The 144,179-nt window shown below is 41.4% G+C and overlaps 5 protein-coding genes and 2 pseudogenes across 7 annotated transcripts; 3 read left to right on the forward strand and 4 right to left on the reverse strand.

The window, feature by feature from the left end:
• Positions 1-20,447: 20,447 nt before the first annotated feature.
• On the forward strand, positions 20,448-22,845 carry LOC135555222 (myosin-13). The gene is given in 8 exon segments (XM_064987547.1): positions 20,448-20,655; positions 20,786-20,919; positions 21,016-21,172; positions 21,256-21,283; positions 21,385-21,493; positions 22,228-22,320; positions 22,412-22,475; positions 22,829-22,845. Coding segments are annotated over 8 exon segments (810 nt in total).
• A 38-nt stretch (positions 22,846-22,883) lies between these two features.
• On the reverse strand, positions 22,884-25,337 carry LOC135555223 (myosin-6-like; annotated as a pseudogene).
• An 8,670-nt stretch (positions 25,338-34,007) lies between these two features.
• Positions 34,008-43,599, reverse strand: LOC135555225 (myosin-6-like; annotated as a pseudogene).
• Positions 43,600-46,208: 2,609 nt separating this feature from the next.
• Positions 46,209-48,946, reverse strand: LOC135555380 (protein SCO1 homolog, mitochondrial-like). Its single transcript, XM_064987752.1, has 7 exons — positions 48,579-48,946; positions 48,315-48,434; positions 48,063-48,153; positions 47,686-47,883; positions 47,399-47,491; positions 47,175-47,290; positions 46,209-47,051 (listed from the first exon to the last, which is right to left on the reverse strand). Exons 1-7 carry the CDS (start codon positions 48,738-48,740, stop codon positions 46,917-46,919), a joined length of 915 nt encoding a protein of 304 aa, XP_064843824.1. The 5' UTR covers positions 48,741-48,946; the 3' UTR covers positions 46,209-46,916.
• Positions 48,947-49,308: 362 nt separating this feature from the next.
• On the reverse strand, positions 49,309-50,972 carry LOC135554949 (transmembrane protein 220-like). The gene is made up of 6 exons (XM_064987334.1): positions 50,769-50,972; positions 50,535-50,564; positions 50,357-50,417; positions 50,027-50,150; positions 49,876-49,935; positions 49,309-49,760 (listed from the first exon to the last, which is right to left on the reverse strand). The coding sequence occupies exons 1-6, from the start codon at positions 50,877-50,879 to the stop codon at positions 49,631-49,633; spliced, it is 516 nt and encodes a 171-aa protein (XP_064843406.1). The 5' UTR covers positions 50,880-50,972; the 3' UTR covers positions 49,309-49,630.
• Positions 50,973-51,559: 587 nt separating this feature from the next.
• LOC135555381 (dual specificity mitogen-activated protein kinase kinase 4-like) lies at positions 51,560-70,573 on the forward strand. Of its 3 annotated transcripts, XM_064987753.1 has the most exons (13): positions 51,560-51,929; positions 52,870-52,905; positions 54,402-54,434; positions 56,354-56,456; positions 58,229-58,400; positions 58,780-58,899; positions 59,053-59,172; positions 59,279-59,330; positions 59,502-59,629; positions 68,990-69,067; positions 69,211-69,359; positions 69,675-69,720; positions 69,897-70,573. In XM_064987753.1, the coding sequence occupies exons 1-13, from the start codon at positions 51,785-51,787 to the stop codon at positions 70,008-70,010; spliced, it is 1,296 nt and encodes a 431-aa protein (XP_064843825.1). In that variant the 5' UTR covers positions 51,560-51,784; the 3' UTR covers positions 70,011-70,573. The 3 variants fall into 3 exon arrangements, with proteins under 3 accessions (XP_064843825.1, XP_064843826.1, XP_064843827.1); XM_064987754.1 differs by lacking the exon at positions 54,402-54,434; XM_064987755.1 differs by lacking the exons at positions 52,870-52,905; positions 54,402-54,434.
• Positions 70,574-73,709: 3,136 nt separating this feature from the next.
• On the forward strand, positions 73,710-82,073 carry LOC135555383 (zinc phosphodiesterase ELAC protein 2-like). The gene is made up of 23 exons (XM_064987756.1): positions 73,710-74,217; positions 74,341-74,391; positions 74,477-74,547; positions 75,532-75,596; positions 75,696-75,822; positions 75,994-76,140; positions 76,673-76,728; positions 76,809-76,867; positions 76,954-77,026; positions 77,142-77,254; positions 77,377-77,475; positions 77,606-77,744; positions 77,879-77,964; positions 78,194-78,315; positions 78,575-78,671; positions 78,794-78,932; positions 79,028-79,066; positions 79,176-79,285; positions 79,391-79,490; positions 79,615-79,735; positions 80,388-80,466; positions 81,073-81,217; positions 81,551-82,073. The coding sequence occupies exons 1-23, from the start codon at positions 73,874-73,876 to the stop codon at positions 81,794-81,796; spliced, it is 2,628 nt and encodes an 875-aa protein (XP_064843828.1). The 5' UTR covers positions 73,710-73,873; the 3' UTR covers positions 81,797-82,073.
• The last annotated feature ends 62,106 nt before the right edge of the window (positions 82,074-144,179 follow it).

Below are 144,179 nucleotides of genomic sequence, written 5' to 3' on the forward strand. Positions count from 1 at the left end.
TGGTACAGGATGTCTGATAATAGTGTGTGGTTACAGGATGTCTGATAATAGTGTGTGGGTACAGGATGTCTGATAATAGTGTGTGGGTACAGGATGTCTGATAATAGTGTGTGGGTACAGGATGTCTGATAATAGTGTGTGGGTACAGGATGTCTGATAATAGTGTGTGGGTACAGGATGTCTGATAATAGTGTGTGGGTACAGGATGTCTGATAATAGTGTGTGGGTACAGGATGTCTGATAATAGTGTGTGGGTACAGGATGTCTGATAATAGTGTGTGGGTACAGGATGTCTGATAATAGTGTGTGGGTACAGGATGTCTGATAATAGTGTGATAATAGGTGGGTACAGGATGTCTGATAATAGTGAGGATGTCTGATAATAGTGTGTGGGTACAGGATGTCTGATAATAGTGTGTGGGTACAGGATGTCTGATAATAGTGTGTGGGTACAGGATGTCTGATAATAGTGTGTGGGTACAGGATGTCTGATAATAGTGTGTGGGTACAGGATGTCTGATAATAGTGTGTGGGTACAGGATGTCTGATAATAGTGTGTGGGTATGTCTGATAATAGTGTGTGGGTACAGGATGTCTGATAATAGTGTGTGGGTACAGGATGTCTGATAATAGTGTGTGGGTAGAGGATGTCTGATAATAGTGTGTGGGTACAGGATGTCTGATAATAGTGTGTGGGTACAGGATGTCTGATAATAGTGTGTGGGTACAGGATGTCTGATAATAGTGTGTGGGTACAGGATGTCTGATAATAGTGTGTGGGTACAGGATGTCTGATAATAGTGTGTGGGTACAGGATGTCTGATAATAGTGTGTGGGTACAGGATGTCTGATAATAGTGTGTGGGTACAGGATGTCTGATAATAGTGTGTGGGTACAGGATGTCTGATAATAGTGTGTGGGTACAGGATGTCTGATAATAGTGTGTGGGTACAGGATGTCTGATAATAGTGTGTGGGTACAGGATGTCTGATAATAGTGTGTGGGTACAGGATGTCTGATAATAGTGTGTGGGTACAGGATGTCTGATAATAGTGTGTGGGTACAGGATGTCTGATAATAGTGTGTGGGTACAGGATGTCTGATAATAGTGTGTGGGTACAGGATGTCTGATAATAGTGTGTGGGTACAGGATGTCTGATAATAGTGTGTGGGTACAGGATGTCTGATAATAGTGTGTGGGTACAGGATGTCTGATAATAGTGTGTGGGTACAGGATGTCTGATAATAGTGTGTGGGTACAGGATGTCTGATAATAGTGTGTGGGTACAGGATGTCTGATAATAGTGTGTGGGTACAGGATGTCTGATAATAGTGTGTGGGTACAGGATGTCTGATAATAGTGTGTGGGTACAGGATGTCTGATAATAGTGTGGGTGTTTGGCAGGTGTGTTTGTGGAGGTGTGTTTGTGGAGGGCTGATACATCTTTGGATGTTTTTCAGGGGTGGGGGTCCAGAGGGTGGATGAGCGGAAGAATTGATGTACACACGTGTGAGTGCATCGTATGTGCGTGCGGAGGGAGCCAAAGGGTGTGTGTGTGTTTACCCACGAGTGCGTGGTGGTGTTATCTGTGTGAGCAGGGCTGCAGCCACACTTATCCTCTCTTTCTCGCTCTCTTTATCTCCCTCTCTCGTTCGACTCTCTCTCTCTCGTTCTACTCTCTCTCTCTCTCTTTCTACTATCTTCCTCTCTCTCTAATGATGGCGTTCCACTAGAGGCTGCAGCATGTTTGCAGCGAAAAGCAGAGCTGCTCCTGTCCGTACACGTGATCGCCCCAAGGACACCACCCTACTGTGCCCTTCTCTCCACCCCTGCTTATTACAACACCCCCTGCAGTGGCCATCACAACAACACAGTCAGCTGTAGTAACCCAGTGAAAGCCTCATGCTTCGCATCGACGCACTCTCACCTTCCTCCTCCGAAACATGGCGCCGCTGACCAGCACCTACCAATGTGTCCGGGCTGCTCGGAGTGCGGCAATCCAGCCAGCGGACTTTCCCAGAAGCCCAAGACGTCCAGTTCTCCCAGTTTGAGCTATAAAGATTCTCTTGCTGGTGTCCTTACAAAAGCTGACAACAAACCCTGCGGCGTGGTCCAAATCTCAGCTGCCCATATGGCCCAGATCTGTCCATGTATTCTCCCGTTAGCTGATGACGGGGTACTCACTAACGCTGAGTAATTAGTCACGTGGGTTGGCGTGTAACACTTCTTGGCCCAGGTTCATAGCTGCTCAAAGCAGGACTGGGGAGGAACATAGAGGACCATTTTTGTCCTGAAGAATGTTTGATGTGTGCGATGGATTTCAAGCATACCATATCAAGAATAAACAGTGAATTATTGCATTATTGCATAGTAAAAATGTTCATTAGTTTGCCTGCAACATGTCATAGGTGTTACAGGAACCATTATTGAGTTTGAGCTGCTTAATATTGATGTGAAATCAATATCAGACAACTATTTCACTCCGATCAATACGTTGAGCTGATTGCAATGTTCCAACAGTAATAGACTTAACGGGTTGGACAAAATATAGGTTTATCAGGTGAAGTCCCTTTTAAAAAGGGTATTGCAGACTGCAGTGCTGAGTTGAAAGTCTCACCTGTTTGTCCATAGTGGTTCTCCGTAGGGGCACGCCAGGAGGGTCCGTGGGATGCATAGCACTTCCTGTGGTGTAACGTGTTCCATTGACTACAGGGGGAAAGATCAGAAATGTCATTGAGATGATTGACAGATGAAACCCGCTCATTACTGAATCAGTTCAGAACGATAAACAGATGGGGGAACATACAACTCCTTCATGTGAAGGACTGGGTATCAATCCGTTATAGTGAAAAGGTCAGGTTGTGCTTATGTCGTCAAGTGACATCTTAATGCTATGGAGTCATTTGCATCCTAACAGTAGGGAATAATACATCCCCATCCATCATCCAGACAGGAAACAGTTTGCACTCCCTTATATCCCTCCATTGTCCCAGCTCCAGTCCATCTCACTGGGCTACGGCTCAGTACACAGCATATCTCATAGGTGTTCTCATCTTCTTCTCCCTCTGGCCCATAACATAACAATGGCCTTAAAATAATGCAAACGGCCGAAAAGGAGATGATCCTGTGTGTCTGTGTGTGTGTGTGTGTGTGTGTGTGTGTGTGTGTGTGTGTGTGTGTGTGTGTGTGTGTGTGTGTGTGTGTGTGTGTGTGTGTGTGTGTGTGTGTGTGTGTGTGTGTGTGTGTGTGTGTGTGTGTGTGTGTGTGTGTGTGTGTGTGTGTGTGTGTGTCACAGCCCTGCATATGTCTATGGTAATGTCCCTACTCACATCCTACAGGGTTCTAACGGTTCCTCATCAGCCGTGATTCATGGCCTGTCGCTGCATATCAAGGAAGCCCATCTCAAAATGAGCTAGAGTATTATTACAATTGAAGTCGGAAGTTTACATACTCCTTAGCCAAATACATTTAAACTCAGTTTTTCACAATTCCTGACATTTAATCCTAGTAAAAATTCCATGTCTTAGGTCAGTTAGGATCACCACTTTTTTCAAGAATGTGAAATGTCAGAATAATAGTAGAGAGAATTATTTATTTATGCTTTTATTCACATTCCCAGTGGGTCAGAAGTTTACATACACTCAATTAGTATTTGGTAGCATTGCCTTTAAATTGTTTAACTTGGGTCAAACGTTTCAGGTAGCCTTCCACATAAGTTGAGTGAATTTTGGCCCATTCCTCCTGACAGAGCTGGTGTAACGGAGTCAGGTTTGTAGGCATCCTTGCTCGCACACGCTTTTTCAGTTCTGCCCATACATTTTCTATGGGATTGAGGTCAGGGCTTTGTGATGGCCACTAAAATGCCTTGACTTTGTTGTCTTGTTTTATTTCATCAGACCAGAGGACATTTCTCCAAAATGTACAATCTTTGTCCCCATGTGCAGTCGCAAATCGTAGTCTGGCTTTTTTTTGTCGGTTTTGGAGCAGTGGCTTCTTCCATGTTGAGCGGCCTTTCAGGTTATGTCGATATAGGACTCGATTTCCTGTGGATATAGATACTTTTGTACCTGTTTCCTCCAGCATCTTCACAAGGTCCTTTGCTGTTGTTCTGGGATTGATTTGCACTTTTTGCACTAAAGTACGGTCATCTCTAGGAGACAAAATGCATCTCCTTCCTGAGCGGTATGACGGCTGCATGGTCCCATGGTGTTTATACTTGCGTACTATTGTTTGTACAGATGAACGGGGTCTACAATTTTTTTCTGAGGTCTTGGCTGATTTCTTTTGATTTTCCCATGATGTCAAGCAAAGAGGCACTGAGTTTGAAGGTAGGCCTTGAAATACATCCACAGGTACACCTCCAATTGACTCAATTGATGTCAATTAGCCTATCAGAAGTTTCTAAAGCCATGACATCATTTTCTGGAATTATCCAAGCTGTTTGAAGGCACAGTCAACTTAGTGTATATAAACTTCTGACCTATTGGAATTGTGGTGCAGTGAATTATAAGTGAAATAACCTGTCTGTAAACAATTGTTGGAAAAATTACTTGTGTCATGCACAAAGTAGATGTCCTAACCGACTTGCCAAAACTATAGTTTGTTAACAAGAAATTTGTGGAGTGGTTGAAAAATTAGTTTTAATGACTCCAACCTAAGTGTATGTAAACTTCTGACTTCAACTGTATATCAGCAAGACCCCTGAAGGAAGCTGAGCACCACAGCCATGTAAAGACACGGCATAATGACCCCTAAGGGAAGCTGAGCACCACAGCCAAGTAAAGACACGTCATAATGACCCCTGAGGGAAGCTGAGCACCACAGCCATGTAAAGACATAACATAATGACCCCTAAGGGAAGCTGAGCACCACAGCCATGTAAAGACATGACATAATGACCCCTGAAGGAAGCTGAGCACCACAGCCATGTAAAGACACGGCATAATGACCCCTAAGGGAAGCTGAGCACCACAGCCAAGTAAAGACACGACATAAGGACCCCTGAGGGAAGCTGAGCACCACAGCCATGTAAAGACATAACATAATGACCCCTAAGGGAAGCTGAGCACCACAGCCATGTAAAGACACGGCATAATGACCCCTAAGGGAAGCTGAGCACCACAGCCATGTAAAGACACGACATAATGACCCCTGAGGAAAGCTGAGCACCACAGCCATGTAAAGACACGTCATAATGACCCCTGAGGGAAGCTGAGCACCACAGCCATGTAAAGCCATAACATAATGACCCCTAAGGGAAGCTGAGCACCACAGCCATGTAAAGACAATGACGTAAAAACATAATGACCCCACAGCCATGAGGGAAGACTGAGCACCACAGCCATGTAAAGACATAACATAATGACCCCTAAGGGAAGCTGAGCACCACAGCCATGTAAAGACACAACATAATGACCCCTGAGCATAATGACCCCTAAGGGAAGCTGAGCACCACAGCCATGTAAAGACATAACATAATGACCCCTAAGGGAAGCTGAGCACCACAGCCATGTAAAGACATAACATAATGACCCCTAAGGGAAGCTGAGCACCACAGCCATGTAAAGACACGGCATAATGACCCCTAAGGGAAGCTGAGCACCACAGCCATATAAAGACACAACATAATGACCCCTAAGGGAAGCTGAGCACCACAGCCATGTAAAGACACGACATAATGACCCAGCTCTACCTCACACATAATGGAGCAGAGACCAGGTGAATATGGATCAGACGGAGATACTCTGTTAGAGAGACATATACAGAAATATATATCAAGGGATCAAGCTATTTTACGAGGTCTCAGAACAACAGTGTGCTAAAATGGAATGGTATGAAGTCTCACTAGGTATCTGCGGTATCATCAACAGAATGCTCTGCCACAGATAGGGAGCCCATGGCGGTGCCGTCATACTTATTCCAGACCCATGGCTGACTCCATGAATGCTTTGCATTATCCAAGCAGACTGAGTTATGGACTCAGATACAGGCAGTGTAATCTGAGCCCACTTCCTGTTCAACACTACTTCACCCTCTCTAACCTTACCCCCAATCTGCCCAATCCCTAACTTCCTGGGGCTCGTCTCCAGTGCCGGGCCGGGGCATCCGGAGCCCAGGGAGGATCCGGGCTGGACTAGCCAGGCAGAGAGATCCCTCAACCTGCGCTCCGTTACTGCCCGCGCCCCTTCTGGGAGGATTAGCCTTGTCTGGTCTGACAAATCCCTACAGCTGGCTGTTCTCTCCCTGGTTGTTCTCCCAGTGTGTGGAGAGAACATGCCAGCAGTGGAATACCATCTACTGGCCTGGGATGGTGTTCCTCAGACATACAGTGATGAGAGGCAGAACCTGAAATGCCCCTAAATAAGCCAACAAGTGTTCCAGCTAGCTAGGTCAAGTTAGATTGCTAAGGCTTCAGTTGTACAGCTACTACACAGCGAAGAAGAGGAATTGCTATATTGATGCAAGCAACACTTTTGACATTTAACTCAATAGATATGGTAAATTTAATTCAGAAGAGGCTTGATGTTACCTTCTGGAAAGGAGTTTCTTTGTGCCGGTGGTCTCACTGGGGTTCCATAAGTAGCAGAGGGCCGTTCCCATGTTGTTTCTGGAAGGACACATAAATGGTTAAAGCCAAATGAGGATTAAGGCACAATGGACACACAGTTCCACAGTTTCCCTGAATGCTGAATGAAACTCTAAAGAACACAGGTGGAGAGCACAACCATTCAGAAATGTTCAGAAAGTATTGTAGAGGACATGGTCACAGGACTATAGCGGGCTACTATAGTGTTCTGATAATCAGTGTTCTCGTTCAGTTGAACAGAGAAACAAGACGAGAATACTTGAAATGAAAAGTATTGAAATGAATGATTCACTTGCAGAAAAACTATTGAGATTCTTGACATTCTCTGAGAATGTTCCCGGGGCATCAAAGAAACATCTTTTCTGTTAGTGGAGCAAGAAGTCCTTTGTTATCTGGACAGTGTTAGAGAGGCTTTCTGACTTTCAATCAGGCAGAGACACTGAAAAACAATGATCTGATAACGTGCTCTTGAGTAATAAAAGTGTTAGATTTGCTTGAAAATACAACTGAGTGCCCTTTAAAAATAGCATCTCGAATCAGTGTAATTCAAAAACACATTCTAATCATTATGCAGTTGAATTAAAGTCCATGATAGAATTCAGAATAATAATGAGTGTTACAGCATGTGGTTTTATAAAATAGCCCCTGGGTCTTTATCTCTACTACAGTGTGTGGTGTGCCAAGGTGCAGTGTTCTGCCAGAGTGTTGGAGCTGCCGTGGGTGAAGCCTGGCTTTGTCCTGTGGGAAACAGTCTTTTTCTCTGGCTCCTATCCCATTGAGGGACACACACGCACACGCACACGCACACACACACACACACACACACACACACACACACACACACACACACACACACACACACACACACACACACACACACACACACACACACAGAGAGAGAGAGAGAGACACACACACAGCTCTGTCTGTGTAGTGCAGAATCATACCACCAAATGAAAAGGGTCCGATAAGCATCTGTATAAAAGGTTGGCTGCCTTTTAGCCCTGGTATTAAACAAGCAGGTATTTCTTCTGTCTAGTAATCAGGGGTTGTTTAAATGTCATTACACAGGACGGCTTTGTGGAACACATGGGTTGAGCTGCTGAGGTTCCTGCAGCAGTGGCTGCCATCACCACACATTTGGGCTAATCAGATGAAAGTGGATGAGATGTTAAGCCCTCCTTCAGATGAATGCGCTGGAGAGATGTTGATGATGGGGAAGGGTAATGAGCTCTCTGAGACGGCAGCATTTCACAGCAGAATTGGAAACTATGGTTACCAAACAAAACACTGACAAATGGAACTGAGGGTTTCTGATTTAAAAAGATGTGAACCAACACACTGGAGAAGGCTGTTAAGGCAAACATCTGTGAACGCTAACCTGACGCAGTAAAGAAAATGAATTGAGCTTTATGCGTGTGGGAGCATCACACTGTTTTTGCTCGTGAAAGGATGAAATATGTATTGGTTCCAACATAATCAGCAGGTTATATAGTTACAGTAATAATGCAGATATATACATAGTCAGAGAGGTATTGTAGAAATCTATGGTGCTGGCAGAAGGTGAATCACAGCCAATAGGAGTGGAGGATCTGCCAGATTTCTTCCACCCTCCTCATAATATTGATCCTCCTCTCACATGAGTGAGCATGTCAGTAGGGTTGTGGTGGAGCTGTGTGCCTGGCTTACCTTTGCTGCCGGTGTTGACGTAGTACCTGCATCCCTCAGGTGACTTGTAACATCTCCAGCCTTGGGGAAGAGGGACACTCTTACTCTCATCCCCCGGTGCAGGGCTGGTGCCCGCTGGCTTCTGTCACAAACATACCACTCGTTTCACTACCAGATAATTCATATAAGCTGGGACTGTTTCCCAGTCTTGCTCATATAAATGGTGAGTACAAATATTAACTATTCATTGAGAAATGTTGATTTTGTTCTGTTTTTTTTTGTTACTGTAATGGATTTGTGCACTTGATTAATATACATAATAGTCCATACTACGTATCTGCATATCAAGGAGGGGTTGCATCAGCCTCTAATGTTCCCAATTAGCAGTGTCTGCTCATTTCTACCCAGTTACAGTACAACTACTCCCACATTTCTAAAGCAGGCTGATCACAGGCGCAGACACAGCTGTGTAGGAAAGATCTGTTTTAATTAGGAACAATGTCATAATTAATATAATGATTCATTCAGGAAATATTGAACTGTGGCAAGGAATGGGAAAGCTTGTTTGATTGTAGGAAGGGTGTTCTTTTCTTGGAACCCTTCATGTGGTTATTGGTAAACTGAGAAGACCCCACTGCTGAAAGAGACCAAAGAAAGCCCCATTGCACTCTGCAAACCCCCACCTAAACAAGCCCAATGGAACAAAATTAGAGCTCTTTGACAACACAGATCTGCCTTATGTTTATCGATGAGCAAAGGAAGCAAACAAAGAAAAGAACACCCTACCTACAATTAAACATGGGCAGGTTTGAAAATACTGTGGATTTGCTTAGCTGCCTCTGGTACTGGGGGCCTTGAACATGTGCAAGACATCATGAAATCAGCAGATTATCAAGGTGTTCTGGAGTGCAATGTTCAACCCAGTGTCCTAAAACTGTGTCTCTTTCAGTGGTGTAAAGTACTTAAGTAAAAATATTTTAAAGTACTATTTAAGTCGTTTACTTTACTTTACTATTTATATTTTTGACAACTTTTACTTCACTACATTCCTAAAGAAAATGATGTACTTTATACTCCATACATTTTCTCTGACAAAGTACTCATTACATTTTGAATGCTGAGCAGGGCAGAAATCGGTCCAATTCACACACTTATCAAGAGAACATCCCTGGTCATCTCTACTGCCTCTGATCTGGCGACTCAGTAAACACAAATACTTTGTTTGTAAAGGATGTCTGAGTGTTGAAGTGTGACCCTTGCTATCCGTAAAAAAAAAACAAGAAAATTGTGTCGTATGGTTTGTTTAATATAAGGAGTTTTAAATTTTCATAGTTTTACTTTTGATACTTAAGTATATTTAAGTATATTTAAAACCAAATACTTTTAGACTTTTACTCCTGCAGTGGCCAGCAATGAGTCCAGATCTGAATCCCATCATAAACCTATGGTGAGATCAGAAAACAGCAGTTGGTGAAAGGCATCACTCAAACATTGAAAAATTGGAGCAGTTTGCAGCTGAAGAAGTGTTTTTTCCAGTCATGTTCACCAAAGGCTGTTTAACCAAGTACTAGCTTCTGGGTGCCATTTATTTTGGCCATGCCATTTGTTGAAATTTTCTTAAATAACATTGTAAACTTAAGTTTCCCCCCCAAAAAATGGTTCTGCAATGTTGACAATCCAATAAAAAAAATGGTTCCATTTGAACTTATTTCAGAAGTTCAAGGGTTCCAATATATTTGTCCACCACTGCACATGTTCCCTTGAAATCAAACCAAATCAAAGTTTATTTGTCACGTGCACCGAATACAACAGGTGTAGACCTTACAGTGAAATGCTTACTTACAGGCTCTAAACAATAGTGCAAAAAGGGTGTTAGGTGAACAATAGGTAAGTAAAGAAATAAAACAACAGTAAAAAGACAGGCTATGTACAGTAGCGAGGCTATAAAAGTAGCGAGGCTACATACACAAATGTTAGTCAGGCTGATTGAGGTACTATGTACATGTAGATATGGTGAAAGTGACTATGCATATATGATGAACAGAGAGTAGCACTAGCGTAAAATAAGGGTTGGCGGGTGGTTTGGTGGCGTGTGGCGAGACACAATGTAGATAGCCCAGTTAGCCAATGTGCGGGAGCACTGGATGGTCGGCCCAATTGAGGTAGTACACAATGCAAATAGTCCGGGTAGCCATTTGATTACCTGTTCAGGCGTCTTATGGCTTGGGGGTAAAAAATGTTGAGAAGCCTTTTTGTCCTAGACTTGGCACTCCGGTACCACTTGCCATGCGGTAGTAGAGAGAACAGTCTATGACTGGGGTGGCTGGGATCTTTGACAATTTTTAGGGCCGTCCTCTGACACCACGTGGTGGAGAGGTCCTGGATGGCAGGCAGCTTAGCCCCAATGATGTACTGGGCCATACGCATTACCCTCTGTAGTGCCTTGTGGTCAGAGACCGAGCAGTTGCCGTACCAGGCAGTGATGCAGCCAGTCAGGATGTTCTCGATGTTGCAGCTCTAGAACCTTTTGAGGATCTCAGGACCCATGCCAGAAAAAAAATAGTTTCCTGAGGAGGAATAGGCTTTGTCGTGCCCTCTTCACGACTGTCTTGGTGTGTTTGGACCATTCTAGTTTGTTGTTGATGTGGACACTGAGGAACTTGAAGCTCTCAACCTGCTCCACTACAGCCCCGTCGATGAGAATGGGGCCGTGCTCGGTTCTCCTTTTCCTGTAGTCCACAATCATCTCCTTAGTCTTGGCTATATTGAGGGATAGGTTGTTATTCCGGCACCACATGGCCAGGTGTCTGACCTCCTCCCTATAGGCTGTCTCGCCATTGTCTGTGATCAGGCCTACCACTGTTGTGGCATCTGCAAACTTAATGATGGTGTTGGAGTTGTGCCTGGCCATGCAGTCGTGGGTGAACAGGGAGTACAGGAGGGGACTGAGCACGCACCCCTGTGGAGCTCCAGTGTTGAAGATCAGCATGGCAGATGTGTTGCTACCTACCCTCACCACCTGGGGGTGGCCCGTCAGGAAGTCCAGGATCCAGTTGCAGAGGGAGGTGTTTAGTCCCAGGTTCCTTAGCTTAGTGATGAGCTTTGCTGTAGTCAATGAATTCTCACATAAGCAAACAACATCCGTTGCGATGTGCTGTTATTATTTAGAAGCTATTCTTTTCGGCTCACAGTGCTTTCTTCAGGGCTTTCACAGTGCCTTCCCTTGGTTGGAGGGTGTTATTCACAATGATCCACAATCTGGATAAATAACAATAGCAGCTTCTTGGACCTTATCAGCAGTTCCCAGAAGGCTCATACACACCCATAAAGCTCCTGGTCACATTGTGACTGCAGAATTTACTGCAGTGTACTTTATAAGGCAAAAGTCCTCTTTAATCTACAGGGATGGCCTGACCGACAGTTCATTGTCATTAGCAACAGTGTGTTGCCCAGTCAAAGCTGTCTGCTGTATCTGACAGAGGGCGTGCTGAACTCTGCCTGTACCACTTCTAACATGGTGACTGGCTGCTAGTCACGACCCTACCCCAGATCCACTCCGGAGTGTGGGGACAGAGGGGGAGGAGAGGGGGAAAGGGAGGAGAGGAGGGAAGGATATTAATGGAATGATAAAGCAGAGAGATCCTGCTGATATCTACACTCTTTTGATGTACAAGATAAAAGGGATTCCTTTCTGTCTCTCTTTCTGATATAAAGCACTGGGCGTGCAGTGAGCAGTTTGCAGTGAGTACAATACAAAGCACCTCGTCTTCATTGACGAGCCATGCTGTGCTGCAGGAAACTGTCCTCAGTCATTTATCATGATATCATAAAATGCATTATCCTTCCTCAAGCTCCCAATAAGGACATACTGTATGTGATTACACTATGTCAGACAAATCATGAACATACTGTATCACCAAGGAGCACAATGTCCATTAGCTTAACATAAATCAGACTTTATACAAGTATAATGGCCACTACTAACCCTGACCTAATGCATCTTCGGCAGCATACCATCCTCTGAACCATGGAATAGCAGTGAACTGGTACTTTTTGCCGGAGACATGAATCGTTAACTAATTAATCCTCCCAGAGAAATGTAAATGACAGATTCTTATCTTGAGTTTTGTATCATATGTGATTTATCCCACTTCCCTGAGCTGTAGCGATTTCACATGTCCCCTGGCAAAAAACGGTTGAATAAAGCGGAACGGCGTCCAAGCTTTCAAAGAATTTAAAAGGACAAAATCCTCTGGATATCTCCTGCCAAATCCCACAATCCTCTGGGGTGGTGCTCCCACTGCAACCCCTGGGAGGAGGCTCTTTATAGAGTATACTCCCCTCCAGTATCCTCAGTTCCCATTGAATACCAACAAAGCAACAGGACAGGCCTTCTCCCACCACTACAGAGGAGAGTCTGGGCTCTTGCTGTTAGCATGCCCTTCTGTGGCTTCATTGGTATGACTGGGAATGAATGAGAGCATTAACCCCACTTTGTGCTACCTGCAATAGGGGGATTATTATAGTGCAGCACCTGGAGCTGGTTAGAGACAGGGGTACTAAAGGAAGAGCCTGGCCTAGTGTTAAATCCTCACCGCTGACTGATTTTCTCTACACTCGGCTCTGCATGTCAATGTATCTCTCTGCCTATTGTATCCATCCTACTTAGGGCCTATCTCTCTCACTCAGTGGTGTGGCCCAGTGGGCAAAGCCCTTTCACTGTCACTCCAGGAAGTCTTGGTGGTGCACCGAGTGCCCTGTAACAGTTTTAAACTTCAAATTGCTTTCAACAGCAAATTACCATTCGCTAAGCTCCGCCCCAGAATTTTTAGCAACCAATCGCAGTGCGACAACTGTCAAGTCCGACACATAGGACAAGCTCACCTTCCAATTGCATGAAAGCCAGTGAGGGCTATGGCAAAAACTGAGTTATTAAAAAAAATGAAATAGCTTAATAATTGAGCAGTTCAAAGGGAGTATTGTGATTCCTGAAGTGCAGAGTCTCTTGATGGAGTATTTTTCAAATCTGAAATTATACTTTTGTTACATTGTATAACTTGTTTAAAAAAATGTATGTTAGCTAGCTAAGTTAGCAATGTTATGAACACAACTCTCATCTGCTGTCGAGATCAGGATACGATTTATGAGCACTAGTTAGCTCCAGAAGTGGTTATAGCTTTGACTGCATGCTGAGTGAATTCAGCACCATTCAGTGGTTAGCTACACTACAAACATTACCAGGTTCCCTTGAAGCAATTGTAATGACAGTCCACCACAACATAACCAAGAGTTAGTAAGGCGTAGTCTGTGTTTAACCCACTGAGGTAGGGTTTAATTTCATTATATATTTTAAACAGTTTGAGATCATTTTGAGAGGATTTCGCCAGTGGTTGAATGGGGAATTGGGCTTCTCGGGCAAATGTTGTCCAAGGTTGCAACAGTAACCAAAGGGGGCAGGGCTTAGCGAAAGGTCATTGGGAAATGTTCCAGAGAACGAGTGGGAGGAATAGATGAAATCCCACTGCAAATGTTATACTTGTGCTAGTGTGGCCGATGTGAAATGGCTAGCTAGTTAGCGGTGGTGCACGCTAATAGTGTTTCAGTCGGAGACGTCACTCGCTCTGAGACCTAGAAGTAGTTGATCCCCATGCTCTGCAAGGGCCGTGGCTTTTGTGGCGCGATAGGTAACGATGCTTCAAGGGTGGCTGTTGTTGATGTGTGCAGAGGGTCCCTGGTTCAAGGCGAGGAGAGGGACGGAAGCTATGCTGTTACACTAGCTTTGAGTCATCAGTCAATCGAGTTGATTGTCATTGTATGGCCCTTTGTTTAGAATGTCTACATACTGAGGTGATTTCAAAAACACTGCATCTGCATTGATTCAACCTGCTACCTCAGGCTCTGCTATGCACATAATATCTTCCATTCTGTCCAATCAAATCAATTCAAATGAAGGCACTGTGGTGCTTGATGTCAGTCAACCACATTTGTGTACATGTTAAATAATATATTGCAACAAAATGTTGCATTCAAGTTCAGTAAGGTAAGTGACTCTTAATCTGAAACACTCATAAAACAGTAGACTAAAAGTAATATGTTTTTACATGATTTTCTCTGTGGCTCCAGGGCATGTACAGTACTAACTGTACTGTAAATTGCAGTAATTATGAGAAAAGTCTTGTAAAACAACATACCGTAACTCCACACATGATAATGATAAAAAGGGGCGAACATGGACAGATCAGTGTGCCTTGTTTCTTACACAGGCTAATGAATGTGACAATAAACAATCCAGACTTCATTTAACAGGTTGTTTTTTTCTTTCAAAGGAAACAGAGCCTTCCTGAAGACACAGAAGAATAGGAAATTTGACTGAGCTAGGAGAGCAGGGTGGCTGAGGGACAGAGGGACATTTAAAACCAACAGTGAAGATCAAAGTGTTTTGGCAGCACCCCCCACACACATTGTGCTGCAGAAGAAGCGGGATATGAGAGCTATATCTGGACAGAGACAGACAGATGATGTCAAAGCAGAATAAAAATCCACCAAACTCAAAAGGATGAGAAATAAAATACAACTACATCCGACACAAAGGCTTGAACAGAGCCAATGAATCTCCTGTACCCATTCTGTCTGACTACCACAATTGTTCCACTGAAGCAACAATGTTCCATTGAAGAAACTCATAAATATGTCAAGAAATGTAACACCGCACATAAAGTACTGGCAAAATGTCATTGATAACAGAGACTGATAATAATAGCATTAAAAGCAAAGCCTTACCATGTTGGGCTAAGACTACGTCGTAAGGAAGCAAACAGCCAAATGAGAGAAGTGTCCGTTAACTAGTCACAATGAACATTGAGTGGGACAAGGTTCTTTTAGAACCAGGAGGAGGAAACATTTGTCACACATATGGGTTCTCATTACTGGACAGAGTGACATGGCACCCAGGGTCAAAGCTAAGACATGGAAGGAATGGACAGACACTAAACATCTTTCTACTCCGCCTCTTTTCTTTATTTACAAGATGAAGAATAAAACGGTCCAGGAAGAACCATCTTGTGGTATGAGACGTTTTCTATGAGTCTTTGTTAGCAGATGTAAGGGTCTGGAAGCCCGTTCCCAGATGCAGCCAGGCCCCTGCTCCATGGCAGGCCACACAATGGCCAACACTGTGAGACAGAGCTGTGAGGCACTCGCAGGCAACAAGGCCCGTTTGTGTGGGTCCGTCCCTCCATTTCTTATAAATCAAATTGACCCTGTGTGAAGTGTGTTCGAGCTGCCACACTCCCCTCTGATACTGACTGATTGTGACTGACTATCTCTAACATGGCATGCAGCCGGCCAGGCCACATCATCTGGCAGCTGGCTAGACAGAGATCTAAATGAAAAAGCGATAAGAACCAGAGAAGACAGCAGACACATTTTTAATCTTTAGAAACCCAACTTTCAAGCGGAGTCGTCCTGTTCAACATCAAGTTCGTTTACAGCCAGGATGTCTGACATGTCCTTAAGAGCTCATCAAGGCCATGGGGGACTATTTGTGTGGAATATGTTTATAAGGCCTATTTATTTTGTCCTTCTCACAATCACTCAGCTAAATGCAAATCAGAACAAAGGCTTACATTACCTATAAGACACAGAACTCATACTCAGCATTAAGTTCTCAAAGCCTGTTACAGTAGTATATCTGGTACGCAATGTGCACTATAGGGACGGCTTCATGACGAGTTTATTGAGATGTTGATGATTGACAACACATGATAATGTCTGAAACGAACACGGTGTCCTCTTGCGTTTTGAATATGAGTTAGAAGAACACATAAGCTCACACTAAACGTTCCATAAATGAGGACACAGTGTTTCTTGTTGACTGAACTTGATGATAAGTAGCAAAGCACCGTTTATTAGCTCCAGAGCATACTGGAGCATCATTGACCGACTTCAATGGAGGGTGTCATGTTATCAAACAATCTTCACTGAAGGAGCAGCAAGAATTCAATGTTGGTTCTCTCGTCTGTTATGAGGGGTATAAAACACAAACATGCGCCTACAGCAGCTGTGGAGTATCTGTATCTGATCAGTTAATGAGTGGATCAGACTGATCAGTTAATGGAGTTCATGAGTTGATCAGACTGATCAGTTAATGGAGTTAATGAGTGGATCAGACTGATCAGTTAATGGAGTTAATGAGTTGATCAGACTGATCAGTTAATGGAGTTAATGAGTGGATCAGACTGATCAGTTAATGGAGTTAATGAGTTGATCAGACTGATCAGTTAATGGAGTTAATGAGTTGATCAGACTGATCAGTTAATGGAGTTAATGAGTGGATCAGACTGATCAGTTAATGGAGTTAATGAGTGGATCAGACTGATCAGTTAAATGGAGTTAATGAGTGGATCAGACTGATCAGTTAATGGAGTTAATGAGTGGATCAGACTGATCAGTTAATGGAGTTAATGAGTGGATCAGACTGATCAGTTAATGGAGTTAATGAGTGGATCAGACTGATCAGTTAATGGAGTTAATGAGTGGATCAGACTGATCAGTTAATGGAGTTAATGAGTGGATCAGACTGATCAGTTAATGGAGTTAATGAGTGGATCAGACTGATCAGTTAATGGAGTTAATGAGTGATCAGATCAGTTACTGATCAGTTAATGAGTTGGAGACTTCATGAGTTGATCAGTTAATGGATCAGACTGATCAGTTAATGGAGTTAATGAGTTGACTGATCAGTTAATGATAATGAGTCAGTTAATGGAGTTAATGAGTGGATCAGACTGATCAGTTAATGGAGTTAATGAGTGGATCAGACTGATCAGTTAATGGAGTTAATGAGTTGATCAGATAATGAGTGGATCAGACTGATCAGTTAATGGAGTTAATGAGTGGATCAGACTGATCAGAATGGAGTTAATGAGTGGATCAGACTGATCAGTTAATGGAGTTAATGAGTGGATCAGACTGATCAGTTAATGGAGTTAATGAGTTGATCAGACTGATCAGTTAATGGAGTTAATGAGTGGATCAGACTGATCAGTTAATGGAGTTAATGAGTTGATCAGACTGATCAGTTAATGAGTTCATGAGTTGATCAGACTGATCAGTTAATGGAGTTCATGAGTTGATCAGACTGATCAGTTAATGAGTTCATGAGTTGATCAGACTGATCAGTTAATGGAGTTAATGAGTTGATCAGCCTGCAGAGCATATTAGTCCCTTTTCAGATGGCTCAACTTTCAAATACACTTCATATACTGTACCTTTGATTACTATTGTAAAGTGTACTGTATATACATATAGGTACATCACGTGTGTGTGTGTGTGTGTGTGTGTGTGTGTGTGTGTGTGTGTGTGTGTGTGTGTGTGTGTGTGTGTGTGTGTGTGTGTGTGTGTGTGTGTGTGTGTGCGTGCGTGTGTGCGTGTGTGCGTGTGTGCATGCATTTGCGTGCGGAGGAGGCCTTCTCGTCAGGCAGGCCCTATTACTGTACATTTTGAAATGAAAGACGACAGGTTTGAAAGGCTTGCTTATTGTCATCGACATCTTGTACTAGAAAAGCTTTCCACACCAGAATGTGATTGATGTAGCTACGCTAAGCTCAGTAAGTAAGCACCCTCTTGTGGAAGATAACGGAGAAACCAGCAGTGTGATGCTTTCACTCACACAGAATGAAAAGGAACAGCCTTTAGAAGATTTGATTTGACCATTTAAAATCCATAAAATGTTACACCAAGCAACAGATACATAAATAAACACAGTATCTGACATCTCAGTAGATGATCTGTAATTCTTCAAATTGAATTATGTTTGTCACCCCAAAGCACAATATTCAGTGTCCAACAACTCGTTCTCAGTTTAGGTATGTATTCATTCATTTGTTATCTCATACATTCATTGTGTAAGGACACCTTGTGTGTGGATATTAAGTGCAAAGCCCTTGCAGACTAGGCTATCCTGCTGTCCATGACACATCAAATGTTCAATCAAAGTGAAATACAAATCCTGCTTCATTCATTTCTAGTTGGCATACACTTGGATGTCACCATGTGAGTACACTGTCCTATCGCTCACCTTGCTGTGACATTGCACTCTACAGTCACATGGTATAATAACGTTCTGATGAAGCCTTGTCTTAAAGGGATACTTTGGGACTTCCCCAGAGTGAGATGAACTTGTGGATACCATAATGTCTCTGAGTTTGAATGAGTTGATATATACCCAAAATGCGCAAATGCCAACTAATTTTTTAAATTCATAAAGACTTTTTTATTTTATTTTACAGGCAAGTCAGAGAACAAATTCTTTTTTTCAGACAGTTAAGAATGACAGATCCTTGTTCATGCTAGTCCAGTTGCCACCCCAAACCTAGACTTTAGGTATTAGTAAACAGATCAAATTGATGGCGGTATTCAATAACTAGGTCCCTCACGTTTTTTTCAGTTGTTAGAGGATGTGCGATTGACTATCCTAACCAAGGATAAAGCATTGGTAATCACAACACTGTCGTGTGGAATCTGTAGAATTGCATGCACTGTTGACAAGCCTTAGACAATACATAGATCATTGATTTTTTCTCCGTCAAAAAAGTGACCAGGTTTTCTGGCGATTTTGACCACGGAACTCGTTCTGTTATAGTCACAGACACCATTGAACCAAAAACTTCAGAGTGCTTTCTATGCACACATACTAATCATGTGCATATACTATATTCCTGGCATGAGTAGCAGGACGTTGAAATGTTGCATTTTTAACAGAATGTTGAAAAAGTAGCAGGTTAAAGGGATACTTTGGGACTTCCCCAGAGTGAGATGAACTGTATCTCTGCGTGCAGTTTGAATGAAGTTGCTAACAAGCGCAAATGGATGTTAATGACTATGAATATCTGCTAGCATGCTAGTAGATACCCATAGACTTCCAGTCAGTGGCGGCAGGTAGCCTAGTGGTTAGAGCTTTGGGCCAGTAACGGAAAGGTTGCTGGATCAAATCCCTGCGCTGACAAGGTAAAAATCTGTTGTTCTCCCCCTGAGCAAGGCAGTTTACCCACTGTTCCCCAGGTGCCGTGGATGCTGATTATGGCATCCACAAATTCATTTGACTCTGGGGAAGTAGATAAAAGGCCAAAATGAACAATGAACAAAATGTCACATGAAAATGATTAACTTGACTTCTTTGTGAATATTATGGTCAGTAGAGTGGACATATAAGTTATGCCGGTTAATTCTGCCATTCTGATGAACAGGAGAAGAACAGGAGAAGAACAGGGTTCATACTGTAACTGCTGTTTGGACTGTGGCCATGTACTTATTGTTAAAACAGCTGTATCCAAGTCTGGGGCTTTGTACTCCAGTATTTCCATCCCAATTAGCCTGAATTATCATTTAAAAAGAAGGGAAACAATCCTCTTCAAATCATCTTGAACGTGTCTGAGTAATCATGTTACTTTTCTACAATCACTGAAATAGCAACCGCACTAAGACAGTCATTAAACAAGCTGCTGGTTATCAGATGTCTCTGTTATATCACATTCCCCGGGGTAGAGGGAAAAGGGACAAATCTATTAGCCCATAATTTATATAGTTTGCTCATACTGTAACTATGGTACGTAAAGTTGTCTTTGGCCAATGTTATGTCTGATATGGAATATTTAGTCGAGTACCCCTACTTTATTTTAAATGTAGCCGAGTCTATGGAATTGGATCTTGATTAATACAACAACCTGGATGAATGAATAGTGAGTGTGTCCAAAGTGCCTACTAAGCACAACTCATATTTATAGCTTTGGGGTCATTTTCAAATGCTCTTCTCAACAACAGCAGATGAATGCTTTGGCAGATATTACTGGTGCAAATTCTCACCAATGACAATGGCCCAGTATACAAGAGGCTTCTGCAGCAGGCTATGCTCACCCCCTAGCATCAGCAACAAGGTAAGTCTCCCCCTGCTTGACAAGAATAGCTGAATTCTTATAACTTCATGAATTCTTATAACTTCCATGTTATGTGGTTGCATTCTCAGACAGGCTTCTGGACCGTTCAAGTGCACAGCTTTTTTGGTGTCAAGGGATTGCAGTAAGCTGCAAGAAGTAGGTAGATAGATTGACAAATGCCAATTTAATCTTTGACTTTCAAGGAAGAAAAAGCCTGAGGTTAAATGTGTTATGTTATACTGTATTCTTACAGGCCAAAATGAGCTGGGATTGAGAAATGTCCATCTTCGGGCCTGCTTCCCAGTACCTGAGGAAGTCAGGGAAGGAGAGGATTGAGGCTCAGTCTACGCCCTTTGACACCAATACAGCCTGTTCCGTCAGTGATGACAAAGAGCTCTATGTAAAGGGGCTCGTCTAGAACAAAGACGGCGACTAAGTCACCGTCCAGACCCTGGATGACAGAGTAGGTCCAAGGTGGAACCAATGTTGTAGTGGCAACATGGGCTCATTTCCATTCAATGTGCCAGATTGGAGGCTTGCCTTCAGCAGCTTTCAGAACCCTGCTGTATTTTGTTTCTATTTTCCAGACTGTAACAGTCAAGGAGGACCAAGTCTTTCCAATGAACCCTCCCAAGTTCGATAAAATGGAGGACATGGTTATGATGACCCACCTCAATGAGCCCTCTGTGCTGTATAACCTCAAAGAGCGTTATGCAGCATGGATGATCTATGCAGGTCTTTTACACTGATACACATTTTTTTTAAATTGATAATCTCATTGTTAAATGTATCCAACAAGGGCATATATGTTTCTTTTGTATTGATAGACCTACTCTGGGCTGTTCTGTGTGACTGTGAACCCCTATAAGTGGCTCCCGGTCTGTAACCCAGAGGTGGTGAGCACCTACAGAGGGAAGAAGAGGATGGAGGTTCCACCTCCTATTTTCGCCCTCTCTGATAATGCCTATCAGCTCATGCTAACAGGTATGTCACCCACTGCTACAAATGTCTTTTCATTATATATTGTGATTTTGAACATCCAACTTATTGTGCTTATTTTTCTTTAGATCGGGAACATCAGTCTATCCTAATCACATGAGCATCATGTGTTTTTCTTTTTTTAATTGATGCAGATATAGTAGTTGCCAGTTAAGTATATTCTAATTACACAATAATCAGATATTTTTCTTCAACAGTGGAGAATCCAGTGTAGGCAAGACTGTAAACACCAAATGTGTCATCCAGTACTTTGAGACAATCGCAGTGTCTGCGGACCAGAAAAAAGAACCAGTCAGCAAGATGAAGGTAAGTTTATACCTTTTGTAGTGCAGTGGCTTTGACCGGGGCTGTACAGAAATGGGCTTTGACCGGGGCTGTACAGTAATGGGCTTTGACTGGTGTTTTCCAGGAAAGGGCTTTGACCGGGGCTGTACAGGAATGGGCTTTGACCGGGGCTGTACAGAAATGGGCTTTGACCGGGGCTGTACAGAAATGGGCTTTGACCGGTGCTGTACAGGAAAGGGCTTTGACCGGGGCTGTACAGGAATGGGCTTTGACCGGGGCTGTACAGAAATGGGCTTTGACCGGTGCTGTACAGGAAAGGGCTTTGACCGGGGCTGTACAGAAATGGGCTTTGACCGGTGCTGTACAGGAAAGGGCTTTGACCGGGGCTGTACAGAAATGGGCTTTGACCGGTGCTGTACAGAAATGGGCTTTGACCGGTTGCTGTACAGAAATGGACTTTAACTGGTGCTGTACAGAAATGGACTTTAACTGGTGCTGTACAGAAATGGACTTTAACTGGTGCTGTACAGGAATGGACTTTAACTGGTGCTGTACAGAAATGGACTTTAACTGGTGCTGTACAGAAATGGACTTTAACTGGTGCTGTACAGAAATGGACTTTAACTGGTGCTGTACAGAAATGGACTTTAACTGGTGCTGTACAGAAATGGACTTTAACTGGTGCTGTACAGGAAAGGGCTTTGACAGGTTCTGTACAGGAATGGATGTCAGATACATTTCCTTTCTTGTGGCAGGGAACCCTGGAGGATCAAATCATCCAGGCTAACCCTCTGCTGGAGGCTTTTGGGAATGCCAAGACGGTGAGGAATGACAACTCCTCTCGCTTTGTGAGTGAAGCCAGAATTCAACAGAATTGTTTTTTACGCAGAAGCGTAGCAATAAGAGCTGAACAACATTTTTTTTTCTTTTCTCAAAAAGGGAAAATTCATTAGAATACACTTTGGTACAACAGGTAAACTGGCCTCGGCAGATATTGAAGTGTGTAAGTACAACATTTGTTTTGTTGATAAAATGCATTTTCAGACTTCCTTTTTGGAACGATGCTCCATTCTTAACTTCCCTCCTTTCAGTGTGGGAAGTTAAGAACGGAGCATCGTTCCAAACAGGTTCCGCTCTGTTCAGTGTAAGGTGTTGATCAATGTGCAGTGCTGTATAGACAAAATAATGACTTAAATGTAAATGTATAAGGTATAATTCTCTCCCCACATGAGCTATTGTGTGTGTATATAGTCTATATACCTACACTTCCTGATAAATTTGTATGTTACATATTTTCAGGAGAACCTTGGCAAACTCATGACAAACTTGAGAACAATCCATCTTCACTTTGTGCAGTGTTTGATTCCAAATGAGACCAAAATACCAGGTACTCAGGATAATCTGCTCAATATCAACTCCACTGAACCACATGGTCATCCACCAGCTGCGCTGCAATGGTGTTGGAGGGTATCAGAATCTGCAGGAGGGGATTCCCAAGCAGAATCGTTTATGGGGACTTCAAGCAGAGGTAAATTGGGGGACACATGTTAATGAAACGGAGTTAAGAATGTGCCTTAAGCTCACTCCACAGCTGGCTTGAAATGTCGCCGATGGAGCTATTCAATTTCTATCTTTTGTATAGCTCAAATGGTTGGTAAGTTGTCAAGGAGGGACGGCTGTGTGTTTGTGAGCAGAGGATCACTGGTTCAAGCTCGGTATAGGGACAGTGAGGAAGCTAAACTGTTAGAAGCACTTGGAGGTCGGTTTCATTAGGAACTACTTGGTATATGGTTTCTAGTGTATTCAGTACTATGTTTCAGGTACAGGATCCTGAATGCCAGTGCTATCCCAGGGGGACAGTTCATGGACAACAAGAAGGCTGCGGAGAAACTGCTAGGCTCCATTGATGTAGGGTGGCAGGGTAGCCTAGTGGTTAGAGCGTTGGACTAGTAACCGAAATGAGACCTTCCTTCTCCATTGTCTGATTTAAATTCCCCTACAAGATAAAATTAGAATACGTGTTAAGGTAGTTTTTGTTTGTTTCTCCTCCACATATAAAAAGGAAGGATGATTAAAATAACCATTCTCAGGTTGGAGACGGGCCTTTTGATTACTGATGTCATTGAGATGACGTACATTCTCCTGTCTTGGTCTTTAACTCGATTAGCTGACCCTCGAGAGGCACATTTTTTTCAAGGTTAATCTGTATTGTAGCAATATTGAGATTTTGTCAAATTAACCATGAAAGCATCGGTGACAATTTGATGCTATTTGTACATTTTATGATACCTTGGATTTGGCCACAGCTTCCATGTTGCTGACCAAGTCATCTATTTCCATCTTGTAATCACTCATCTCCAGTTTCTGCTTAACTCTCTGAGGTTGTCAATTTGTTCTGCCATACTGTCTGCTTCTTCCGAAGAGCGAAAGCGATGGACTCGTAATGCCAGGTGGACTCCTCCAGGTCTCGACGCAGCTTCCGAAACTCAGCCTCACACTTCTTGTTCCTCTCAATTTGAGAAGCAGTGGCTCCACCAGCCTCTTCAAGCCTCTCACTGATCTCAAGTTCCCTGGAGAGATCAGACCTCTGCTTCTCTATCTTGACACAAGCAGAGCGCTCAGACTCAATTTCTTATTCGAGTTCCTCAATACAAGCCTTGAGAGAATACCATTTTAAACCAAAGACGTTTGAGCAAATAATTTGAAAGATATTTAATGTTTTACTATATTACATTGTGTTCCTTAATCTTCTTTCGAAGCTGGGAGCTCGGTGTTAGTTCATCCTCAATTTTGCTTTGCAGCTGGGCTGTTTCAAGTCTTTCCTACAAAGGGGAAATATATTGAGTATATTTGACCACAACAGAGGAGATCTTGCTTATTACTTCAGCAGTTTCTGATTTGACTTAAGTTTTTCATCTGACTGCTGCTTTTCATTCTCCAGATCCATTATGGCTTCATGTGTCAGTTTCCCATCACACTCCAGCTTTCTCTTGGCTCTCTCAAGGTCTGCGAATCGTCTTCTCTTGCTCCAGAGAACCCTCAAGCTAAGGTATGAAAACAAGTAGCGATAGAATTAAGTTAAATCATTACAATGCAAACCTTTTTTTCTACGGATAAGGTGTTACTCACAACATCCACTTTTTGTTCAAGCATAGCTTTTGCTTTTGTCAGAGTGTTGACTGTCCTCCTCTGCCTGGAGATCAAGGGTCTGCTGATGTGCCTCTTGGAGGCCTTCTCCTTGGTCAACTTGGAATGTCTCTCATCCTGACCAGATATCTCCTCTGACTTTGTAAAATACCTGCAAAGAGGAAGATGGATACTGCAATTTCATATAAAAATGCAAACCTTGTTTTCAGTGGCATGCTTCTCCTTCTCCACTTTGGCCAAGGTGTGCTCTAAGTTATCAATATCTTTCTTCCGCTCAGAGCACTCATCCTCCAGCTTCCTCTTATTGGCAGTCAGCTCAGAATTGATTTTGTTTTCATCATCCAGTCTCTCGGTCAACGCTTCAGTTTGGCTTCAAGCTGTATTTGGCTTTTAATGAAAGCGTCACATCTCACATCTCTCTCGGAATCCTAGGAAAACCGATTGTCTTTCTAATGGAACACTTCTTAAACACTACACTACACCCGATATGTTTAAAAGCAATGATAGTTCATGTTGACAATTCTTATAGCACTTACAGATTGAACTTGTGACATGAGGGTTTGTTTCTCCACGAACAGAGAAACATCTTTTCCTTCAGTTCCTTTCTCTTGGCCTTTGCCAGGTCTACCTTACATGTGATGAAGTCCTCCATCTTCTCCACCTCCTTTTCTCTATCTGCACTCTTCAGAAGGGGCTTGATCTTGAAGTACAGCTTCATCCATGGCCAGTGTTTCTTGTTCACGAATAAGCAGTGGTTGTATTGCAGAATGAACACACAATCTCTGAAAAAGAGGTAATTGAAATGCCATATTATTGATCAGTTCTAATGTTCTAAGCATGTACTTTCTTTTAAAGATAAGGATACAAATATTTCAACTGATGGGTTGTCTTACTTCTTTATAGCCAGCTGAGAATTCTTTTCTCATGAGGTACCCACGGCACAGTGCTTGAGTGCCTGTCACCAGAGGCCACTTTTTCATCTCACAACTCCTCCTCTTCTCAGCAGACCGGCTTTAAATAAGACCTGCAATAACATGGCTTACTGAGACACAGATGCTGTTGATAAACTGTATGTGTATATACAGTGCACTCTGTAAGTATTGAGACAGTGACACTTTTCTTAGAAGTGTTTAGAAACATATATTTACAGTAAAAGTGACGGCAAAATTACATTATACATTATTTACTACAGTGCCTTGCGAAAGTATTTGGCCCCCTTGAACTTTGCGACCTTTTGCCACATTTCAGGCTTCAAACATAAAGATATAAAACTGTATTTTTTTGTGAAGAATCAACAACAAGTGGGACACAATCATGAAGTGGAACGACATTTATTGAATATTTCAAACTTTTTTAACAAATCAAAAACTGAAAAATTGGGCGTGCAAAATTATTCAGCCCCTTTACTTTCAGTGCAGCAAACTCTCTCCAGAAGTTCAGTGAGGATCTCTGAATGATCCAATGTTGACCTAAATGACTAATGATGATAAATACAATCCACCTGTGTGTAATCAAGTCTCCGTATAAATGCACCTGCACTGTGATAGTCTCAGAGGTCCGTTAAAAGCGCAGAGAGCATCATGAAGAACAAGGAACACACCAGGCAGGTCCTATATACTGTTGTGAAGAAGTTTAAAGCCGGATTTGGATACAAAAAGATTTCCCAAGCTTTAAACATCCCAAGGAGCACTGTGCAAGCGATAATATTGAAATGGAAGGAGTATCAGACCACTGCAAATCTACCAAGACCTGGCCGTCCCTCTAAACTTTCAGCTCATACAAGGAGAAGACTGATCAGAGATGCAGCAAAGAGGCCAATGATCACTCTGGATGAACTGCAGAGATCTACAGCTGAGGTGGGAGACTCTGTCCATAGGACAACAATCAGTCGTATATTGCACAAATCTGGCCTTTATGGAAGAGTGGCAAGAAGAAAGCCATTTCTTAAAGATATCCATAAAAAGTGTTGTTTAAAGTTTGCCACAAGCCACCTGGGAGACACACCAAACATGTGGAAGAAGGTCCTCTGGTCAGATGAAACCAAAATTGAACTTTTTGGCAACAATGCAAAACGTTATGTTTGGCATAAAAGCAACACAGCGCATCACCCTGAACACACCATACCCACTGTCAAACATGATGGTGGCAGCATCATGGTTTGGGCCTGCTTTTCTTCAGCAGGGACAGGGAAGATGGTTAAAATTGGTGGGAAGATGGATGGAGCCAAATACAGGACCATTCTGGAAGAAAACCTGATGGAGTCTGCAAAAGACCTGAGACTGGGACGGAGATTTGTCTTCCAACAAGACAATGATCCAAAACATAAAGCAAAATCTACAATGGAATGGTTCAAAAATAAACATATCCAGGTGTTAGAATGGCCAAGTCAAAGTCCAGACCTGAATCCAATCGAGAATCTGTGGAAAGAACTGAAAACTGCTGTTCACAAATGCTCTCCATCCAACCTCACTGAGCTCGAGCTGTTTTGCAAGGAGGAATGGGAAAAAATGTCAGTCTCTCGATGTGCAAAACTGATAGAGACATAGCCCAAGTGACTTACAGCTGTAATCGCAGCAAAAGGTGGCGCTACAAAGTATTAACTTAAGGGGCCTGAATAATTTTGCACGCCCAATTTTTCAGTTTTTGATTTGTTAAAAAAGTTTGAAATATCCAATAAATGTCGTTCCACTTCATTATGATTGTGTCCCACTTGTTGTTGATTCTTCACAAAAAAATACAGTTTTATATCTTTGTGTTTGAAGCCTGAAATGTGGCAAAAGGTCGCAAAGTTCAAGGGGGCCGAATACTTTCACAAGGCACTGTATGTATTTCTATTGGGCACAAAACAATATGAAACACAACCAAAACAAACAGCAAATGCATCCAACACATTGTGGAGTCACAAGCTTGATGTAGTCATTGCATGCTAGAAATATGGGACCAAAGACAACACTTTTGACTACTTTAATACACATATGAGTGAATTTGTCCCAATACTACTGGTCCCCTAACATGGAGGAGATTGTACAAAAAGTGCTGTAATTTCAAAATGATTTCAAATCGAGAGTTTTGGAGCATAGAGCCAAAATAAGAAAATGCTTGACTGTCCCAATAATTATGGAGGGCACTGTATAAACACCATGTGAAAATCAGCAGAGAATAACTGCTATGTGGTTTTGCTGACAAGAGCATGTTTATAAAGTAATTGGATCATCACCTTGGTATGTCCAAATTTATATGGTGTGTGTGTGATCAACATCAATTGATCCATCGATGAACTGTCCTTCTGGGATAGCACTGGCATTCCATATTCTGTATCTGTCAGATGACAGAAGACACAATGGCAGACATAAGAGATTACTAAACTACCAAATGAATGTTGTGGTAGTTAAATTATGAGAATAAAGGTTTACCCCTACTTGAAGTCAGCATATATAATCCTGCTTGGGAACCCCTTCCTGCAGATCCTGATACCCTCCAGCACACCGTTAGAGCGCAGCTGATGAATAACCAGATGATTATCCACTATACCTGTATTCAATACAAATGAATGAAAAACATCACACACATGACAATAGAGCCATATTTATGTCATGTATAGCAGCTTCCCCAATGTCAAAAATCAAATATTTTCAGTGTTTTCCTCTTTAAAGTCCTGTGGTAAGATCTCTTTGTTGGACTTCTAACAAGAATAGTTATCTGTCAGCAGAGCAGTACCTGGTGTCTTTAGTTCATTAGGAATCAGACAACAACGTGAGGGTGATTGCTCCTCAAGGTGGTCTTTAACTTGCCAAGATTTTCCTGTGGAGAAGAGTATTGTCGTTAGAATTACACATCTCCTTAGATATTAGTTGATATAAATGTCACACGAGTTAAATATACTGATTAGGTATTAATGTACCCTGAAAACAGCAGAGACCGTCTGGAAAGAGCCACCTTTCTGCTTCTTCCCTCCTTTCTATTTCTCACCACCACAAGAATCTTCATAAAGAAGAGAAATTTACTGTACCAACAAATGACAATCAATGTAGAATTCACTCATTACCATCCCACTGGGCACACACTGATTGTAATCAATGTTATTTCTATGTCATTTCAATGAAATTGCGTTGAACCGACTAGCTGTTGAATTGACATCTGTGCCCAGTGGGATATGACGTGCGTACTACCTGCATCACCAGCGGCAAAGGAGGCATAGAGCAAAGCCAGCAGTTTGACTACTTCTGGTACAGCTGCACAACAGATTCATTCAAAGGGTCCTTGTTCTTGTCCAGCCAGCCAGTGAAACTGTAGTCCACAGTACCAGCATAGTGCACCAGGGTGAAGTGGGCCTCAGGTTTGGAAGGCTTGGTTCTTTCCAAGATGCTGGTGGTACAGTTTGTTCTTGAAAGAAGGGTCTGAAGACTTGGGGAACATCCTCTTCAAGGATGGAGGAGATGCCCAATGGCTGTTGATGAAATCATTCTTACTTGAAGTATAGGTATTGATAAAAAAAAAATTACATTTTCAAATGACTGAAAGTGGGTTTTTAACATTTTATTATACCTTCTCAATAAGCTCAATGCAGGCAGCCAAGTCCATACCAAAGTCAATCAGCTCCCATTCTATACCCTCTTTCTTGTATTCCTCTTGTTCTAGCACAAACATGGTGTGGTTAAAAAACTGTTGCAGTTTCTCATTAGTGAAGTTAATGCAGAACTGCTCCAAGCTGTTGTACTGAGTAAAAAAAAAAATCTAACCATTTATATGGTTGGTCACCACTGAAGATGGCAGTCTTGACATAGCTGCATTTAAGGTTGCTTAATGATGTTTTAAATACATTTTAGAAAGATAAGTATAAAGAAATTAACTTACATCAAAGATTTCAAACCCAGTGATGACCAACACTCCTATATATAGAATTGTCTTGCCTGCTTCGTATCGAGCATCTCGTTTATTCTGATGACCATCCATAAGAACATCTTCTCATAGATGGACTTTGTAAGATTTCCCTTCACTTGAAGGGCCTATCCTGAACCATGAAAAACAGCCCTAGACCATTATTCCTCCTACACCAAACTTTACAGTTGACACTATGCATTGGGGCAGGTAGCCTACCTCTGGCATCCACCAAACCCAGGTTAGTCCATCGGACTGCCAGATGGTGAAGCGTAATTCATCACTCCAGAGAACACGCTTCCACTGCTCCAGAGTCCAATGGCGGTGAGCTTTACACTATTCCAGCCGATGCTTGGCATTGCGCATGGTGATCTTAGGCTTGTCTATGGCTACTCGGGCCTGGAAACCCATTTCATGAAGCTCCTGACAAACCGTTATTGTGCTGTAATTACTTGCAGAGGCAGTTTGGAACTCGGTAGTGAGTGTTGCAATTGAGGACATACAATGTTTACTTGCTTCAGCACTTGGCGGTCCCTTTTTTTGTGGCGTACCACTTTACGGTAGTTGCTCTTAGACTTTTCCACTTCACAATAACAGCACTTACAGGTAACCAGGGCAGCTCTAACAGCACTTACAGTTAACCAGGGCAGCTCTAGCAGGGCAGACATTTTACAAACTGACTTGTTAGAAAGGTGGCGTCCTATGACGGTGCCAGGTTGAAAGTCACTGAGCTCTTCAGTAAGGCCGATCTACTGCCAATGCAGTCTATGGAGATTGCATGGCTGTGTGCTTGAATTTTTATACACCTGTTAGCAACGGGTGTGGCTGAGATAGACGAATCCGCTCATTTAAAGGGGTCCACATACTTTTGTATGTTTAGTGTAATTCACATTTCAAACAAACTCAAATTAACATCCTACATCCATAGTCAAACAATTGCTTAAGCTATGACATAAGCTTTCATATTTAGTGGATGTACCTCATAAATTGCAAGGTTACCAGTTTTGAAATCAAAGGGCCTGTAATGGTTGTCTAGCTGGTTTTCAGATGAACACATTATTGTATCAAGCTTCTAGATGTCCATATTCAAGGTTGCTGAGATACATTAACGAACATTTAGAATACGCATGAGGAGTCTCACGGTGCTAAGTAAGGAGTACGAAGGGCGGACTGATGAGTGACCATTTGAAAACACATAACAGAATTTTATTTTATTTTAAGATGGTTGAATGATTACACACTCACAGTAGCTCCTTTGGCGTCAATGATAAAGAGCCAGACCCATTACATGATGAGTTTGACCTTAGGTCCTTGTGGAGAAATATGACCATGCTTATGTCTCGGGGGTGCTCCTGCTAACTAGTTCACAGCATTCTGCTAAGGCCAGAGGGCAGGGATGCACAACTCCAGTCACAGAGGACTGTAGTGTGTGATGGTTTTCGTCTTCGTCTTTTGATCATAGACTATTTTATATCTGGGCGGAGAGAGAATTGTTCATCCCTTCCATAGACGTTCTATTAAATCAAGCCGTCTTAGGCCTAAAATGTGAACACTGATTTAAGAAAGGATACACATTTTTATATTTAACCTTTATTTAACTAGGCCAGTCAGTTAAAAACAAATTTGTATTTACAATGACAGCCTACCGAGGAATAGTGGGTTAACTGCCTTGTTCAAGGGGCAGAGCAACAGATTTTTACCTTGTCCACTTGGGGATTTGATCCAGCAACCTTTGGCCCACACTCTAACCACGAGGCAAATTGATGTCAATGATTTTTATGGAGCATATCATTTTCTAATATAAAATAAAATGAACAGAAACCTTGAGTGCATTGTGTTATGTCCTGTATTAAGACCCTGCAGCTGTCATTTAGTTCTGCTAAACACCTGTCTGAACTGAGTGTCCAGGTCCTCAAATACAGAGCATCCCCATTATGTCCCCCCCATTGCCTTTCAGTGTTTATCATCACACTTGCTTCCTCAGCCTGTGTCAATGTGGCCCAGAGTGAAAGTCGCACAGCAGTAATTAACTAACCCATCCTCAACAGGGTCAGGGACAGCCACAAATGTCATATGACAGCTGCTGCCAATTAGTGGAACAGAATGTGATGAGGGCTGTTCAAAACCAAGCTTTCAATAATCCACGCGGTACCTTGTACCTACAATGCTCACAAAATGTTGCGGCATCATCATCTGTGCTTTAGTGAGGTACTTCAGAGAGTTTCCTCTTGCTCATTCCTTATTGGTGCACTGTGCAGCCGTTTCCTTCTCATTTCCATTTCTCTGTGTTTAAAAAAAAGCATACGGCTAAGAATGGCATATTTTATGCTATAACACAATATAGGATCCTTATTCAAACGTAATTATAGGATGTCTATGGTTATTACCTTATCATAGTCCAACAAAAGCCATTTGTTGCAGGGATGTGAAGTAGTGTTGTATTGTTTGTGTTCAACTGCAGAGAAGGAGGAGCATCCGTGTAACAGGAAGATACTGTGTGTGTACACTGAAGTGGCCAGTTGACCAACCACCAGTAAATAGGGCACAAAACTATATTTGTATTCCTCCACTGCTACATATCATATACATTATAACCTATCTGCAGGTGTTACTGTTGCATTAACTTCCAAGAAGATGCGTGTGCAGCAATAGGTTACATAGCAATGAGTAATACGTTGGTGTGATTACAATAAGCATGATTGCTTCTTGCCTGCCACATTAAAGTATAGCTTGATTATTGAAACTTGATGTCCCTTTATCACATGTTCACTCTTTCTCCGTCTCCCACTGTGTGGGGATGTGTGTTGGATGGGCGTGTTGAAGACACAGGAAGTGTCTCCATCTATTGGTCGTTGAACAATACTACAACAATGGAGCCAATGCCTGCAGTTAGATATTCATGTGACTGCAAGAAGTTACTTGTCACGAGTTCCATCCTTAAGGATCTCATATTAACAGCATGCCTGTCAAATTAACCAGACAGTGTTCCTTGATCTCTATGCTTCACACAATGTTTTTTTCTTCCATTAGTAAGCTCTGAGTTTGGATGCTTTTATGAGATGATTTAAAAAAAATGCATTTTATGATTAGAGTGAGCTGGGGGAGAGGTTCAGGAATTCACACAGTGATTTTGGTATGTACAGTATCTATACATGGAGAATAAGTGGACAATGTGTTTGCATTCTCAACTTGTCCAAATATCTTTTCATCTTCGAAAGTCATTGTGTATTCATGATCGTTACTGATGAAAGCAGTGGATGATTTTGATGTACTGTAGCTCCTGACAGATGACTCTTTGATAAATGAGAGATGAGTGGACACCTCTGACATAACCCTGTACGAGGGGAAGCTAATCTCCTGGAGTATGAATGTTTCTCCCATAATGCCTGGCTTTTTCATCAAATGTTTTGGATTTTATTTTTCTGCACTCCGCCTAGAATCAAGCTGTATGTCTCCTCAAGTCTAGGTCAGTGAGGCCAAACTGTTGTCAGACAGCTATCCCTGGAATCTGTCTGTATTCACTCAAAGTTGGATTCAGAGCTGTCTCTAACATACACTGAAGAATGGATATGTGTCACGGACGTCATCGTGGTGGTGCAGCGTGCATTTTATTTTATTTATGTAAATGTCGCCAACAAAACAAGAAACAAAGAAACGACCGTGAAGCTTACTAAGGCAAAAGTGCCACTAACAAAGATAACTACCCACAAAATACAAAGGAAAAAAGGCTGCCTAAGTATGATTCCCAATCAGAGACAACGATAGACAGGTGTCCCTGATTGAGAACCATACCCGGCCAAAACTTAGACACAGAAAACATAGAAATAAAGAAACTAGAATGCCCACCCTAGTCACACCCTGGCCTACCCAAAATAGAGAATAAAAGCCTCTCTATGGCCAGGACGTGACACTATGAGACGTTATTTATGGGTACATACTGTGATGGGTTTTCTAGTTTTTCACAACAACCATTCCGCCCAAAAATATTACAGCTCAGGTATTAAATGGTATTGTTTTTCTTGGAAGTAGGTTGTTTGTTTAATGTTGCTTTTAAACTATTAAACTATGATTAAACTATGATGCCTTAACATGCCCATATATATGCAATTGGTCACAAGACATATACTGTATTCTATTCTACTGTATTTTAGTCAATGCCACTTCGACGTTGCTCAATCTAATATTTATATATTTCTTAATTCTATTCTTTTACTTTTAGCTTTGTGTGTATTGTTGTGTACTGTTAGATACTACTGCACTGTTGGAGATGGCGAAATGCTTGTGTTCCTACACCTGCAATAACATCCGCTAAATATGTGTATGTGACCAATAACATTTGATTTGAAGAGCCCATAATCAAATCTACATTCAGTTAAATGACTTGACTTTTTATTCATCAATTCCTAATTATTCTTTGGTCTGTGTATGTCTTTTTCATCGCTCAACCTTTATGGTGGCTTGCAACTCAAGACACTTCAATTGGTGGTTCACAAAGCAAAATGTTTGGGAACCCTTGGTCTATGCCAGAAGTGTTACCTCAAATCTATGACACAAAGACAATAGACCAGTATGATACTGCTTTGTAGTATTTAATTATAGTTTTATAAGTTACATGAATTTGTACTGTATTTCATTGTCATTTTCTGCTTTTAAGTAGAACATCTGAGCATGGCAGTGAAACTATAGCACCGAGGAATGCTAACATACAGGTGTATGTACAACGGTGTAAGCATTCATGTATCTTTGCAACAATAATGATTGTATACTGGATCTACATTCTGTGTCTGAGTTATTGCAATTCTAAACATGAATTACAGCACTATCAGCAGAAGATGCCCATATCTCTATTCTTCTCCCTTGACGCCAACATCAAGACTCTTAGCTCAAAATTTGTTCACTTGGCATTCTGCTATGTCTGCTTCATCAAGCTCATGTTGCACCTTCCTGAATTTAGCCAAATTGATACTGGTCTGCTCCTCCTGTGGTTCACAGAAAATAGATAGATATGAATAAGTTAGAAGTGGTGAACTGTTGTCCTATTTATCTAATAATACTATGCACCGTTGTTGCCAATAATATATTGTACTCACCGCCTCCTCACTCTGCCTTTTGTAAGCTTTCACCCTCATCTGCAGCTTGTCGACCAACTCCTGCAGTCTGCCTACATTCTTCTTATCTTCCTCACCCTACAAACCCAGTGTTATTAATTACTCACATATTTTATCATGATTCTGTAAAAGTCAGGAATAAGCAACCTAACATATTTTACCTGATATGTGAACTCCTTGACTTTTCTCTCATATTTTCGCACACCCTTCATGGCTTCCGCACCACGTTTCTGCTCTGCCTCCTGTTCATTCTCCAGCTCTCTAACCTTGAGTGTAAATAATGTATTACAAAAGAATCACAAACTAAGAGAGTGTGAACTGGAAATAAAACTTTATTCTTACTCTGGTCTCTAGTTTCTGGAGCTCTTTTTTCCCACCTTTCAGGGCTAACTGCTCAGCCTCATCCAGATGTTGCAGCAAGTCTGTAACAGAGACCTCCAGGTTCTTCTTCATCCTCTCCATGTGAGCACTGGTGTCCTACTCCTTCTTCAGCTCCTCAGCCATCATGGCAGCCTATCGATACAGAATTTGTAATCGATCAAGACATTGTTTAAGCAGACTTAATTTGGGCTGAGATTTACACTGAGTTCGGACTTACATCTATAATAGCCCTTTTAGCTTTCTCATCTGCATTTCTTGCTTCTTGGACTGCATCTTCCACCTCTGATTGCAGCTGAGTTATGTCAGACTCCATCTTCTTTTTTGTGCTGATGAGACCAATGTTCTGTTAAATGTGTAAAGAGATAAGGTAACACAATAAGTTAAATTGATACATTTCACTAAAGGCCAAAGTTCTGAATTGTTTATGGGGCCTCACCTGAGAGTGCAACAGGTGCATCCTCTCGCTCACGTCGACCAGCTCCTGCTCGGCCAGTTTACGGCACCTCTCTGACTGCTCTAGTGTTGCCCTCATCTCCTCAATCTCTGCCATTATCAATGTATTGCGGCGTTCTACAATGGCCAGCTGCTCCTTCAAGTCCTCCTGCCCATGGAGGGCATTATCCAAATGGACCTGAGTGTCCTGAAACAGAAAGGTCGGGAATAAGTCCAATACCCACTGACTAGAACTTTGATAGAGATGGTGAGTGTTATGGTTGAAAGAAAATGGGTTTCTGCAATCAAACACTAACTTTGAGCTGGCCCTGGATGTTTTTGAGCTGCATGGTGGTTGGCACGGCCCAGCTGAATCTCCATCTCATTTAGGTCCCCTTCCATCTTCTTCTTGACTCGGACGGCATCGTTTCTGCTGTGGGTCTCAGAATCTAGAGCACTCTGCAGGGTGTCCACGGTCCTCTGATGGTTCCTCTTCAGCAGGTCTATTTCCTCATCTTTCTCTGCCACCTTTCTGTCAACCTCTGACTTGATCTGGTTCAACTCCAGTTGAAGGTGGAGCATCTTGGCCTCTTCATGTTCAAGGGAGGACTAGAAGAAGACAAGTGCACAGAACAGAAACATTTGCGGTCATATTCAAATAATACATGCAGGGGAATGCACAGTATGTGTGAGAAAATGGCGAACCTCAGCTTCTTCAAGAGTTGTTTGGGTGTCCATCTTGTCCTGTTCAGCTTGTTTCACTGCCTTTTCCAGTTCATGGAAGGTCTTTGAGACTGTCCCACTTGCTCAGTGATATCTGTTATTTCCTCTGACAATTGACAAGGCAATATGTTTGTTACATGCATATAAGTTTCTGTACAGCACTTTGAGATATCAGCTGATGTACGAAGGGCTATATAAATAAATTTGATTTGATTTGCGGAGAGCAGCAGTGATTGACACATTCTGCAGGGTTCGAGATCACGATGCAGCCTCTGAAACTCACTTTCGCACTTCTTGTTTGCATCAATTTGGGAAGCAGTGGCTCCACCAGCTTCTTCCAGTCTCTGACTGATCTCCTCACGTTCCCTGGAAAGATCAGACCTCTGCTTCTCTATCTTGACCCGAGCAGAGAGCTCAGCTTCGATTTCCTCGTCGAGTTCCTCAATGCGAGCCTGCGGTAAAGAAAATGATTCCTTCAAAATTTTGGCAAAAGTTACAATGTATGCATTTAATTTATTTTCACAAACTACATACCTGAAACTCCTTTATTTTCTTCTGAAGTAGAGAGCTCAATATTTGTTCATCCTCAATTTTACCTTGCAGGTAACTGAACTCTAAATCCTTCCTGAAAACATTTGAGAATTCATTGAATGGAAACTAGTTGATGCTGCTTTTTGTGTGCTGCTTCTATCACTTTCAACTGTTGCTCTATCAAAATGTGAATCAAGAGTTTTTAATCTCCATAAACTCAATGATAATTTCTAACTTACTTTTTAAATCTTTCATCCATTTGTTGTCTTTCATTCTCCAGGTCCATAACATTTTCCTGGGACAGCGTGAGATCTCCCTCAAGTTTTCTTTTGGCTCTTTCCAAATCCGCATGCACCTTCTTCTCCTGCTCTAGAGATCCCTCAAGCTGGAAGGAGACCATAGTCCAGAACAATCGAAATCTTGAAAGAATACGTCACTTGATGCTTACATTATCAACCTGTTGCTCCAGCTTGACCTTTGTCTTAGGTCAGAGTGTTGACTGTGTCCTCATCTGCCTGGAGATCATCCAGGGTCTGCTGGTGCACCTCTTGCAATGCCTTGATCTCCTTTGAAGACTTCAGAACATGTTCTTCTGGTCAACTCTTCTGTCAAATGTTTCACCTGTGTTAAAAAAAATGCACACAGTTACCCTGCATTCACTGTGGTTATGAGATTTAAAGTCATGGGCTGATGTGCTTATCAGATGCCCTGACCGTATTTTCTGTGGCATATTTCTCCTTCTCAACCTCGGCAATAGTGAGCTCCAGGTCGTCTATATCCCTTTTGAGCTCGTAGCACTCATCCTCCAGTTTCCTCTTCCTGGCAGTGACCTCTGCATTGATCTCCTCCTCTTACTCAATTATTTCAGAGACCTCCTTGGTTTTTGCCTCTAGATGGATCTTGCTCTTGATCAACCCCTCACATCAGCACACCGTTACAGCGCAGCTGATGCAAAACGAGGAAGTGTTCCATGGACCCTACATGGAAAGGCAGAATTCTGTCAGGTCAGGCAGCCTTGAGAGCAAACAACCCACATTACATGTTTCAAACCTTTACATACCTGGTGTTTTGGTCTCGTTTGGGATAATGCATCTCACAAAATGGGGATGTGTGGACCTCAGGTTAGACATAAGCTTGTTGAGATTTTCCTGAGAGAAGGTTATGAAATGATCAAAAATAATGAACAAGCAAAACAATGCTCACTGAATTGTGCATGGAATGGTTCTGAAGTCTACATACGATCATTAGATGGATATACGTGTTCATAGGAGTAGGAGGAAACAGTTTTACCCTGAAAAGTGCAGAGACAGTCTGGAAAGAGGACCCCTTCTTTTCAGCTACAGAAAGAGAGACATAAAACAATTATATTTCAACTCAAGGTCATTTTCCACTGATGTCTTATAATGCTGATGTAAACTCGCCATCAACTAAGACAAACTTTGCAAACAACTGAGACAATAGTTTCAGGGCAGCTTTTTGGTACAGTTGTACCACAGTGTCATTCAGTGGGTCCTTGTTCTTCTCCAGCCAGCCACCGATGTTGCAGTGCCAGCGTAGTGCACCAGGGTGAAGTGGGCCTCTGCCTTGGCTTTGGCAGACTTGGGCTTCTGGAAGTTGCTGTTCTTTCCAAGATGCTGGTCGTAGAGTTTGTTCTTGAAGGAGCAGTCTGTTGCCTTTGGAAACATGCATTCTTCTTCAAGGATGGAGAAAAAACCCATTGGCTGTGGAAGATTTAGTGTAGCGGGTTTAGAAGAACCAAGGTATAGAAGTTCATTGTTTTGATCATGTCTGTCTACTAAATTTCAATATTTTGATTGTAACCTTTTGAATTACTGTCAATAAACAGATGTTTTTCAACTCTGTCCTGTTGATCCTAACTTATTGAATCCATTAACAGTTAGACTGTAAAGAGTGACTTAAAGGAAGGCTGAAAAGCTCACAATACCTTCTCAATAATCTCAATGCAGGCAGCCAAGTCCATACCAAAGTCAATGAACTCCCAGTCTATTCCTTCCTTCTTGTATTCCTCTTGTTCCAACACAAACATGTGGTGATTGAAAAACTATTGCAGTTTCTCATTAGTGAAGTTGATGCAGAGCTGTCCAGGCTGTTCATCTACATGGTTTACAAAATATAATTAAATAACATACAATCAATTATTATGATGTTGTAAATGTGTTTCAAATGAGGAGTCCACTCATACCTCAAACATCTCAAAGCCTGCTATGTCCAAAATGCCAATAAAATGCTGTCTGGGAAATTTGGTGTCTAGCTGCTGGTTTATTCTGGTCACCATCCACAAGAACAGTTTATCATACACTGCATTAGACAGGACACCCATGGAGTTATTCACCTGCAAATGAGACAAAACACATTTTAGGACAATTATAATTTGTGAGAGTTGGGTGAGGGTCACTCATGTCTGTACACACTTCAATGTAGTTGTCATACCTGTTGAACTGTCTGTCCTTCGGTGACATATTCATTCCCGAACTTCACTCTGGGATAGCACACAACCTTCAGTAAATCAGCAGAGTTCAGGCCCATGAGGTAGGTGACTTTGTCAGCCATTATTGGATACACGAGACAAAAAATATGAGTGGATTCTGGCTGTGAATAAGTGAAGATTTAATTCGAATTTCTAAATAAGTCAAAATCAAAGAATGTTGACCCTCAGTGCCATCAGGCTCTACCTGTTCCTCACGCTGCTTCTGCTTGAACGTCATGTTCCCATGATGCATCACAGCACCAGTCAGTTTGTAGATCCCAAGTTTCTCCTCTGCATTGAAGCCTAGGATATCAATGGCACTCTATTGGGACAGATATTGGAGCTCAGTCAAACACATATAAACATTTAATCAGTCCCTAAGACAATCTTATACAGTACAGTTGAGGGCTTTCTATTATGTTTTCAATGTAGTTATTTTCCAAGCTGTGTGGGTAATATAAAGATATGCGATATAAGGTATAGGTGGACTAACATCTGTGGCCATGAGCTCTTCTGTGTCATTGATGCTTGGCACCGTTATTACCCCCTGACTGATAAAAGGGTTGGTGGTGATGAGCAGCATCTCTGGTCAACATGATACAGAAGGTGTATATTTACCATTAGGAGTTTTATTGGTGTTGGAGGCTGAACTTACAGCACAGCACATTTTCCAGATTGCATATTCCAGCCCTCTTTTTAGATGCAAAACGTTTAAAGGGGCAATCTGCAGTTCAAACAACAAAGTGGTTAACCTACCACTGTTTTTGGTAAACAGTTGAGGGATGGGGCTGGGGAAATATAACCACTCTCAAATTCATGGACAGAGCTATGGATGTGGGGACTGACTCGGCTACACAGTATTTTATTTACAATTACATTGTTTTAGTCCATTGTTCGTAAACAATCTTATATTTTGGGTTCTGATGGGGAACGACAGTTGACCTAGCTCATGAGGCATTTATTATTCAAGAATCAATGGGTATATATCATTAATTTAAAAGTACACAAATGGATGTAGCAATCACAGATTGCCCACAAAGTAACAAATAACCTTGCAGTCCAAAACTACAATTACTGTGTATGGCTTTACATAGATCCACCAGCTAGAATTACTCAACTTACCAATTAACTCAGGCTTCTTATTGGACATGATCTGGTAGAGATGTGATAACTCCTTTCTGCTTGGAGCTGAAACGTTACCCTGGATTTTTCCAATAGGTCTAAAGGAGGAAATCATAGAAATCATGGGACATCTTGTTCCAATCCAGAGCAATGGCCTTGTATTTGCAAAGAAAATAGGCAAGCAAACTCACAAGTCTCAATATCAACTGAGGAAAGCTTCCCCTTTGTTCCAAATTGGATGCGGATGAATGATCCCTGTATGTTTTCCAAATATTAAATTGTTTTTAAATTGTCACATTTCCGCTAAGGTGACTGGTTTATGAATGCATGCCTGGCTATATGTTAACCCTATATGCTCATACTGTATGTTGATCAAACACACTCACAAAGCGAGAAGAGTTGTCGTTCCTCACTGTCTTGGCATTCCCAAAAGCCTCCAGCAGAGGGTTGGCCTGGATGATTTGATCCTCCAGGGTTCCCTTTGAGAATAAAAGTGTTGGCAAGTATGAGTAAATACACTTTACAGTAAATGCAATAGAAATTACTTTTGCAACAGAAAATGCAAGAGGGAACTATATACATCTTATGTTAATGTAACATGAGTATGGATAGAACCTGAATTTTTCCATTGATTTCCTTCTTCTTATCACTTCCTCTAGCCATTTCGATTGTGGCAAAATACTGGATGACTCACTTGGTATTTACAGTCTTCCCTGCACCAGATTCTCCACTGCCAAAATCAAGATTGAATAACACAATTGAGTGTAATAATGTAAACTTTCATAGTTAATCCAGTTCTTTAGAGGCAGACAATTAGTAACAGCATGTGCAACAGTAAATACGTGATAAGGATGGACTGGTTTTCACGATCTGTTGAAAGATAAAATCAGTGGTGGAAAAACTACCCCATTTTCATACTTGAGTAAAAGTAAAGATACCTTAATAGAAAATGACTCAAGTTCATGTGAAAGTCACCCAGTAAAATCTACTTGAGTAAAAGTCCAAAAGTATTTTTTTTAAATATACTTAAACATCAAAAGTAAGTGTAATTGCTCAAATATACTTAATTATCAAAAGTAAAAATATAAATCATTTCAATTTCCTTATATCAAGAAAACCAGACGGCACGATTTTCTTGTTTTTAAAATGTATGGATAGCCAGAAATCATTTACAAACAAAGCATTTGTATTTAGTGAGTCCGCCAGATCAGATGCAGTAGGGATGACCAGGGATTTTCTCTTTAAGTGAGTGAATTATACAATTTTCATTTCCTACTAAGCATTCAAAATGTAACGAGTACTTTTGGGCGTCAGGGCAAATGTATGGAATAGAAAGTACATTATTTTCTTTAGGAATGTAGTGGAGTAAAAGTAGAAGTTGTCAAAAATAGAAATAGTAAAGTACACCCCAAAAAACTACTTAAGTAGTACTTTCAAGTACTTTTACTTAAGAACTTTACACCACTGGATAAAATTGCCACAATATGATACATCATGAAATGAAGATTATACCTGTTGGCATAAACTGATAGGCATTATCAGAGATGGAGAAAATGTGGGGTGGGACCTCCTTGCGCTTCTTGCACCGATAGCCAGCCACGTCCTCTGGGTTGTAGACCGGGAGCCACTTATAGGGGTTCACAGTCACACAGAACAGCCCAGAGTAGGTCTGCAATAGGGGAACAACTCAGGTTGTGTCATTCATGACTTGATCTGATTGAACCCATTAAACTAGTTGGTAGATGTTTGATTGACAATGCAATTAGAAGATGTACGTATGACTGAGTTGAAATGTTATCTGATCTGTGTCTGCTTACATAGATCATCCAAGCAGCGTAGTGCTCTTTGAGGTTGTACAGCACGGCTGGCTCATGGAGATGGGTCAACATGGCCATGTCCTCGATCTTGGCAAATTTAGGAGGGTTCATGGGGCTGATGTCATCCGGATTCACTGTGACAACCTGCCCAAATAAAGGAGAGGGCAGTTAGGGGAGGCAAGTTTTCAAATTCAAATAACGACCCAGTTGCATTCTAGAATAACAACTGGATGAAACTGCATCGAAATCATTCCACGGTGGCATAATTAACTTTTTTATTTAGCATCCAAAAGGCTTAGAAATGACATGTTCTCTGAATTTCAGTCACTCTCACATAGTAAGTAAAATATATGCTTTCCCACTGGGCAAACACTGGTTGAATGTTGTTTCCACGTCATTTCAACAACAAAAATTGTATGTGATGACGTTGAATCAATGTGGAAAACTGATTGGATTTGAAAAAAGTCATCAACGTAAGTGAATAGTCTTCTCTTAACCCAACTGTTAGCCATGGTGGAATGTTTTGTTGACATCACTTTGAATTCATGTTAGCTGACAACTCAACCAACTGTAAATGAAAACTAGACGTTAAACTGATGTCTGTGCCCAGTGGGTTACAACATAGCTATATGGTCAGATGTTCTAGACCATTTGATATGTACTCACCATCCCATCCTCAGTCTCCACTATGACATGAGATGTCTTGGCTCTTGATTTTGCCTTTCACATACTCCATCTTTAGATCTGCCACAAAGCAGGCCGTTTGGCATCAAATGTCTTGACCTGTGCCGCAATCCTCTCCCTCTCCGGCTTGCGGAGGTACAAGGCAGTCTATATTCTTTGAGAAGATCCAATAAACATCAAAGGCCTAAGTATATGATTTGGTCTATTCTTACCTGAGTATTGCAGTTACAAAATCTATGATCACAGTAGGACAATCCCTGGAGTTTCAGAAAAGTGACAAAGACTGTATGGATGCAACCTCTATTTTTGTTAAATGTTTGCTGTCTCAAGAGTACGCCAAAGGGCACCTCCAATGCCCTGCTGTCATCGCACTAACAATACTTTTTATAAGGGATGGCTTGTTTTTTTTCTATTTGATTGACAGCTTCTCTGTATTTGTATAAAAATCTAATCTGGCTCATATGCCACCATGGAAAAGTAAAGTATGTCCATTTTGTATTTTCAACTGTCTATCTATAGCTGTATTGTGTCACATTTAAATGTTTTCAATTGTAACCCTGCAGCCTGTCCATTAAAAAGCAATGATGGCTAAGGATGGCAGCTTAGAGGGCTTTGGGTCCGGACACAACATTCCTCATTTTCTGGGATCAGGGAAGATTAGGTCTGTTAGGGCATTGCTCAGATTCTGGCATTGGGCGACTGGGATCACGGTCATTTAGGGCTCACTGGGAGGGCATGGCCCGATACGGGCTGGGGTTGACAGGTGGCAGTTAGCACGTTCCAGACAGAGACATGTCCGTCTGCTGTGTATTCCATTGTCATTCAAAGACCTGAGACGAAGAGATGTTATCAAAAACCTTTTCAGTTTTGCTTTCTATTGACCTAATTCTAAACTGAGGTAATGTTGCTCTATGAGATTGGATTGAGTCACAGTGACCAATACATAAATGTGCAATAAAAATGAAACATAGACACAGAATATGACACAGGAATGAACAAAAATGATCTGAACAAAAATGATCTACTAAACTGAATACCAGAGGCCTTTGTCGGCTCTATAATGAAGCACGCTGAAGAAATACAAGAATTCTGACAATACAAACATCTAAGCTGCTTCCAAATGTGATGATGTTACATGTCGTAAAACACTTTACAGATGACCTGAATATATCTCATACAAAAGCAGCCCATGCCTCACTATGGCTTCAAAAAAATCCAGGCCTCCGTTTATGCATATACAGGTGGCATTTCAAGAATGCAATGACAAACAATACAATACATTCAGAGTGCTGTAGATGTTTTCAATTGGTTTATGTTCCGTTTATTCCTGCGTGTGGCAGTATACAAGAACAATTCTAAATTCTATGAAAAACATTTTTCTGATTCAAATTCAAACTTATTTTGAAAACAAAATTGACTGATATACTGTTGTACATTTTAAGCACAAAATGATCTCTGGTCCAGGGTGTTAGTGCACATTAGTAAAGGAAAGGAACGGTCACTAACACCCTAAACCAGAGCTAGCACAACATATAGGATCATGCCATCCCATTTAGAGACTAGATCAGGGGTGTCAAACTCATTCCATGGAGGGCCAAGGCTTTTAGTTTTTCCTTTCAATTAAGACCTAGACAGCCAAGTATGGGGACATCCTTACTAATTAGTGACCTTAATTCATTGATCAACTACAAGGAAAGAGTGAAAAGCCACAGACACCTGGCCCTCCGTGGAATGAGTTTGGCACCTGTGGACACTAGACAGATGCTGCCTCATCATCAGGTAGTTTAGTTTAGACTGTTTGTCTGATATCATGCACTCCATTGGACAAGCTCCTAACCACGCGTCAGTTAGACTGTAAACTGACTGGCATAGAAGTGCTGTGGTCATAATCATGACCCTCCACAGCTCCCTCTAAAACTCATGTGATGTCACATGCAGTCGACAATAGAACTCCAACGCCTGCATTCTTTCTTTCAATTTCCTTTATATCTATTGATTAACTCAGCTGCGCACAATGCTAAACAATTTCTTTATACTTACACTCTATGCGTGATCCTATTCTACCCTGTAAACATGTTACAAAGAACATTTATCTGTAAAACGTCAATGTGTGAACTGTCTCCAAGGAAAGAGTCAGTAGAGTTGTATGGTGTGTGGGCCATTCATTTTCATAAACTACGACAAACTGACACTGCACCAAAGCCAACCTAATTGGTGATTTAATATCCCATGAATGTCATTTGAAGGGCTGGCAACAGTTGTGGGTATAATTGGTCATGGACAGGCAGTAGGCACGCTACCACTGGCTATGCTGACCTCCACGTTATAGTAGAGTATGTACATTGACTGTGTCAAGGACACTGCGAGATTGTGGGAATTTGAAGTCACAGTGCGAACGAGAGGAAGTAAGGAGACAATCCCCGTCGGCTGGTTCTGTCCGAGGCAGACTGATGCCTGCCCCTGGTGGAAAACAGATCTGAGGACGGGTATATCTGCCTTAGATCTGAGGGTCAACGGACAGGAGACCACAAAATAAAGCTGCTGATAAGCACTTCCAGTCTGAAAGGACACCCAGTTTTAGGGGGACTCTCAGACAAGACATCCACAGGGACAGACACTGATCGTATCATCAAACTCAACTCTCCAGGGCAACAGTGTACATTGAATAAGGAACAATGGACTACTGTCCAATTTTGCAAAGAGACGGGCATTTACTGTAGGTTGGACATAACAAATCAAGATATGGAATGGTTCAGTGGGTGAATTCAGAATACAATATAAAATTCTCATAAAGGATGATTTGATACTTTGACAGCTGAAAGGTGACCTCTTCTCATCTAGAAGAGTATTCTTCCCAGTCAACACAAACCACCAACCAGCCAGGAATGAGTGGAGTGCTTTGCCAAAGAGTGCTGAACAACTGCTGTGCTCTCCCTAGTTCAGGTTAACAAGGGGGAACTCAACAGGTTCTTGCCTAAAATACAGTCATCAGTTGCGTATTCAGTTTGCAAGGATATTGAGAAATAATTTGTATGTATTATAAAACACAAATAAATTATGAGTGTGTGTAACTTCAACAAAAATGATATGTTACTATGAGCCAATCATGCATCTATGGCTATAACCAGAAAGAGGCTCCGGTGATTACCATTTATTTGCAGAACAATGTGCCCAGTCAAGGCACTGGCCTGGCTGTCATATCAATAGCAACATGATTACAAATCAAGCTGTTAATTTAATTATCTAGGACAGTACTCTTGACAACTAATACGAACAACCTTAAACTCTGACCAGCACGTGTTTGCCACTAGGAACAGGCTAGTCTACAATATGGTTGCACAAAGTGAAGCCCTGATAACCAGCATGGAAGCCTACGACTACAAGGGCAGTAAAAAATAAATAATAATAAGACAGACAGACAGACATAACAGTAAGTCCAAGTTTAATAAATTAAACATTACTTTGGAAATTCAGTTGAAATATGACTGATTTATGAATAGTACAAATCGAGTAACCAAAGAGTCCAGGTATTGGGTCAGACTTAACAGAAAGGCTAAAAAGGAGAATTAGTGTAAAGGAAGTAAAGCCGAACTGTAACTGCACAACGACAACGACTCATGGTTTTTTCCATTAGGAGTGTCCAAGGGTAAACACTGGAAACCTTTAGTTCTTCAGTGTTGATTTCCAAGGAATAATTTGCCCCTACATTTTATGGTAGTTACATTTCTTTAGGTACTTAAAATCAAGTATTTCTGTTTGGCTCTCATATTTTACATCGAAACAAATGTATTTCACATCGATTTAAATAATGGGCAAAGCAGAAAAAGTAAACACTTAAGTGTTGTCCACACCCATTTGCAAACAATCCCTTTAAACCATTGTAGACTTAAATATGATATTAGAGACCATATTAAATGGTGAACCGCAACAAGGGAATTGTAAGTCGTAGACATCTGAATTCAATGAAAAGCTGCAATGCAGTTAAATATTCCATGTCATTGACATAAAATGGCAGCGTTCAGTCCTGCTGGGCCAGAGGCTGCTCACGGTCTCTGAAGGCTGTGAGAGAGGCACATAAGATGTGTTCCCAGACACAGACAGTGCACTTGACCAGTTCTCCTTCATCTCACCTCTTAATTCCCCTTCTTGTACTTCCTCATGTGTGATGCAATGGAAGAGGAGATCTCAGCGCTCCTCTTGTTCTGTCCAAAATACTCTTTGAACTCGCCGTCCGGACCAACCAGGTACATGATGATTGTGTGATCGACCTGCAGTCAAGAATAAAGGTGGTTTCATTTAGATATCAATTCAGCTGGGAAAAGTGGGAATGTCTACTTTACAATGAATAAATGAGAGTTCTGAATAAGGGCAGGATCAGACGATGAACTCACAATGTAGTCGTTGTCTTCATCCTTTGGTCCCTGGCTGTAGTAGACTCTGTAGGCTCGAGAGACCTGGTCAATTTGGGCCATTGTCCCAGTCAGGCCAATGAGCTTAGGGGAGAACTCTGGGGATAGAGGACAGGGGGGAATGGTATTGTTCCACCAATGTGAGTCTAAGCCCCACTTTTACCATAACATGGAAGCTACAGTAGTTAATGGCTTGTTCTCTTTACCTTTCACATATGTCCCCATGGCCTCAGGTGTGTCCCTGTCAGGATCAATGGTGATGAGGATGGGGGTCAGGTTTGGAAGAGACTGTATCCTGTCTGGGAAACATGGAAAGAGATTATGTTGATCACAACAAATCTTCTGTACATCCCAGAGTTGTAGCATTAACATTATGCTTTGGGACAACATAATATGAATGACTGACTGGCTACTCACTCAACCATCTAATTGCCATGACATTAATAAATAATATGATGCATCATAAGAGATGATTAAAATAAAAAGACTTTACCTATTTCATCCACCACCTCAATCATTTTCTCGATTTCATCAGGACAGATGTCAGGGCAGTGTGTAAACCCAAAGTAGATAAGAACCCACTGGCTGAGGAAATCCTCACTTTTACAGGGTTTATTATTCTGATCCACAAGAGAGAATGGACCACCAAGTGCTGGTTTCCCCATTGACTTTGTCCTTTCTCTTTCAATCACTGCAGTGCATGTGTAAAAAAGACAACATAATGTAAAACAGATTGTTACCAACATGTACAGAAACTGACGATTAACTCCAGGAGAACTTCAGTTCGGAACATAAATTCATGTGTAAATCCACTGTTGCATGTAGCCTACTGCATGATGGTGAGTATTCTAAGAGGGGAAATGTCCTTACATTCTTCTTTTTCCTTCTTGAAATATTTCATTCCGGCAAGGAGAACACCCCCAAATGCAAATGTTATTGCTAATGATTTCCAAGTCACTGGCTGCAGAGGATAGATGAATGGAGACAGGCAAGCACACAAGGTTAAAGACAAAGCAAAAGGCACTGTGCTTTATTTCATCCATAGAAATTAAAACCAGGTTTTATCAGGTGCCTGCCAGTTGTTTACATATCACTCAGAAATGAATTGATACGTTTACATACCCCTGTCTTTTTGGTTTTATCACCAGAAGGAGGCGGTGGAGGTAAAGATGAGAATGATCTTGAGTCGTAAAAAGACAACCACTGTGATGTCCGGCACGTCCAACTCCCGCATAGATTTACCTGTGCAGTGCATGAGTACACGCAATATGTTAACATGGTAGATCGGTACAAGGATATCCGTCTTCAAGCTGTTAGTCATTCCGCGCTTCAAACGGTGAACACATTTGATCCTAGTCTGAGTGTTGTGATCCATGTATGACCTACCAGCCCGTGGACTGTCCGTGGTGAGAGATCTGTGTACGGAGAGCCAGTCTTTCTCGATAAAGCGCGTGTAAAGCTGCAGATTGTGCTCACACTTTGGTGCGAAATCATACGGTTTAACAGTCGACAACTCAAAGTCTGATACGATATTAGGCCCACTGCCATGATGTTGAGCTAGTTTGTCAAGATCTCACTGCGGAAGTGGTGGCAGAATTTTACACAACGTGAATCATGAAAGTAAAAACACATTCAAATTCCTGATCTTGGATCAGTATACCTTTTAACAACGATTCTCATTGACCGAGTGGCTCGCAATATCAACTTTTTAAGCTGACCCTGGACCTTCCGGCGAACACAGTTATTTATTTCTGTTAGAACCGGAAATTACGCACCTGAAGTCTTTTTTTGTACTGGGTTCTCTGGGCGCTACTGACATCTACCTATTGTAAAACACAGTACAGACAATTAACTTTTCATTGGCTGTAGCCTTCTTCTGCTGCCAAATTTAACAAGTTAGGAGCACCAAACACAAAATTAGTTTGATTTAAATTGATTTAGATATGGCCTACATTACTTTTAAAGCACATATCCTGTAGCTATCGAGGCGCAATTGTGCTAAATAATAATACCTGATTATTTGGAGCCTTGAGTAGGCTACAGTACATGCATTTCTTTCAATTTCGATTTCTGATGCAAAAATAATAATAAAAAGTCATTTATATTTGTTATTAAATTGCTTTATTTGATTGTGATTACACCAGATATCACCACAAGTGCAATGGGCTGCCTATAACAACAAAAATGTTCAGAAAGAGAAAAGTATGATTCCAGTAAAAAAAAGGAAAATGTATCAATCATATACATTCTAATTTATGACATTGTCACTTATTTAGATGTAGAAAAAAACACCCCTGCTAAACCATACATGCGTCTTTTTAAACAATATATTCATGATTTCCATACTGCCTCTGTAGCTAGGTCATATCCTCTTGTAAATGTTCCAACCCACAGATATGTTGCTCACTCATCACTGGACTATCTTAATGAATGGATATCTACAGTGCAGCTTTACAATGCGGGGGCCAGCTGGTCCTCAGCTCCTTGTTAATGTAGTAGTACAGCCAGGCCACAAAGGGGAAGATTGTGATGGCAACAGCAACAGACAGTCTGAGAGCCCCAATAGAACTAATAGAAAATAGTTACGACAGTACAGATATCAGTGATGTACTGAGTTTGAGTCTTTTTTAAATAAAGTATTGCATGTAGGGATAAGGTCCAAATCTATGTTGAAAGTCCTTACCTTCCAGAGTGTTGACACAGGAGAAGCCAGACAAGTATCAACATGAGACCAGAGAATTCCCTGGGGATAGAGAGAAACAGGTGTGACCAAAAATAATTATTGTACACAATGCTCATCTAAACAGAAAAATAGTTTGACTGTGAGACTATACCTTCCCTCCTCTTGCTGGAAGATATTTGTGATGCGCTCTTTATACAGAGCCCATCCCATCATGGAAACAACAGCAGTCGAAACAAGCATATGAAGTTTAGCAATTCTCCTCCAAAGTAGGGTCTCTGAAAAACAGTCTCTCAAGCATTTAAACATTCAGGGTGCAGTGCAGGCTCATGCATATATATTTCTAGCTTTAACTACACTCATGATATAGCTACAAGATACTAAACAGTCAATGGCCAAAAATGTTAAAATGGAAATGTTATTTAATAGGAAAAATAGGCAAAGGTCATTTATGGATCTCTATTCATCCATAATGCCCACGTACCTGTTACATGTGGTTTAATGGCAATCAATAAACACAGATTTGCTGGAATAGCATAGGCAACCTGGAAATAGAAAAGGTGTGTATGTGGAGTACTGTAAATAAAAAAAAGATACAAAAATAACTTTGATTATAGTAATTTATTAAGAACATTAAACGAGTAAAAAAAGCGTGATCCTACCATCCATAACACTGCATCCGGATCGTTAATCTATGCCAATAAAAAAGACAAAGGATAAAACATGGGATTTACTAATTTGGGCCAAATATTCGAAGACTGACATACACCATGTTCACTCATTAAATGACTGCTAAATCCATGAGTTCAACAGAAGCAGATATGCCTACAGCTAACGCCAAATACTATAGATACAAAGTATCTCAAACAATGTAACCAAATAAGGGAATCACTTGCCTGCACATAACTTGCTAGAGCAAAGAACAATGACATGCATACATTGCAAACTCTCCAAATGATCAGAGAAAAGTTCGTTTTTGTGCACCTAACTTCACTAGGTTCGTTCATTGTCACGGTCTAGAACTACAGAACCAGTTTATCGTAATCAGCAATTGGACAGCACATTTTCCTCCTGGACTTTGCGTTGATTCCGTATCCGTATTTTTTATTTTATTTTTAAAGTTTCGACAAGTGAACATTTATAGGCACTATAGCAAAGTCGCCAAGACTCGTTGTTTTGTATCTTTTTTTTCATGAAAAGTGCTTTCTGAATATACATGATACTGTTACATTAAATACTGATTTGGCTACTTTAAAATAAAAACTATTATGGACAGTATTACACATACTTTAAATGTACGTAAACTGACATTTTACTGTTAACTCTATGGTAATTCATAGCCTAATACAATTAGGCTAGAAATCGCCCCTACCCACTGATACACATTCGGATATTTGTCTTCCCCATCGTGCTTAAGGTTAACGCAGGCGGTATGGTTATCTGAGCCTAGATTTGTGTTCCTCGAACTCTGTGGGTGTTCATGTTCGCAAGTGTCATTTGGTCAGCTGACTGAGTCTCGACCAGAGACGGAAGAAGAAGCGAGACACCCTACTCGCTGTTTTTTTCTTCTTCAATTAAACTAGGTAGACCAGACCAAGCTGCAATTGCATTTGTGTCTATGGGAGACACACCCAGTTAAGTAAGCCGGAACTGACCTTTTTTCAATCGTAAAAGGCCTGACTGAATAATCTTTATTTATCCACCATCTTTGGTCTCGACTCTATGTGGAAAGGGGGTTACTGGACTGTCAAACACTGTCCCGATTTCTTACTGTTTGTTGGTAGTTACAGTCTTGTTCGGTAGCGCTCTCTACAACCACATTTGAGTCGAAGAAGTCTAGCCAGTTTGATTATTTTCCAGTCTTGTTTTGTAAGGGTGAAGTTGCTCTCTGCACTGCAGCCTAGTGCTGCTGATGGAATTCAAACACACAATGGCGACTCCCAGCCCCAACAACTCAACAACATCTACCAGCCACAACAGCAATAACGCAGGATCTACAGGCTCACATCACCATCAATCCCAGTCGCAACACATAACAACAATGAGCAGTATGCAAGGTAAGGATTGTAAAATACCAGCTTGTTAAAACTAGATATGTTTTGTGTGTGGTGTTAACGGGAGTAACCTAATGACTATGCTAACGAACTAGCTACCTATATTGGCTAGCTATCTACTTACTAACATAAGATGCCTCAGTTGTATTCACAAACTATTACTAGTTTGTTAGTTAGTTGGTGTCTACAGTTAACGTTAGCTAGCTACTGTCAAAATCAGTTGCCCTCACACCCAGAACATTGTATTCTTAGCAAATAACGGGTTCTGAAAATGTGTTAGAAATAAGTAACACCAAAAACAACGTTAGCTAGACACAGCTTACGTTAACTAGTGAATAGTTGGTAACTTACTTAACTCGCTTGCTGGGTAACATTAGCTAAGGTTGGCCAACAAGCGGCATTGCTAGCTAGCCTAAATAACGTTAGCTAGCTAGAATATAAGAAGGCCTGTCATGATTTATCTGGATCTGGTCATGTGTTGCTTACTGGCTTTCAATGTCAGGTTACCTCTAACTAGCTAACTACAATATGTTGCAGTTCTAAAAATAACAAGATCATGTTAGAATGAATTTCCACAAAACACATCCCATCTACTAATATGCTACTGTAGCAGTTACCATATAATTCCAGTCATTGCACTAACGCTAGTTAGCATTAGCTTGCGAAACTACCTCAACTACTGGATGCAGAGACAAAAATGTTATCCATGATTTGATCTGATTCTTGTGAAGTGGGTAAAGGGCTTTATTATTAATGTATTACTAAAATCCCAAAGTATCCTAGGCCAGGCAGTTATTGCTTGCTCAGTGAAACTGTTGCATGAGAATCTCTTAGATTTCAAATAACGTTAACTTACATCCACCAGAATAAATCTGTTAAATTTCCATCCAATGCATCATTAGCTAGCTATGTTTTTACAAACTATATATTTTTTAACTTACAGAATCCAACACGTGCTGGAGATGTCAGAGTGAAACAGGTAGCTAACGTTACTGTCAATATTACACATTTTATAAAGATAATATATTTACATTTTTTGTTGATGCTTTAACAATAACTGTCGTAGCTCGTTAGTTTTTTGGGGGTCTGGTTCTATACTTTTGCATGCCGTTCTCAATCTGATATTTAACAGGTAGTAAATGAAATAAATATGTCATGGTCCACTTCTGTCACTGTCAAAGTATTGAAACTACATTTCTGTGATATTTCTCTTCCCTTTCCTTAATGCTACTAACTTCCCATAACCCTCCTGACTTGATGCTGATCGATGGTGAGCTGTCCCAAGAATAGTTTCTTCAATTGTCATTGTCTCTCCCTGCCAGGATCATTTTGTGGATGCATTTCATTTTCTATCTCACACCACTCCATTTAAAAAAATCATTTGTAGGTTGTTATTTTTATAGGTCTACCCCAATTATTAGCTCCGCTGAATCTTCCTGAGCTAATCCTCAATCATACCAAAGTTATCTTGGTTGTTTCTGGCTATATATGTGTGCATGTAGATTAATCCCCCCCACCTCCCATGCAATACATTTTTCTGTTTTCTGTGTGGTGGAATGCTCAGCTTTAACGTTTACCAGTTCACTGACGTGGGGCCAAGTTATAAAAGTTCAGTAGTTCACTCAGAAGAAAATCATTTGAGTATGTCACGAGGCCATAGCCACATTTGTTTACAGGGACATTTCAATGTACAGTGTTACATTTTACAAGTGAACAAAAAAACAGAACAGAGCACGGTCTTCCAGATTTGAATAATACATATGTTTTTAACTCTTCAGTTATTGGTTGGTTTTTGGGAAAAGTGCATACAACATGAATACAATAGGGTCTGGGAAATGTACCTTCTATAGCATAGAGAAGACAAGTGCAAGAGATGTAAAGCTATGTTTTTAGTAGGCCTTCCTTGCACCAGTGCCTATTCAGCCAGTTGTCTCTGTGTTCAAATTGTATAATTTGGGGGGCTTACGCAAAGGAGCTTTTACTGCTTCAAACTAAGTACATTTATGATTATTAACTCTAACATGCAACATTGATAACAAGGCTGCTGCAATTTCAGCAATAACATCTGATAAGTACCCTAATTATTTAGTTAAGCATTGCATGTAGGTTAGGCCTAGATAAAATATTTCTGGTCAGGATTTCTTCAATTGGGCTAGTTGGTCATGTTTTAGTGTGTGTAGTAGTTGTTGACCACACTTGGTCTCAAATTGTGATTCATAGACCTTTCCAGTAATGAAGCCCCATTTAGCAAAATCAAGTTGATTTGAGATACTTCAAATAGCTGTCAGTCAAGGTGGTGCCGGGTGTTGGGAAACAGTGCTGCATCGTTCCCTGGTCTAAACTGAAGCTGAGAAGAACAGTGTTTGTTTTCACCACGTTTCCTAATAGAACTTGATTGTTTTTTGTTTATCGGTCAAATCGTAGCCTAAATACAGGTGAAATATGAAAAAGAAATGTTCTCTTCTCACCTCCTAGGGTTTCAGATAAACCTGTCTGGAGCTCCCCCAAGTAAGCCAAACCTCTTTTGCTACAGTACCAACAGTTCTCAACCCTTTGCTTCCGCCTGATGGTCTGGTATGGGGGAGTCTGTCCTCTTTTCTCAACTAATCCAAGTGAAGAGTTGTCGGGGTCTAGTAGGCTTGTGCCGGTTTTGATAGTTAAGGCTAGTAGTTGAGGCTAAACATTGATTATCCTAGAGTTAGAGTGCAGCTTATGTTGGTCTGTGATTTAAGACATTAGGTCTTAATATTTTACTGATGCAAAGCAAGTGAATGAAAGACTTGTCCAACTGTGAGTCTTATTGATTTAACTTCTCTGTAGTTTAAAAAAACAACAACAGTTGGTGTTAACCATCCTGCATGTTATTACCTTACTATTAGTTATCACCAAACAATTTAGTTTCATAATGTTTATTTACCAAGACGTTCCAATCCATATTCTGATCATCCATCATCGGCACAAGCCTAGGGCTAAGAGCTTCCATTAGCATTGGTGTATATAGAATCACACTTGGCTTTCAACTGGTCTTTACCACTGTTTGGTTCAGCCTTCTACACAAAATAGCACTGTGTTGAAAATGTATTTTATCTTGACAGACGTGTTGTCCTTTTGCTTGCATTTATTAATTAGGTGTGTTTTTAATAAACATTGTAATGGAAGCTCTACCTTTTCTTTTAGTTTTAGTACTTTTAGTACTTGCTACTAACAAGCAAAACTAGCTAGTAATGCTTGGGGTTTTGCCACATTGTTTTCCAAACCAGTTTGCAGCTGTTTTGTTTTTGAACACTTAAGTGATTTTTGGCATGAGCTGTACTTAAACACTTGCCTGTTGAGACATGGAGACACTAGTGTAATTTGCAATGGCTTGTGCCATTTTATTGGAATTTGAATACATACATTCTTGTGGTGTTTTGGGTGGAGAGAACAGAATGCATCCTTCATTTCAAGGTGAACTCAGAACAGTTCTACTTGGGAAGCTCCTTCTCCCCTGGCAAGATTTTCTAGTCTGTAGTGTAGGATATTTGACTCTTATGTATGGTTATGAGCCAAAAGTCACATTTTGTATTTTCAAAGATTTTCTGTCAGAACAATGCTTTTGTTGAGTTAGAATCTCATTACACAATGTTGTCATGTTTCACAGTCTCTGGGTAGTAGCCTAAATAAAAAATGTAAAAATCAAGGAAGAAATGGTCTGTTTTTAATTTAAATTCTCACCTATTCCCTCATTATTGTTTAAATTACCAAGCAAAACCTACTAAAACATGGTAGGTGAGTGTTGGATTATAGCTAAGCCTCCATCCTGAATAGCCATAGGATGTGATCTAGTACTAGGTTATGGTTTAGAGCAGGTGTCTACTGAGAAGTGTATGCCTCTGCATCAACTTCAGTGAACTGGTTAAAGTATATAACTACCATCTACAATGAGTCACTGGTACAACCAGGACATGTCTTGTAAAAATACCTCCAGGGGGTTTCTGTTCCTGGCGACTGAGGCTATAGCATACACATATTTGATTGAGAACCTGTTATTAGACCTACTCGTGATTCATTTTAATTTGGTCAAGACCTGTTTTGTTGACTATCCCATATAGTTCAGTATCAGCCAAAATCTAAAAATCAGCATCTATAGAAGAAATGTATGTTCTCACAGAGAAATATAAAGAGGGATGCCTTTTGTAAGAAGCAGGTCATTGCTCTTACATCCATTGTCCCTAGATGTGGATTGCATGACTTCAGTAAATTTACTTGAATACTCTTGTTAAATTTATCTCTCCATTGCTTTACTGGTCTCTCATTCTGTGGTATGGTAACAGTTTGTTTTCATGTTGTCTTTGAGTGTGGAAGTGTTGTTTTCTGGTTCTTGGCTCTACACCTGCCATAGATGTCTTGTGTGCAATCTGACATAAACTCTGCCTCCTCCCTATCAGGTAAACGCAAAGCACTGAAGTTAAATTTTGCCAATCCCCCGATTAAACCAACGACCAGATTCACTCTGAGTACAGCAGGACCGCCATTCCAGAACCCCCACATGTAAGTTGACCTCCGAACTTAGCAATGGATGTGGTTTTCTGAAGATGTACATGGAGCAGAATTTGCATTAGCCACAATGCAAACTCCTGCATAATGAATTGTTATATGACTCTGCACTCTAGTCTACAGTCTGCTGAGACTCTTCATCTCCAAAGCCACACATTGTCAATGTAACATTCACTACTGTATAGGTACCCAGGCAATCTGTCAAAATAAAGACAGGCGAAGTGAGGTTGGAATGATTAGCAGTTGTTGTATTTCTATCTCCACCTGCTCATGGAAAACAGAGAGTAACTGAATGTAGCCTCAAATACCTGTTTGGGCAACACCATTGTAGTGAATGTGAATAAGCCCTGTGTCTTTGCTGTGTAATTAGAAGATAACATGAGCCTGCTAAGTTACCCTGGACAAGCAAATTACTGATGCTGGATAATGCAAACTGAACAAACGGATGTCAAATAACCATCCTTTTTCAGGTGCCGTATCATATATAGAGTGGGGCAAAAAAGTATTTAGTCAGCCACCAATTGTGCAAGTTCTCCCACTTAAAAAGATGAGAGGCCTGTAATTTTCATCATAGGTACACTTCAACTATGACAGACAAAATGAGAAAAAAAAATCCAGAAAATCACATTGTAGGATGTTTAATTAATTTATTTGTAAATTATGGTGGAAATAAGTATTTGGTCACTAACAAACAAGCAAGATTTCTGGCTCTCACAGACCTGTAACTTCTTCTTTAAGAGGCTCCTCTGTACTCTACTCGTTACCTGTATTAATGACACCTGTTTGAACTTGTTATCAGTATAAAAGACACCTGTCCACAACCTCAAACAGTAATACTCCAAACTCCACTATGGCCAAGATCAAATAGCTGTCAAAGGACACCAGAAACAAAATTGTAGACCTGCACCAGGCTGGGAAGACTGAATCTGCAATAGGTAAGCAGCTTGGTTTGAAGAAATCAACTGTGGGAGCAATTATTAGGAAATGGAAGACATACAAGACCACTGATAATCTCCCTCGATCTAGGGCTCCACGCAAGATCTCACCCCATGGGGTCAAAATGATCACAAGAACGGTGAGCAAAAATCCCAGAACCACACGGGGGGACCTAGTGAATGACCTGCAGAGAGCTGGGACCAAAGTAACAAAGCCTACCATCAGTAACACACTACGCCGCCATGGACTCAACCTGCAGTACCAGATCTGACGTTTGCTAGAGAGCATTTGGATGATCCAGAAGAAGATTGGAGAATGTCATATGGTCAGATGAAATCAAAATATAACTTTTTGGTAAAAACTCAACTCGTTGTGTTTGGAGGACAAAGCATGCTGAGTTGCTTCCAAAGAACACCATACCTACTGTGAAGCATGGGGGTGGAAACATCATGCTTTGGGGCTGTTTTTCTGCAAAGGGACCAGGACAACTGATCCGTGTAAAGGAAAGAATGAATGGGGCCATGTATCGTGAGATTTTGAGTGAAAACCTCCTTCCATCAGCAAAGACATTTATTTACCTTTATTTAACTAGGCAAATCAGTTAAGAACAAATTCTTATTTTCAATGACGGCCTAGGAACTGTGGGTTAACTGCCTGTTCAGGGGCAGAACCACAGATTTGTACCTTGTCAGCTCGGGGGTTTGAACTTGCAACTTTCCAGTTACTAGTCCAACGCTCTAACCACTGCTGCCCCAGTTTATGATTGAGGTGAAATGAACTCAACTAACAAAGATTGTTTCTTATCTGCTCCCACCTATTTCTGTGGCCAGAGAGAGGCTGCGTACGCATAGTATCGAGTCGTCAGGGAAGTTGAAGACCGCCGGAGGCGATTGTGACTTCACGGCTGAGGACCTCAAGGACCTGGGGGAGATTGGGCGGGGCGCTTACGGCTCTGTCAACAAGATGGTGCACAAGCCCAGCAACCAGATAATGGCTGTCAAGGTGACTGCCCCTTACTGACCTCTTATTTGCTAAACTACAGGAAGTGTTCAGGGCAAGATTTATGCCTGCTCATCAGTCTTAGGCTATATTGTGAAATGAACACTCGATAATCATCATAATCACCAAAGTGTAACTGACTCCCATTGCAGGATATGGTAACATGTTGCTCATGGTAAGTGGAGGAAGGCTCGTAATAATGGCTGGAACAGAGCGAATGGAAAGCATGTGTTTGATGTTGATACCTTTCCACTAATTCCACTCCAGCCATTTACCACGTGCCCGTCCTCATCAATTACGCTGCCACCAACCTCCTGTGACTTCCAACCATGGTCACAATTGAAAGCAACATGCATCTGATTACAATGTGTGTCTCCCACAGAGGATTAGGTCAACGGTTGATGAGAAGGAACAGAAGCAGCTGCTAATGGACCTGGATGTTGTCATGAGGAGTAGTGACTGTCTCTACATAGTTCAGTTTTACGGGGCTCTTTTCAGAGAGGTGACCATGCAAGTTTTTAACTTCTGTGTTTTGTTGATTGATTTCTCTACATAGGAAATGCATTGGATGTCAATCAATCGTTCTGTGTAGTTAGCAATAAGCAGTGTATCTTCACGAGGTAATGTTATGTCTTATGATTCTTTTCTTTGTCAGGGGGACTGTTGGATATGTATGGAACTTATGTCTACCTCCTTCGACAAATTCTACAAATATGTATATTGTGCTTTAGATGATGTGATTCCAGAGGAAATATTAGGCAAAATTACATTAGCTGTAAGTTTTCATGCATTTTCTCCTTACATAATTTACACAAATTAATTTGACAGGAAGGGTTCATATTTCTCTATATTAATTTAGTTGCTATGTGTTTTCATTACAGACTGTGAAAGCACTTAACCACTTAAAAGAATACTTGAAAATAATTCACAGAGGTAAGACCACTCCAAAATGGAGACCTTGTTCTTTATTTCCTCATTTGGGATGTGTATTGCCGTTATTACCTCACAATGCTCTATTTACTGTACCACAACAGAAGTGGCACTTTCTTTACCCAGAACTCTTAGCCAAGCTTTGTCATCTCTTCTATATGTTTCTCCTCTCAGACATCAAGCCATCCAACATCCTCCTAGACAGGAATGGCAACATTAAGCTTTGTGATTTTGGCATCAGTGGGCAGCTGGTGGACTCCATTGCCAAAACCAGAGATGCAGGGTGCAGACCATACATGGCAGTAAGTGATGTATGGGGATTTTGGTGCAATGTTTCATTAATGGCTGAAAGACAAGGCAAGTGGAAGATGTACAACTAAGGCTCTTTCTAAGAATACATTTCACTTTCACATGATCCAGTACATAATAAGAATTCAACTGTTTTGGTACTTAGTGACTTGGTGGTGATCGTAGTTGTAAGGAGACTGTGGTGTTGTTGTTATTGAGGGGAGGCAGGTAGTTAAGATTGTTGGGCCAGTAACCGAAAGGGCGCTGGTTCAAATCTCTGAGCCGGCAAGGTGGAAAAATCTGGCGTTCTCCCACTTGAGCAAGGCAGTTAACCCCTAACAACAACTGCTCCCCGGGCGCTGATGAAGTGGATGCCAATTTAAGGTAGCCCCCTACACTTCTCTGATTCCCCTTTCCTTATTGTTGGTGGCAGCGTTGGTAATTATATTATGGTTGCTACTGATATCTGATCTTGCAGATGCTTGTTGTCTTGTTCCTATTTTGGACTAACTGCAGAGGAATCTCATGCCGTGTATGTGACATGGTTGTAGTCTTCCAAACTGCTGGCAGTGCAGTTGAATGAGCTCATCGTGTCATCACAGGGTTAATTTTCTGGCGGTGGTATTGCTGATGGAAGAAGGGAGCCGCGGCCCCTCCAGTTTCCATTCTAAATTTGGCATCTCCCTATCAGGACGTAGGGCACACCTCTGCCATATCTCTGCTACGCATCTATCAGAAGGCCGAGGAAGGGCTGGGTTACTTCATTCACGTCTGTCAGAATAAAGCTGTTTGGGTTGGTGCTCCCACAGATGTGAGCTCACAGTGCAGGAATCCAACCCACATGGCTCCAGTTTCCTTTTTCAAATATAAAAATTGCAGACCTTCCAGGTGCTTCTTGACCACACCATTGCTAATTGCTTTAGCACCATTTGTCTCTTGTTTGGTCTAGATATTAGAGAGGGATTGATTTCACTTCAATGGAATATTATGTACTACACTACAATTAAGTAGGTTAGATTTGGTTCATGGTATTTGGTTCAGGTGACAGTCTAGCTCTGTTCCCCTCTGGTTGTTATGATTTAGTTCATTTAGCTGGCAAGTGGCCACATGTCTGAAATGTTTGTTGGAATATGCTCACTAATTATTTTGCACACTGTAGTGTCAGGTTAATTTTGCTACTACCATTATGTACCAAAGCATTCTTTAATCCACAGTTCAGTCATTTTAATTAGGAAATACTTTTTGTATTTGAAAGCAATTACACATCTAAATTAAATGTGCATTGATGTGGACCATTCTTGATACACACAGGAAACTGTTGAGTGTGGAAAAATCCAGCAGTGTTGCAATTCTTGACAAACCGGTGCACCTGCCAACTACTACCATACCCTGTTCAAAGGCACTTAAATATTTTGTCTTGCCCATTCACCCTCTGAATCGCACACATACACCAACCATGTCTCACTTGTCTCAAGGCTAAAACGTCCTTTAACCTGTCTCCTCCCCTTCATCTACACTGATTTGAAGTGGATTTAACAAGTGACATGAATAAGGGATCATAGCTTTCACCTGTTCAGTATGTCAAGGAAAAAGCAGGTGTTCTTAATGTTTTATACACAGTGTAGTAGGTCCGAGTAGTTGTGTTTTGAGTTAATAACATGTCTGAGTAGATGTGAGCTGTGTCCTAGGTGAGAGCTGGGCAGCCAGATCTTTTTTAGTCTTGGCAGAGGTGAGCTGATGCTGTAGCCACTATGCCATAAAACACAGCAGTGCTGCAGTCAGGGAATTCTGTCCCACTGCTGTGAATGGGTGACATCATCATCTATTTCTGGTGCATGAATGAATGAGCCAGAGGAGAGGAGGTGCTCCTCCACTCAGCAGCATGGCTGGTAGAAGTCTGCTTCTGATGACCTGGGCACTGTTTGGAACCACTGCATTTTTTTATATGTGTGGAGGTGAGGTCATACGTGAAGTAACTGGCTGAAGTGTTTATTATGAAAGGCATGTAGAACCAGGCAATGAGGACATGGACAGGGTTTTCCGTAGGGCTGTCCCAGACTAAAAATTAATCTCCGTCGACTAAGAGTAGTCTTTTCTTTCGACCATTCTATTGGTCTAAAATGTTTACATTTATATTTTTCATATTCACACCTTATGTGTTTTAAAATGAATTGTGTATTGAGCTTGTCTGGTACTTTAAGCACAGTTTGATTTAAATAATTAACACACACACGACTCAAGGGAGCCAGTTATCAAGATCGTCTGCCCCCCGCTGGCTTTCCTGGATTCTGTATTATGCTCCTGAAGTTGCCGGTAATAGGCTACACCAGGGGCCGACAACCTTTTTCCATTTGGAGTGCCAATTTATTTGACCATTTCTACCGATCTGCGTGCCAGTTATGATTTTCATATGCTCATTTTTGTGGAACAGTTTCATTTAATTTATAATGGTTTTTGTATCTCAATCTCTTTGTCATGTGGTTAAATGAAAACAATACAACAAATATAAAATAACTTCTATTGCCAACGATGTAAGACTAGCCTACATAAAACCAACAAATAAAAACATTGCAGCCTGCAGGTAAACAATATCCTGATTTAAAAATAAATATCCTATAAATCACATTGGTTACGCGTGGCCTGTGCAACAAACTTGAAACGTATCAACAGTCTGACCCTAAGCTCGTGCTAGCCAACTTGCAACATTGCATCAAATATTCTGGACCCTCAGTTTCCCACGACAGGGACATACACAGCTGTAGGCTAATTGTGCAAGGGAAAATAAGTAATCTGCTATTTTATGACGTTTCCACTGGATCAGAGCATTACATTGTTTCCTTTCATGCCAAGTGGTTATCGGAAGGGAGAGCGCTGGATTTCTGTTCTAATACGTTGAGTACCTATTGTAATTTTCAATGGATTCTAAAAACAGACTCTCTTTACTTGCAGTTTAAGATTAAGAAAAAATTACTTTGAGAAGCTCCACAGCTCATTAGTGATGGTGGATTAAGACAATCCGAAATACTATCAGAAATCTGAAATGGGCACATTTATAGGCCTACATTTGCCCGCAGTCCAGGTAACCTAGGCCTACTTCTATATGCGTAATCGGGTGTGCTCCAAACAACAAAAAAACTATGAATAAATTGACAACTCTTAAATGGCATGAAATAAACCAAAACTTGTTTCTCACACGTGTAGCATAGGTGGTGAGCTCTGCAAATGTGTCCACTCTGACAATGGGAACGGTAAACGACTAATAATATATTGAGCGCATTAACAGAAATTACCGTAACCCAACAAACATTGTAGATTAGACATTATGGGAATTAATGGTAAATGTAGGCTACTACTGGTGATTTATATGTAATGGGGAATTGATATACACTAATAATTAGGGTAAACACAATGAAGTTAAGAAACAATGAACGCGCAAGAGCGCATTCTCGAGAGACGTGCCTTGTGCATCTTAGTAAAGATTATGGATATACTGATAAAGCACAAAAAAAAAAGATTTCCGCCGAATTGGGCCTCTCTGATCTTAGCCACACTCCCCTTTTTCATAGGAACGTGGCATCCTAGAGTCCTCCTCAATGGATTAGTCCACTCAGAGTAGCGCAAGTCAGACAGGTGTGCCCGACTTAAAAACATCTCAGTTGACCAACAGCCTATCGACTAAATGGGGTCAGCCTTTGGGTGTATGTTGTATTCTGTTGAATAGACACAATTGAGTGCCTATGATAATTAATGCACTCAATAATACAGTCCTCGCCATATGTATTTGGACAGTGAATTTATTCAAGGAGATGATTGTGGTCTACAGGAAAAAGAGGACTGAGCACACCCCCATTCTCATTGACGGGGCTGCATTGTAGCAGGTTGAGAGCTTCAAGTTCCTTGGTGTCCACATCACCAACAAACTAACATGGTCCAAGCACACCAAGACAGTCGTGAAGAGGGCACGACCAAACCTATTCCCCCACAGGAGACTGAAAACATTTGGTATGGGTCCTCAGATCCTCAAAAGGTTCTACAGCTACACCATTGAGAGTATGGTTGCGTCACTGCCTGGTATGGCAACTGCTCTGCCTCCGATCGCAAGGCACTACAGAGGGTAGTGCAAACGGCCCAGTACATCACTGGGGCCAAGCTCCCTGTTATCCAGGACCTCTATACCAGGCAGTGTCAGAGGAAAGCCCTAAAAATTGTCAGATTCCAGCCACTCTCGTCATAGAACAGTCTATCTGCTACCGCACGGCAAGCAGTACTGGAGCGCCAAGTCTAGGTCCAAGAGGCTTCTAAACAGCTTCTACCCCCAAGCCATAAGACAAAGAACACCTAATCACATGGCTACCTAGACTATTTGCATTGCCCCTATCCCCCTCTTACACCGTGGCTACTCTCTGTTGTTATCATCCATGCATAGTCACTTTAATAACTCTACCTACATACAGTGCCTTGTGAAAGTATTGGGCCCCCTTGAACTTTGCGACCTTTTGCCACATTTCAGGCTTATAAATATAAGATATAATATAGATATAAAACTGTATTTCTTTGAAGAATCAACAACAAGTGGGACACAATCATGAAGTGGAACAACATTTATTGGATATTTCAAACTTTTTTAACAAATCAAAAACTGAAAAATTGGGCGTGCAAAATTATTCAGCCCCAGGAGCACTGTGCAAGCGATAATATTGAAATGGAAGGAGTATCAGACCACTGCAAATCTACCAAGACCTGGCCGTCCCTCTAAACTTTCAGCTCATACAAGGAGAAGACTGATCAGAGATGCAGCCAAGAGCCATGATCACTCTGGATGAACTGCAGAGATCTACAGCTGAGGTGGGAGACTCTGTCCATAGGACAACAATCAGTCGTATATTGCACAAATCTGGCCTTTATGGAAGAGTGGCAAGAAGAAAGGCATTTCTTAAAGATATCCATAAAAAGTGTCATTTAAAGTTTGCCACAAGCCACCTGGGAGACACACCAAACATGTGGAAGAAGGTGCTCTGGTCAAAATTGAACTTTTTGGCAACAATGCAAAACGTTATGTTTGGCGTAAAAGCAACACAGCTCATCACCCTGAACACACCACCCCCACTGTCAAACATGGTGGTGGCAGCATCATGGTTTGGGCCTGCTTTTCTTCAGCAGGGACAGGGAAGATGGTTAAAATTGAGGGGAAGATGGATGGGGCCAAATACAGGACCATTCTGGAAGAAAACCTGATGGAGTCTGCAAAAGACCTGAGACTGGGACGGAGATTTGTCTTCCAACAAGACAATGATCCAAAACATAAAGCAAAATCTACAATGGAATGGTTCAAAAATAAACATATCCAGGTGTTAGAATGGCCAAGTCAAAGTCCAGACCTGAATCCAATTGAGAATCTGTGGAAAGAACTGAAAACTGCTGTTCACAAATGCTCTCCATCCAACCTCACTGAGCTCGAGCTGTTTTGCAAGGAGGAATGGGAAAAGATTTCAGTCTCTCGATGTGCAAAACTGATAGACATACCCCAAGCAACTTACAGCTGTAATCGCAGCAAAAGGTGGCGCTACAAAGTATTAACTTAAGGGGGCTGAATAATTTTGCACGCCCAATTTTTCAGTTTTTGATTTGTTAGTTTGAAATATCCAATAAATGTCGTTCCACTTCATGATTGTGTCCCACTTGTTGTTGATTCTTCACAAAAAAATACAGTTTTATCTTTGTTTGAAGCCTGAAATGTGGCAAAAGGTCGCAAAGTTCAAGGGGGCCGAATACTTTCGCAAGGCACTGTACTATTACCTCAACTAACTGTATATAGTCTCACTTGCTATTTTACTGCTGCTCTTTAATTACTTGCTACTTTTATCTCTTATCTGTATTTTTTTTCTTCAGCTGCATTGTTGGTTAGGGACTTGTAAGTAAGCATTTCACTGTAAGGTGTATATACCTGTTGTATTCGGCTCATGTGACTAAAATATGATAGTGATATTTAGGTTTGATACCGGAGCTCCAAGGCATGCTTCGACAGCTGCTTAGCGATAACGTTGAAGCAGTGTGCCGATGCAGGTATCTTTTATCAGAAGTATGTCATCAGTTATATCCGACGCTTTGTTTGATCACGTGCTTTTTCAAACAGTGTGTTGCAAAATGCTAGATCCCACTGATTTCGTGGTTCTGGTGCTTTCTTCAAATCCAAGCTGCTTTCAAACACCGACTTCTACTGGACACTGTACTTACAAATGTAGTTCGGATTTTGCATATGTAGTTTCACCTGACAAGTAGTTTAGCAGATAGACGAGGGAACTATGGAACATACAGTATTTATTATGGATCCCCATTAGCTGCTGCCAAAGAAGCAGCAATTCTTCCTGGGGTCCAGCAAAATGTAAGGCAGTTTATACAATTTTTAAAAACATTACAATACATTCACAGATTTCACAACGCACTGTGAGCCCTCAGGCCCCTACTCCTCCACTACCACATCTACAGTACTAAATCAATGTGTATGTTATCGTGTTTGTGTGTGTATGCATGTATGTGCCAATGTTTGTTGCTTCACAGTCCCCGCTGTTCCATAAGGTGTTTTTTAATCTGTTTTTTAAATCTTTTACTGCTTGCGTCAGTTACTTTATGTGGAATAGAGTTCCATGTAGTCATGGCTCTATGTAGTACTGTGTGCCTCCCATAGTCTGTTCTGGACTTGAGGACTGTGAAGAGACCTCTTGTGGCATGTCTTGTGGGGTATGCACTATGCATGGGTGTCCGAGTTTCGTTTAGACAGACCGCTCGGTGCATTCAACATACCTCAATATATCTCATAAATAAAAGTAGTGATGAAGTCAATCTCTCCTCCACTTTCAGCCAGGAGAGATTGACATGGATATTATTAATATTAGCTCTCTGTGTACATCCAAGGGCCAGCCGTGCTGCCCTGTTCTGAGCCAATTGCAATTTTCCGAACTCCTTTTTTTGTGGCACCTGACCACACGACTGAACAATAGTCAAGGTACGACAAAACTAGGGCCTGTAGGTCCTGCCTTGTTGATAGTGTTGTTAAGAAGGCAGAGCATCGCTTTATTATAGACACACTTCTCCCCATCGTAGCTACTACTGCATCAATTTGTTTTGACCATGACAGTTTACAATCTAGGGTTACTCCAAGCAGTTTCGTCATCTCAACTTGCTCAATTTCCATATTATTTATTACAAGATTTAGTTTAGGTTTAGGGTTTAGTGAGTGTTTTGTTCCAAATACAATGCGTTTAGTTTTAGAAATATTTAGGGCTAACTTATTCCTTGCCATCCACTCTGAAACTAACTGCAGCTCTTTGTTGAGTGTTGCAGTCATTTCAGTCGCTGTAGTAGCTGACGTGTTGAGTCATCCGCATACATAGACACTCTGGCTTTACTCAAAGTCAGTGGCATGTCATTAGTAAATATTTTAAAAAGCAAGGGGCCGAAAAAGCTACCTGGGGGAATTCCTGATTCTAACTGGATTATATTTGAGAGGCTTCCATTAAAGAACACCCTCTGTGTTCTGTTAGACAAGTAACTCTTTATCCACATTATAGCAGTGGGTGTAAAGCATAACACATACGTTTTTTCCAGCAGCAGACTATGATCGATAATGACAAAAGCTGCACTGAAGTCTAACAAGACAGCCCCCACAATCATTGTATCATCAATTTCTCTCATCCAATCATCAGTAATTTGTGTAAGTACTGTGCTTGTTGAGTTTCCTTCCCAAAAAGCATGCTGAAATTCTGTTGTCAATTTTTGTCTTTCATAATTTGGTCCGATATACTTGGATGTGGAGTTTCAGCATTTGTTGCTGGCATGTCATCCCTAAGTTTAATGACTTTTTCCCATTGGCAAGATAAGCAAAGTAGTTTGCAATATCATTGGGCTTTGTGATGAATGAGCTCCATTCAATGAATGAAGCATAGTTGGCTTTTTTCCCCAAAATGTAATTTAAGGTGCCCCAAAGCTTTTTTTAATATAATTCTTTATATAATTTATTTCATAGTGTAGTTTCTTTTTATCTAGTTTAGTCACATGATTTCTTAATTTGCAGTATGTTTGCCAGTCAGTTGGGCTGCCAGACTTAATTGCCATACCTTTTGCCTCATCCCTCTCAACCATACAATTGTTCAATTCCTCATCAATCCAAGGGGATTTAAGTAGTAATTTTCTTAATGGGTGCGTGCTTATTTGTAACTGGAATAAGTTGTTTCATAAATGTGTCAAGTGCAGCGTCTGGTTGTTCCTCATGACACACCACAGACCAGCAAATATTCTTTACATCAACATATGAATCGCTACAAAACGTCTTCTATGAACACTTATACATTATATTAGGCCCAGCCTTTGGGACTGTGGTTTTCCTAGATATGGCTATAATATTGTGATCACTACATCCTATGGATTTGGATACTGCTTTAAAGAAAATGTCTGCAGCATTAGTGACGTAAGGGTATAAGGTCGAATAACATTGAAGAGACACTATTTAGAAAATTATTTTGTGAAACCACACTTTCTGCACTGTTCAAATTTGTTTTATTTAGTATAGTAAACGTTTGTCTTAAGCATCCTAAATGCCATAGATTCCGTTTTTGAGAAATAGCTAACTTGAAGGGCAAAAAAAGAAGCCTGAAGTCTGAACCTGGTATTCCAACTGATCATAGGCTACTAAATACGATGTACCGTTGCGCCACTGAATTTTTATGAAAACAGTGGAGAAAACAATATTCTCTGATAATCACACGCAGATGCCACTAATGTGCATTGTGAACAGATGATGACGCTCTGTTTAATGAACCATTTTTCGGTGAAGGCACCAACGCCTTTCCCATCACTACTATTCACCATTCGCTTACAATTGAACAAGACCTGGCCTAAAAGTTCCCCCCAAAATACTGCAAAAGCGTTTATAGAGTTACAAGCTTGATACAGTTGTGTGAAATTATATGGAACCAAAAACGAACCTTCAGATTACTGTGATTTTGTCCAAATACTTGTTATTTCTTAAAATGGGGGAACTAGATGCATAAAGTGCTTTTATTTCAAAAGGATAAAACCGATAACCGCAAATATATGGTGTTATTTTATACCTTTGCTTCAGTCATCATTTGATTGATTATCCAAAATACAGGAGTATAGAGCCAAAATAAGATGAGCTTCACTGTCCAAGTGCATATGGTGAGGACTGTATACACACTTGTCTCACAAGTCTGTTTAGATTCCCCCCCCCCCCCCCAAGTTCTCTAATTTTGAACATTTATTTGAATGTTTGTTCTTCATTTTAGTTTCTCTTTTAAAGGCCCATCTATGATATCACCATGATGAATTGTAACATGTTTTCCTTGTCTCGTCCACAGCCTGAGAGAATAGACCCAAGTGCTTCCAGACAAGGCTATGACGTCCGGTCAGACGTATGGAGTTTGGGGATAACACTGGTGGGTCCTCAACCCTCTTGTCCACGTTGTCTTTAACATTCAACGAGCTATTTGAAGATACACTGAATGTTAAATCCACAAGACAAGATAGTATATTGTAACTGTAGACTCACCATGTTGTCTTTGTGGGGTTTGTTTTCCAGTACGAGCTGGCGACTGGGCGGTTTCCCTACCCAAAGTGGAACAGTGTGTTTGACCAGTTGACACAGGTGGTGAAGGGAGAACCTCCACAGCTTACCAACTCAGAAGACAGGCAGTTCTCCCCCAAATTCATCAACTTTGTCAATCTGTGGTAAAGGACAGACACAACTTCTGCTGGCACTGCTTCAATGTTATTCTCACGATGATATAGTATAAGTTCAAGTACATTTAATCACTGCAGAGCAATATTGTCAATGTAAACTACTGCATACTTTCGCAGTATTCACCCACAAATAATAAAATATGTGAAATTCATAAGGTAATCTTTTGCATGAGACATCCTCTGGATTTGATTTCCCCTGGTGGACAAAACATGTAATGTCTTTTAAGTCTCGAAGAGAACCATGATGTGGTTTATTGCAGAGCAGAATTTTAATTATTTATTCCCTTTATTTATTCCCTTTAGCCTTACAAAGGATGAGTCAAAAAGGCCAAAGTACAAAGAGCTTCTGGTAAGTATGTACGTCCCGTGTGGCTCAGTTGGTAGAGCATGGCACCCACAGTACCGGAGGTGGTGTATGCATACGAGCGTCTGCTAAATGACTAAATATTAATGTAATTGTATTACATGCAGAGATACTTATCGCCCGTACATATTATTACATGTTTCTGGTTCTCTTCAATACAGAAACATGCTTTTATTCTGATGTATGAGGAGCGCTCCGTGGATGTTGCCAGTTACGTCTGCAGAATCCTGGATCAGATGCCTACTTCTCCCAGCTCCCCCATGTACGTCGACTGACTGTAGAACAAGTAGAAACGGAAGCCTGGAACAGAAACAACAAAACAATGACCTAAAGAGTTGCTTCATCCCATACTGCAGTGTTAAACTAAGACAGGAAATGTACAAATTAAAACGCCACGTGTACTAAGACTGGTGATCAGTCACGTCTGTATGATATCAACGTTCTCACACTTTTCTCTATCCTACACACACACACTTACATGTAAGTACAACTAGTAACTGAATGAATATACCATGGTCTTGGTTCACCTCGATGTGAGACCTCATCTCTAATGTGGATACAGTACAGTGATTTAAAATCTGGAAATGTATTTATAGTGTATAATCACTTGTGGAATATATGATTTGGAGATACTGGAATCATGCTCTTTGAAGCTTCCCATCTCTTCCATGTATGTGACTTTAAGAATTGTGGTTGGTATCTTAAATGAAAAATTGCTTCTTATGGTGTAAAGCAATTTAAAACGTAACAGCATTGATGGACAGGATCATGTGGCCTCCATCCAATGTTGTGAGGGTGCTGCCGTCACTGTGCAATGGACTTTGTGCTGATATATAAATAAAGAGAAATAATTGTGCTTTGAGACATTTAGTTACTCTGCATCTATTTGAGCTCAGGTTAATCCATTGATGTAAGAAGGCAAGCAACCACACAAACAAACTCACTGGCTCTCTCAGCCATGGCATATGCAACACTCACTGGCTCTCTCAGCCATGGCATATGCAACACTCACTGCAACACTCACTGGCTCTCTCAGCCATGGCATATGCAACACTCACTGGCTCTCTCAGCCATGGCATATGCAACACTCACTGGCTCTCTCAGCCATGGCATATGCAACACTCACTGGCTCTCTCAGCCATGGCATATGCAACACTCTCTCTTTAAAAGCTAAGCTGTATGTATGTATGGTGCTGTTGATCTGTAATTACGCATGCCATCTTGTATCCCTGTATATAGCTACACATTTATCTGTAATGAAATTGCCTACTGTTATGGATGTTGCAACCATTCTAATGGACCCGACCGGCCCCTAATTATTTCAGCTGATATGCCAGTACTTGTTTCTCAAATGCATGGCACCTGAACTGTTTTCAGACTGTGATTGATTGACTCCTATAATATTCACAATGTACACAGAATCTAGAGGTTTAGTACACACAGTTCACATCTTTTTAGATTACCAGATATTTATTTTACTGCTGGTAAAATACTGGTACAGTAGTAAACTATTAAATTGGCTGGATATCATTGCATACAACATGCATTTAAATGTTTGCAGTTTTACTGTAGGACATTCACAATATAATATCTTGCTGGGCAGAATGTGTAAAATATTTAATGACCTGAGAATATTAAAATGAGCTTATGAAATAAGGATGTATCAATTGATTTGATCTTTCATCTGACTGAAAATATGAGTGTACATTTTGAGCTTGGTGTCACAGAAAAATGTAAGAACTATCCAACAAAACCTGTACATGGATTTGCCTTGCTGGTGTTCATACAGAGTAACTCTGGCAAGTGGCAATGGAGCATTTGAAACACATGAAGTAAGACCTTATTTACTAGTTTTCGCTTTTGTAATTCATTATTTAGTTCATTCCTTTTGGTCAGGATAATTGCTGCACAATAAAGGAAAGTCTGAAAGCACAATATGAAGAAAATGTCATAAAAAATATTGATATTCAAAGAAATAGCCATGACAATATCTCATTAATAACTTATTTCAGGGATCAACGGGTACAAGCTAGCAGGATAGATGGTCAAATATGACAAATGGCCCACAATGGTGTCCCTCTCTTTTAGCAAGCCAGTGTGAAGAGTCTGTAGCCCTATAAATACAATGCCAAATTCATGATATTAATAAACATTTACATTTGGATATTGTATTTGAAATTCATAACATATATTAATATAAATATATGACTATCCAAATCTAAATGTTTATTTTTAACATCATGAATTTGCCATACAAATTATCAGTCTACCTGACCTGCTACATATGATGCTATTGATAAGCTCTGTTATATTACTGAAGGGAACGTTTTCAGATATGATTCCGGTTTATTGATTGGTTGTTTTATTACTATATTGCAAATCAATGAAAAAGAACAGTGAGACCTCCCACATTTATTAATACTCAGCTGGCCCCTCCCTGGATGTTGTGTTACATTTTCTACAACAAAGCTTTCTTAGTGTCCAACAAACGTTCTCTACCCTTAACCTTGTTCTGAACACCTCCAAAACAAAGGTCATGTGGTTTGGTAAGAAGAATGTCCCTCTCCCCACAGGTGTGATTACTACCTCAAGAGTTTAGAGCTTGTACTTGGGAGTATGACTAGATGGTACACTGTCCTTCTCTCAGCACATATCAAAGCTGCAGGCTAAAGTTAAATCTAGACTTGGTTTCCTCTATCGTAATCGCTCCTCTTTCACCCCAGCTGCCAAACTAACCCTGATTCAGATGACCATCCTACCCATGCTAGATTATTGAGACATCATTTATAGATTGGCAGGTAAGGGTGCTCTCGAGCAGCTAGATGTTCTTTACCATTCGGCCATCTGATTTCAATCAATCAAATGTATTTATAAAGCCCTTCTTACATCAGCTGATGTCACGAAGTGCTGTACAGAAACCCAGTCTAAAACCCCAAACAGCAAGCAATGCAGGTGTAGAAGCACGGTGGCTAGGAAAAACTCCCTAGAAAGGCCTGAACCTAAGAAGAAACCGAGAGAGGAATCATGAGGGGTGGCCAGTCCTCTTCTGGCTGTGCCGGGTGGAGATTATAACAGTACATGTCCAAAATGTTAAAATGTTCATAGATGACCAGCAGGGTCAGATAATAATAATAATCACAGTGGTTGTAGAGGGTGCAACAGTTCAGCAGCTCAGGAGTAAATGTCAGTTGGCTTTTCATAGCCAATCATTCAGAGTATCTCTACCACACCTGCTGTCTCTAGAGAGTTTAAAACAGCATTTCTGGGACAAGGTAGCACATCCGGTGAACAGGTCAGGGTTCCATAGCTGCAGGCAGAACAGTTGAAACTGGAGCAGCAGCAACACGACCAGGTGGACTGGGGACAGCAAGGATTCATCAGGCCAGGTAGTCCTGAGGCATGGTCCTAGGGCTCAGGTCCTCAGAGAGAAAGAGAAAGAGAGCATCCTCCACATACAACACCCGTTCTGCCAGTAACATTCTGTTAAAGATCCCCAAAGCACACTCATCCCTGGGTCACTCTCTTTTCAGTTTGCTGCAGCTAACGACTGGAAAGAGCTGCAATAAACATTCAAACTGAACAGTTTTATCCCAATCTCTTAATTCAAAGACTCAATCAAGGACACTCTTGCTGACAGTTTAGGCTGCTTCGTGTGATGTATTGTTGTCTCTACCTTCTTGCCATTTGTGCTGTCTGTGCCCAATAATGGTTGTACCATGTTTTGTGCTGCTACCATGCTGTATTGTCATGCGTTGCTGCTTGCTATGTTGTTGTTTTGTCCTATATTTATATATTTTTTAATGTTTAATCCCAGCCTCCGTACCCGCAGAAGGCCTTTTGGTAGGCCGTCATTGTAAATACTGATTTGTTCTTAACTGACATGTCTAGTTAAAGGTTAAAAATGACAAAGTAAACACACCAATGAGAGAGGGTGATGAAGACGTCATCATTCTACGCCGGAAGAAACACAGTTGAGCGTCAAATCACATGCCTCAACTGCTGAAGTCCTGACTGGATGTTTATATTTCAATGATATGTGTGCTGATAAGTAAAATTTTATTTTCTTAAAGATTATGCAATGATTATCGATAGGTTTGCTATATTGTACGACGAGCAGAACTGACTTCAATTAAACCGAATGTTTAGTATGACTAAAGTGTCTCTACCCTGTAAATATATTGCATGGCTATTCGTAAGACACACATCATCAAGTCGCCAACAAAGCTTCGCATGCAGTGAACATCGTTTTCCCCGGACTATTTTCCAGTTTCTGCGGACAATGTCTACGAACACAACAGACAACCAACATCGGGCATCAAAGAAACCCAGAGCACCCAAAGAAACATTGCGACATGTGAAGTCTAGAGAACAGAGGAAACGTGGAGTGGATGTGCATGGACCAGCCACTGTCTACGCGCAGGTCGTCGGGGCAGGGAGCCGAGATAATGGCGCATCACTTTATGTCTTCTCTGAGTTCAATAGGTAACTTAACCGGAGAACATGAGTGTCTGACAATTTCTAACATTGCCAAATATATTTGTGTAGTGGGTATCAGAAAGGCAGTTGGCTGCAGCATATTTGTTTACCCTTTTTCCTCTCTGCAAGGTACCTCTTCAACTGTGGTGAGGGAACACAGAGGCTGATGCAAGAGCACAAGTAAGTTGATTTGCATCCAGTCAATGTTCAACTAAAATCTATAATTCAGTCTCGGCTCAATAAATCTCAATGTTCCTCTTGTCAGGTTAAAAGCTGCTCGCTTGGACAATATTTTCCTCACTAGAATGAGCTGGGAGAATGTTGGTGGTCTATCAGGTAAGTTGCTTGTTATTCTAGCCACATGACATGAACCTGGAAAAAGCAGTGCATAATAGACATAATAGACAGATCAAAGCTTATTGCATGATTAGCCTATGTCTCTGTGTACTGTTGTGAAAAAGTAAGTACACCCCATGGAAAGTGGTCTTTTTGTTGTTTTTACATATGTGTGCACATATATTTGAGCTAAATTCCAACCACATTCATTGATAAAACGAAACACTGCCTTTAAACAGAAGAACCTCATACCAACTGTCAAGCATGGAGGTGGTGGCATTATAGTTTGGGGCTGCTTTGCTACCTCAGGGCCTGGCCAGTTTGCCATTATTGAGTCAACCATGAATTCAATATTATACCAGAGAATTATTGAGGAGAATGTGAGGCCATCTGTCAAAAAGCTGAAACTAATCTGAACATGGATCTTGAAACAGGACAATGATGCAAAACTACAACAGAATGGCTAAAAAATAAGAAATTGAGGGTATGGAATGGCAGAGTCAAACCCCAAATCTCAAATGTGTCAAAAAACAGTGGGGGGACTTGAAGGGGGCTATACATGCAAAACAAGCCCCCATACATGACACAATTGAAGCAGTACTGTAAAGAAGAGTATGCAAAAATTCCTCCCAGTGGATGTAAGAGACATAGACAGTTGCAAGAAACGGCTATATCAAGTTATTTCAGCCAAAGGGGGCAGCACCAGATATTGAAGCTAGGAGTGTACTTATGTTTCCTGCACTATGGAATTGCATTTCTGACAACAAAAAACATTATGATTGCGAAGTATAATCTTTCGGTGTCATTTGTTAAATTAGAAGATTACATAGCCATCTGTCCAAATATGTACAAAAAAAATACCACTTTCCAGGAGGTACTTTTTCACATGACTGTAGATAGACATAGGCCAAAGGTTATTGCATGCTTAGCATATGTCTCCACATATGTCCTTAGGTGTGATAAATTGTGTACTCTCTGGTTTAGGGATGATATTGACACTGAAAGACACTGGTGTCCCTGATGTTGTTCTCTCTGGACCACCACAACTGGTGAGTGGACATTGTAGCAGTATAAAAGATAGTTTGTAATGAGTCAACTGTTTTTGTGGTATCCTGAGTCTAATATGTCATTTCCTCCTCTTGATCTAGGAGAAATATGTGAATGCCATCAGAGTATTTTCTGGACCACTGGAAGAAATCAAGCTAGCTGTTCGACCTTACACCGAGAAACAATACACAGATGACACGATGACAGTTAGTCAAATACCAATATTTGGTGAGTACTAAAAATCACCTTTGTAATTTTTTTTTAGCATTGAGTAATTTACTGTTACTCACACTCTTTATCTTTAAGCATATTAAGTTTATGACGGGTAAAATAGTGAGTATTTGTGTTCTCATCCTGAAGAGTTGGTAGTTGACACTCTCTTAACCCCAATTATACCAGCCCAGCTCAGAGAGGATAGGTCAAAGTGCTCCCCTAACTCAGGGAGGAGCAGCCCCTCCAGTAGTCCCCAGAGGAGGGAGCTGTGGAGGCCAGAAGACTCTGAGGACACCAGCACAGATAGCAGGAAGGAGAGAGCAACCAGCCCAGGTAAGACTAAGAGCTTGTAGGCTCGGAAGCCCAGGCTGCGCATGCTCTGACTATCACAAACCCTGGGGACGTTACATGGAAACTAGGGACGTTTAACAAACCAGTCAACTATTTTGCAAGGATGGAGCTCCAAACAGGTTGTGTTTCTGAAAATGTTTCTGACTTGCAAAAAGCTAGCTAGCTAGCATAAGATACAAAACAGGCTGCTAAAACTTTGTACGACACAGTAGGAAAAGAGATATTGACGAACAAAACAAGGAAAAACAAAAAAGTAATGCAAGGAAATGCCTGTCCTGAAGGAAAATATCATTTATACTCAGAGCCAATCAAATGCAAGTGTTAACCCAGGCAGCACTCCAATTCAAATGCAAAATTCAATACTAAATGTATCCAGACTTCTAATAGTCAAGTCAACGGGAAGAGATTGGGAAGGATGACTAAAGGAGCATGCAGCGCTATCAGGGGCATCAGTGCTCTAGTTCAATTTTGAGCTCCAAAGGACACAATTTCTCACATTGCATTTTCATCTCAGGTGGAAAAACAAGAGCAACAAGGGATCCGTCTTTAGTTGTGGCATTCATTTGTAAGGTAAGAAACACAATCTCAGTGACATACTGAATTATTGCATTTTGATGCAATTTATGTCAAATTTTCTCTTTGACTTGCAGCTTCATCCTAAGAAGGGGAACTTCTTGGTTGCTCAAGCAAAAAACCTTGGGTTACCAGTGTAAGTTGATTTTTCAATACAAATTCAGTTTTTCCTGCTCAACAAACTTGAGCCGGTAATGACTTTTTGATGCACTTTCTCCACAGAGGCACTGCAGCTATTGGTCCTCTCATTGCAGCTCTGAAGGATGGGAAAAGTGTTACCTATGAAGGAAGAGAGGTACTTCAATTATATTTGGTTGATTGTCAGGGCTCTGGAATTTTGGATTAGCTATTGTAAATGTTAGATACATTTGGTCTTGTTATCTGATGTGATCCTGATGGTTGTCCTACAGATCCATCCTGAGGAGGTGTGCACTCCCACTGATCCAGGACCAGCCTTCATTGTTGTGGAGTGTCCCTCTGAGGAGTTTGTTCAACCAATCTGCATCGATCAGCAGCTGAGCAGGTAATGGCCTGAGCGAAGTTGGCCAAATGTGTTAAAGGCTGCTTCTGCATCCTGCGTCATTACTCCTTAGGCCTTCTTTAAGAGATTGTAGTTAAGTTCTGAGTTATTTGTCTCATCTGCAGATACCAACGTGGAGGAACAGAGGACCCTGCTGCCTTAGTAGTCCACATGAGCCCCGAGTCTGTGCTGAAAACAGATGAATACAAGCAATGGATGGAAAGGTACAAAATCAGCCATATGTAATACTCAGTTTGACTGTTTACATATTCCATATTCTGCACTTCACTTGTCTCTCTGTTTTCTGTTGGTCTTTCTACATGTTTAATGTTTTTGTGTGTTTTTGTATTTTAGGTTTCCATCCACCACGGAGCACCTGATCCTGAATGAGCAAGTTTGCACTGTTCACAACGTCAGGAGCCACAAGATTCAAACTCAGCTCAATCTGATTCATCCAGAGATATTTCCAGAGCTCCAGCACTATACAACAAAGGTAAGTTGTGAAGTGCTACAACTTTCATTATTCACCATTGTAACCTGCTGTTACAGAGATAAGCGTGTTCATTTGGAAACCTTTTGTAGCTTGCGTTGTATTTTGTAGAAACTTCTGTTGTTGACCTTCTCAAGGAGACCCAGGCTGCCCTGCATGTCCCCAATGTCAGAGCCGAGTGTCTTCTGAAGTTCCAGCTCAGACCCAAGATTGAATGGCAAAGGTGAGTATGTCCTTCAGGCCACAATTGACCAGACATTAGTCTCCACTTACGAAGGGCTGCTTTGTCAAAGAAAACCTTTTCAGGTGAAACACTACTTTCAAGTGTGACTTACTATTTATTCTATGATCTTATAGATGCCAACACTGTCAAAGTCAAATGAGAGTGTCGCTGCCCCTCTCAGCACTATGTGATGAGTGGTGTGTGTGCTCTACTGTTTCTTATTCATCAGAGATGCCATCCCCTCTTGTGACACTGAAGAGTTTGTGAAAGAGGCTGCAGAGGCCCCTAACTTCCTCCAAGAAGTAGAGGAGTGCAAGCGGTTCCGTGCGACTGATGCTGCAGTGCTGTCTGGTGAGCCCTGCTCTGATACAGGTCAGGCTAGATGCCCAAGGGGAGATGTTACATTGCTCAGTCCAAAACTCCATCAATTTCTCTTTACTCTTCATGAATGGAGTTGCAAACATTTCACTCTGGGCATTTAAGAAGGTAACAGAGTTTAGTTTCCTGTAGTCCTTTTGTCTGTCTGATAGAATATCCTAGTTTTACATCTGAAATTTCAGTGGCATAGCAACATTTTGTGTTGTATCGTATGACAATGTGTTTCTTGCAGGGCGGGCAGACAAATACCCAGAGGTGGTCTTTTTAGGAACTGGATCAGCTCTTCCTATGAAGATCAGGAATGTTAGTGGTAACTTGGTCAACATCAGGTAATGGCCCTCAGTTAGACTCGAGTTACTATAAAAGATTCTTTAAGATTTGTCTGTGTGAGGTAGCCAGTATAAATGTCTGTCTGTCTCTCTGTGTTTATGCTCTGTCACATCTCCTTCAGTGCCACTCAGTCAGTGCTGCTGGACTGTGGAGAGGGCACCTTTGGCCAGCTGTGCCGACACTACGGGGACAGTGTGGATGAGACACTGGCAAAGATCTCAACTGTCTTCATCTCTCACATGCACGCGGACCATCACACAGTAAGGATTATTTTTCCGATAAATATTTGTTTATTACGGAGTTATAGCATAAAGTAATTTCAAATCATTTTAAAGAATATTACTTTCTTTTCCAGGGATTGTTGAGTTTGCTGTTTCAAAGAGAGAGAGCCTTGGTCAGTAAAGAGTTTCCCTTTTTTCAGAATTTAAGATGAGTCCTGTTTAATTCATGCAAAAATGGAACACTTTTTAATGAATGTATGTCCTTCTCTCTTCACCGTTCAGGCAACACTTGGGAAAGCCTTCAGCCCCATCTATCTGATAGCCCCTGTCCAGATGATGACCTGGCTCAACCAGTACCATGACCACTGTGAGGAGATCCTCAGCCATGTCAAGTATGTCAGGAAAGACACGCCTTACTCTGTTCAATTGATGCTTTCAAACCTGATGATATGATGTCCATCGTCTCTCATATTGATGTATTCTTGACTATGTTTCAGCATTGTCCCTAGCAAAGTCATGTGTGAGGGGGCTGAGGTGTCCAAGTTCAAAACCAAGGCATTCATCCAAGCGCTGCTGAAGAAATCTGATTTAGCAAAGGTATGTGGAGACTTGAACAGGCTGCTTCGTGGTTCAATAAGACTCATAACACTTGTTAGGTTCAACGACTGTTTATTGAGGCTATCATCAAAGCTTAAATACATATTTTCTGTTTTTCTCATAGTTCCAGACTTGTCCGGTGCGTCACTGTAAGAATGCCTTTGCCTGCAGCATCACTCATCAGTCTGGCTGGCAGCTGGTCTTCTCTGGGGACACAATGCCCTGCGATGCCCTCGCACATATGGGTCAGTACCAACAGTTCTCGACCCCAATTGTGATGTTTGTACAGCTCCCAGAATTTGTGTGATGTGAAAAGATTTACACACTCTCTATGAACCACACTTGTGACTTCTGTATGAAATGGTAAATACTCACCAATGCCATTTCATTTGCCGTTACGTGCGTTCCACAAAGCCATTCTCGAATTTTGGACCCAGAGTGTATCTTGTAACTTCTACACAGTTGCTGGTGGTGTGATATACATACAGATCACTGTTAATAGACTAGACATCTACAGTAGCCAGTCTGATCTGAACCTGTCATCCATGCTCTATGCTGTCTGGCATCATTTACCAGATATTGCTTATTGCTATCGATCGGCTCCGATGTTCGCTATGAATCACAAGGTCTCCCACGTAGTTCCTGTGGGATCCCACTTCATTGTCTCTTTTTAAATTGTTCGACTGGATGTGATCCAGCTGAAGACTCCCAGAGAGAGCCTGACTATATCCCATGCCTGTTCATTATAGAGGCCTGTGTGTGCCAGACAAGCAGGGCTGGCTGATGGTTTATTACACAGAGCTGTGTGATTGATTTCCTCTGGGAGAGGAAGAGAGGCTGGAAGTGCTGTGCCATGCAGCAGTCTTGTGATTCATGTTTGTCATTGTGTTTTCAAAGGAAAGAATGCAACTTTACTTATTCATGAAGCCACATTGGAAGATGGATTGGAGGACGAGGCTATGGAGAAGAGACATAGGTTAGTAGATGGATCTAGTATGGTGCTTCTCTTCAGAGGTGTCCTTCATTATTCTATTAGAAAACTATCTTTCTTGGGCTGGATTCAATCAATATCGCGGAAGATCTGCGTAAAAACATTTCTGATTGAGTCGACACATGCAGTCTCTGCAAACGAGGAGACATTGCCTTTTTATTTCAATCGAGCCATAATGCATATCTTCCATGATACTTCTGTGATACTGATTAAATCCAGCCCTAAGTGTGAAAATATGACATGCATTGAAGGAGGTAAACAGAAATAGACTAGTGCCATTTTTCAGCTGACAAAGAAACTCAAGGAGCTTTTGAGAAGCCAGTCATTTTTAGAGGGCATTGTAACTGGCTGCATTCTTCTGAGATTGACATTGATTTCTGGAACTCTGTATTGGAGGTAATGAAGGCACTTCTGCCTTCTAGATGGAATTTCAGTGACTTTGGTTAAAGAGCTCCATCTCGCATTGAAAACAACTTGAAAGTCATTGAGTTGAACTGAACAAAGTCTGTATAGCTTACCATGGGGTTAAGTCTGGTAATTACTGTTAGAATAGTAGCATCATGCTTCTCTGCTTGCCTCCCAAAATGACAGTACCACCTCCCAGGCCATCGGTATTGGCATGAAGATGAATGCTGAGTTCATCATGCTGAACCACTTCAGCCAGCGCTATGCCAAGATCCCCCTCTTCAGTGAGGACTTCAACGACAGAGTGGGAATATCTTTTGACCACATGAGGGTAAGTGAATGGTGTACTTTAGTCCACTTGTTATGCATAGCAACATTAAAATGTTTATGTGGGTTCTGCACATCTGAAATGTGCTTTTCCATTGGATATGTGTAGCCCCAGAATGAATTAGGACCATGATTCACTACGGTATGAGCAGACAATGCCCCTAGTCCAGGTAGAATACTCTTGGACAACTTCAGTTTAAATCTAGAGGTACCATTTTAAGGTAACATTCAGAATGTGTTAGACTCCCATCAGAGATAGATCTCCAGCTGCCTCCGAGGAGGCTGGGTATGTTGAAAGACCTCCTCTGAGTGATCTCTCTTCCCTGTCTCTCCTCAGATTCGGTTTGGAGACTTTAGAATCCTCCCCAGACTCATCCCGCCCCTCAAAGCCCTGTTTGCCGAGGAGATCGGAGAGATGGAGGAGAGGAGAGGGAGGAGGGAGCTTAAACAGATGAAAGAAGCCATTGCTGAAAGCAACGAAGAGCAGAGGACACCCAATGAAGGCGAGGCGGGCAAAGGTGCCAAACGAGAGCCAGAGGAAACAACACAGGACGTGGGAAGTAAGAGACTCAAAACAAACTAAGACCCTGACCATAGCTTTGGGTTACAGCAGAGATTAGTGGAAATCAAATGACTGTTATTTTACTGAGTTTGCTTTATTTAATTGTATTTTTATGAGAAACTTGCATGAGTGATGCTCTGTAAAGTAAGAGATGTTTATTTGGCTGGACTGGCTGCCTTCATCCCTTGTGAATAAAGAATTTCTGTTTTTCCTGTCATTACCATTGCTGTGTATATGAAACATGTAATTAACATAGTCTTTGATGTTGCATTTAAAAAGTAAAGCAATGTCAATCATGCTCCATGGTATTGGCCTGTTGTTTTCTAGCAACATATTGTGAACAACTCATACAACGTTTATGTCCTATTAAACTACACCCTTAAAAGTTGCATCCGAACAAATGAATTTAGTGAAGTTGTCACACATGGATGAGTAGTATTACATTGGACTGATAGTCATAGATAAGTCATACAGCACCATGGTCACTCGTTGCTTAAGTTATTGGCGAAGGTTGAGGTTGCATTTCATCATAGATGATGGTCTAGGAGTGTTGTGTGATGGTATGAATATGATATAAAGCTTCACGAACCAGATGAACTGTTTTTTTCCTTTATATGAAATACAAAATGTGCTATTGTTCTAGCCCAGAAACATGAAAAATTAGACTGTGCTATATGTCAAAAACAGCCCTGACCTTTCAGTGAGACAAGACCCCCTAAAGCACTGTGCCAGCAGCATGCTCTCTCTGTGACAACTCTGTTTTGATGTCATATTTATTGCAGTAATCAGAATAAAGTTAGGACACCTTATATACCAATTAATGTGGCTACTGCAACTTTACTGACAGGTGGAGTTTGCAGCTGACAGTTCACTCTAAATGGATCCCTATCAGAGGAGGCTGGTGGAAGGAGCTATAGGAGGACGGGGTCATTGTAATGGCTGGAATGGAATGGTGTCAAACACATCAAATATATGGAAACATCATGTTTGGAAACCACATGAAAATACATCTGACTCCATTCCAGCCATTACAATGAGCCTGTTCTTCTATAGTTCCTCCCACCGGTCGCCTCTGATCCCTATCTAGTATGTACAAAGAATGATGGATAACTGAGTGCCTGTATCGCAGCTCTTTGTCTATACCAGAGAGCACAGTAGCCTATACTCTAGTGTGATGCAGTACTGTCCCTCCACATGGTGGCTCTATCGAGCTGTCATTGTTTTATCATTCTATAGATGGGCCAGCAAGGACCTTCTGGAAGCTGTCTGAGGGAGGAAGGGCCACAGCCTCACCACCTTCCATTTCAAAGACCGTTTACTGGCCAGTCTCTCAAATGACATGAAGTGTTGACTGTAATCCACTCTAGATGAGATCATTTGCGTAGTCACATGCGCCGAATACAACAGGTGTAGAGCTTAAAGTGAAATGCTTACTTACGATGCGAGTAGTCTGGGTAGCCATTTGACAAGATGTTCAGGTGTCTTATGACTTGGGGGTAGAAGCTGTTTAGAAGCCTCTTGGACCTAGACTTGATGCTCTGGTACCGCTTGCCGTGTGGTAGCAGAGAGAACAGTCTATGACTAGGGTGGCTGGAGTCTTTGACAATTTGTAGGGCCTTCCTCTGACACCACCTGGTATAGAGGTCCTGGATGACAGGAAGCTTGGCTCCAGTGATGTACTGGGCCGTTCGAACTACCCTCTGTAGTGCCTTGCGGTCGGAGGCCTAGCAGTTGCCATACCAGGCAGTGATGCAACCATGCTCTCAATGGTGCAGCTGTAGAACCTTTTGAGGACCTGAGGACCCATACCAAATGTGTTCAGTCTCCTGAGGGGGAAAAGGTTTTGTTGTGCCTGCTTCACGACTGCCATGGTGTGCTTGGACCATGTTAGTTTGTTGGTGATGTGGACACCAAGGAACTTGAAGCTGTCAACCTGCTCCATTGCAGCCCTGTCGATGAGAATGGTGGCGTGCTTGGTCCTCTTTTTCCTGTAGTCCACAATCATCTTTGTCTTGATCACGTTGAGGGAGAGGTTGTAATCCTGGCACCACATGGCCAGGTCTCTGACCTCCCTATAGGCTGTCTCGTTGTTGTCAGTAATCAGGCCTACTGTTGTGTCATCAGCAAATGTAATGATGGTGTTGGAGTCGTGCCTGGCCACTCAGTCATGAGTGAGAGGAATGTATATGCTCTCTTGGAGCATCAGGTAGCCTAGTGGTTAGAGCGTTTGGCCAGTAACTGAAAAGTTGCTGGATCGAATCCTGAGCTGACAAGGTAAAAATATGTTGTTCTGCCCCTGAACAAGGCAGTCCCATAAGACTTACCTCGTTGGCTCAGCCACTGTTCCCCGGTAGGCTGTCATTGTAAATAAGAATTTGTTCTTAACTGACTAGGTTCAAATAAAATTCCTGTTAGACTTGCCTGTCTGAGAACTATTGTAAACAGTAGTGTAATGCCAGAGTTTTCTGTCCCAGCTCTTTGGTGTGAATATGTTCACAGAATTTACTGATGTTGAATTTGCATTGGTTTACTAAAACCCCTACAGAGAACAGCTGAGGCCAGTCGTGATCCTCTGTCCACTGCTGGCCACTTTGTCTGCATGTCCCTTGGGTAACATTTGCATTTCAATTGGTTATTGATCTTTCCACATTGATCATTCTCCACCTAGAGGACTAGATCCAGCACTAGGTGGTTATCTCAGACTTGTTGTTGTGTTGCCATGTGAAGGGCCAGTGATAATTCATGATGTTGGAACTTCCCAAAGTCTGTTATCGTAGTTTCCTTTCAGATGATTGGTATCATTTTTAGGCAAGTCAGTGACGGGCTAGGAATGACGGTTAACTGACAGATTTTTACCTTGTTAGCTCGGGATTGGATCTAGCAATCTTTTGGTTACTGGCCCAACGCTCTAACCACTAGGCTACCTGCCACCCCATGATGCATTATGTGGCGTGACTCAGAGTAGTGTTTCCCCATATCATTTGTTTAAACACAACTAGAAAGCTGAGGTATCAAATATATTCTGGGAGTAAGAATTTAGTCAATTTAGTCAAGTATTGTATTTCTGAGTCTGTCTAGGGAGGTATAACACTTAGCGTAAGACTTTACTGTCTAGAGAGGTATAACACTTAGCGTAAGACTACACAATGACATCTTTACTCTCGTTCCCAAAATACGAGTGGATATGAGATTTCCTAACCTGTGCTTCAGTAAAGTAGCAAAATTGTCTTGCGGCGAATCTCACACTTCACAATACCAACATGACTTGCAAGTCATTGCAGTTTAATGTCTGCTCCAATCCTGCAGTGGCATCGTGAGAGAGAGTGATGGAGAGTCATTATTTCCATTTACCACTTGAGGGAGCGGTAACCATGAAAATCTACTCAACACAAGGTAATGGCACATATAGGCTCAGGGAATTCACCCATGAGAGGGGCCAATCATCAATGGCACATAATTACAAAACACTCCTAAAATCTTTATGATTTTAGGAGTGATGCAGTGGTGAGCCACAATAGTATCTCATTCAGGTTCCAGAAAGCTAGTATTTACATTTGAGCAGACACTTCTATCAATACAGACTTACAGGAGCAATTAGGATAAAGCACCTTGCTCAAGGGCACATTTTTCACCTAGTCAGCTCTGGGATTCAAACCAGCAACCTTTTGGTTACTGGCCCAACACTCTTAACTGCTTGGCTACCTGCCACCCTTTCTCTGTAATGCAAGTCTTTACTGAATAAGAAGTATGTATACGTTTTGTCTCATGTTTTCAAGGAGGCTATTTCAGGCCGTCGGTCTTATCCCCCTATGACACAGCTCCAGTATAGTGTGTCTGTGTGTGTTACCCAAGTGAGACATGACAAGTTCTACCTGGAGAGAGAACTGAGATGGGAGCTTTGGAGTTCTGAGGCTTACTGTAGCCTACATCTCACAGGAAACAGAGGATACTTAGCCCTGTGCAATATGTCATGTCAGAGGCACACAATTGTTGGAATACTGCAGACCTGTTCCAACACAACCTGCTATCAGATGGATTTCCATTAGAATATTAGCTGGGCCTTGAATGATTAATAAGCAGGTTCTAGATGAAAATCTGGGGGACTCCTGTGTCTGAATTGTACTCCCAATACGTTTCTATCAGGTTTTCCTTTAGCCTTTCCTGAAACAGCAACAAAAAAGGCATTTCTGAATGGGTAAGGGTGTGGCATACATATCAAGAAGACTCCTTCCTTTTGTAGATAAGACAAGTGCTTTAACGCTCAGTTGAATGCAACGTGAGTGTTTTCCTGGGCTTAGTGGGCTCAACGGACAGGTGATTACCCTATTTTCTGGAGTGTGAAGCAGTCTGTTGAAGAGTCAAAGCTTCCAGGTCCAGTCCATTAGGGCCCATTCTAGTGACAATGGCCCAATCTATCTGGGGGCACCTAAATCACCAGCAGTGGGGCAGAGAGTAGGCTAAATCTCTCACAGCTTTTGTTGTGACTAGAATTCATCAGACAGAAAGTGACTGAAGATGTACTGGATCTGCAGTCAACATTCACGTTCATTGCTGGTATATTTAAAACACAGATAGTATGAAGCTTCCGTTTTAATTGTATCATTAATTTGGGGCGGCAGGGTAGCCTAGTGGTTAGAACGTTGGACTAGCAACCAAAAGGTTGCAAGTTTAAATCCCAGAGCTGACAAGGTACAAATCTGTCGTTCTGCCCCTGAACAGGCAGTTAACCCACTGTTCCTAGGTCGTCATTGAAAGTAAGAATTTGTTCTTAACTGACTTGCCTAGTAAAATAAAGGTTAAAAAAAAATTAAAAATTTGCTCGTCTGATTGTTTCTGTCTGTACATTGAGTTTTTTTAGCGTGACAAAGACCCCTAGTGGGCCAATTTGGCTTTGGTATTGACCCTCGCCACACAAGTAGTTTTAGCTTTCTCTGAGAAGCAATTGCATGTTATTTCTTTGGTAGATGTGCTGTGTTTGCCTTTCTTTTTCATGGTGGTTATTTGTGGATATGGTTTAGGCCCTCAAGGGATTATTTCTAAATGAAGTCGAATAGAGGAAAAAAGGTTCTCCATCATCTCTGCATTCAACTATCTTGTCTGGAGACTTTATCTACCCAACATAGCCATAGATAAAAGAGAATGTCATTAAAATATAACATCGTCAAACAGGGAGCCACTTCATTGTTAATGTTTGTCATATATTTTGTCTGGGAGGGGAGACAGCAGACGTAAACAGAACGGGGCAGGAGGGCAGCCTCCAATCAGATACACCTCTGCAGACTTGAATGTTGCCTCAGTCCAAAGTCAATTATGCAGCCTGCTCTGCTCTCTTCACATTTTCTGCCTGGCTGCTGATTCAAAGAGGGGCCCTATTCTCCGCCAGAAGGAATCAAAGTGTGAGATAATCTGAGGGGACTTCTGTGAAATTCGATGACGGAAGAGGGACCGGGACTTTAAGCCACTCCAATTGGAGGTTACGGTTCTGGCCAACTCATCACAGCTCACCTGGACAGGTCAGTAATTGTGGGCAGACGGCCATCCTTGGCGACTTGCCTGAGACCCCCACATGACTGTCACTCAGCCGTCACCTCATATCGAGCTCTTCATCTCCACTCCTCATCCTCTGTCATCCATCTATTACCCTCCGTCCTACTCCGTTGATCCTAACGCCTGAGGAAGATCCAACCTGGACCTATCTAGAACCCTCCCCTGCAAGGAAGGAAGAGAGAGGGGGAGGCTGTGAAATTGAGATCAGAGTTCCAAGCCAGATCTTTGATAACTTTGCAACACGGTGAAAATAGATTTTTTTTAGACTTTTTAATGCTACACAAAGAAAAGACAAGAGAAAGAAGGTGTGTATAAGGGGTCTCTGCATGACAGAGGGCATTAGTATTCCACGTAGCAGGGCCAGGGTCGGCCTGTCTTCCCCACGACAAAGCTGCATTAACAGACTGTCTGTAGGAGAAACCTCAGGAGACATGAACAACACTGGTCTTACCTGGCCCTGCATGTGAATGAAGTTGGATTCTCCCCACACTGCCACGAACGACAGGGTGCTCTTACATTCACCAGCAGTAACCCAACAAAAAGCACCTGCCACATAAATGCAAAACACAGGAGATTAGAGGGGCAGGATGGGATTGGGGATGTGCTGGCTTGACAAAGTTTCAGATTTAGAGAGCACATTTGCATAAAATGACTGACTGCCATAGAAGGTTGAGGTGGATGGACTGTAGCATTGATTTCTTATTCAAACCCAAGACTGTTGGGAATATATAATGAAAGAATGGCCAGCAGCCAACAGTGAGAGCGGAAAAGTGAATAATTTCATGGTACTTAGTACACGTTGTACGACCCCTTTTTGCCCATGGTCCATTACAGTATGTAGTGATGGAGGATGTATTTCTATCAATGTACACTTACATAGTATTCTAAACAAGTCAATAATATCATGCCCTTAATGTACTTACTTATTAAATCGTTTGCCAAAATACCACTTTATTTGAGCTTTATGATTTAGAAGACCAGAGAGATCAGTTGTGGCCCCTTACGTTTTTTTAAATAAAAAATTCTGATCTTTTGTGGCTAAATTCTCTCTCCCTCTCTCCCCCTTCCCTCTTTCTCTCTCCCTCTCCCCTACTTCCCTGTTTCTCTCTCCCGCTCTCCCCCTTCCCTCTTTCTCACTCCCTATCTCCTCCTTCCCTGTTTCTCTCTCCCCAACTTCCCTGTTTCTCTCTCCCGCTCTCCTCCTTCCCTGTTTCTCTCTCTCTCCTACTTCCCTGTTTCTCTCACCCGCTCTCCTCCTTCCCTGTTTCTCTCTCCCTCTCTCCTCCTTCCCTGTTTCTCTCTCCCTTTCTCCTCCTTCCCTCTTTCTCTCTCCCTTTCTCCTCCTTCCCTCTTTCTCTCTCCCTCTCTCCTCCTTCCCTGTTTCTCTCTCCCTCTCTCCTCCCCTGTTTCTCTCTCCCTCTCTCCTCCTTCCCTGTTTCTCTCTCCCGCTCTCCCCCTTCCCTCTTTCTCTCTCCCTCTCTCCTACTTCCTGTTTCTCTCTCCCTCTCTCCTCCTTCCCTGTTTCTCTCTCCCTCTCTCCTACTTCCTGTTTCTCTCTCCCTCTCTCCTACTTCCCTCTTTCTCTCTCCCCATTCCACTTCCTTCTCTGTCAACATTGTTTCAAAATTCAAAGCAGAAGACGCCTAATTTGAATGATCTTGCAAGGGGGCCTAATACTTTTTTGAAAATCCTTTGCTTTTAACGAAAAACGCTGTGCATTGAGTGGAAAGCTTTTAATACTGCTCTGACGTTGACTTGCTTTCTCAGTATTTGAGTGATCCCCAAAGCAGCAGCATTTCACTCTGTCCCTAATGACATTGCCATGGACTTCAGTTTATGCACGGTGAATAACCACTCTATAATATCCTATTTTCAAAATGTCCTGCTAAAGTTTCAATGTGCCCTTCAAAAGTAAACTTTTGTCAGTCCAGTTTTACATCAATATTTGAGTGTCTTTTTGGAAGATGGTATAGTTCGTTGTTGACACTGTAGTGTAGGTAGGGCTCTCTTGCTGTTGATAATCCTGATGGTACTTTCACACCGCGACTGTGATTGTGATGCATTTCTCATGCCTACCTTATGGTAATAGAGGTGTAGTGGGGTAATATCTGATATGTATATATTATATACACACCTCACATGCGACTCATAAGAAGACTATGCACTTAGCTTATTAAATGTATTTATCTGACTCCATAAAGAGGATTTAGAAATATGCACAAAACTATAGTTGAGTTACAGTAATAGGCAATCAAGAAAGGTCTAAGAATTTTCTTTCAAAGGCAAATGGATTGATTTAACATTATAAAAAATACATTGTACAAGGCATAAGCTTAAGTTACAAAGCATTCACAAGCATTACAAGGCATTATCTAGGCATGAAGATCCTAGAGTTACCAAAGCCAAGCAAGAACATAACAGGCCTACTCAAGCCGAAGGCCTGGGTAGTTTACAGGAGAAGCATACATACAATCTTAGTCCATGGGCAGGATACAGGATAAGAGGCAGAATAAATGCATTTAATTCCATTTATAACATTTGAAGGTGTGACTGTTTCAAACCAAAACCAACCACCATTGATCAATTAAACGCTACCCAAGTTACAGTAACCTGATCACCCAGGCCCAATCTCCACAGGATGTCACAGCATCTAAAGGCTTGTGTGTGGGATGAGACAGTGGAGATAATGCAGAATTGCTGAAGACGATAAAACCCTTTGCATAGACCAGTTAGAGTTCACCCTGTCCAGATACAAGTTACCACAGAGATCATACATCCATTTAGATAGCATCAGAGTTATCCTCAGGGGACAAGTTTTAGATAGATACCAGACATGGAAGCAAACACATCACAAACATACATTTAAATAATCAGTCCTCTGGTTACTGTAACAGAGAGATACATGTTGGCACTTCAGAGAGGGAAGGGCTGACTAGTCCTTGGGCATTGTCTTTTTTGTTTTGCTGGGCCATTTGCCATGCGGCCGGAGGTGACAGACAGCACATAAATTAGGGACGCGTCTATAGAGGCACTTAACAGAAATTGATGGTATATGCTCTTGCATAGTTTATTGATTCATTATGACATGAGTAATGGGCAGTAACTTATGGCAGAACATATTACAGTCTCATCTGGGATCTGTTGCTACAGTATCATGGATATCATTACCTTTTTGGGTTACACTGAAACCGTTGTCAACTTATGATTCATTGCTTTATGTGTCTTCCAGCCTTCAAGACAGTGTAATAAGTTATTCGCATATTGACATATTGCACCTTTGACCTGGGAGAGCCTTGTGTTTTTTGACTGCATGCTGTGAAAACTCCTCATTATCCATCTTCCCTCTTCATTCCAGCAGATCAAGACCAGCCTCGCCAGTGAAGAACTGTGTATCAGTTCTTTAACAGTAAATTGCCTGTCTTGCAAAGTTTGTTTTAAAAACAGCTTGTTGGGATAAAATAAAATGAAAAATTCCCAGGACCACAAACACAAATTCCATCTAGACACCGTTGCCCTAGAGCATACAAAAAACTATACATACCTCGGCCTAAACATCAGCGCCACAGGTAACTTCCATAAAGCTGTGAACAATCTGAGAGACAAGGCAAGAAGGGCCTTCTATGCCATCAAAAGGAACAGAACATTTGACATACCAATTAGGATCTGGCTAAAAATACTCAAATCAGTGAAAGAACCCATTGCCCTTTATGGTTGTGAGGTCTGGGGTCCGCTCACCAATCAAGGATTCACAAAATGGGACAAACATCAAATTGAGACTCTTTATGCAGAATTCTGCCAAAAATACCCTCTGTGTACAATGTAAAAAACAAATACTGCATGCAGAGCAGAATTAGGCCGTTACCCACTAATGATCAAAATACAGAAAAGAGCTGTTGAATTCTACAACCACCTAAAAGGAAGCAATTCACAAACCTTCCTTAACAAAGCCATCACCTACAGAGAAATAAACCTGGAGAAGAGCCCCCTAAGCAAGCTAGTCCTGGGGCTCTTCACAGACACAAACAGACCCCACAGAGACACAGGACAGCAACACAATTAGACCAACCAAATCATGAGAAAACTAAAAAATGATTACTTGACACAACGGACAGAGTTTACAAAATAAACAGCAAATTAGAATGCTATTTGGCCCTAAACAGAGAGTACACAGTGGCAGAACAGCTGACCACTGTGACTGACCCAAAATTAAGGAAATCTTTGACTATGTACAGACTCAGTGAACACAGCCTTGCTATTGAGAAAGGCCGCCGTAGGCAGACATGGCTCTCAAGAGAAGACAGGCTATGTGCGCACTGCCCACAAAATGAGGTGGAAACTGAGCTGCACTTCCTAACCTCCTGCCAAATGTATGACCATATTAGAGACACATATTTCTCTCAGATTACACAGACCCACAAATAATCTATTGGGAGAAATACCACAGTATGCAATCACACTAGCAAGATGTGTGACCTGCAACCAGAGAAGAACACCATTGTAAATACAACCTATATGTATGCTTATTTATTTTCCCTTTTGTAGTCTAACTATTTGCACATCATTACAACACTGTATATAGACATAAGACATAATATGACATTTGAAAAGTCTATATTATTTTGGAACTTTTGTAAATGTAATGTTTACTGTACATTTTTTATTGTTTATTTCACTTTTGTTTTATCTATTTCACTTGCTTTGGCAATGTAAACATATGTTTCCCATGCCAATAAGGCCCTTAAATTGATATTAAAATATAATATTGAGGGAGATAGAGAGAGGAGGGGGAGACTCGTAGAAGTTGTGTGGCCAACACTCAATGCCAACTATTGAATTGGAGATTTACCACACACTGAGTCTGTCTGGATGTGTGCTGCATAGAATCTATTGAGAGATAGCTCATTTCTCTTCAGAAAAAGGAAAGCATGATTCTATCAGTTTAATCTCAAAAGGAGAAAGAGGCATACATAGAAAACGCCTTACAATGCATTCTGTGTTAAGACCAGTGGTTCATTTGTATCACCTTGTGGAATGGTCTAATTCTAGATGTAGTAGCTGTGCTCATTTGAAGACACGTCTGGGGGAGTTTATCTGAAAAGCAGTTAAAGACGGGACAGATTCAGTAGAACAACTGGCAGTCTTTAGGAGTTACATTATCTCTGCTTAAAGTGTATGTACATGTACTATTTGGGTGTGATACAGTTATGTGTGTTTGTGTCAGATGTTGGTCCAATAGAGTTACCTTAGAATACACAAAACTCCAGCTGAAATAGCATAAGCTGTAGCAGGCTGGTGGTGTTAGCATGCTGAACTCTCACTGGTGGTTGTGGGACAGACAGCTACACACTTAGAAAAAAATCTGCTATCTAGAACCCTTTAAAGAACCCTTTTGGTTCAAGGTTCTACCAAAAAGGGTTCTTCAAAGGGTTCTAGATAGCACATTTTTTTCTAAGAGTGTAAAAAAAGGTTATATCCAGCAGATCAAACAAATGTCTCCTGTCTCTTCTTCGGCACAATTACCGCAGGTGGTCCGACGCTACAGATCTCATTGTGTCAGATCTCAGCACTTAGAGCTCACTAGCCTTCCGCTTGCACGTATCCCTCCCCTGCTTTGATTTCCCTGTGGGCCCACATGTAGCCCTGACACATGCGTGGGCCTCTGAGGCTGTTCAAGTTGACACAGCTGTCCTTGCTCTTGTCTTCACACACTGTCTACCTGGAACTGCGAAGAGGAAACTGTCATACTTCATTATGGTATTACTTAGGCCTGCGAGTTTTGACGTCTTGTTACCCAGCTAACACGTTTCCATTTCAAGCAAAAACTTTTCCTCAAGCAAGAATATGAGTTTGTTTGGTTCAGATGAATCAAGATGAATTGGTGTTATACAAAGATGAGGAAATTCACAGGTATATTCGTTATGATATAAATTCAGGGTTGGGTACGTTACTTTCTAAATGTAATCTGTTACAGTTACTAGTTACCTGTCAAAAATGGAAATATGTCATGTAACTTGTAACATGTAACTTTTGGATTACCCAAACTCAGTCATGTAATTTTCAATTACTTTCCCCTAAGAAGCATTCGAAGAAGACAAAAAGGATCAAATACATTTGGTGACCATCATAGTGGTCTCTGACTTGTGGTCAAGTCAGAGATTTTTTGGGTGGTAGGGTAGCCTAGTGGTTAGAGCGTTGGACTAGTAACTGGAAGGTTGCAAGTTCAAATCCCCAAGCTGACAAGGTACAAATCTGTCGTTCTGCCCCTGAACAGGCAGTTAACCCACTAGGCCGTCATTGATAATAAGAATTTGTTCTTAACGGACTTGCCTAGTTAAGTAAAGGTAAAATAGTGGTGTCTGACTTATTCTTCCTCCTCTTTTCAATTGAATGTCATTGAGAACAGAAAGGTTTCATCATGTCTTTTTTTGTTGCAAACATATTTTTTGAATTGAAATGTATGTAATCCAATAAGTAATCATGTAGTTTTTCAAAAGTATCTGAAATCTGATTACAATCCAGATTGTGTCCCATAGGGCGGCGCACAGCGTCGTCCTGGTTTGGCCGGTGTAGGCCGTCATTGCAAATAAGAATTTGTCCTTAACCGACTTGCCTAGTTAAATAAAGGTTAAATAAAATAAAAATGTAAAACAATATTTTTACTGGTGATGAAAAGAAACAAAAAAGGTAATCAGATTACATGTAACTTTTTACAGGTAATCAGTTACTCCTCAACCGTGGATATAATACTGTATGATACATTGCCAAAATGTGTTGCTACATTGCCCATGCATATTTTCCCCTTAATGGTAAACGCCAGAATGAGTGGTAGCCAATCACACAATGGTGTGGCATCTGTCCACAGATAGTGTGAAGAGATAAGCTTTCCTGAGGAAGGAAGACAGCCAGAGGTAGACGAAGATGGATCTGTCTTATATACCCAAATGTGAAAGGTTGATTTAAGAAGTCCTGGGATAATTAAGCCTGAATTCAGTGCCTTTTCCACTTCCAGAAATCTTTCATTTGTTAACTTAAGAGACAAACACCCACAAACATTCTGAGCCAAATCTCTGTTCCACCCTCAAGGTGGCCATGTGATGAACAGCATGTTTTAATTGTGATGAAGAAGGAATGCACCTGTCCGTTTATAGTTGACAAGCTGCTTGGTCATAAAAATCAAAGCAATCTAGCAACCATTGTCTTACGTCAGATGGCGTCACTCCTTTTTGACGCTCGTCCCTGCAGGCGGAATCAAGGCGCTATCTGACTTAAGACAATGCCTAGCTACAACATTAAATCAAATCAAATTGTATTTGTCACATGCACCGAATACAACAGGTGTAGATCTTACCGTGAAACACTTACCTACAAGCCCTAGTGGCACAGCGGTCTAAGGCACTGCATCTCAATGCAAGAGGTGTCACTACAGTCCCTGGTTTGTATCCAAGCTGTATCTCATCTGGTCATGATTGGGAGTCCCATAGGACGGTACATAATTGGCCCAGCGTCGTCTGGGTTTGGCCGGTGTAGGGCGTCATTGTAAATAAGAATTTGTTTTTAACTGACTTGCTTTGTTAAATTGATTAAAAAAAAAACAGCAGTTCAAGAAATAGAGTTAAGAAAATATTTAGAAAGTATAAAATAAAAAGGAACACAATACAATTACATAACAATAACGAGGCTGTATATGGGGGTACCGGTACCGAGTCAATGTACAGGTTAGTCGAGGTCATTTGTACATATAGGTCGGGGTAAAGTGACTGCATAGATAATAAACATCGGGGGATCAATGTAAATAGTCCAGTGGCCATTTGATTAATTATTTAGCAGTCTTATAGCTTGGGGGTAGAAGCTCCCTTTTGGACCTAGACTTGGGCGCTCCAGTACCGCTTGCCGTGCGGTAACAAAGAATGGCCTCTGACACTGCCTAGTATATACACCACCGTTCAAAGGTTTGGGGTCACTTAGAAATGTCCCTGTTTTTGAAAGAAAATCAAAAATTTCAAATTGATCAAATCAAAATTCATCAGAAATACAGTGTAGACATTGTTAATGTTGTAAATGACTATTGTAGCTGGAAACGACTGATTTTCTATGGAATATCTACATAGGCGTACAAAGGCCCATTATCAGCAACATCACTCCTGTGTTCCAGTGGCACACTGTGTTAGCTAATCCAAGTTTAGATAGTACACGCAAAACACCAATTCTCTACGTCAACAGTGAAGAGGCGACTCCGGGATGCAGGCCTTCTGGGCAGAGTTCCTCTGTCCTCTTTTCTATTTATTCGCAGTCTGAGATACGGCTTTTTCTTTGCAATTCTGCCTAGAAGGCCAGCATCCTGGAGTCGCCTCTTTACTGTTGACGTAGAGAATTGGTGTTTTGCGTGTACTATCTAAACTTGGATTAGCTAACACAGTGTGCCACTGGAACACAGGAGTGATGTTGCTGATAATGGGCCTTTGTACGCCTATGTGAGGCATCTGTTTCTCAAACTAGACACTCTGATATACTTGTTCTCTTGCTCAGTTGTGCACCGGGCCTCCCACTCCTCTTTCTATTCTGGTTAGAACCAGTTTGCAGGGTTCTGTGAAGGGAGTAGTACACTGCGTTGTTCGAGATCTTCAGTTTCTTGGAAATTTCTCACATGGAATAGCCTTCATTTCTCAGAACAAGAATAGCCTGACGGGATTCAGAAGAAAGGTCTTTGTTTCTGGCCATTTTGAGCCTGTAATCGAACCCACAAATGCTGACGCTCCAGATACTCAACTAGTCTAAAGAAGGCCAGTTTTATTGCTTCTTTAATCATTACAGTTTTCATAATTCAAAATGGTTTTCTAATGATCAATTAGCATTTTAAAATTATAAATTTGGATTAGCGAACACAACCTGCCATTGGAACACAGGAGTGATGGTTGCTGATAATGGGCCTCCATATGCCATATTCCATAAAAAATTCTGATGTTTCCAGCTACAATAGTCCTTTACAACATTAACAGTATCAACACTGTATTTCTGATCAATTTGATGTTATTTTAGTGGACAAAAATTCTAAGAGACCCCAAACTTTAGGACCGTAGTGTAGGTCCTGGATGGCAGAAAGCTTGGCCCCAGTGAAGTATTGGGCCGTACACACTACCCTCTGTAGCGCCTTACAGTCAGATGCCGAGCAGTTGCCATATCAGGTGTTGATGCAACCAGTCAGGATGGTCTTGATGGTGCAGCTATAGAACTTTTTGAGGATCTGGGGATTCATGACAAATCTTTTCAGTCTCCTGAGGGGGAAAATGTGTTTTCGTGCCCCCTGTCACAGCTGTCTTGGTGTTTTTGGACCATAGTTTGTTGGTGATGTGAACACCAAGGAACTTGAAACTCTCGACACGCTCCACTACAGGCCCGTCAATGTTAATGGGGGCCTGTTCGGCCCTCTTTTTCCTGTAGTTCACGATCATCTCCTTTGTCTTGCGCACATTGAGGGAGAGGTTGTTGTCCTGGCACCACACTGCCCGGTCTCTGATCTCCTTCCTACAGGCTGTCTCATCATTGTCGGTGATTGTTGTATCGTCGCTGTTGTATCGTCAGCAAACTTAATGTTAGTATTGGAGTCGTGCTTGGCCACGCAGTCATGGGTGAACAGGGAGTCCATGAGGGGATTAAGCACACACCCCTGATGGGTTCCCGGTGTTGTGTGTTGTTGACTACCCTTACTACCTGGGGGCGGCCTGTCGGAAGTCCAGGATCCAGTTGCTGAGGGAGGTGTTTAGTCCCAGGTTCTTTAGCTTAGTGATGAGCTTTGGGGGCAATATGGTGTTGAACGCTGAGCTGTAGCAAATTAACAGCATTCTCACATAGGTGTTGCTTTTGTCCAGGTGGGAAAGGGTAGTGTGGAGTGCGATTGAGATTGAGATTTCGTCATCTGTGGATCTGTTGGGGCGGTATGCAAATTTGAGTGGATCTTGGGTTTCCGGGATGGTGTTGATGTGAGCCATTACCAGCCTTTCAAATCACTTCATGGCTACTGACGTGAGTGCTACGGGGTGGTAGTCATTTAGGCAGGTTACCTTCCGACTATGGTGGTCTTCTTGAAACATGTTGGTATTACAGACTCGGTCAGGGAGAGGTTGAAAATGTCATTGAAGACACTTGCAGGTCTGCGCATGTTCTGTGTACACGCCCTGGTAATCCATCTGGCCCCGCGGTCTTGAGAATGTGGACCTGTTTAAAGATCTTGCTCACATTGGCTACAGAGAGCATGATCACACAGTCATCCGGAACAGCTGGTGCACTCATGCATGCTTCAGTGGGACTTGCCTCAAAGCGAACAAAAAAAGGCATTTAGCTCGTCTGGTAGGCGCGTCACTGGGCAGCTTGCTGCTGGGTTTCCCTTTGTAGTCCGTAATATAAGCCCTGATGCATCCGACGAGCTTCATAGCCAGTGTAGTAGGATTCAATCGTAGTCCTGTATTGACGCTTTGCCTGTTTGATGGTTTGAGGGCATAGCAGGATTTCTTATTAGCGTTCGGATTAGTGTCCTTCTCCTTGAAAGCAGCAGCTCTAGCCTTTAGCTCAGTGTGGATGTTGCCTGTAATCCATGGCTTCTGGTTGGGGTATGTACGTATGGTCACTGTGGGGGCGACGTCATCAATGCACTTATTGATGAAGCCGGTGACTGAGGTGGTATACTCCTCAATGCCATTGGATGAATCACAGAACATATTCCAGTCTGTGCTAACAAAACAGTCCTGTAGCGTAGCATCCGCGTCATCTGACCGCTTTACCTTCTTTATGTGCAGCACATTCTGAAGCATTGTCTTTTTGAGTAATACATTGTGATTCTCATTGCAATCGTAAACAACTTATGACCCAGAGATGATCCTTAGGAAGAAACTATTCAGGACCATATCTGTTCAGATGATTAGTATGCCTAACGCAGACCAAGGGTATCTGAGAAAATGGTATACATTTGCAATCCTTGCATTATTTTGTGCATTAGTTATTAAATGATGAATCATCATCGAGAAAGTCCTTCTTATGGCAGTAACCTTCACTCGTATTCCGTCTGAATAGCTACGCTCAGCTCTATGTTAATTCCTCTGTCTTCACAGACTGCTCAATACAATATAAACAAAATCATGTATTGGCATTGCAGCATATGGTAATGTTTTATAACAGCACAAGACAGATCATATTTGCAAGTGAAACAAAGTACAAACAATATAGCTGTCTATTTCTGCAGAGAAAGAAATGATGGCAGTTTGAAAATACAATAGCTAGTGAGCACTTCTCCAATGAACAAGAAGCCAGTCGCAGGCCAATCCTTTTAACTCCAAGATGAGGACGTTTTCATTCAACATGGGAGGAATCAGAAATAATAGAATGATCATGAAGTTAGACTGTGGCTATTCAGTGGAAATGAATGGAGCCTTTAGCTGAGGTAAGGCTTTCTGCCTGGGGTGATGAATGTGTGCAGGCTTATTATCGTTGTACTGTATGGTGATATCATCTCAGTCTCTCCTAAGTCACCCGGTGCTGTGGAAGAGTGTCCTTGGTTTTGATTTACTGTCAGCTCAAATACTATCCCAGGACTGGAGTTATAGCAGGCACTTTTTATATTGGGAAACCACTGATTTCACTTGACTCAGTCATGCTGAGAACCATCAAGCCGAGATGAAAACCGTGTTTTTCACTAATGCAACACACAGTTTAATAAGAAATATGGGGACAAAATAGGAGCAAGTGCATGATAAAAAATAAATAATATTTGCTGGTTAGATGAAAACATAAGCTACTGACTTTCGCTGTATAACTTAATACAGAGGGTGATGAGTCTTTGACAGGGAAAACAGAATTGATGTATATCCACTAGCACTGTGCTAAAAGTGAGGAAAATTGCCTAGCATATAAATCACATTATTGCCAGAGACACAGAAAGCCATTAACTGTCTCAAATGAGAATAGAGAGGCAAACCTTAATCCTAGCATTAATGGCTGACGTTAGAGACAATAGCCAAACCATTGCTTGTTAATGTGGCTTAATTGCTTTTTGGGACCATAATGAAATATTTCAAGGAAATATAAATGATTGAGGAAAGCCCCCTCACTTAGTGTAAACCAGAGCATAACGGACAATGCAGCTAAAGTGCAGAGCGTTCCTGACATATGGCTATGAACGACAGGTCTTAGAATTGTGTTATTAATTATGGAGCTGAGTCAGAGGATGTTTGATGGACTGGTGGTTTTCCTTTTTTTACATTTTTTCTCTCACTCCAAATACCAACATACACATACAAACTTACAGATGCACACAAACGACTCCATCCCATCTACCCAGACCCACATGCTCACACCCCCATCCATAGTACCTGCATTATTGTTTGTCATGTGACCTTAAAATAGTCTGGTGGTTTTCTATTGATTCTAAGGAATTCTGTTCAAATTGAAGCTGATGAGAAAAAAGTATTTCAAGAAAATGTTATTACAACATATGGACATTTTGTGCACCGCAGACTATGTTCTGTTTACATATAAAGGGGCAGTGAAGTCAAAAACATGATTTTCCTGTGTTTTATATATATTTCCACATTATGAGGTTGGAATAATGCTGTAAAATTGAGAAAATAATGATAATGCACTTGTAAGAGCTGTTTGAAATTTCACCTTGTTTTTGTTTTTTTGACCCCCTGGTGACGACCAATAACAAAGAAAGTTTAGCCTCCGCTCGGCCAAAAGTTTGTTTTCAGGTTACACATCCCTCTGATTAGGCCTCTCTCTCAGACCACTCCCAGACAGTCCTAGCTACATTTTTGCTTGAGAAATTGCATTTAGCTAAGAAGCTATTTTGTTTATTTTTGACCATTTGAATTCAAAACAATCACTCTAAGGTACTTAATTTCTACCCAGAAATGATTTGATATTGAGATAAAAATGGCTGCATTTTAACTTTAAAGTAATGAACTACTATATTAAACCAAACATGTTCCTATAAAATGAAGCATGAAGAGTTTTTTTTAACACAATGCAAGATTCCTTAAGGTTAGAGCCCTTGCCGTTTGCATTGCCCAATAATTGCGAAACTGTGCCAAATCAATTCTCTGATCAACTTTGTCACTATATTTCTCAGCAGATTACCTGCCCTCCAGGACACCTACACCACCCGATGTCACAGGAAGGCCATAAAGATCATCAAGGACAACAACCCCCCGAGCTACTGCCTGTTCACCCCGCTATCATCCAGAAGGCGAGGTCAGTACAGGTGCATCAAAGCAGGGACAGAAAAACAGCCACCACTAACAGCCACCACTGAAAAACAGCCATCACTAACATTGAGTGGCTGCTGCCAACACACTGACTCAACTCCAGCCACTTTAATAATGGGAATTGATGGAAATTGATGTAAAATCTATCACTAGCCACTTTAAACAATGTTACTTAATATAATGTTTACATACCCTACATTACTCATCTCATATGTATATGTACAGTGGGGAGAACAAGTATTTGATACACTGCCGATTTTGCAGGTTTTCCTACTTACAAAGCATGTAGAGGTCTGTATTTTTATCATAGGTACACTTCAACTGTGAGAGACAGAATCTAAAACAAAAATCCTGAAAATCACATTGTAAGATTTTTAAGTAATTAATTTGCATTTCATTGCATGACATAAGTATTTGATCACCTACCAACCAGTAAGAATTCCGGCTCTCACAGACCTGTTTGTTTTTCTTTCAGAAACCCTCCTGTTCTCCACTCATTACCTGTATTAACTGCATCTGTTTGAACTCGTTACCTGTATAAAAGACACCTGTCCACACACTCAATCATACAGACTCCAACCTCTCCACAATGGCCAAGACCAAAGAGCTGTGTAAGGACATCAGGGTTCAATTGTAGACCTGCACAAGGCTGGGATGGGCTACAGGACATTAGGCAAGCCGCTTGGTGAGAAGGCAACAACTGTTGGAGCAATTATTAGAAAATGGAAGAAGTTCAAGATGACGGTCAATCGCCCTCGGTCTGGGGCGCCATGCAAGATCTCACCTCGTGGGGCATCAATGATCATGAGGAAGGTGAGGGATCAGGCCAGAACTACACGGCAGGACCTGGTCAATGACCTGAAGAGAGCTGGGACCACAGTCTCAAAGAAAACCATTAGTACACACTACACCGTCATGGATTAAAATCCAATGACCATCTGGATGATCCAGAGGAGGAATGGGAGATGGTCATGTGGTCTGATGAGACAAAAATAGAGCTTTTTGGTCTAAATTCCACTCGCCGTGTTTGGAGGCTGAAGAAGTATGAGTACAACCCCAAAAACACCATCCCAACCGTGAAGCATGGAGGTGGAAACATCATTCTTTGGGGATGCTTTTCTGCAAAGGGGACAGGACGACTGCACCGTATTGAGGGGAGGATGGATGGAGCCATGTATCGCGAGATCTTGGCCAATAGCCTCCTTCCTTCAGTAAGAGCATTGAAGATGGGTCGTGGCTGGGTCTTCCAGCATGACAACGACCCGAAACACACAGCCAGGGCAACTAAGGAGTGGCTCTGTAAGAAGCATCCCAAGGTCCTGGAGTGGCCTAGCCAGTCTCCAGACCTGAACCCAATAGAAAATCTTTGGAGGGAGCTGAAAGTCCGTATTGCCCAGCGATAGCCCCGAAACCTGAAGGATCTGGAGAAGGTCTGTATGGAGGAGTGGGCCAAAATCCCTGCTGCAGTGTGTGCAAACCTGGTCAAGAACTACAGGAAACATAGGATCTCTGTAATTGCAAACAAAGGTTTCTGTACCAAATATTAAGTTCTGCTTTTCTGATGTATCAAATACTTATGTCATCCAATAAAATGCAAATGAGTTACTTTAAAATCATACAATGTGATTTTCTGGATTTTGTTTTAGATTCCGTCCCTCACAGTTGAAGTGTACATATGATAAACATTCCAGACCTCTACATGCTTTAAGTAGGAAAACCTGCAAAATCGGCAGTGTATCAAATACTTCTCCACACTGTATATACTGTACTCTATATCATCTACTGCATCTTTATGTAATACATGTATCACTAGCCACTTTAAACTATGCCACTTTGTTTACATATCCTACATTACTCATCTCATATGTATATACTGTACTCGATACCATCTACCGCATCTTGCCTATGCCGTTCTGTACCATCACTCATTCATATATCTTTATGTACATATTCTTTATTCCTTTACACTTGTGTGTATAAGACAGTAGTTTTGGAATTGTTAGGTGAGATTATTCGTTGGTTATTACTGCATTGTCGGAACTAGAAGCACAAGCATTTCGCTACACTCGCATTAACATCTGCTAACCATGTGCATGTGACAAATCAATTTGATTTGATTTGTTGCCGTTACAGCCTGTCAATTGCCTCAAATACACTTTGTATCAGCAGGTCTTGAAAATGGGCCTTCAAATTCCACCTCTGATTTTCTCAGGGGCAAGAAGAAACCTTCGATGAGCATCCAACTCACAGAGTTTAATGTCATTGTTGGTGGAATTGGAATACACCCCAAATCACTTTCAAATGTTTGCCACTTTGGATAATCAGGTCATTTGAATACTTGTAAAAGATTGTTTGCTTGCCAAAGAGAGATCATAATCACTTTTGTTAGTGATACCTGCAGACAGTAGTTGCACTCCTTTCGGGTGCAATAAAGAGGAGCTACTGTAGGTGTGAAGGCTGCAATTGAAATTCTAAATTCCTTCTTGAATATTTACTCTTTCCTGACTGCAGGGTATACAGTATAAAAGGTTATACAGCATTTAATTAAATTACCAGCACCCACCAGCACCCAAAGCCTACAGTGTAAATAATATGACCATTCTGCTTCATGGGCTCTCTGTCATAATCCAAATAGAATCTTCTATTATATTGAGTTATATTTTCAGTTGTTTTTACTCTCTTTCTTCACTTTGGCTCAGAATTTCATTGATCCCCTGGAGGGATACATCCCATATTCTCCACTCAAAAGAAACGGGAATAAAAAAAAAGTAATGAAAAGAGAGATGAGAAAGAAATGATCTTGACTGTCAGTCGCACTTCTCTCCTGCAGAGTCGGTTCATCTCTCCACCGCCTGACATAATCATCTTTAGATGACCCGTCGAGGGCTGCCGGCAGCAGAAACAGGTGCCCCACTGATGGGGAGGAAAAACGCAGACAAGCTGGAGAAATTCACCACGTAATACTTGGAGGAGGCTAGTGGACACACGGCAGGTCAACGGGGGGACCAGAGCAGGCTTCCATCCCCCTGGCCTCCCTGTCTACCTCCATCTGGGCGAGAGATCAGAATAAAGATCTACAAAAAGCAGACAGGCTCTGTATTGATTCATATTTGAATAATGTATGTCAGGTCTTTTGCATTGAGGGGAAGACCTATGGGACTTGAGCTTATCCAAGGCCATTCATTCTCCTCCGGTACATAGCTTGAAATTTCCATTACTACAGGCACCAGAGAAGCTCTGCATATAATAATCTCTTTACATTTGATGTCACAACAGTAGATTACAATTAGTTAATTCCTCCAGCACAATAGAATGCCATCAATTGCAAACCTATCAAGAGACGACAACCCTGGCAGAAGCAGGCACAATAGCCCCAACACTATGTCATGCTGATTTCCCCACTGTTTGATGCATTTGCATCTTGAGATCTGCAGTTTTTTTCATCCCTGTATCCTCTGCTGCAATGGTAAAGACCTGTGTGAAGCTGACATGCTGTAAACTTCCCTACACTGATCATCTCTAAGCTTCCAAAATCACAGGAAAGCTGTCCTGAAAATAATCTCTCCTGGCAAAAAAATTAACATATCACAATGCAGATATAACCATAACTGCCTATAGAGCATGTCAGCTTTAGAATCCCATTTACTGTCTGGTATCTATCAGAAAACAGCCATGAGGTATTACTTCTTATTAGTGGCAATCAACCTCATAATCTACCTGGATTCAAAACATGGACAGGACAAAACTGTATGTAGACACTCCAGTGGAGGCTGCTGAGGGGAGGACGGCTCATAATAATGGCTGGAACGGAGTAAATGGAATGGCATCAAACACATGGAAACCATGTGTTTGATGTAGTTGATACTATTCCACTGATTCCGCTCCAGCCATTACCACATGCCTGTCCTCCCTAATTAAAGTGCCACCAACCTCCTGTGATGGACACCCATCTCCTGCTGTAGCCTTAGTCATATCCTTAGTGTGGATGGGCCAGGCAGAGCAGAGTAAGTTCATGATTAGAGGGTACCTGGACCACAGCAGAGTTGCAGGCAGGCATAATAACGATAATGCTCTATGTTCTGTTTACATATAATGGGGCAGTGAAGTAAAACATTGTATTTTCTAGTGTTTTTATGTTTCCACACTTTAAGGTTGGAATAATGCTGTGAAATTGAGAAAATTATGACAATGCACTTATAGTGTAAAAGCAGTTTGAAATTTCAGCAGATTTTTTGGGGGGACCCCCTGGTGACGACCAATAACGAAGAAAGTTTAGCCTCCGCTTTGCCAAAAGATAGTTTTCAGGTTACACTTCTCTCTCATTAGGCTCCTCCGATTAGGCCTCTCAGACCACTCCCAGACAGCCCTAGCAACATTTTTGCTTGAGAAATCGCATTTAGCTAAGAAGCCATTTTTGTTTATTTTTGACCATTTGAATTGAAAACAATCACTCTAAGGTACTTAATTGCTACTCATAGCTTGAAATGTCCATTACTTCAGGCGCCAGAGTAGCTCTATAATAATCTCTTTACATTTGATGTCACAACAGTAGATTACAGTTAGTTAATTCCTCCAGCACAATAGAATGCCATCAACTGCAAACCTATCAAGAGATGCCAACCCTGGCAGAAGCAGGCACAATAGTCCCAACACTTTGTCATGCTGATTTCCCCACTGTTTGATGCATTTTCATCTTGGGATCTGCAGTGAACCAGGTGCAGCAACAGCACCACACGAGCCCTACTCCAGGATCTAACTACTATTCTATTCTCAATGAATATTTTACAATTACCAGCTCCCTTTTGACGTACAGTATTAGTCGTCCATTATGACTATGTTATTGTGTATGTTTGAAGTTAGATGTTAGAGTTGACAAGTTTAGGAGGATCAGCTATTTCCAGGAGAAGTCATTTGAGGGACATGTTTCATGAGTGTGATTTTCTTGCTGCTGAAATTCATGTAGAGAGGCAAAGCTGCATTACCCTTTTCTAATTGGATGTCATTATATGGGGGCAAGAAGCTGAGACATGCTTTCTTTATTATGAAATGCAATTACTGGAACTTGTAACTTTCTGCTCCTCCAGAGATGACTCTCTTAGATGACTCTCTTAGATGACTCTCTTAGTCAATTTGTCTCTCTCTCTGCAAAGCGCTCTTGGTTACATAAAAGAGGGAAATCAAATTTATTTGAGAAAGAATGGTTTTATGTTCATTATTTTAGTGAATAACGTTTTAATGAGTTTTAAAAATCAGATGGAATTAAATCTTTTGTAATGAAACTATTTAGTATAAGATGGTTAATATTGCTTTGACTGCTGTGAGGAGAAATGAAAATAGGAGCTGAATTGCTTCATTAACGGTGCAATATTTACAGTATCAGCAACATAACACCCATTAGACCATGTATATCTACTTGCAAAGAAATGATACTTTTCCACTCACTTTGTCAGGTTATATATCTTCGCAAACCGTTAGAGACCATTGTGAAAGTTGTTTTCCGTGTTCAACATTTTCTAAAGCAGTTTGCCAGCGTATAGGTTGTTCCTCTTGGCTTGGCTTACTTAATTGACCTGAGAACCAGTATACTATACCACATAATTCATTCAAGGCCCAGGACCTAGCGAGCTAGGAAGAATGTCAGACAGAGTTAAAAAGTATGTTCTAAAGCTATTACAGACTATTTCCTCTCACCAATAACTCTCTGTTTCTCTAGTGTCCCAATTTGTGGTGCTGGATAGTGCTTGTTTTCTCTGGATAATGGGACACATGGAGAAGTAATGGCCACACTTCTCTATTGTTCCATTCTTCTCTCCCTCCCTCACCCTTCTCTCATTATTTCCTCCTCTGTGGTGAGGCAGCTGTGATGCCAAGCCTCCCTTCATTGCTGGTCAAATGGCTCCTCTCGTGCTCATCGTGGGAGTGAGGAGGATAGAGAGTGAATCTCCTGGGGAAGTGGAATCTAGACCAAAGCCTTCCTGTGCGCCGGCCTCGTAATTAAATTGGCAGATTAAATTCTCTCTTATTGTGGAGATTTAATGAATATTCACCAGGCTTCGGAGCGTCTGGGTGACATGAGCTTCCCTTTAGTTATCACATGAACCCTGTCAGACTCCCCCTTCCCCTGCTCCCTCTCCTCCTTCTTTTCCACTCCATCAGCTGAGAAGACACATCCTCCACCTCTTGACTTAATTCATCTCTTTCACCACAATGTATTTGTGCTGTTTCTTTCACTTCGTATAGGAACATAAGACGTGTGTGTGACTGTGTTCTCCATTGAGGGGCTATGAGGGGACAGGGACAGGTGGAGGAGAGGACAGGGATATCTTTGGGCTCTCTTTTCATGTCATTATTACGGTCATTTTCATGGTTATGCATTCATTAGGCTGATCCAGTCACTAACCAGGCTCCTCCACAGTAGCAGTTAATATGTCATGTGATTTCCACTGGCTGAATATGATTATGGTGCTTGACAGACAGTGGCGGGCAGGATGCAAGGACAGCTGGACACAAACAGGAAGAGGTCAGGCATAATGAGGAGGGGGACTGGTCCCCTGGCCTGTCACATAGATAGTGATGGTGACAGGAATTCGTTTTTCAGATGTTCACATAAAACTTCACTGTCATCCTACTGTGAGGCAGAAATGTCCAAGGTGGGTAGATGGTTATTATTGTTATGAGAGAGATCATATACGTGAATGCCGCCCACTAACAAAGCAAAGCACATACAGAGGACGTCTCAAGGGTTGGAGGACATAGCTGAAGTTATTGCACACTGAACTTAGAGTAGGTGTTGAGTAGTGGGTTGAGGGGTTAGACTTTTTGCTCCCAGTCATGAGAAGAGTACGGGTATTCAGAACCTCTCATTATTTGGGCCTGCACTCTTAGAATAAAAGGTGCTATCTAGAACTAAAAAAGGTTATTCGACTGTCCACATAGGACTACCCTTTGAAGAATCCCTTTTTGTTTCAATTAGAACCCTTTTGGGTTCCATGTAGAACCCTTTCCACAGAGTGTTCTACATGGAACCCAAAATAGTTCTACCTGAAACCAATAAGGGTTCTACCTGGAACCAAAAAGGCTTATTCTATGGGGACAGCCTCAAAACCCTTTTAGAAAAGATTTGGCATGGGTTCTCAGATCCTCAAAAAGTTCAACAGCTGCAAAATCGAGAGCATCCTGACTGGTTGCATCACTGCCTGGTATGGCATCTGCTCGGCCTCCGACCGCAAGGCACTACAGAAGGTAGTGCGTACAGACCAGTACATCACTGGAGCCAAGCTTCCTGGCTCTCATATACAGTATACACATTAAAGTCTGCACATTGGAGTTTCCTAATACATTTTTTATTGTAACATATATGGCATGAAAACATTGGTCTGTCTAGTTGTAGCTCCTAAACCCCTCTGATTGAGTTAGCCACGCAGAGTTGTCCATGCTGCTGAATGCTTTGTAAGCCGTACAAGGAATTGATCTATTCCTTCTTGATTGAAATATTTTTTTAGAATCTTATAAGCTAGTTTCATTATAGGAAATAAAACTAAATTAATAACACATAAATCTACAACATTACATATTGTATAACTGCTATTGAGCCATAAAGTCTGACCTTCAAATCTAACCCCAAGTTGCCACCCTATTCCAACAGACCTGTCTTCATGTTAGCATATGCATTCCAACCTGATCTGCTGGGGCTAGGAAGTCCCACTCTGGTGACACTATAGCTACTGAGAATGGGTCTGTGCCCATGTGACACTAATCCTCCCTCTGTTTATTGTAGAAGACTTAAAAAACACTTTGTTTGGAAGGTGTCAACCAGGGGATGGGGGCAATACATCACAACCCTTTGGCCATCCTGCAGATAACACAGCTCATCCACAGCCATTATCTGCTGGATCAGATTGGCCATCAGATTTTCACAGGGCCTCATACATCTACAGGCCCCTTGATCCCTCTGGTATCCATGGTAATGACAGAGAGGCACACAACACAGTTGGCCTATTATTTTTCCAACCATTTAGGGAAGAAAGCACAACTGGAAGAGAGGTGTCTAACTTGAAATACTGTACAGTCTTTCTATAGAGGCCCTGGGTTGGATATTGAACAACAATCTCATACACAATGCTATGAGCTTCTATTCCTGATGCATGTAGGCTGTGGTATATAGATTCCTATGGGGCCCCTAAATGTCTAATACCTGCAGGGAAATAGGGGAAACTGTTGAATGACTGTCTCATACATTGTGCACTGCAGGGATGCATCTCCATTATTTTGAGGCGGCAGGGTAGCCTAGTGGTTAGAGCGTTGGACTAGTAACCGGAAGGTTGCAAGTTCAAACCCCCGAGCTGACAAGGTACAAATCTGGCGTTCTGCCCCTGAACAGGCAGTTAACCCACTGTTCCCAGGCCGTCATTGAAAATAAGAATGTGTTCTTAACTGACTTGCCTGGTTAAATAAAGGTTAAAAAAAAAAAATAAAAAAATTCCATGACCTTCTGTCCTATTCCCAACTTCTCCTCCCAATATCAGCTCACGATGCCACCAGGTAAGGAATTCTACTCTAGCCCCAATACTCCTACACCTCCAATGTCACCTCCAGAGTCATTCTAGCTCTCTCTCTCCCGTGGTACATGTGTACGTATGTCATCTGCATGACAAAGCCCTTCTGGGTCTGCCTCCTCTATTTCACCACTGCATGGTTCAATGGGTGCAGTTATGGGTGATAAATGATTTATTTTGTTCTTCGCTCACCATAGTTGACTACTCGGTCTGGGCCATTTCCTCTCATAACACAATGAGATTTCAAGTCCCTAACATTGAGCTACAGCTGCATAGGCCAGAGGAAACCAAGATTCAGATGCATATGCAATATTATTGAATATACTTTTCTGGGGTTATTAGAATAAGTAATACAGCTGAAAATGGTTTGCTTATGTGTTTTAATTGGGCGATGCTGCATTGCAAAGAACTACCCAAAGCTAATATTCAAAAGAACACTTCAATATTTGCAAGGGACACGTTATTCTTTTAACTCCCTGACAAAACCTTGACCTTTTAGGGATGGTTCATCATGAGACGTATATTCATTAAATGCAGAACAATTCATGAAACAATCTACACAACTGGAACCGAACTCAGAACAACATTTCCAAATTGAAAATGTCTAATGTTCACTGGTGTCAGGCCCTGACCTTAGAGAGCCTTTTTATGTCTCTATTTGGTTTGGTCAGGGTGTGATTTGGGTGGGCATTCTATGTTCTGATTTCTATGTTTTGTGTTTCTATGTTTTGGCCAGGTATGGTTCTCAACCAGGGACAGCTGTCTATCGTTGTTTCTGATTGGGAATCATACTTTTCCCTTTTGTAATTGTGGGAAGTTATATTTGATAGTGGCACTATAGCCCTAGTAGGCTTTGCAGTCTTGTTTTGTTGGCGACATTCATTCAAATAAACGAAAATGTATGCTCACCACGCTGCGCTTTGGTCCACTTCTTTCGACGGTTGTGACAACTGGTGCCATAGGGCAACCATTTACACTGATTAGGAGACTTCCTTACTATTGTCTTTTTGCCAGAACTTCCTCAACAATAAAGATCAACCGTAATGGATTCAGAAAGTAAAAGGATTCACTTTTCTATTTAATTAGGCTAGTTCATGGAGTAAGGATTTGATAGAATGGATCTTAAATTGTATTACACTTTCACTGTCATGCCATTTTTTTACATTTGAATGAGTTGGCAGGAACAGTAGTCCTTCAAAGTAATTTAAGCATAATTAGAAAAATGGTGTTGCACAACTACTAAAAAAGGAACAACTGACAAAGCTACATTTCAAAGATGGAATGGGTGAGAATGCTTTTGTCTTTTATCTTTCATTATTAAATCATGACTCTTTCCTTTCATATTGGTGTCACACCAAGTTAGATGTTATTACTCTGCAATAGAGGAAAGATAATTATCAACAGCCATTTTCTCAGAACTGTAGAATTGCCTTTGTTTTACCCAGACTATGGTGAGAACCACGTCAATGCCGCAAGGAATATAACTTCAAGAACGTATTTCAAAATGTTCAGACACCTGTACACTAATAAAAAAGGATTCAAATCAAATCAAACTTTATTTGTCACATGCGCCGAATATAACAGGTGTAGTAGACCTTACAGAGAAATTACAGTGAATTTCCTCTCGTTTTATTGCATGGGTCATTTTATCCCGACCTCCAAGTAAAACAGCCGCAATCTCCATATTGGACTGGATGAAATGAAGCTGTAGAAATACAGACATATATTATGTCAGAGGTCAAAGTGTTAAGGACACAATGACTCAGTGAAATTGTTGCATTCATCACAGCAAAACACATTCCAAAGAAAAGTGATGAAATAAGCGTGCTGGTCATTTTCCCTGTAATCATCATGTGGATAATTATCAAATCAAAGTTTATTTGTCACGTGCACTGAATACAACAGGTAGACCTTACAGTGAAATGCTTACTTACAGGCTCTAACCAATAGTGCAAAAAAGGTATTTGGTGAACAATAGGTAATTAAAGAAATAAAACAACAGTAAAAACACAGGCTATATACAGTAGAGAGGCTATAAAAGTAGCGAGGCTACATACAGACACTGGTTAGTCAAGCTGATTGAGGTAGTATGTACATGTAGATATGGTTAAAGTGACTATGCATATATGATGAACAGAGAGTAGCAGTAGCGTGAAAGTGGGGTTGGTGGGTGGTGGGACACAATGCAGATAGCCCGGTTAGCCAATGTGCGGGAGCACTGGTTGGTCAGCCCAATTCAGGTAGTATGTATATGAATGTATAGTTAAAGTGACTATGCATATATGATAAATAGAGAGTAGCAACAGCAACAGCAACAAGGAACTTGAAGCTCTCAACCTGCTCCACTACAGCCCCGTCAATGAGAATGGGGGCTTGCTCGGTCCTCCTTTTCCTGTAGTCCACAATCATCTCCTTAGCCTATGAACAAAGGTCTAATGCCCCATGAAGAAAATAAGAAGATTGTCTGTGTGTGTGTGTGTGTGTGTGTGTGTGTGTGCGTGCGCGAGCCTGGATGAATCAGGAGAAAGTGGTACTCGCTAAGCAAGCAGTGTGACGTCCTTTAGAGTTCAACGCTGGAGTCATTGTTGAGTAAGTTTGAGAGGTGAATGTAGCACATGGGAATGTGTGATACCTACTCCTCAGCCTGAGGTGACGCCAACCGGTAGGACACTTCAGGAGGGCGGTCACGTGTGCTAGCAAGGCAGAGTTCCTGGGTTTGAGCCTTAGTGTGAACCAAATCAGGAGGAAGTGGTACATGCTAAGCAACCAGCGTGATATCCTTACAATAACTTTTTGGAAAAGTCTGGACTTTTCCAGGTCCTGAATTGTTCAATTGCTATTTTAAGCTGAAGGGTTAGGTTTAGGGTTTTGGGGTTAGGGTTAGGGTTAGGTTTAGCGTTAGGGCTAGGTTTAGGGTTAGGAAAAAAACATTTTTCAATGGTAAAAATATTTTACACTTGTAAAAGTCCTGAAATGTCATGAAAACACAGCTGTGTGTGTGTGTGTGTGTGTGTGTGTGTGTGTGTGTGTGTGTGTGTGTGTGTGTGTGTGTGTGTGTGTGTGTGTGTGTGTGTGTGTGTGTGTGTGTGTGTGTGTGTGTATGAGAGAGAGAGAGAGCGAGAGAGACAGATGGTGTGAGAGTGTGTTAAGTAGGTTGGAGTTGAGCAGAGGGAAAAAATGTTAGGTGGGAGGGGAATTGACAACAGCAGTCTTTCAAGGACGACCAAAGGTAAGTAGGGGACTCACAGACACTCCCCTACGTCAGAGCTCCATTTGCTTTGAGCCACATTAGAGTGCCCTCTTTCACCATTACCCTCCTACCTTTGTGACGGTAGACTCTTTAAAATGCCACCCACGTGGGCCAAAAGATGATTGCTAGAACATCATTGGTTCCTCTGGGTTGACTGGTTGCTAGGGAGCAGCTAGATATATTCAGAGGCTAATTCAGATATATTTCACCCCGGGCCTCCAAAGGGCCTCTCAAAGTGATTTATTACAGACCCCTAAATTATTAAATCCACTACAGATAGATTGGCTTTTTTGGTAAGAAATTATATTAATTTTAATCTAGATGGAAAAGCAAATATTGTATGTGGATAAGCACATGTATGTGGATAAGCACATGTATGTAGATAAGCATGTGAGCAGTGTTTTAACAGGATAATACAAATAGAAAAAAATCTAAAATTGCTAAAATAATACAACATTATATTACTTTAATTCTACCCTCAGGGGTGCTCGCTCAGTCCCCTCCTGTACTCCCTGTTCACTCATGACAGCATGGCCAGGCATGACTCCAACACCATCATTAAGTTTGCTGATGACTGAGGAGACTGAAAAGATTTGGCATGGGTCCTCAGATCCTCAAAAAGTTCTACAGCTGCATCATTGAGAGCATCCTGACTGGTTGCATCACTGCCTGGTATTGTAACTGCTCGGCCTCCGATCGCAAGGCACTACAGAGGGTAGTATCATCCAGGACCTCTATACCAGGCGGTGTCAGAGGAAGGCCCTAAAAATGGTCAAAGACTCCAGCCACCCAAATCATAGACTGTTCTCTCTGCTACCGCACGGCAAGCGGTACTGGAGCACCAAGTCTAGGTCCAAAAGGCTGCTCAATACCTATACCCCCAAGCCATAAGACTCCTAAATGGCTAATCAAATGGCTACCCAGACTATTTGCATTGCCCCCCCCCCCCCCCCTTTGCGCTGCTGCTATTCTCTCTTTGTTATCTATGCACTGTCACTTGAACTCTACCTACATGTACATACACTTAGGTTGGAGTCATTAAAACTCGTTTTTCAACAACTCCACAAATTTCTTGTTAACAAACTATAGTTTTGGCAAGTCAGTTAGGACATCTACTTTGTGCATGATGCAAGTAATTTTTCCAACAATTGTTTACAGACATATTATTTCACTTATAATTCACTGTATCACAATTCCAGTGGGTCAGAAGTGTACATACACTAAGTTGGCTGTGCTTTTAAACAGCTTGGAAAATTCCAGAACAATTATGTCATGGCTTTAGCAGCTTCTGATCTGGCTAATTGACATCATTTGAGTCAATTGTAGGTGTACCTGTGGATGTATTTCAAGGTCTACCTTCAAACTCAGTGCCTCTTTGCTTGACATCATGGGAAATCAAAATAAATCAGCCAAGACCTCAGAAAATAAATTGTAGACCTCCACAATTCTGGTTCGTCCTTGGGAGCAATTTCCAAATGCCTGAAGGAACCATGTTCATTTGTACAAACAATAGTACGCAAGTATAAACACCATGGGACCACGCAGCTGTCATACGGCTCAGGAAGGAGACGCCTTCTGTCTCCTAGAGATTCAGGTACTTTGGTGCGAAAAGTGCAAATCAATCCCAGAACAACAGCACAGGACCTTGTGAAGATGCTGGAGGAAACAGGTACAAAGTATCTATACCCGCAGTAAAACAAGTCCTATATCAACATAACCTGAAAGGCTGCGCAGCAAGGAAGAAGCCACTGCTCCAAAACCGCCATAAAAAAGCCAGACTACGGTTTGCAACTGCACATGGGGACAAATATTGTGCTTTTTGGAGAAATGTTCTCTGGTCTGATGAAACAAAAATATAACTGTTTGGCCATAATGACCATCGTTATGTTTGGAGGAAAAAGGGGGAGAATTGCAAGCTGAATAACACCATCCCAACCGTGAAGCACGGGGGTGGCAGCATCATGTTGTGGGGGTGCTTTGCTGCAGGAGGGACTGGTACACTTCACAAAATAGATGGCATCATGAGAGAGGAAAATTACATGGATATATTGAAGCAACATCTCAAGACATCAGTCAGAAAGTTAAAGCTTGGTCGCAAATGGGTCTTCCAAATGGACAATGACTCCACTCATACTTCCAAAGTTGTTGCAAAATGGCTTAAGGACAACAAAGTCAAGGTATTGGAGTGGCCATCACAAAGCCATGACCTCAATCCCATAGAAAATGTGTGTGAACTGGCAGAACTGAAAAAGTGTGTGCGAGCAAGGAAGGCCTACAAACCTGACTCAGTTACACCAGCTCTGTCAGGAGGAATGGGCCAAAATTCACCCAACTTATTGTGGGAAGCTTGTGGAAGGCTACCCAAAATTTTTGACCCAAGTTAAACCATTTAAAGGCAATGCTACCAAATACTAATTGAGTGTATGTAAACTTCTGACCCACTGGAAATGTGATGAAAGAAATAAAAGCTTAAATAAATCCTTCTCTACTATTATTCTGACATTTCACATTCTTAAAGTGGTGATCCTAACTGACCTAAGACAGGGAATTTTTAATAGGATTTAAATGTCAGGAATTGTGAAAAACTGAGTTTAAATGTATTTGGCTAAGGTGTATGTAAACTTACCTCAATTACCTTGACTAACCGGTGCCCCTGCACATTAACTCTGTACCGGTACCCCCTGTATATAGCCTCGCTATTGTTATTTTAATGCTGCTCTTTAATTACAGTATTTGTTACTTTTATTTCTTAATTTTTAATTATCTATTTTTTACTTAACACATATTTTTCTTAAAACTGCATTGTTGGTTAAGGGCTTGTAAGTAAGCATTTCACTGTAAAATCTACACCTGTTGTATGTGATAAATGAAATGTGATTTAATTTGATTTGACATGTATTTGCAGGGAGCAACCGTATCAACAATCAAATGGTGGTTCCATCTGTCACACCTTGATATGACAAGTAAACAGTATCCGTTTCCCATAAAGCTAAACGGCTCTCTAAAGAGTAACATAGGTATTACAGAATTGCATTAGATTGAGAAGAACACTGTAACTGTGACAGTAAGCCTCACTTACAGGCGTGTCCAGTCAAGCAGACTGAAGCAGAATTTCCTCTGTGTACCACTGGTTACATTCTGCTGTGACCAGTCTTCCGTTGCTCTGTGAATGGATGACACAGTATCCATTTCCCCCAGCGAGCTCCATTTATCTTCCTGCAATGGTTTGTGAGCACAGATACAGAGTGCCTGGGCAGTGGCTGTGATGTTTTTTCTTTAGAGAACATAGAACGGTTTTATACTTCACGTCCTGTTAGCAATAAGAAAGCCCTTGTCATTTTCATGAAGGCAAGTCCTAGGCCAAAGATACCATGCTCAATAAGGAAAATATATTACAACCAATAGAATTAACCTACATTTTTTATTTAACTAGGCAAGTTATTCTTATTACAATGACGGCCTACCCTGGATGACGCTGGGCCAATTGTGCTCCGCCCTATGGGACTTCCAATCACAGCCAGATGTGATACAGCCTGGATTCAAACCAAGGCCTGTAGTGAGGCCTCTTGCACTGAGATGTAGTGCTGTAGCCATTCAGGAGCCCTATCTTTATGTACGTGCTATATTTTGTCCTTCTGTCCTGCATTTCAACTTCGACATTACTTAGAAGGTTTCTAGTGAGTGGGCAAATCGCTGTTTGATGATCATATGGGGTGGACTGCTGGCAGCAGTGTCAGTGGAGACTTTGGATGTGGCAACGGCCCCTAATGACTATGGCTGGTGCCAAACCAGAGGATTGTGCTGTGGTGTGGGGTCTGGCCTCGAACAGCAGCCTCAGTCGTCACTTGCAGCCGAAGGGTCAGTTACTATGGCAGCATGGGCCCAGTTGACTCCATGGCCATTGAATTGTGCCAGAGATTTAAGCCTTGGTCTACAGCTGCTGCCCTTGTTCCACGTATTGTTGTGTCATTCAGGGAAGCCTTTTTGAAATGCCCTTCATTTGATTTTGTGTTTGTTTCATACTGTGTTTGAAATCCTTGAATAATGAATGAAAAACAAACAAATGAATCCATGTTCACTGCCATGTATTTTTTCCCCTACAAGCACAGACTTTGCTGATAGTTACTTTATTGCAAACATTTTTACTTTCTATGACTGTGATATGTGGTTATCCTACCTACCAGTCTTAAGAATAATGCACTAAATGTAAGTCACTCTGGATAGCTAAAATGTAAAAGGAAGTGTCTGAAAACGTAAAGAGTAGTAGTTTTCATTGCTTGGGAGTGGATATGTTCAGTATGAGAATCATTGGCCATCTTACTACACAAGAGAGCAACTTTGGTTTCATTATTATCCAGTCAGATAAACACTCCACCCGACCACTTAGAGGCGTCCTCATGGTCCTAAAGCACACCATTGCCTCGTTTTGTATCACATTCCAATGATACAAAATACACTTTTTTACACTCTTACACTTTGCCAAATCAATTGGCATATTGATAATTTACTACAGTAATCATCAAATAAATGCCACACAAAATTACCAACAGGCATAAATAAGAAGATGGACTCAAGTATGTGAAATTGATTTACGCTCTCCATTTTTAGAAGAGAACAGTGAGAATGAATTATTCACAATCTCCACACTTCTCGATGGGTGGGCAAACTTTAGGAGTACTTTAAAGTGCTAGTTAAGAAGTAGTGGGATTTGATAGGCTTTGATAAGTTGTGAACTGCTTGATGAAATGTGTAAAAAAAGACTTGCCTTTGAATTATGAACCAATTCAATCTTCACAATTAATGTAAGATATTTATTTCGTCCCATTAGATGAACCAGATTGCATTTTTTCCTTGTTATCAAGAAACACTGTTTAAAGGAATACCATATGTACGAACCCTACTTCCATGTTCTACAGAGAGGTAAGACACCAGTTCAGGTGGTAATAAAGAGTGTGAAGACATCTTAGCTGGCAGCCCAGACATCCTCAGATGTAGATCTTGAGGCCCATTGTGAGTCATTAGGTATCTCTAGAAGTATTTCTGTAATTTATAGAGGCCCATTGTGAGTCATTAGGTATCTCTAGAAGTATTTCTGTAATTTATAGAGGCCCATTGTGAGTCATCGGGTATCTCTAGAAGTATTTCTGTAATTTATAGAGGCCCATTGTGAGTCATTGGGTATCTCTAGAAGTATTTCTGTAATTTATAGAGGCCCATTGTGAGTCATCGGGTATCTCTAGAAGTATTTCTGTAATTTATAGAGGCCCATTGTGAGTCATTAGGTATCTCTAGAAGTATTTCTGTAATTTATAGAGGCCCATTGTGAGTCATTAGGTATCTCTAGAAGTATTTCTGTAATTCATAGAGGCCCATTGTGAGTCATTGGGTATCTCTAGAAGTATTTCTGTAATTTATAGAGGCCCATTGTGAGTCATTAGGTATCTCTAGAAGTATTTCTGTAATTTATAGAGGCCCATTGTGAGTCATTGGGTATCTCTAGAAGTATTTCTGTAATTTATAGAGGCCCATTGTGAGTCATCGGGTATCTCTAGAAGTATTTCTGTAATTTATAGAGGCCCATTGTGAGTCATTGGGTATCTCTAGAAGTATTTCTGTAATTTATAAAAACACTGCTCTACCGTGGTCAACTATTGTGCCATTGAGGCTGCAGGCAATGTATGCTGCATTCTTTCTGGCTGATACTGTAGCTAGTTTACAAAAATAACAAACTCCACCTCTGTGTACGGAGAGAAGGAAATGTAAACAAGGGATCAGGAAAAGAGAAGACAGGGAGTACAAATCCATTCCCTTCTGTTTAGAGACCAGCTGGATAATAAGGGATGAAATAAACACGGGATCAAACATTAGCATTCTTTTTGTAAGACTCGCCTTTGAAAATAAATCTCTTAGTCTTGAGGCTAAAAAACGAATATACGGCTTTGGTCCAAATCTACATGAACGCACCAGAGCACACACACCATCTTGCAGACTGCTATTCACTAATGCAAAAACATAATTGAATTGCATTTGACAGTTACAATCATGCTGTCGACCTTTATGAGCTGCATGTGTCTTTGTGGTTGGAAAAGTCAGCATAAGTGTTGTTCCCATGTTGTATTCTCTGTGAGCTTCTCATTGACCTCCACATAGCACAGACGTTCGAGGGCAAGGTCAGGTTCAATTGATGCACTGTAGTTAGTACGTGTGTCAGAATACATATCAACAATACCCAGAGCCACGTTGTGTTCAATCAAATGACTGTGTACCCATTATGGTGTACTGTACGTGTCCCACAAAAAGTGAGATAAATTAATACATTGTTGTTTTAATTTATACGAAACAATATATATCACATGTGTGAATGTCTATTATAGAGTATGTGCTACCAGTTATGTCTGTACTTTAAGTCCTTTGAGAAATCATTTGGTGGGGGTAACTCATCTCTCTTGTCATTTTAATGTAGTACTGGCTCATGTCATCTCATCTGTTAACACAGGGACTGAATTATCTTCTCCAGAGCGAGCTGTTAACATCTGATTTACATGTAATATAATGTTTCAAATGGTTTCTCTGGAACTTTTCTTATTAATCATGCAACATTTTGCAATAGTCGTGTTCACGGATGACTTTTGAGAGGTGAATTGAGTAAGCCCGGTAAGAAAAGATATATATACACATGACAACATTGAAGCCATATTTGTTGTATTACAATTGTATTATTATCCGTCTCTACAGTATAATACAAAATGCTGAGACAAGTGTTGAGAAATGCAATGTGATGCTGTTTGTATCTGTTGGTGTTAACAAGAATTTGAATGGTAATAGATTTCTTTACACAACACTATGACAGGCCTGCTGTGTAGAGGGACTGTGAAAGAGGACAAAATATGTGTCTGCTTGACATTCAGCAAAATTACTCACTCATCATTTCCTGGCTATCCCATGTAGTTCAACTATGTTATCTTTGGGCCTGTGTTCTTGATAAAAAGCGACTGTTCCAAGTCACCAGCGACACTTTGATGTGTTTGTTCATTTTTTTGGGTGCCCATATTCTATTGTTCTTGTTTCTTTTGAGTTGGCAAACCATCTGGTCCCACAACTATTCAGTGTCATCGACAGGGGCTCTGTGATGCAGGCAAGCTGCTCCAATCAGACCACCAGCAGGGACCATGTCCTACTGTGCCAGACACAGGCAGTGATAGACTGACTGAGAGAAGAAGAGAATGAGGGAGGGGGAGAGAGAGAGTGTACTTCAACACATTGTTACAACACTGTACGTAGCCATAATAAGACATTTGAAGTGTCTCTATTCCTTCAAAACTTTTGTGAGTGTAATGGTTACTGTTAATTTATTTTAGTTATGGGGCCTTCTATGCCATCAAAAGGAACATAAAATTCAACATACCAATTAGGATTTGACTAAAAATATTTTCATCAGTTATAGAACCCAACTCGATAATACCCTTGACCTATACCCTGTCATGAAACTGGTCAACAAAAAGTATAGGTTTCTTCCTTATAACCCTGTGGTTATTTATCTGTGCTGATACCAAGGTCCTCCAGCTTGCAGTAAAGAGACATAAAGGCTGGGAGTTTTTTTGGAAGTCTAAAAAGAAGAATACCAAAATGTAAGCCCCTCTCCAGACCATCTCCGCTTCCTCAACTGGTTTTGCTCTGTAAACTTAAACAGTGACAACAGCGCTGTTCTAAACCCTCAAACTAAAAACAGTTGGTCCTAACCTTGTCACCAGCTTAATACACCCCCATGTTCCATGGCAAGAGGACTGATGTGAGGCGGGATATTGGATGTATGGAGTCCATTCATTTGATGATTGAACAGTACTCTGGTTCACCAGGAGCCTGTAGAACACAAAGGCTTTGGGATTCTCCATTCCTTCTATGATTTAGGTCCCTTCCTCAGAAATGTGGCTTATGTAAGACAGGCCAGGGCTCAGTTTGAGATTGGATTTAGCGACAAGCATATTTGCTATTTTAAGTGCTGACGTTTGGTAGATCAAAGAGATCCATTATTTGAGGATGGCTGTTGAAGCGGCTCATGCACACTGTATGATAACCTTCCGAGGTCTTGCCTGTGAGTCATGGTGAAATTGCTTCAGTGCAGAAAGGGAAGAAAATCTCCCCTACAATGCTCCTCCAACACATTCTCCAACTTTTAATTTGTTCTGGGGGCATTTGCTCATTGTTAGTACATGTGTTGTAATCTCCACGTTCTGTGGTGCACTGCACATGCAATAGCTGCTGATAAGGAAAACTGGAAGAAAAGAACTACAAATATTGCTATCAACAATACACCAGACTTGAGTGATGTGAACTCAGCATTGTGAAGAACAGAGTCGACTTCCACTATAGGAGGAGAAGAGAACCCAGCAGCCTTAGCAGAGGTAGGTAGCCATGATAGTAGGCTCCATTTACCTGCCCATGCTGTGAGCCTGCTGTGGCGGAGCTGGGGTTCAGGGAGGATTCAGAGCGGTGTTTAAAGCAGGGCACCTCAGACAGATGGGGGAAAGATACCTGCTACTGCTTTATCTTCCAAGGACACTCAGGAATACACTCGGCTTTGAAAGTACATGGTCTTTTCAAACAGTCAGTCACACGGCAAAATGTATATCTCAATTTAAGACTCAAGAGAGCTGACTTTGTAATGGTGGCCAACGGTCAGGGCTCAACCTCAACAAGAGCCCTCAGGGCTTTAAGGCATCTTCATGCTTCCAAGGCAGCATTACATGGTATGATGTTTCATTGAGGTTGACGATGTCAACATTATGCTGTCAAAGGACACCTGGACAGGTGAAGATAACGTTAGATTAATTTCCATCTCATATCATTCCTCAAAAGTCACTGTAGTAACATTTGACACTTGCCCCAAAATGTCCTTCTTCAGTTGAACAGAAGCATAGCTTCAGCGGACCAGCAGGTTGGATATAGGATGATGAAAGCTGCCTCCCAGTGACTTCAGACAAACGTCTGAAGGTTTGCACATCAAAAAGCAGCCCCCTGTTCTTGTTGTGTATGATGTTGGTCCAGCAGAGCAGAACAGCGGCCTGTCTCGACTACTGCCTAATCCGTGCGTTTGTCTAGGTATTATAAATTCAGCTGTAGCTGACTTAACTTATTTATTATTTCCCGTTGTCAAAGGAGACAGAGAAGAAAACATGAAAATCCATTGTCATCTCCCCAGGGCTCAGACCGGAGTAGAGCTCTGCATAGAAAACTGTGTGAAACCCAGGTGATGGGTCTCTAGAGTTGGGTCTCCATCTTAGTCCCACATTTACTTCTCAGGTAAAACTCTACCCACTGGGCACACACTGGTTGAATCAACATTGTTTCTACATCCTTTCAATGAAATTACGTTGAACCCTTGGATTGACATCTGTACCCAGTGGATATTTATCCTCAGAGTGTTTATATACAGTAGCTCTTCTAATATATTAGACGTTGCATTTCTTGAAATGTTGTGAGACTTCTCTTTGATTGGTATTCGTTAGTCTCTTCCTGTCGCCTAAATCCCTGTGCCTCTGCTGCTCAGAATTATACATTAAAACGGGGGACTCTGCCTTCCTCCCCTGAGATGTCCCTCTGCTATACGTTATTAAAGTAGGAAAATGGTGTGTTCCCCCATACCAAACATAATGATAAACACTGAGATAATCACAACTGTAGCCTTCTAAGTCTCAGGCCAGGACTGACCATTAGGTGGTTTATGTAAATGCAAGAGAAGTCGGTATGTTTATAGGTTAGACCTCTTTGAAAAAAATGATAGTATTGATACAAGTGGCCTGCTTATTTCACAGTTTTCACTCTGTCGGGACACTGTTTCCTGTACTTTACACCTTGCTCCCGTAGCCTGATACATGGTCGGAACCAGTAAATAGTCGTAGGCTGAGTGTCATGGACTTATTAAGGCATCTGGAGAGATAAGACTTAAACCAGCCATAGTCAGCAGCATGGATATAACAGATTGGAGGGGACTCAGATAAAGAAACAGTAATCAAGCATTGTTTAGCAAGGTCTAGCTATATATCTTGTTGTAGCTGTACTACTTGGCGAGTTTCCATCAGCGATTAAACATGTCCTTATATAGACACCCCCCTCCCCCAAATGGGGCTGGAGGAACATACTGTATGTTGGCCCTAGTCCATCACTGCCAATTCTCACCAAATGAACAATAATGGAAGCATTTTTTATTTATTTAAAATGGACATATTCTTGATTTAATTTGAGCAGAGTTGTCACCTCCCTATCACAGTGCTCGTCTGAAGTCCCAATTAAAATCCAGGGCCATGTTTGTGTGTTGTATGTTTGAGAAAGGGAGGGAGGGAGAAAGAGTGAGTGTGTGTTTGTGTACATACATGTGTGTGTGTTCTTTTGGTTGTGTGTGCATGTCTGTCTGTGTGCGTTTGGAGGAGGAGGTTGTTGTGCGGACGGTCGGTCTCGTCAAAGTCCATCCCCAAAGGACATGGCGATGCTGGCGCATTGACAAGACCAGCTGCCTCAGTCAGCCCTGCGTAGTGATAAGAAGCAGCACATCCAAAGACTGAATAATGGCCTGCTGTCTCAGATCACTCCCCTGCTCCACGACAGGAGGGGACAGGCAATCAACACTCAATCTCTGGGCCGCAACAAAACAAGCTGGGAATATGGCCTGACCAGTCAGCTGGTGACAGGAGAATGATGTATTTAGATGGACAGCTTCACAAATGGGAAACTATTTATGTGCCTGTATACAGAGACAGAGTCATACTTAGAGAGTGCATCTCTCTGAGATACTGTAGGTGACATGTGCATCCCACTTGTCTCTTATTAGTCTCTTTCAGAAGTTTTAGTTGTGATCTTGCCTACAATCGATTACAAATCATTGGAGATAAAACTCCACATACAGTATATTTAAAAATCAAATGGGAACTCCCCACAAACCCGGTAAACAGTTTTGATTGAATAGTATCCTACAGTAGATTAGGTAGTGAACTCCCAGTGATATAGATCAGTCCTCCTGTAAGTGTTAGTCAACAAGCAACTCTCCTCAGAGTGTGACTCACTCTGGACTGACAAACTCACTACTATTGAAAATGAACATCTGAGTGCTTTTCTTCCAATGATCCTCCAAGGAGAGAGGATGTTAAAAACTTCCTTCTTAAGATTCCACTCCAAGCTGCTCTCGCTCACTCAATTCGATTCAATTCAAGGGGCTTTATTGGCATGGGAAACATATGTTTACATTGCCAAAGCATGTGAAATGGATAAACAAAAGTTAAATAAACAATAAAAAGTGAACAGTAAATATTACACACACTGTGGTATTTCACCCAATAGATATGGGAGTTTATCAAAATTGGATTTGTTTTCAAATGATTTGTGTCTCTGTGTAATCTGAGGTAAATATGTGTTTCCATCTCATGTTGTGGGCAATGTGCTTACTTATTTCAGACCAGTAACAACTGTGCCATCATGATTGAGTGTACCCATATATGTGTGTGCTTTTCAGTCAGTGACTTAAAAGTCATGTTACTGCAGCTTTGGAAGGTCCTGTGTCTATCTTAGTTATTTTTCACTCTGTCCTTATCAGTGAAGTAACACCATTCCACAGTGAGAAACAGAAGATAACAAGAGAAAGAGAAACTCTATATTGGGGTGCATTGGCCTGTTTTTCTCTCACAACCTTAAGTTTCAGTAACCAATGGTGCCCTCTCCCACATTAAAAAATACTATTGTATACTATGGTATAAATACTATAGTTTTCACTATAGTGTTTTTGCTGACTTGACTGTAGTATTCACTTTATTATACACTGTATTATAGGTTGTAAGGTAACACAATGTGGAAAGAGTCAAGGGTTCTATATACTTTCCGAATGCACTGTCGTTGTGGAGCTGAGTGAACTCTTTTATTGGGCCATCAGAAACAATTGGGATGCTTGATGAAGCATTTTCATGTAACTGTTCATCGTTGTTATCACTGCTTTATTAAGCTGTTGGTTGATTGCCTTTGTCTTTTAAATAGATCAGGCACCAGAGAGGTTGGGCTGACTGAAGCGTTTTCATGTACAGCAGAACCCTAATGAAATGTGTATTGTTTCAGGAACAAGATAAGTTAAAGAAATATCAAAAGGTTTTTGAAAAAAATCGACCTGCTTAATATTTGGTAGGCTTTCCCTGAATCGAGCCCGAAGGGTTTTTCCCTGCACAAGGCTCTTAAAGAAACAGAATTCAAATAGCACCCAGGCGAAACGCATTAATGTTTACTCATTACGAGAAACCTTTTCCATTCTTGTATTGGGTAAACAACACTGCTTGGCGTCCTTGCAGTGATGTATTCCCTGTGCAATATAAGTTCAATTCAGGTGTAGGAAATATGATCAAACATTTGCTCAGAGTAATGTGGCATCTCTGATCGCCACTTCCACAGTGGGTGTTTATGCCTCATGAATTATTCAACATATGACATATAATGCATTCTCTACCCATTAATGAGACAATCCTCATTATTTCCCCCTTTTTATCACACTCCCCTGCAACAAAACAAAACCAATCTGTGTCTGCATATAGCCTCTGTTTGGATCAGGAGAAGAAGAAAAAACATCCTGAGCTCTTGTATTATTTCCTCTGTTTTTGAAAGGTAGATCTTCACCTCTTTTGAAGAAGAAAAGAATCAGGTGATCAATTAGATATATAAACAAAGGGAGTTTGTCTTGTAAGGAAGGGGGGAGACTATTCTTTGTTTTCCATAGGGAGGAAATTGGGCTTTAGATCCATAGCAGATATGTGAGGGTAATGTTATTGTTTCTTTGGGTTCATAATGACTTCACAAGACACCAATAATACCCACAGGTGTGTAAAAAAATACTGTTTACTGGAACAAAACTCCCTTGTAGGAGGAAATGACAACTGAACATTCCCACAAACACAATCTATTTGGAAAATCACAAAATGAAGCACTGTTTTGAAACAGCCTCAACCTCCGGGCACTGCCTTAATTTGTGCACTCTGTGTGAAAACCCTTTCCATAATCTGGAGATGTATGAGTTGTATGTAATACTGCCACATCAATGTCAGCAAAATTGCTGACAATTCTGTGCATGCCGCAGATGTGATTTATCACCATTTGTGTTTACAACATTCAACCCCTCCCTGTAAGTCATAGAACACTTTATGCTCTTGGCCTTGTTAAGGGAACAAACTTAAATCTAGCCACAGCAGAACATACGCAATCGATACACAATCAGGTTATCCGGTTGTTTTTCCTCAGTTTGGTAATTACTACCTCTGCTCCCTACAATGGACACAGACTATATGTCTCTGAGTCTCTTTCCAGGGTGTTGTCTCTAGCTTCTGGGTCTCTGAATATATTCTTAGCCACCTATCTCTTCATCTTGTCTAAGTCTGTCCCATATTGCTGCATCTCACACTGAGAACCCATGGTATCTGGACTGTGGCATCTGTTTGGCACCAAGCCTTGATAAGGAGTTTATTCATTTTTAGGGAGCAGGAGATGGGGGACAGATATGGCAGGGTGATCATTTGGTGGCAGCATGTCCTCTACTAAGACACGTCACCCTATAGAGCCTCTAGTCTCCTCCTAGTGTAAGTATAAGGCTGGCTGGAGCAGGGCGAGCACTGAGATGCAGATGTGGAATGACGGGAAGGGCATATGTTAATTGGAAGTCAGATGAGGTTCCTGGGTTCTAATTTCAGAGGTCTTTCTCCTGAGAAGAGGGCACCATCTCACAGAGGGTTGGTACTCCAACCCATCCTGCCCAACCCTACCCCAACCCTGCATCCCCCAACCCCATTCTGATCAGAATGCAGACGATGCCTTCTGACCACAGGGTGGAAGGACTACCTTCCTCCCTCCTTCTCTGTGAGACCGACCGTCACCTCGTTCCTTTCTTGCATTACAAATACAACCAATCCTGGTTGTCTAGAAGAGTCTTGAGGATATCATGATATCAAAATAAACACAGATTTCTGTTGTTACAGGATGTTACCATTGGTCTGCAAAAGGTTGAGGTTGCTCTGCAGACAATTGATTGAAACATCAAGTAAAATATGTTTTGCCCTAATTTCCTCAAAAACCCGGCCACTAGACTACTGCTGGGGGAATCCTGGGACTCAACGTCTGTGTCTCTGAGAGTAGTAACGACTGTCCCCAGGTGTTTCATGTAGATCTGTCTCATGCTCCATCCTCTGACAGTGCAAATTCTGAAGAAGCTGCATGATTGAGGCTTCTGATTCTGCTCAGAATGATTCTGTCAGAGACGGAAAAGAAAAGCTGCCAACGAACGGCAGCTTCCAGCCTGCTGACTGTCTCTGTCTGGAGACACACAATTCAGCCACCTTTTTCCATATGCCCATACATTTCCCTCTCTCATGTTCATCAGCCGAGAAGCACACTCACACAAGAACTCCCACCGCTAAAGTCGTCAAACCATATCAATAAAGCCCATGTGTGAGAAAGGAATTTAGGACACAACCAAGGGTGTACTTTTACTGCACTGCTGGTATATGACATTTATATGAACTGCTTGGCATCTCTGGAATTATCAACTTAAATAATGTTGGCTATTCATCTTTTTATTTTTTACATTCAATTGGATTCTAGAGTAGAATGGAAATACATATTTTTAAGATTCAAAAGGCACTCGCACATCTGATTAATCCTTTTTGTAGGTGCATGGTAACAGTTGGACAAGATGAGGGAAAAAGGAAACCACGTGAGAGACAGTGCATTCAAAGTATTCATACCCCTTTACTTATTCCACATGTTGTTGTGTTACAGCCTGAATTCGCATGGATTGAATAGATTTTTATCCGCACCCATCTACACACAGTACACCATAACAACAAAGTGAAAACATGTTTTTAGACATTTTTGCAAATGTCTTGAAAATGAAATACAGAAGTATCTGTATTTACATGACCACATGTTAGAATCAACTATGGCAGTGATTACAGCTGTGATTCTTTCTGGGTCTCTGAGAGGTTTGCACACCTGGATTGTACAATATAATTCTTCAAGCTATATCAAGTTGGTTTCAAGTCTTGCCATGGATTTTTACGCAGATTTAAGTCAAAACTGTAACCAGGCCACTCAGGATCATTCAATGTCATCTTGGTAAGCAACTCCAGTGTATATTTGGCCTTGTGTTTTATGTTATTGTCCTACTGAAAGGTGAATTTGTCTCCCAGTGTCTGTTGTAAAACAAAATCCTCAAGGATTTTGCCTGTGCTTAGCTCTATTCAGTTTCTTTTTATCCTAAAAAAACTCCCTAATCCTTGCCAATGACAAGCATACCAATAACATGATACAGCCACCACCATACTTTGAAGAGTGAAGAGTGACACTCACTAATGTGTTGTGTTGGATTTGCCCCAAACATAATGCTTTGTATTCAGGCAATAAAGTTCATTTCTTTGCCACATTCTTTGCAGTTTTACTTTAGTGCTTTATTGTAAACAGGATGCATGTTTTGGAATATTTGCATTCAGTACAGGTTTCTTTCTTCTCACTTTGTCATTTGTTGATCCATCCTCAGTTTTCTCCCATCACAGCCATTAAACTCTGTAACATTTTTAAAGTCACCACTGAGTGATTTCCATCCTCTCTGGCAACTGAGTTAGGAAGGTTGCCTGTATCTTTATAGTGACTGAGCGTATTATCACACCATCCAAAGTATTATTAATAACTTCGACATGCTCAAAGGGACTTTGTGTCTGTGGGAAACTAAGTCAAGCCCAAAAAATGTAACCGCAGCTTTCTGGAACGTTTTATGTAGCCTTGGTGTCCTACTTAGAATTCAGTGTCAATAGCACTGGCTAAGGGCTTTGTGTGCAGTGGGCTGCCGTCGATTCGACTTCCGCACCTCACTCACGTCTAGCACACACTGTGCTAGTCATTACCGGAACAACATCCCAGCCAGCCTGATGAAGACCAGACTGAGTTTGGGTTTGGAGCTCTTTAGCTGCTGGTATTTCTATTTCAAAGCCATATCTAACAAGGGATGATAAAGAGAAGACAGCCCCAGATGAGATGCTGCTTTAATCAATACACGTTAACAGGTAATTAGCCTGTTTTGGCCCAGGATTCCATTCCACTGATTAATGTCAAACTCAGCAGGATGATTGGTGACTGGGAATGTGTTTCGTTCAAAATGCCACAAACCTGCTTATCTCTTTATGCCAGTGATAATGATGAGGACACCTTAGAAGGCATGAAAAAAAGCAAAGTTTGAGAATTTAGCAATTAGCAAGTTACTCTGGAAGTAGGGGAGTGAAACATACAATTATCTGAAACACTTAATTCTTACAGTCACACTGTAGTGTGTTAATATTGATCAGATATGTATTATACTGTATAAACCTCACATGCGACCCATAATAAATAAGACTATGTAATTGATATGACAAAGTCTAATAAAATGTTTAGCTGATGCCATAAAGATGATTTAGCAATATGCAATAGACTATAGTTGGGTTACAGTAATAGGAAGGTCAAAAGGCAGATATTTATTATTATTGTAAAAACAAATAATAACATTATACAAGGCATAAAGCTCAAGTGACAAGACAATACTCGCATAACAAAGCATTATTCTAGGCATGATCAGAGAGGGAGAGGGAGAGAGAAGTCATAGGGGTGGAGAGAGAAAGAGACAGAGTGCAGTTAAGTAAAAAAAAGTAGGAGACAATGAATCTGAGACCCCTTTATAATATCTGAGTTGTTCGGATGGAAAATCTGAGTTGTTGACAAATAGCATTACTGTTGAGTTTACGTCCAATCAGATATCAGACCTACAGGATGTTATCGCAACAGAACCACTGCTACCTTGAGGTGTGACAATGTGGGTTGGGAAGAGTCACTTCAGGGGCTGGGCCGCCCTATGACATCACATACACACACAGGACAACCACACACAGAGTTGGTCAAGTTTTCTAGATGAAGATAAAATGGAGTAAAGAAGCTGAAAGGAAGTAATGGCCCCCTGAGTTTAGCTATTGTCCTTCTAAAGCCAGAAACCCCATAGTGGGCCATAGTGGGCACTTCACATCCCTAGAAGCTTCTTTTAAAAATCTCTCTGTATGTCAAAAGACTGTTCTGGAAAAAACAGTATTATGAACAAAGTGCTGGTACTCTCCCATTAGCTGGCAAAATTATTTGAATCTTTGACCCTGGGGTAAGTGTGTCTGAAGACAGAATAGTTCCTCTAATTGGGTGAAGGGATTGTACATGGAGTTAAGAAGAGTAAGAGAAAGTGGCCATAAACATATACTAAATTATAAATTATATTATGAAACCAACAGGGTTTGTGGAGCGGCAGGTAGCCTAGTGGTTAGAGCGTTGGACCAGTAACCAAAAGGTTGCAAGATTGAATCCCCGAGCTGACAAGGCAAAAATCTGTCATTCTGAACAGAGCAGTTAACCCACTGTTCCTAGACCATCATTGAAACTAAGAATTTGTTCTTAACTGACTTTACTAGTAAAATAAAAAATGTTAGGTGCTGGTGTGTCATATACAGTACCTTCTCAACTATGTCCATGTCTGCATGATGGGGCTGAACGATTAATTATTTTTGAGATCAATTCAGTTTTGGTTTGGTTATTTATTTGGTTCGGGGTAGGCCGTCATTGTAAATAAGAATTTGTTCTTAACTGAGTTACCTAGTTAAATAAAGGTTAAATAAAAATAAAATAAAAATATTTTTTTAATAATCATGGTTTTGAATTTCGGTTTTGATCATTTTTAAAACATTAAATTTATTATAAAATAATAATGACATTACAACGATTTTATAACTTTTTAATGGAAATTCCAAAAACAAAAATAGTGAACATTCAATTGTTAGAATGTTGAACATATTTCATTGTCTCTGTCAGGTCCATATTGGGTAGACATTAACAGAAAAATAGGACATTACTATGAAGTAATACAATATTTCAGTTGTGTATATTACTTAGTTTTTATTTGATTATTTATTATTTTTCATTCCTTAAAATAATCATCTCATCTCTCCTCAGACAGTAGCAGTCAGCCAGCCAGCCAAGCCATCTAACGTTATGTGCTCCCCACACTGTACTGTCTTTAGTCATCCTAATTAGCTAGCCTGCCTAAGTATGCTGCAGAGCTGTCTGACAAAATCAATTTACTAGTTCTTCAAAGTAGATAAGGTATACAGTGCCTTGCAAAATTATTCACCCCTTGGCGTTTTTCCTATTTTTTTGCATTACAACCTGTAATTTAAATGGATTTTTATTTGGATTTCATGCAATGGACATACAAAAAATAGTCCAAAATGGTGATGTTTAATGTAAAAAAATATATATATTTTTTTAAACAGAAAAGTGGTGTGTGCATACAGTATGCATTCACCCCCTTTGTTTTGAAGCCCCTAAATAAGATATGCTGCAACCAATTACCTTCAGAAGTCACATAATTAGATAAATAAAGTCCACCTGTATGCAATCTAAGTGTCACATGATCTGTCACCTGATCTCAGTATATATACACCTGTTCTGAAAGACCCCAGAGTCTGCAACACCACTAAGCAATGGGTACCACCAAGCAAGCGGCACTACGAAGACCAAGGAGCTCTCCAAAAAGGTAAGAGACAAAGTTGTGGAGAAGTACAGATCAGGGTTGGGTTATAAAAAATTTCAGAAACTTTGAACATTCCACGGAGCACCATTAAATCCATTATTAAAAAATGGAAAGAATATGGCACCACAACAAACCTGCAATGAGAGGGCCGCCCACCAAAACTCACAGACCAGGTAAGGAGGGCATTAATCAGAGAGGCAACAAAGAGAACAAAGATAACACTGAAGGAGCTGCAAAGCTCCACAGCGGAGATTGGAGTATCTGTCCATAGGACCACTTTAAGCCATACCCGCCACAGAGCTAGGCTTTACGGAAGAGTGGCCAGAAAAAAAGCCATTGCTTAAAGAACAAAGTAAGCAAAAACATTTGGTGTTTGCCAAAAGTCATGTGGGAGACTCCCCAAACATATGGATGAAGGTACTCTGGTTAGATGAGACTAATATTGAGCTTTTTTGGCCATCAAGGAAAATGCTATGTCTGGCGCAAACCCAAATCCCATCACCCCGAGAACACCATCCCCACAGTGAAGTATGTTGGTGGCAGCATCATGCTGTGGGGGTGTTTTTCATCAGCAGGGACTGGAAAGCTGGTCAGAATTGAAGGAATGATGAATTGCGCTATATACAGGGAAATTTTTGAAGGAAACCTGTTTCAGTCTTCCAGAGATTTGAGACTGGGACAGAGGTTCACCTTCCTGTAGGACAATGACCCTAAGCATACTGCTAAAGCAACACTCAAGTGGTTTAAGGGGAAACATTTAAATATCTTGGAATGGCCAAGTCAATGCCCAGATCTAAATCCAATTGAGAATCTGTGGTATAATTTAAATATTGCTGTACACCAGCGGAACCCATCCAGCTTGAAGGAGGTGGAGCAGTTTTGCCTTGAAGAATGGGTAAAAATCCCAGTGGCTGGATGTGCCAAGCTTATAGAGACATACCCCAAGAGACTTGTAGCTGTGATTGCTGCAAAAGGTGTCTCTACAAAGTATTCACTTTTTTTGGGGGGGGGGGGGTGAATAGTTATGCGCGCTCAAGTTTTCTGTTTTTTTGTCTTATTTCTTGTTTGTTTCACAATTTGTAATGTATTTTGCATCTTCAAAGTGGTAGGCATGTGTAAATCAAATTATACAAGCCGCTCCAAAATCTATTTTAATTCCAGGTTGTAAGGCAACAAAATAGGAAAAATGCCAAGAGGTTTGAATACTTTCGCAAGCCACTGTACTTTTACGAACTGTTTCTGTCCCTCTCATCATTGGGTTGTGTAGGCCTACATTCCTCTCTCATGTGGTCAATGTGGTCTCAATGACGAGATGCTCCTGTCTATACCCTAACACTGGGAGTTGATGTCCGAACGGTGGGAAGGCAGGCGACATGATTAGGTCCAAAATAAGCCCATAGAAATGCATTGGGCTTATTTTGGACCGATTTTGGTAAGAGTGAAATGTCTCGCTTCACCTCTTCGTCTCTGAGCCGGAAAATAATGGCACAATGGATTATGGTCATTGTAGTTAATTACCACGTTTCTGCACTGAACTAGGTTGAATATTCGCTTAATATTGAATATTCGCCCAGCGTCCCACATAGTTCGTCCCACATAGTTCGTCCCACATATTCGCCCAGCGTCCTTGAATATTCGCCCAGCGTCCCACATAGTTCTTGACTGGATTTCTCTCGCAAATTATTCAATTTCTCTCTATAGAAACGATATGTTGGGCGCACAAAAAAAACTAAACTAAATGGAATTCAAGTAATTGAAAGGCCATGGAATTGAAATGTTGGTTCATCACTCAGCAATACCGCACGATAAAATAGCCTCCCAGCTAGCACATTTGGTTCCTTGGAAGTTGGGGGAACATACATTTTTAATTTCCCATTAGTTTTAGGAACGAAGCCATAAGTTTCCTGACACGTAAAACGGAACGTTTTTTTAATTTGCAGTGAGATTCTGAGAATGTTTTACTATGGTTCCCAAAATGTTTTCCTGGGAGGTTTTATTAACGTTCTGAGAACAGACATTATAAGTTATTTGAAGGTAACTAAATAACATTCTGAGAACATGTTTCAGTAAGAGTTTTAATAACACTGCTAGCTTAGTTTGGGATAAATGTTTTGAACTCCAAGCACAGATAGGACACATGCAAATTAATTTGCTTAGGCATTAATCATGCAAACACATTTCTTTTTTATTGTGGCACATCGTCAGTGATATTTAAACCAATGATCTTCTGTTCTCTTTCCATGGAATTAGTCCACTGTGCCACCAGGATGGCACGAGCACACCATGTTTTTGAACTCACACAAAGCTGTTCATTTTAGTCTATTCAAACAGACCCCATTTCAAAGGAAACAATCACTCATTAAGATCAGGTGTGGCCAAATAATGGGCACAGCCAACACATCTGAAAATACTTAGCAAGATAGAGGATAGAGAGAGTTTTGTTGATGCTGAGAACAGATTGTATATGATTTAAAATAACATTCTTAGAAGGTTCTCTGTGCGTTACTAAGGTTTTCTTGTGGTTTTTATGGAAAGTTTTCTTATTGTTCTGAGAACCGAATGTATGTTTTTAAATGACTTTCTTATAACGTTTTCTAAACATTACAGAAGTTTTCGGGTGGTTATTATGGAAAGTTTTAGCGCTCTTCGGAACAATTTGAGAGCATTACTTTAAATAGAACCATGAGGAAATGGTACTGAAAATCTCAAATAAGTACGTTGTTTCTTAACATTCTCAGAACAATGTGAGAACATGACTTTAAATAAAACCATTGTAGTGGAAAAATGAAAGAAGGTGATACTCGCGAATAACGACTTGCAAGCGCTAAGGCCCAACATGATGACTCAATCACGATTTATGACATTGTTTGGATGGCTGTCCATTTGTGGGTTATCACAGGGGCCAAACACACCTTATCTGTGGTTTTCTCCTGGGAGGGACGTTCCCACAGAAACCTGGGAGCACGGACACCATTGGAGGTGTGAAGACAGATGACAACATGAATCGAATAAATGATTATTACTGTGAATTCAAATGTAATGTTTGGATTGTTTTAAGAGTTCATAAAGAGCTATAAATGTTGATGTGTTTCATTGTACTGTAAGTGTTATGGATTTACAGGGAAATTGTGTTATTTTGTTCAGCAGACATCAGACAGTTTAAAAAAAATAGCAACACCAGTGCGCTTTTATCATTTAAATTGAGTTGATTAGATTAGAATCTGGGTGTGTTTTCCAGTCTTTTGTTTTTACTAGCAAAGTGCAAAGAAATGTTCATTCAGATTGGGGGTGAGTTTCTGCTTGAATTTGATTAAAAGTACAGTGAATTTGTTCGTACTTTGAGAACTTGCTACCAAGCTCCTGTCTGTATTACGCACATCATTTTTTTTCTCTTCAAGATTTTTCTGAATTGAAGAAACGTGTAACCACGTTAAGTCTTAGCCTATTGGTGATCATTTACTCTGAGTAGTCTGCAATGTATCATGTATTTCATGCATACTGTAATTGTTTGTGTTAATTATATCATGACTAATACATTCTATTAGTTGGATTGAGTAAATGCATTCCTCATTTTACAGAGTAATTCTTTGATTGACTATGCGTTCATAATTTAGTAGGTCTATTGGTAGTTATTATATAAACTACACATGCTTGGGTACCACCTTGACATCTCTGATTTGCTTGCCTCAATAAATGAATGCTAGAACATTGGTCGTAAGGATGACCATTTTGTATCTAGTCTCTTGCATAACGGTGAAAGTTAGACACATGTTCATTACAATCATACTGAGAGGTGATGCAAGGCTCCCTACCTTGACTAGATCCTCCAGAGACACACAGGGCCGGTTGCACTTATTCACATAATAATGGGGTCAGGTTGATAAATGTAGTTTATTATTATATTTAACATAATGTCTACACCCCTACACAATGAGCAAACCTGTAGGAAAAACGTTATGCTGAAGTACTGGAATTCCCACAGAAGCACGCTATTTCTTAACGTTCTCAGAACAATGTGAGAACATGACTTTAAATAGAACCATGAGGAAACCTGTAGGAAGTACTGGAATTCCCAAAGAGAACATTGTTTCTTAAAATATTTTACTGCACTGGGCTAAATCAGGGTCACACCGAGTGTTTCTTGGTAGTCTTAAACAAATCTGCTTTGAAACTAACGTATACACATCACACACATGGTTATGGGCTTAAAAAAAAGAAGACAGCTGTACCATGTCAGATGTAGAGTTGTAAATGTATTCATTTTTGAGTTTGAATCCCAATATTACACTTTATATACATCACAGAAGACTGAAATACCATTTGACATAGAAATGTCAGATTTTCGGTGGGTTAAAAAAAATACTGTTTATTAATTAGGATTTTTTTAAAATAACATTCCACCCATGAGGCCACTAGGTCATTTTACTGTTGGGAATGGTTACCTATTTGAAAACATTCCAGTTGGAGAATGGTCCTAACTAAGTTTAAATGAAATGTAACCATGTTTGAACTTTTAGGAAACGTTCTGCTCAAGTAATGAAATACCAAAAAAAATGATGTTTTTTTTTTCAAGCTCCTTAAATGTGCTGAGTGTGTTCCAAAGCCAAGCAACTATCCTGCACCATTCCCACCAAGCTCTAAGAAACATAGGGTTCTCAGAACGTTATGTACTGTCTGGGCTACCACCCACTGGCACTCTCCCAAGGTGCACTGAACAAGTGTGGACCCTGGACAGGACAGCAGCAGAGGACCCTGGGAGAGAGAATGCTGAGGCGGCCACTGTGGTGCCTGCAACTGATTAACTCCAATTCAGGAGTCATTAACATTCCTCCCGGATCATCACACGCACACTTGTTGATGAAAATCACTACTGACAAGTCTATAATTATGGGACACTTTGGAATTGGCCTGGCCGACCGACTCCTTTCAGACTGGGGCCGAGAAAGAGAAAACCAGTGGCTCAACAAAGAAAGAACAAAAATGACATTACAGACGTGGGCCAATTTGCATTGATTGCTTGTCAACACATAATCTCAATGTGATATTGGAAGAGGAAGGTCGTACATCTGTGAGGGCCCGCAGGGAAATCTCAGAAATGTAGGTAGCGTAGGCGACCACCACAGAAACGTAATGACGGAGGGAACACAGCCTTTTTCTCTCCTCTCTTCCTGGTCCTTACTCCAGTGCCCTTGTCTTCGCCTCTTTTCCCTCAGCCTTTCAGCATGGCCCACTTTCACAGTGGGCAAGATTTACCCGTTTTTAAATGAGGAGAGAGCACTCTCACTGAGATGAAGGCTATTTATTTCCCCCCTTCAGTGCGTGGCAGATTGAGAGCTTGATATACAGGTTATCAGTGGTGTATCTAGGTTTCCTCCTTTGAGGCTCACAGCCGCATACTGTACTCTAGCCCAGTTCTATCCGGGGGTTGCACTGCCTGGCTACACGCCACCATACACGTGACTTGTAAATCTCTCTCTCTCTCTCTCTCTCTCTCTCTCTCTCTCTCTCTCTCAGGTAAAAAACACAAGTTGAGTGGTTGCATGTGAGAGGCAAGGGAAGAGTAAAACACAATGTCAGACTAGGAAATGTCCCACTGGGCACAGATGTTAATTCAATATCTATTCCACGTTGGTTCAACGTAATTTCATTGAAATTATGTGGAAACAACGTTGATTCAACCAGTGTGTGCCCAGTGGAATTTGTCTGAGTATGACTGGAGTATGTGAAGAAGCTATTCCAGCCAGCTACAGATACTCCCATTGGAATTACCATTCATGTCAAGTGGGAAAGAGATGCCGTTCATTTGGAAAACCTTGACTAACAGATGTCCACTCTGACTCCCAGGCATGAGCTGGAGGATGAAACAGATGCCCTGGACCTTGTCTCACATTGGGCACTGAACTGTGGCATGCTCACACATCCTGTGTGAATTTAGCACATGCACAACCTACAACCTACGGCTAACAGCCACTGTTGGAGTCAACCATTGGATAAGGCTGTTTGAATTGGAATCTACATAACCCTGACACAACTTGACCAAATATCAATCCTTTCTGCCCGTGAGAGATAATAGCAACTCTTAACTGAGATTTGGCTTGAGGTTTCTTTGTATTCAGAGCAGTGACTGTTTCTGCTTTAGCTCATCCAAGCTCTCCGTGAGTGAGCTGGCATCACCCAGAGAACACAAGGCCAGACACCAATCAGCAGAAAGCGCCATAACAATATCCACTACAGACACTTACAAAGCTCAAAGGAGGGGAAAAACACACTTCATTTGGAGTGTGATCTGGGCAGTGTCATGAGAAAACCTAGCTGTGACTGAGAATTAAGACAAATGGATGACAGACATACCAGCGTTTCTGGATATATTCTTAGAGGCTTTATAGATATAGGAAGACAGATATGTTCCAGCCTTCTGAATAGTGTGATTTGTAACTGATAATAAAGACAGTTGGGAGGTCTACAGTACCTGGCAACAGAGAGGACAGCTTTATAAGAGGAAGTAAATCTTTGTGATGATGGAGAACTCAGTTGTGGGTGACTGGAGTGGAAGCCTTGGGGTGATCCTGTATTTTGCCTGGATCTACACAGTGTGGCAAGACAGAAATAGGAATGACATCAGTCGTTGTGTGGTGTATCGTATTAATGCAGCACCTTAATGCATCACTCTGTGGCCCTCTGGGCTGGACCGCTGCCCAGAACAAAGTGATTGAAAGTCATTTGGATCCAGGGTGCGAAGCAGAACTTATATGAAATGAATGCTGGCAACTGCACCATCCATGAATACTAACGAGGAAGACCCAGACGTGCTGTTGAAAGTGGAGAGAAGATGCACAGAGTCGTTCTTTTGGAACTGCAGCTGTGATTTGGTGTCAATGCATTCTGTCTCTTTCTGTGATGTGTGTGTCCGGTGCACCTTTAATAACAATATAGAGACAGACTACTGTACTGTACTGTACGTGTCAGATTTGTTAACAGTGTGAAACGGACCAGAGACACTGTACACAGTGGGCTTTTCTCTCTCTCTTACTCTTGGTGTGTTGGGCAAACTAACAAATGTTTGTGCTAATTGAATGTTGCCCTCTGATAGATGTCTAAAATAATGAGGCCTATTTTACTCTCATTTTCTCCCTGTGGAAGGATCCTCTCTTCCACTTTGGTCCACATCAAAGCACCTTATCGGCATGGAATCTGGGTCTGAGGCAATTATTGATCACACTGAGTGCCCAGGCCTCCATTTTTTCCAGCCCTGCACTGTGACATTATGTTGATGTGGACAAAAGTGACTGGACCACATAGATACTCTCATCTAAGCTAATTCAAGGTACCATCAGGGATCTATTACATCGCAGGAGTCATAATAGTCAGTGCAAAGAGAGTAAATAGACCTGGCAGAGACTGGTAGTCTCTGTTTGTGACACTTATTTTTTTAATCAACAGTGAAAGGATGTCACGGCTTTTGTCTGTAGAAGGAGAGGCGGACCAAAATGCAGCGTGGTTGTTATTCATTGTACTTTAATAAAGAAACTGTACACGAATAAACTAACAAAACAACAAACGTGCAAAAACCTAAAACAGTCCTATCTGGGGCAAAACACAGAGACAGGAACAATCACCCACAAACACACAGTGAAACCCAGGCTCCCTAAATATGGTTCCCAATCAGAGACAATGACTAACACCTGCCTCTGATTGAGAACCATATCAGGCCAGAACATAGAAATAGACAAAAAAGACATCCAACATAGAATGCCCACTCAGATCACACTCTGACCAAACAAAACATAGAAACATACAAAGTAAACTATGGTCAGGGTGTGACAAAGGAGCAGAAATTCAAAATTAGTTTAAATAAGCTTTGACAATGAGGCTAATAACAGTTGACCTTATGATTGTAGCAGGCAGCCTACCTTGAGAATGATCAGCACTCTACAATGACTTTGCTTTACGGCACATGGCTTTCTTAGGGTCATTACTTGATTCTGTTTAATATTTTAGCTAATTTGTTCATATTTACAGACTGCTGTTACCAAACGTTGTTGCAAGAACAAATAGCTGGTGAGGGAGAGTAGAGAGCAGGTCACCACTCATGTTCCTGGTAGATCTGGAGCCTCAGCCTGGTCTGTTGGTGTCTGTTAGCTCAGGCAGGGAGGGAGGGATGCTCTGGGGTAATGACCTATTTAGTGTGACTCACCTAAAACCCCATAACGAGACTGATGGATGATTTACTGGGGCCACAACCATGATCTTCTGATGTAATTTGTGTGCATGGGGCATTACTCTCTGAAATAGATGTAAATAGTCATTCAGCAGGCCCTTGACATACGGAGTTATGGAAATGTAATTGTTTTTAGATGATGAGCTACCTGGAAGCAGATCTCTGGCTGGGTGATACAGAAAGCAAATGTAGTCAACTAAATGGGATGGGGTTTCTCCAAATAGGTTTATATAGGTTGATAGTGTTAGCACTACAGGATCAATAATGAGACACAATAACACTTTGGGTAAAATTATCTGCTCGTAAATTCCCAGCATAAAAAGCTAGTTAAAATTACTTCATTACAACCTGTTTACAATCTTGTCACCCGGTTGGGTTTTGGCTGGCTAAATAGCCATAGCATCATAGTGAAGTCGAAGAACGAACAATGAAAAAGCCAAATGCTAGCAGACAGATCATGGTAGAGGGCACAGAGATTGACAAAATAGGACAACACAGGCTGGAAAGAGCAAGGGACTAATTACAGCCATGCAGAATAGGCCTATAAATAGCTCTGAAGTCAAGTCAAAACCAGTATGACGCAGGTAGACATGAAGGAGGCGCAATGGAATGCATTAATGAGTAAGTGGAGTTTCTGAGCACCCAATAACACAGGCTTTGTATCTCCTATATTCCAACCCATTTCACAAGGCACTGCATCTCAGTGCTGGAGGCATCACTACAGAACCTGGTTTGATTCCAGGCTGTATCTCAATTGGCTGTGATTGGAGTCCCATAGGGCAGTGTACAATTGGCCCAGCATCATTTGGCCTGGGTAGTCTGTCATTGTAAATAAGAATTTGTTCTGAACTGACTTGCCAAGTTAAATCATTTGTAAAAATTAATTCTGGCCCAAATCACTCACTGTGTTTGGCTATAGCTGGCTGTGGAGCCCCTTCATCCTGTGGACTATGTAGGGAAGGATAATAAGTGTTTTTGGGACGTCAGTAGAAAACCGCAGCAAATCAATGCAGTCCATTTGGAGTAGAATGTCAACCACTGCTCTGCCGTCTCCCAATACTCTGTCTAAGTGTATTGATGTACACCCAGGGCACAAGGGACTTACACCTTGACAAATAACCCTTATGCATTAGCCTTAAAACTTGAGAAATGTACCTGTCAGAACCCAGGGTACCGAGTGGCTCACATCAAAGAGTACATTTACCAAAATGCACAATGAAATGTGTGACGTTTTAGAGCAGGAGTAAATATCTTAGTATGCTGATCCATCAGTTATATTTAGCTGTGTTCTGTTGTCTTACCCAATCCCAAAACATTTGCTTTGGTCAGCACCAATGCATCGTCCTTTCAGTCTCATTCAGTCATACTCAGGGACAGCATCTTTCATGTGCTGTTGTGTGATTGTTGATTATCTTTCCCTCTCACTGAGATAACTCTTGCACTGCAGAGAACGGAAGCTGCTATTGAAGGGAAATGGAAGTCAGCCACTAGAGAGAGAAAAGTATAGAAAATCAAGTAGATGTCTGCAAAGATGCCACTGAACTTTTTAAAAGTAATTCATTCAGCAGACAGGAGCTGAACAAGATTGATGTTCATATTTCACCCATCAGTGGTTTTCATAATTCAGTACACTGGTGCGTTGGGCACAGTCAGAGCTTGTCATCAACTATACCAAGTAGATTGAATAGCTGGCTTATTGACAGCCAGATGATACAAATAAACATGCCTAGTGGCATCAGCTCAAGATCAGGATAAAGCCTCTGGCCTGGTGGACATGGGGGCCTTGGATCAGTGTCTAAAAAGGACATGATGTGATATCCACGCTAGCTGACAATGCTAGAGCTGTTTTCTCCACTATCATGTATAATGTACATCTCAACACTGCTTACATATAGTAATAACACAGTCGCCAAACCAGACTTCTTACTGCATTCAGTAAGACTCCTCTGCTACCCACAGATACAGGCCCGGGACACAGGCCTCTGCTACCCACAGATACAGGCCTGGGATACAGGCCTCTGCTGCCCACAGATACAGGCCTGGGATACAGGCCTCTGCTGCCCACAGATACAGGCCTGGGATACAGGCCTCTGCTACCCACAGATACAGGCCCGGGACACAGGCCTCTGCTACCCACAGATACAGGCCTGGGATACAGGCCTCTGCTGCCCACAGATACAGGCCTGGGATACAGGCCTCTGCTACCCACAGATACAGGCCTGGGATACAGGCCTCTGCTGCCCACAGATACAGGCCTGGGATACAGGCCTCTGATACAGGCCTGGGATACAGGCCACAGATACAGGCCCAGGATACAGGCCTCTGCTACCCACAGATACAGGCCCAGGATACAGGCCTCTGCTACCTCTGCTACAGATACAGGCCTGGGATACAGGCCTCTGCTACCCACAGATACAGGCCCGGGATACAGGCCTCTGCTACCCACAGATACAGGCCTGGGATACAGGCCTCTGCTGCCCACAGATACAGGCCTGGGATACAGGCCTCTGCTACCCACAGATACAGGCCTGGGATACAGGCCTCTGCTGCCCACAGATACAGGCCTCAGGATACAGGCCTCTGCTACCCACAGATACAGGCCCGGGACACAGGCCTCTGCTACCCACAGATACAGGCCTGGGATACAGGCCTCTGCTACCCACAGATACAGGCCCGGGACACAGGCCTCTGGGATACAGGCCTCTGCTACCCACAGATACAGGCCTGGGATACAGGCCTCTGCTGCCCACAGATACAGGCCCGGGACACAGGCCTCTGCTACCCACAGATACAGGCCTGGGATACAGGCCTCTGCTGCCCACAGATACAGGCCTGGGATACAGGCCTCTGCTACCCACAGATACAGGCCTGGGATACAGGCCTCTGCTGCCCACAGATACAGGCCCAGGATACAGGCCTCTGCTACCCACAGATACAGGCCGGGGATACAGGCCTCTGCTACCCACAGATACAGGCCTGGGATACAGGCCTCTGCTACCCACAGATACAGGAATGGGATACAGGCCTCTGCTAACCACAGATACAGGCCTGGGATACAGGCCTCTGCTACCCACAGATACAGGCCTGGGATACAGGCCTCTGCTACCCACAGATACAGTCCAGTGAGCTCCTTCTGTCAGTGGAGGTAGAGCATGAACTGCTATCCACTGATACAGGGTGCTTCTCACGTCAAAAGGTAGAGCACCACCGTCATCCAAGCTTATCTTCCAGCTTTTCACAATCTCTGCTTGCAGGTGAATTGTTCAGGTAATGATGAATTCCAAAACTATGGAAATTAGTTCTGCTTTTTGATTTGCATTTATTTGAAATGTACTTATTGGCACACGGTAGACTGTTTGTACTAACCACCCACAGTGCATCTCCCAGAAATAAATATATAAATAATAATCATTAAAATGCAAGGGAGCTCAGGACAGTCAGTTAATATTTAATGAGCAATACGCAGCCTCGCTCAGAAGAAAATGGAATTATTGATGGAATTACTTTCTCTCTCTTAATATTTTCCTGAATGACAAAGAGGACATGGTGTGCAGTAGACTCTCCTAAACAAAACCTTAATGTTTTAAATATGAAAAAAAGTTTCTCGGAAGTAGTACTTTCTAGAAGGACTCAGAAATGTCAAAGGTCAGCAGCAAAGTGAGTCCTCAGTGTTTTGGCATTGTCACAAAGCCTGTCTGGAGAGCGTGTCACATGCTTGCCAGCCTGTTTTTGCAGTTGTCTCCTTTTGTAGAGTCCAGCAGGGTTCTGTCTAACTGGGGGATTCTGGAACAACTCGTGTCATCTCTTTGTCTCTCTTTTCAAACATTCTTTTCAGATTGTGGACAATTAATTGCCCAACCAATGTCAATAATTTGTCAATATTTGTTTTTTTATCATAAAAAGCCTTCTCACATCAAATATGGAAATGAGGAGTTATGCCACAATATTTGCTTTTTCCAGATATGTTCAGGCCTGTCAACTCCTCTCTATTCAACCCTGAGATGCCATTACATGTGGATGGTTCAGGCGATTTATCACTTTCCACAAGTTCCAGTTGTTCAAATCTCTTAATGGTTATTTTAAATGGATGTGAGTATAAGACAAATGATAACAAATTACTGGCACCAAAACTGAATATCTATATTCTTGGCAACTACTTCCACTTCTGTGGAACTCATTCCGATACATTTAGCTTAATTGTCTCTGACATAATTTCACCTCCTTTCAGAGAAAATGACAGTATACATTCACGTCTTGCCAGTTATAGTATTCGGCAGTGAAAATACTTGAACCTGCTGTCTCTATTTAGATATATACTTCTGTTACACCCCAAATGGTCCACTGCTGATTTGCTTACCAGTAAATCTCTCCATGCCGTAAATCTTACTGCAAGTTTGATTTTTATATATATTTTATCCTAGACAACCATCGTAATTATGATACATATCTAAATCACTTCATCTTCTCAGTGCCTAGATGACAGCCTATCTGGAGAAAGTATCCTTAGGTAGACAATTTATGAGTATCCAAGATTGTGGAATTATACCAGACCGTGCAAAGAAACCAAACTCTTTCTTAATGAGGAGAGAAGGCCACTCAGGGCAGAGCTTCAGTGTGAAACCCAGGGAGGGAGGAGAGGAACTACTGGTGCATGCAGCAGCACGGTGGTCTAGTGTCTCCAGGGCCGTGCAGTCTGCGTGCCTCCTATCCCGATCACTGGATGCAGCTCTGTGGGGCCCATCTGTATCTGCTGAAATTAATTTGACGTTCCAGATCATGATATACTGTAGAGCCGCTTTCACATCTGTGAGAATGTCATGAACTTTAGAAGGGAGTAGTGTACATTTCCAACTGGCAAGGTATCACTACTATGTAACAGGATGTCAATACTGTCCTGTTACTGTATATCCCTTTCATACACAGACCAAAATCCCACAAATGTATCACGCCTGCTTTTTTATACCAGATTGT

Source organism: Oncorhynchus masou, chromosome 15, assembly GCF_036934945.1.
Source record: "Oncorhynchus masou masou isolate Uvic2021 chromosome 15, UVic_Omas_1.1, whole genome shotgun sequence".
Lineage (NCBI taxonomy): Eukaryota > Metazoa > Chordata > Actinopteri > Salmoniformes > Salmonidae > Oncorhynchus > Oncorhynchus masou.

Bases quoted from the DNA above. Each gene is read 5' to 3' on its own strand.
- LOC135555383 (XM_064987756.1), top strand. From the start codon at position 73,874: ATGTTTAGTATGACTAAAGTGTCTCTACCCTGTAAATATATTGCATGG. The intron at 78,933-79,027 runs GTAAGGATTATT...TTTCTTTTCCAG, and splicing joins TGCACGCGGACCATCACACA to GGATTGTTGAGTTTGCTGTT. The intron at 79,067-79,175 runs GTCAGTAAAGAG...TTCACCGTTCAG, and splicing joins TTCAAAGAGAGAGAGCCTTG to GCAACACTTGGGAAAGCCTT.
- LOC135555380 (XM_064987752.1), bottom strand. From the start codon at position 48,740: ATGGCAGTGGGCCTAATATCGTATCAGACTTTGAGTTGTCGACTGTTA. The intron at 47,884-48,062 runs GTAAGGACATTT...CATGCACTGCAG, and splicing joins CAAGAAGGAAAAAGAAGAAT to TGATTGAAAGAGAAAGGACA. The intron at 47,052-47,174 runs GTGAGTTCATCG...TCTTGACTGCAG, and splicing joins ATGAAGACAACGACTACATT to GTCGATCACACAATCATCAT.
- LOC135555381 (XM_064987753.1), top strand. From the start codon at position 51,785: ATGGAATTCAAACACACAATGGCGACTCCCAGCCCCAACAACTCAACA. The intron at 52,906-54,401 runs GTAGCTAACGTT...CTCACCTCCTAG, and splicing joins GAGATGTCAGAGTGAAACAG to GGTTTCAGATAAACCTGTCT. The intron at 58,900-59,052 runs GTGACCATGCAA...TTTCTTTGTCAG, and splicing joins ACGGGGCTCTTTTCAGAGAG to GGGGACTGTTGGATATGTAT.
- LOC135554949 (XM_064987334.1), bottom strand. From the start codon at position 50,879: ATGAACGAACCTAGTGAAGTTAGGTGCACAAAAACGAACTTTTCTCTG. The intron at 50,565-50,768 runs GCAAGTGATTCC...TTATTGGCATAG, and splicing joins CTCTAGCAAGTTATGTGCAG to ATTAACGATCCGGATGCAGT. The intron at 50,151-50,356 runs GTACGTGGGCAT...ACTGTTTTTCAG, and splicing joins CATTAAACCACATGTAACAG to AGACCCTACTTTGGAGGAGA.